Source organism: Poecilia reticulata, chromosome 10 (assembly GCF_904066995.2).
Source record: "Poecilia reticulata chromosome 10, P_reticulata-male-v2, whole genome shotgun sequence".
In the NCBI taxonomy this organism is placed as follows: domain Eukaryota; kingdom Metazoa; phylum Chordata; class Actinopteri; order Cyprinodontiformes; family Poeciliidae; genus Poecilia; species Poecilia reticulata.
In genome coordinates this window covers 17,936,431-18,058,326 of record NC_088839.1, presented here as the reverse complement: position 1 = coordinate 18,058,326, position 121,896 = coordinate 17,936,431, and the positions used below count along the sequence as shown (strand labels likewise).

Sequence of the window (121,896 nt, the reverse complement as noted above, 5' to 3'; positions counted from 1 at the left end):
AAACACCGAACAATTCTTTTTATGGCGTTGGCAGAACACTGAGAACGCTGACGCTATTGCGCCTTCTAGTGCGCATGCGGGACACTTTCAGGTCATTTGCCTGTTCACACTGCAGAACGCATACAGGTCACATTTCCTGGCAGTGTGAATGGACCCGGCAAAAAAATCGGAATTGGGTCACTTCAGGCTGCGTTCACATCGTTTACCCAAACCCAAAAAGGTTTGCTTTTGGGTTTGCTTTTTAGTTCAGCTAAAGGTTGCTGCCATTGCCACACAGATGCAGGGTGATACAATGCAAACAGAACCATTTGTTTGTTCCCGCTATTGTCACCATAATCAATAATTCAACCTGACAGGACGAAACAGAGACTGCAGTAGCTTATGTTTGTGTCCTGGTTTTGGTTATTTTATATTCGGTCAATTATATTTATACTTTGTATTTATTCTTTGCTGGCTGCAAAACAAATATGCAAATAGATAACTGAATATGACATGTCATATGATGACTTATGTTAGGGCACACAAAGTCATCACATTGTGTGTCCTAACATTGACCATGTGGGACTACATGTGTTTTTAGTATTTGGAGAGAAGAGCATTTGTAAAATGAAGGGGGTGGTGAAAAAAAAAAGAGCAGAAGGGTGGTAACTTCTCTCCACCCATGTAAACTGGAAGAGGGAGGAGATTAGAAGTCAAATAGGAGAACAGGGTGGTTTGAATGAAGCCAGAGAGAACAGAGAAATGTGTTTGAGAGAAACTTAATCCTCAACAAAGAAGAAACAAGAAAAAATACCAACTAACTCAAGAAAAAGTACAACTAACTCATGGCTTCAGGATCTTAACATTGTAACATAAGTAACTGTTGGAGTTGATAAGTTTTACCAGCTTGATACCCTGAATGAAACTTAAGACATCATCTGAAGACTCTGTTTCTCTCACAAAGAAAACACACAACTTAAGTAAGTAAATACTTGGTTTTTCCCTAAGATTCGTCATGTTTTTGTATGTTGTAGACGTGATACTGATGGTGATCATGTAGATGCAGACTGAGCCGTAGCTGAAAGGACCGGCTACAGACACGTGGCAATAAACTAAAGAGACGGACATAACTTTTTAACTTCGCTTTCATCAAGGCGCTTCTTCATAAACCCGCGAAAATTAGCAAAATGCGTAAAATACGCGGCGCAGACACACGAGGAAGTTAAGAAGTGAAAACTATATCTAATAACCGGGAATCCACAGATATGTCGGAAATGGTAGTAAAGTTCCTCCCATGCTTGAACGGCGTGTTCTTATTTCTTCCTTGTAGTAGTAAAGCATTGTTTCCATCGCATACCTGGGTGGAACTTCCTATGTGCGTAATCGCAACCTTACTATAGTGACGAAAAAGCACGAAATACAACTTCTTAGGTCTTACTTCGTCGCATTTTAAAGCCTATCATCATTTTAGCATTAGTTTAATTGTCTCATCAGGATAAAGATACACGTTGCCTTCACTGGCTCCCCCCAGAGTCAGAATTTACCAAAGTAGATCCGTGTTCACTTTAAATTGAGAAATTAAATATTTTACAAATGTACTGTTTTGGTAATATATGTATTAATTTTGTTCAACATGTTGGCATCTATTTGTGAAATACCAAAGAAAAAATATAAAAGGATGCTGTCATTGTGGTCAACTTTGTAGCCTTGTGATTGTGGTTCGTTTAGAACCCATATTAAGCCATATGCTGTGGGACGTTTCATACCGTTTAAATTATTTTTAAATGTAAGGGAATTTGGTTTTATGTGTTTTATCAATATTTACCAGTAGGTGGTGGATTAGACTTATTTTGGTTTGATTGGGGCTCACAGTTTATCACCTGGTCCATTTGAGAAATTGAACTTCAGCAAACAGAAATGGGATGTACCACAAGGTTTTCAGAGATCAAAATATAGTTATGTGTAATAATATGGGAGATTAGAGCATTTTTAATATCGTTTTTTATTATTTATCTTAAAAAAAAGATAAACTGGTTGTATAATGGTTTTAAGTATCCATGTGTACAAAATGGTTTGGTTCTAGGAACAAAAAAAACAGAAGAACTGTCCCCTTATCCAATCACCTGGGATTGTCAACAAAGACTGATCAATTATTTAGATTACTTTGAAATAACACCACCCCCAGCATTGGTCGTCAACATGTGACTGGGAAGGTGTGTAGACAAAAGTGAGCTTTTGTGTTTTTTATTTAGATAGAAATATATATTTTTTATATGTTTTTAACTTTTGTCCTTTTTTCCAATAAAGCTGTGAGATATTATCTTGACCACATCAAATGGTAATAGGATGTGAAAGCACGTTTTTTTTTTTTTTGTTTTTTTTTTATTAAAATACTTTAAAATTAAATTCTAAGTGAGACGTTTGCATGAAAAGGGGGGGGTGTTGAAGCCAGTTAAAACAGTTCCGGTAACATTTCTCTGACTTGCATCATTTTAAACAGTAAAACATTTACTGGAATGTGTTTTGGTTGTACAAAACTGTGTTTATGTGTTTATGTGTTTATTGCACATTAGTAGCTTTTATGCCTGTAGTGAAAGTTGTATTTGTAAATACTGACTATCATCACTGCAGCTGGTTTTAGTTCAAAATGATGAAAGCAGAAAACTAGAAACATTCTTGAAATTTTAAATATCAGTATTTAACTTAAAGATACAGCTTTTCTTGATCCAGTGTTGGTTAATGCTCTTATACAGGCGAGTCTTTCTTTGTGGGGGCGAGAGGGAGGGGAGCGGGGGTTGATTGCTTGTTTTAAACTCATAATTACTGTTTTACCGCTAAGTCAGTGAACGCAGCATTGTCGCTTCTGCACGGGCGGCCCCTCGCAGTCAGTAACCGGACCCAGGCTGAGGTCACACCCGCGGAGAAGCAGCTGCCCTCCCCTCCCGGCAGGGCAGCGTTAGAGGGTTGTCCCAGAACGTGTGGTTTATTTTCTTGGAAACGTATAAGAATAAAGAGTTTGTCCTGCGGTTCTTTATGTCCTGCGGAGAATGACAAACACGGCGGGTCGGGGACAGCAATATTCCCCAGCATGGAAAAAAGGGACAGTGCTCGATGTGAGCCGGGGAAGAAACACTTAAAAAGAAAATCTGGACACAAAATTTATTAAACAGACATGGCAAAATTAAATACGGTCATTTATTTATGCATGTAATCCAACTTCATAACCCAATACGTCTCTTTATTACAGCGCTGTATGACTTCAGCAGAAGCAAAATTGCATCATTGGCTGGAGCTCAGGTATTTCAGGAAACGTTTCCCTGATATGGGATTCCTTACTCTGGCTTCCTGCTCTCCATATAAACTCAGCCAGCACACTTTGCAGTGTTGTGTCAGGAGTCACGGCTGCCTACCAACACTAACGACACATTTATTTCTTGTTTTACGTGTTGGCAAGTATTTGTTGTGTTGACCACTCTACCTTATCACACAAAGGCTCTCATGTTCCCACAGCTGGTGTTCTTAAAATACAATGGAATGCAAAGGTATTAACAGCCTTTGAACTACAAACTTCAATATTTTTATCTTTTCTTTGTACAGCAAAGTTATTTCACATTCTTCTTTGTGAAATAACTCAATCTCAGTCAGATTGAATAAACAAAATCACATGAATGTTGCCTTTCAAATTGTGCCACAGTTCCTCAGTTGGATTGAGATCTGGACTTTGACTGGACCATTTTAACATGTGGTAATTCTTTGTTGTAAGCCATGCAGTTGTACTTCTGGCTGCATGTATATTATCCTGCGTTAAGACAAATCTCTCCCCCAGTCTCAAGTCTTTTGCAGCCTTTCAGGATTGCTCTATATCCTCCTGACTACCAGTAGTTCATTTTTGTCCTCTGTAGAGGACATTTCTAAACTTGAATATCTCCCACCCCCTGCATTCTACTGAATTAATACCTTTTGGTATCTGGAGGGAACATTTAGGGCTTTTCAATGCCACATGTGAAGGGGTGGGACTTTTGTACGTACCTTTTTCTAATTCATAAAAATGGCATTTATCAGGTTGTATAATGGTATACTTTGTCTCTTCACATTTTATGTGAAGAGACATAAAATGACACATAAAATGTGTCTCCACAGTTTATGTGAAGAGACAAAGTAAGTGCATAAAACCTTTTATTACCTTACAAAGACTGTAGGATTTTAAAAAAATGGCGATTGGACAATGTTTTTTTTCCTGGTAGTCAGGATGATATTTAGTGATGTTCTACTTTGTGTTGGTTTATTGCATGTTTTCAGACTGAACATGATATAATCTTAAAAGCCTCTAGGAGAGTGAAGACTTTTGAAAACCTCTGCAGCTGCAGTAGTATCAGAGAGCAACAAACAGGATGGAAACATTTCAGAAGAGCAGATTGTCTCGGCAAACGTCTTCCTTTAACCTGAGCTCAGATACTTGATACACACACACACACACACACACATGGTTATTCTGATACCTTAAAATCATGGCTGCTGGCTATTGCCTTCAGAGAGCTGGTTTCCAGTGTGTGTTGACGTGTAATGTTTACCTCGTGACCTTACAATCTCAAGACAACTACCATTGTCAACTAAGACAGAAACCTTTGGCTTCACTGACTCTTTCCTCAGTTCTACATACAGTTCCTCATATTGTACAAGAATATAAAATAAGATGTAAATCTTGTTTCAAGTAACAAAATTGAAAAAAAAAATGTGTGAGCTACACTATGATGGTTCTGAAGATATATAAAAAGCATAATTATTGTGTTTATTGTCACTGCCCCTTGTTCTGACTGCCATGTTTCTAGTTAAATTAGAAAACATGGAGCTCAGTTTGTGATTATGGAGGCTGCAGTTGAATTTGCTGCCACTTAAATACTGTCATTTCTTCTCTTACGATGGTCTAATTTCAGTTCAGGAACTTGTTTTGTTTTTTTTCCACCAGTGCTGGCCTGGCAGCTTGTCAAAGATTGAACGTTTTCACAAACGTCTTTGCTGCAGTTGTATGACGGCTGCTGTGCTGTTTACACATCACATGATGTTTTCAAGGACAATTTACCCTCTGATGTCACTAATAACATACGAGTAGGACCATCTTCACATCTGCAGTTGTTTTTTCCATCTTAGTTGTCATAAAGCAAATCACTGTTAAACATTTCAGGTCTGCCAGAGATCAATGTAGGACATTTATAATTATAGTATAATGGCGTAACTCAAACTAAACAAGTCAGCTGAAGCACTTCCTGGGAAAGCATGTCATTACTTTGCCATTTCATACTTTGGCAGTTTTGATCTCTTTGTAGCTCAGTTTGTTCAGGTAAAATAGAAGTGAAATAGATCAATATCTACCCATCTATATTACAGAAAGGTAGAAAATTAGGCATTTGATTCCAGCATCCTGTTGTGAATTTGACCAAGGTGCCTAGAGTTAGGATGCACATCTATTTAATGCTCTAAAAATTACAGATGCATCAATCAATTTGCCATTTTTTCCCTTCACCTGCTCTGATCTCTAATCACCAAGGCAACCACTGAAAATCATTTCTTCTCTTTTTAAATGCCTCAAAATGAACAAAACTAGATTCAAAACTCCGATCTCCTGTATCCAACAATCTGCAGCACATTTTTACTTTTTATGAGATAAAATCCTTTGAAGAAATGAGCCAAATTGGTCAAAATCAGAACTGGCTGCTCAGATCTGTTCCTATAGGAACAATGGAAACTGTGGCATAAACATGAACTCTTACCCAAAACTGATACAGACATAAACCTGAATAATGGAGCTGTAATGAAGACAAATGCTGGTTTGAACCTTCGATATGGCGAGCAGGGTTCACATCGAAGGTGATGATGCTTAGAAACAACTAAAAACTCATTTATTTCTATATAAAGGCATTTTAGGTCTTTGAGAAGAGAAATGCAAAAAGAGGAAAAGCTCCAAGTTCTTTAATATATTCATGACTTCATTCTGCATAAACCAGTTTAATTCAGCTGTAGCTTCATGCCCAGACCTTCACTTTCCACTCATTCAGTCTTACTTTCTGACTTCATTATCAGTCTCATTTATGGACTTACACGAGTGAGTGAATGAGAATGGTTTCACTCTGTCACCTCCGTGTTGGTGTTATGGGGAGTTGGGTGTGTGTGTGTGGGTGTGTGTGTGCGTGTGTGTGTGTGTGTGTGTGTGTGTGTGTGTGTGTGTGTGTGTGTGTGTGTGTGCGTGTGCGTGTGTGACTGACCACTGCAGAGATTTTCATCACGGGGTGTCAGTTACAAGGAAATCCTCCGTTTTAAATGCTCCTTTCAGCAGACTGGCCGCTCGCTGGGCTGTGAGTAATCGCATTACACACATGCCTCGCAGGCACACGCAGAAACAAATCTGTCCCTTTAGAGCGTCCCAGTTTGTCCAGTACGACACATGTAAGAAACGAACCCTCATTAAGAAGTGTTTCCTGTCAGAGGGCCTGACTGTCACTCTCCTCCCACCGCCCGCCTTCTTTCCCCCTTTTTGCAGCTTCACATAGTTGGTTATTTTTGGATCATTGTTTTTTTATTTAGGCATTTTCCAGATGAGTGCTGTCAGATTTCTTCTAGCTCCACTGTCAGGGGTCAAAGTGACCCTCAACCTGTCCAGAGGGTGTGTTCGTGTGTCTGTTCTTTAGAGGTGGTCACGACTGGCTTTTCTTTGTTTGGTTTGGCAGCACAGGCCCTTCTGTTCGAACACGGATCTGCAGTTACATAAAAGCCACCCATTTTGTGAACCAGTTTCATCCAAGAGAGATAAAACCAGGACTAAACTGTCCGTAAAAAAGGCCCATTCAGCTAAAACCTGAGGCTTTTAAGATGCGGCTCTGATTTGCACAATAAAAGTTTAGTGTTTGTTGCCTCTTGTCCATATGAATGAATGTAGTTGGTGTTTCACTGAGAGAATAATGAGGGGATTACTGTGTATAATGCATGGCAAAGTAAGGGTTTACAAAACAGTAACACAATTTGGGCTCAAGCAAAAGGCAAATTAATAGATAAAAAATGCAGAAACATAAAATTTCCCAGTCTTGAACAGGAAATCATATGAATGTGATTAATGTAGCCTTTCAGTGATCTCCCTGGTCAAATGATAGGACAACAAACAACTTGTTTTCTGTGTCAGATTTATGGAAACAAGAGCAACTGGTGGCAATTGTATTTGTTTTTGAGTTTAAAATAGTTTGACAGGTGATTGATTTCATCTTAGAGACTTATGCAGATCTCAAACCTGCAACACAGTTTGAAGAAAATCTGTAATGAATGAAGTTTGAAGTTACACATATTTCCTTTCTAAAGGCTTTGTTAAACATTTGATTAATTTTATTTACTGTTTGCTTTTTTCCCCCCACAATCTTCTCTCTTCTGGGTTTCAGGGCATCAGCCATGGCGCCCTCTCTCGTTCAGGCCTACAGGAGGCGCTGGTGGATGGCGGTGACGGCGGTGATCGAAAACCTTCTGTGTTCGGCCGTGTTGTTGGGATGGGGCTCTCTTCTCATCATGCTGAAGAAGGAGGGCTTCTACTCTCACCTGTGCTCAAGTAAGAAGAGAAAAGCATTTTGTAGCTAAAGAACCATTCAGTTCTCTCAAACGTTCTGTATCTCGCTGAAAGAATAAATACGTATTTTAGATGTTAGTGTGTGTGGAGGAGCACCAAGCCTTCTTTTGGTTTTTCATGGTTGTCTTGAACCCTTTGGTTATTTTCTGTTCAGAGATGTTGCTCTGTCGCAGCTCTCTGATCAGCCTTCTACACTTTATCCCTCAGAAAACAACTCCATGGTCGTGTCTTCTAAAAACACCACCGAAGGTGCACATGACTGGCTGTTCTGTGTGGAGCAGGAGGAGATGCTCAATCTTGGATTCACCATCGGCTCCTTCCTGCTCAGCGCCACGACTCTGCCGTTAGGCATCCTGATGGACAAGTTCGGCCCACGTCCAATTCGGCTGGTCGGCAGGTGGGGTCATAAAATGCACTGTGAACATCTGTCTGTGAAGCTGGAGTGAAAACACCACAACCAACCCAGCCCTGGTCCAGTAGCTTGTCAGAGAAGAGTCAAATTAGCTAAGAGCTGCTTCTGCCCAGTGAGCTGGGTCAGTTCTTTTACTGACACAAGCTGAGCACAGATTGTTGCAGTAATCACCGTCACTTTTTCTGACTCAAGACATTTAACAGGAATCAGCACTCGCCCTCATTTCCCAACATGCATACTTAGGATTCTTGAGAAGCAGCACGTTTCTTCTTTACCTCCATTATCCCTGTACTAATGCAGTGTGGAGGGACAGCATTCCTAAAGAGGGATGCGTTTCATTGTATTTGTGAAGTGAGACAAGGTGGAGCAGTTTTGTATTTGTTTGCATGCAAGGAGGAGAAATTGTGCAATAATCATTCATAACACTATAACCCCTGCATGATATTAACATTGAGTTTCTGCCTGAACCTCAGCAACGGTCTGGACATGAGCAAAGATCACTGGAGTCTGGCTCTCGGACATTTACGATGGACATTTTACTTCCTGTGGAGTTTTCTACTGAGTAGCTCTGAGTGAGGGTTAACCCTCCGCTGTCCCTTCATTTTGAGTGTCAAACACAAGAAAATGTAAATTCCCATTTTAACCAGAATGCCACCATACAACCATTATTTATATTTTTTATTTTATTTGAACTCCTTATCTAAAATGTAAATTCAAGTTTCTTTTTTTTAATCCCACACATGCAAATGGGATTATTTGCCAGTTATTAAGAGCAAAATTAAAGTTCATTTTTGTGAATAGCCTGAAATCAGCTGCAAGTAGATTTCTTTGCCTTTTGTATAAAAATTGGTAAATTTACACTACATAAAAAAAATCTCTTTACCTGGTAGAGAACGATATAAAATGAATAACGAAAGAATTTCAACACAAGGAAACAAATAAAAATGGAAATCAAAATTAAATTATTCAGAAAGAACATTAATGCAAGTCAGAGTGCCAAATTGTGTTTCATTAGCATCACATGTAAAAATGAAGTTTTTTAAAAAAAAAACCAGAGGCTGAAAGTGAGGCTGCTATGTCAGAAAGATCCAGTTGAAACTTGAACAGTTAATTAACCTATAAAAATATTTGGGTTTAGGATTTGTGAAAATGTCAGGACAGGTTAGTTGATGACCCAAATGACACCAGGAGAGAAGGAGAGGAGATTTAATGAAAAGCAGAGAAAACCTGGAGAGCAAGAGGAAACCACAAAATAACCACAGCAAGAGCAGCAGCGAAATCCAGGAGAGAAGCAAAAAAACTGAGACTCAACTGTGATCTCTGGTGAATACAGATGGATCCATTGGGCAGAATAAAGGCCAGCTGTGAGGGGATAATGCAGAGGTCACTGGGGTCAACATGAGGAAATACAAGAAAATGGCTGATGGAGACAGAGGCCCAATTTCTATGCATTGAATTTCAGAGTCAAACTTTTTTAAGTTTTGTTTGCTATACGCTGCATTTTTATATCAACTAAAGGCAGCATAGTCTCTTCATTGTGCTAAAAAATTGCCTTATGTGCCTGGAAAATACATAATACTGGCCCTTTAAAACTAAGAAATAAACTCAATAATGAAAGCAAAGTGTGACAAATACAAAATAAAGCAAAACACAAAACCTGTCCCAAAGATTATGAGTGTTTTTACTATGAAGACTGAAAAACTCTTCAACCACATGAACAGACTCCTCCTAGTTTTTTTAGTTTGTGAAGTTTTTATTTAGTGCATTTTTTCTTTTTTTAAGAATGAAGCTTCTTCAGACACGCCTTGCAGTCAAACTTGTGAGAAAATCCTTCCTCCTGCTTTCACCAGATGATCCTTCACACATAGTTATTTGTTGACTCTAGCAGTGACTCATCTTACGGCGTTTTCACAATGCTCTACTATGTGTTTGATTATTTTATTGTTTACACGCGCCCTTCGTGTTTCCTTGCAGTTCCTTATTTGCTCTGTCCTGCATCATCATGGCTGGTTCTGCTTACAACACTCACGGTGAGTACGAATAAGTTGGTCCTCCGCAGAACGTCACTCTGACCTCACAAGGATACATAAACCTGTAACATTCATTCAGTCATATCCAATAAAATATAATATACGTTCCCATGAGTCTCGGCTGTGGGATTAAAAGTACAATTTTTTAAAATCACGTCATATCAGCCCCTGGAAACTCTTGCATTTTATCTTCACATGCAGTTATTCCTGCACTTTTTTTGTAGTTTTATTTGGACAAAACCTAACAGTCAGATGTTTGTCACCTCTGCAGATCTGTCGGCGCTCATCTTCTTGGCTCTCTCACTGAACGGCTTCGGAGGAATCTGCTTGACCTTCACCTCCATCACGGTGAGAAACAACAACACAAATAAACAAGACAATAGAAGTAAAATGCAGATAACGAAGTAAACATTTTCAAGGTACAAACCACACACTGCTTTTTTGGTGATTCTTTACCAAATGCTGTATTTGAGGAAATTTAATTTTAGCCTTCCTGGAAGCACAGAGATGGGAATGTGATAATGTTACTCTGCAATATCAATAACAGACATTGCCATCAATGGTTTTATCAATATATCTTTCAAATTACAGTTTAATCAGGAAACTCCTAATATCTAGAACAAACGTAAGCCTCTTAAAGCTGGAAATAGAAATACCTGGCTTAGTAAATATTACATCTTGCCATGAAGTTGGTTTAAATTTCTCCAAAAGTAACACACGATTCAAATGTACAAAAAACATCTAAACAAAAACAAGACCATGTTTCTTATCCAGCTTGAATCGAATTGAGGACAGAGGAGCTTCTGGACTCTGATTGTAGATTTTTCCATTGTTAAATCTATAAAGTTCCTTTTTGATTTTGCATGGAACATTTCCTCTCTTATTAAGTCTAAAAGTAATGCATCGAGTACATTAGGTAGGTCTAGGTAGTGGTAGGTCTTTTAACAGTTTCACATTTATACAGCGTGTCCTTCATAAATAAATCTATTTCTGTTGACATTTGGTTAATTTTTAATTTCTTTTTAAGGATAAAAACATATAAGTAGGTTTCTGCTTTTGTCTTATGACTCCGAGTCGTACTTAATATCTAACGCAGGCTGATGTATGTACGTATGCATGACGTGTCAACTGCCACCAACATCATCAGGGCTGTTTTATCAGTGCAGCTGCCTCTTGTTTCCTGGCGTGTGTTTAGAGCCATGCTGTTTGAGGGTACATTGTGTTTACCCAAGGCAGCATCTGACCTCTCGCTGATGGAAACTCTGTCACGCCTGTTTGGACCAATGATGGCCCACGGCTGCCCACACACCCTCCTGCAAAGCTCTGCCCACTTACCTCTACCTAAAATACACAAGGACACATTTTGTCATGCGGGCTTTGGAAAGCGAAGGTTCAGGCTGATTAAGTAGGTGACATTATGCCACAGCCTCTATGAGGCATCTGTAACGTGGCGGTGTGAAAACAACACCTGCTTCAGTTAAATAAACTTTATTTATGCCTCCAAGGAAAACCGCTGGTGCTGCTCAAAAACCAGCTGACGTGACAGTTTGTAGTAGGAAACATTTAAAAGCAGTTTGTTTTGAGATGAGATTCAAAGCTTGCTTTAACTAACAATTTCAAATTTCTTTACTTTTCAGCCTTGGGTTATGATTGTACTGGTGTTAGGATTTTCAGCACAAACTCCTTTAGATGAAAAAAGATTCATGAGTTGCATTTTTTTTTTTTGGTGACTTGGTAAACAAGATATCTTTAACTGAGGCTCAGTTCACAGCAGTTGTATGAAATAACTTTAAGATTAGGAAAGATAAATGTCTATGTGACTTTTAGAAATCAATGGCAGCTTTATGGAAAAAGTTGTCATATTTTCCCCAGTGGTGTGTGCTACAATCGCTGTCAGATTTTATAAATAAATAGATAAATGAGTGTGAGCATATGTGTTGGATAGTTACTGCATCTGGCAACTGTCTTCCAGATGGCAACAAGTTACTTAACACCCAGCTGACGCAATAAGTAGCTTCTCATTTCTTAAGCAAACATGTGGAAATACACATACTGTGGTCATGGAAAGGATGTCAGTCTGTTTAAGGAGGGTCAAAGTATTGGCATCAAACAGAGAAAACGTCATAAGAGGTTGCAGAAACTACTAAAAATTGGGTTGAGGACTGTTCAATGCTTTATTAAAAACTGGAAGGAAAGTGAGGAAGAAATGTGATTGGAAAAAAATCTTGAATGACTGTGATTGGCTATGTCCAGGCTATGTGGGATTGGCAATAAATCAATTTGATCGATTCATTGAATCTGTTTAAAAAGATTTCATTTTTGGAAGGTTTTTTTTTTCCACAAATGCACTCTTTGGGTTTCTGTACAGCTCAGTGACCTAGCATTTAGTTTTACAAAAAAAAAATTCTGAGCTTGTATTTATTTGGAACTTAATTTGGGTCAACTCCCCAGAGGGATGATTTAAATAAAAACAAGTTGTTGGAAATACTTTCCCCGCTTTCAGAAACTCAGTGTAGCAGCACAGCGTCACATGAACAGCCCTGTCATTGTTTAACCTCTCACCTTCAATATACTGTATGTACTGTTCACTCTGTGCCATCGGTCACACACACACACTCAATTAATATTACACCTGCATTAATGTTAGAGTCGCCTCATGTCTGTCCTTGTCTGGCCTCTTGTCAACATTTCCCTGGATGTATTGCGGCTCACAGAAGCTCCAAGCTTAAGTTGTTTTGATGGAAGAACAGCAGCAGAAGGACAAAGACACACAAAGTCAGATATCATGAAAAACAGGAGACGTCTGAGAGCTTTGAGTCAAAACTGTCCCTGTTTCTGCTTGGATCTCCAATAGTCAATTACCTACATCATGATACAACTTATTAATAATAACCGTCAAGAATTACACATCAGTGTTATACCACTTAACAGAGCTGCAGGAATAAATGACCCACTTAAATTACTGATAGGATTGCAAATTATAAACAACATGTAGATGGAACATGTCAGATAATAAACTGAGACATTGTTAAGGTTTGCAAATGTTTTGGTATATTGAGGCTATTTGTTCTGGTGTGTCTATATTATACGTTTATTGAAGATGAATAAAAAAATGAATTACTTTCCAAGGTAAAGAAAATGCAGACAAAAATCAATTCTACTTTTAAGTAACAGTGATAGAAATTGTAAATAATATTTATTCTCTGCAAATGCAAAAATTTGACAACTGCATTTAAGATGAAATCTTTTGCAAAGTAGCACTTCAGGGTTCGTACACAGCTCCAAAAAGAAATAAAACGTATAGAATGCAAGTATTTTTTCTGTCTGGATAGTTAACATGGGAAAGAAAACCAGTTATAGTAAATACTGAATTTCAAAGAATAAAATAAAAAGAAAATGTCTTTATTACAACGATTACGATTACAAAGATTACAACGTAGCATAGCAGCTACGTTAAGCAAAACTTGACCTCAAATTTATTTTCTCTTGTTTTAAAAGTTATATTTAAAAAAGTTGAGAATAAAAACACAAAATCTGTTTCAATCTCCTCGAAACAGCAACAAAAAAAGACATTAAAACATTATTAAACCTAAATAAAATGTTGCAAATATTTGACTTTTTGGCGAGGTTTTGATTTTCTAATGAGTTTCGGTGAAGCTTCTGTTCTCATTCAGTAGCATAACCAGTAGCTGTAAAAATAGTTACTGGCTAAAATGTCTCCCTGTTTTCTGGGGTTTTCTTGTGAGTGATGCAGAGACAGCACAACAAAAGATGAACTGAAAACAGCATCTTACTTGATTCTCTTAGTTAAAACTCATGAAAAATAAAAATTAAATGAGAAGTAAAGCTCAAAAACCTGCCTTGCACCTTTTTCAGCGTTCCTTTGAAGGATGTGTCATGACTCTGTTTCAGCCTCTGGGTGACACACCTACCTGTGTTGGTTTCACAGGTTACAGGAACACACGGTTGAATAGCAGCAATTCTCTTCCTATCGCGTAACAAACGCATAAAAACAGTTCTGCTTGTTAGATTAGTTTTCCATTATCGATTGCCAGCTGTGAGCAAATCAGCGGCACCACATCAGCTCTCCAGGAAAAAAAAAAAACAGGATTTAGAGCAGAAGTTGCTGCCGGATCTCCTGCTGGTGATGAATATCTGCTCAGTTGTTCCTTCCCGGGGTTATTGAAGCTGTTTGTGAAATTTGTTCAACACTCGGGGTCAAACATAAAGAAACTTTAAAAAGCTTTGACCCAAATCTAAACATTTGGCCTTGCTCTGGTTTATGAAAGTCCAGTGCAGCTGGATGTGACAGTTCAGCCAATCTGTGAAAGGTTAGCGAGGACATAAAGCGAGGGGAAAGAAGCCACTCAGCTGTAGTTTAGTTTTTCCTGCTGAGGAGGTGCAGCTGTGGTTTAAAGAGAGATCAGTCCATCCTGAAGAAATGCTTCTCCCACTAACTTTTTTAAAATATAATTTCTGCTAACTTCTCCGCATGTAATCTACTGTTCTCTCACGTCATTGGAGCTGAAACACATCTCTGAACTCATTGATCTGTCATTTGGCACATTCTCGGTAATTAAAGTCCTAATTAAAGTCGGTGCCGGCTGGCAAGATCTTACAGAGTCCAGCTGAGTGGGCACAGCCGGAGCGGAGGCTGAAATGATCGGCGGCGACAAACGAGTGGCCTGAGCTCCTTTTCTCTGCGACTCTCTGACCCCTGGTTAACCACCCGCACGGCTCCGTTCAGTCACCTGCTAACATGCACGGCTTCGTCACGTCTGTTCTTACAGATGAAATGTGGCATTTTCCAAATTTTTGTCATGTCGTAACCTCAAAGCTATAGTGTATTTTACTGGGATCGCAGGTAGAGGCAAACCTCACAAGATTTGCTGCTGTAACTGCAGCAAAAGACGGTTCTACAAATACCGAAACAGGACGGCTGAATGCAAATTCATCCCAGACTTTTAGCATTTTACAACCCACAACTATGTGCTATTTTGTGTTGATCCAATTTCTTTAATTGGATCAACAAAGGAATCAACAATTCCTTTGTTTTTCAATGCATTTTGAAGGATATGCTAAATAGGAACGAGGCCTTGCATTTTGTTCTGCCTGCGTTTCAAAACTCTTCTCTGTGAACCACATTATCTCCTTGAACCTCTGTGGCCAGAAGAGTCCAGATCCACGGACCTAACGGCCATGAAGGTGTCAGGTTTTCCCCCCCGATTCTGAGAAATCGTAAATGAAGACGAGTGTTCTTCGAGATGTTTTTCCTCCTCTTCCTCAGACAGTTGGGCTCTCTCTACCGCGCTCTGAGGGAAACGTTTTTTCTCCTGTTTGCCTGCTAACCGCTTGCTGCGGGCTCTCGGAGTGACCTGATGCTTCCTGGTGCAGCACAGACACATTAGCATGCTGGCTGCAAACTGTCACCATATTGCGACCTCGATGCAGCTTTCTCACAGACGTCGAGAACAAAAATGTCAACATTCGCAGAAAAGCACACTTGACACCCACATACAGAATCTCTAGAGAAAGCTTTTCGACATGTGGTTCTGAAGTTCCTGGAAGTCTGTTCCTGGTGGGCACATCTTCCTGTCTGAAGTCTCTCTGTATACTTATATGGAGTTTCTGTTTCATAAAATGACCAGATGAACATTATTTTCTTGTTAGTCTTGGTAGAAACATAAAAATGCATCGAAATAACTGTTTAAATCCGCATATTGACAACACAACAAACCCTAACGACTGCAATAAGTAACACGGCTTCGTCCGACTTGTCATCAACTCTAACCAGCTTCCCCGTCTCTGCTAATGAAAACCAAACCCACAACATGATGCTGCCACCACCACGCTTCACTGTGAGAAGGCTGTGTTTAACGCTTTTCATATAATAATAAATCGCTCATGTTTGCTTTTTCCTCTACATGGCTTGAGGCAAACTGCAAGCAGGACTTCCTGTTGTATTATTTCCACAATAGCTTTCTTCAATGAAGGCCAGATTTGTGTAGTGCATGACCCACCTGAGTAGTGGAGCTCCCCCAGAGTGCCACAGGTCTCTTATCAGGTCTCTTAACCCAGCTTTGAACTTCTCCAGATTGTTATTTCAAGGTGATTTAGTTAGGGGTATCAAAATAAAAGGGGCTGAGCTACTTCAGACCCTTAAACAGATATAAATGCGTGTATAAACTGGAGGGTTTGGAAAGGCAAATCGGAACAATTTGCAATAACATGTTGCAATGGTGAAATCCTGCTCCCAGAAAAAAGGTCGTACAAAGTGCAAACAGTTTTTTACTCAAACGATCCTGTTTGTCGATAAATTAAAGGATGATGCAACATGGTGATATCTCACTTCCAACTTTTGAGAAACTAATCAAACAGGATATTTTCTGTGAAAATGTGACTAAAACAGACAGTGTTGGTTTTAAAGTATCAAGTCTGCGCAGTAATTATCTGATGTTTAATCTGACCAACTCTGGGTCTATGCGGCTGCTGAGCTTGGCAGAGTTGGCTTTTTTTTTTTAAGGTTCAGATATAATAAGGCAGGTTACAAATAGCTCTGCATGATCGGTTATTAGGAGCGATTAAACATGTGTTGCAGCTCAAGCTGCTTGGTTTATATTTACCGTGGATCACAGAGGATTACGGTTTCTAGCAGCAGAAAGTGCAACTCCCAACAAGCTTTGCTTCACGGCAGCTGGATGCGTATCAAAAGGCGAGTAGCCAGTGAATGAGCCATGCATATTAGCTAGGTAGCGTTTGGTTAATGCACTTGTCCATCTGGCCTCTTCTCTCCCAAATGAAAGTCAGACTCTGAGCTCTGAACCTATCGGTGTCTCATGGATGCGTTACAGTGAGATCGGTGTGCAGGGGGGGTGGGAAAGGGGTCACTGACACGGCTCGGTGAACCCTGACACAGCTGAGGGATTAGGTGACGCCGACAGCAGGTTAGGTAAAATAGTGGAGGACAACTACAATCCCTCACATGTGATTTTTATAATCACGATTGACCCATTTAAAACTGCAATCAAAGGGCATTTAGTGTGCTGCCATCACAATGGATTGTTGTTATACGTTATAATCTTCTTACTGCTGTGAATGGGCCAGCCTAATGTATGTGTTGGTACCTGCCACCATGTGGTTTGGTATGTTTCAGGCAGCCCTTCACAGTGGGTCAAACAGTATGTTGAAAGGTCAGGAGGACTTTAATCCCAAATCCTTTAAAACAGCAAAGCTTTGTTCGTCTGAAACTGTGAGGCTGTCATGAAATTAGAAAGTAATAAATTCCTCTGCAGGGGGAGAAAACTTTATGTGTAGAAAGCTTGGAGAGCACAGCTTTGGAGATTTTCCCCGGTAGTTCATAAAGCTGATTCATTCTGCCCCCTGGTGGTGAAAAAAGTAAACAGCTTTAACACATTTAATGTTAGTTTAATAAGTACTATAAACTGTGTGTGTGTGTGTGTTTTGTGCCTGCAGCTGCCCAACATGTTTGGTTCTCTGAGCTCCACCATCATGTCGCTGATGATCGGGTCCTACGCCTCCTCTGCTGTCACTTTCCCCGGCGTTAAGGTAAATTATACGATTTAACCCAGCTCTAGTTTTTCCCTGTGTCTCGCCTTCCTGCTGCGGGTTAAAGGTGACACAGTGTGGCTGTAAGTGTGTGCATGCATAAGACCTGAACAATACTTTTAGACATTGTTCCTATTGTCTAAAACTACTTTTTTGTCCAATTAAAAGTGGACAGAAAAGGTCTGGAAAAAGCTAATAAAATATTTTATTCAGATATATTTTGAGGCTTTATTCTGATCCCTTTTGTTTAAAAGTTGTTTTTTATTTTCTATATCTCCTTTTTCCTTTCTTTTCCTTTGTGTCCTACTTTCTCTTTCTTTTTCTACTGTTTTCCTTCCTTTTAGGAATGTGTTTTTCTTTCTTTTATGTTTCTATCCTCGTTTCTTCCTTCCGTGTTTTTTCCCTCCCTTCTTCATTTCTTTTCGGCTTTTTGTTACACACGCATTTAAAGCCCACTACAGAATGTGAATTTCAGTATTTTATATGCTGGGAAGCTTAGTCTGGATAACTTTGGATGTTTTATTTACAAAATTTGCAGGAACCTTGTTGAAACTTCAAGAGATTTCTTTGTAATTTGCTTTTAAGGATCCAGATGTTCTGTATTCGTCTACAGGAAAATTAAAAGCTATCCAGAGTTTCTGAAGATCTTGTTTATTGTTTGTTGTACAATATTGCTGAAAAGTATTAAAAAGGACGTCTGTCTGTCTCCGATAACTACAGTGACTTGAGAACTTTGCTGCATGCACTAAAAATCTTAATCAGCCACTCAAATTTTTTGCAACAATTATTTCTCGTCTTCATAGCTGATCTACGATGCAGGATTGAAATTCCATGTGATCATGTGGTCGTGGGCTTGTCTCGCCGGGCTCGTTTTTAATAACTGTTTCTGGAACTGGCCCTCAGAAGGCTTCCCAACTCCAGACGAGGTCGACTACAGGTCAGTGTGACGCCCGCCTGTCTGCTGCAAACGTTACCAGTGGTTTTAGTCCAGCAAGCGGGATCTGAAGCTGTTTTGTACTCAACAGTAAGATTCTCACGACGCAAGAGGTTCCTTCATCTGAGCAGAAGGCTGCAGGGGAGAGACTGAACCAGAAAAACGGAGATGTCCGACATTCCCAGGAGAAGCTCCCCAACGGACCCGACACTGCACCAAGTGAGTTAGCAAACCGCTCATGGTAGAGAAAAAAAAAAAGACAATTCTCAATTATGTTTATGTGCTGATCAAGTTGTTTATAAGACAATGTTGGGGTGATGGAGACGTAAAACCTCTCATGATGACCTCTAATCACTGACTCCCTGTATGACGAAAATATATTTACAAGATGAATCTAATCTAATGAAGTCTAACAAACGTAATAAGATAAATAAAATTGTTTTAAACTGTTGGAACATCATCTTAGAAAGTTGCCTTCAGAGTGTTTGAATTTGACAGTGTAGAAGGTAAAACCACCCAGAAGGCTTTATAACCAAAGTGTTTCATTACGCTTCGTTACATAGCACAGAGAGCAATATGGCTGAAGTTTTGGGCCAACGACAATATTTTTACTCATTTTTTACGACTCATTGATAATTCAGCTCCTAATAAACTTTTCCAGGCAATCAGTCTCCAGTCTTTCACTGTAAAATTAAAGCAAAAAGAATTAAAACGCTTTAATTTGTTAGGAAAAACTCTGATTTGTGAGGTTCACAGCTAATCGCTTTTCATACGTTTCAAATCTGTGCATCATGAAGCGCTACCCTTTTAATAAAGGACACATTTTTAATTTAAACCTAATTAAAGATTCTATAAATTTGGGTAGAGGTTGTCTAAATTATTGACTTTTTATCTTTACTGTAACCTCTTAAACTTCAGGTTCATTAACAGCGTTGAAAACTACCTCACCAAAGGTTTCTCCTCCTCCCTAAGACGCTGTTCCCCTCCGGCGGTCCGTTTTCTCCCCCATCTTCCTGTGGAGTTTGATCACGATGGGGATGACCCAGCTGAGGATCATCTTCTTCATGGGAGCAATGAATAAGATGCTGGAGTTCATGGTGACCCGGGGTGTAGAACACCGTGAGTGTCCAATGAGCTTCAACCTCTAGCATTTTGCTTTCTATTATTGTTTTATCATATATTGTAAATTTTGTTTTGTTTTTTTATGCTTTAGAACCCGATGACCTTGTGCGTGAGGCAGAAAACACAGGTGAGTTTTGTTAGATTATGGCATAAACCCTTTAAAAATGACCTTTTCCCCTCATTTTACTGTTTTCCTCTTGACCTTTCAGTGGGTTTCTACGCCTCCATCTTCGGGACGCTGCAGCTGCTGTGTCTGGCGACGTGTCCTCTGATTGGTTACATCATGGACTGGAAGATGAAGGAGTGTGAAGAGGAGAAGTGTGACTCTACAGGGATAGTGAAGAGGTACGTTCAGTGAAAAAATAACAACAGACGTGAGTTGTTTAGGATTTTATTTCTCAGCTTCAGGCTTCCTTGGTCCGCATGTAAGGACGCAAACAGGAAGTTCTTTTTGATGGAGGGTGGGTTTGACACCACAACTGTCATGCATGTTAAAAAAAAAAGTCCTTTCTCTCCTTCAGAGCCAAAAGAGACCGTAAGATCCAGAAAGTGACCAACGCTATGAGAGCCTTCGTCCTCACCAACATCCTTCTGATCATTTTTGGAATCTGTAACCTCGTGGATAATCTGCCTCTACAGGTAAACACACCGCATTACGCATTAACAATAAAATACCATCAGAATAAAACGCTTACAAGCTGCCTCTTTTCTGCTGTAGATTTTGACATTCATCCTCCACACTATGGTCCGAGGATTCATCCACTCCTGCTGCGGCGGCCTCTACGCTGCTGTGTGAGTCCTGCAGCCCCAGCAACACGACAGACACAGGATGCATTCGTTACCTTAGGCGAGGAAAGTTTGGCAAGATTCCTCTTTAAACCACGGAGCAAACAATATAGCGGTGCCGTGTTTGTTTCTATAAGGTAGAAAACCCTACAACAGTATTAAAGTCCGAGCAGATTGTTTTCCGGCTCGTTTAGAGTTGTCTCCTAACACCAAATAAACACCAGAATAAAACGCAGCTTTACAGCGTGATAAAAGCAACCAGATGTTTCAGCAAAACCAGAGCAGGTCAAATCCCCTGCAGCAAGATGACATGTGCCCACTGGAGGCGTGGAAACAAGCCATTTCTGGCAGCAATTAACACTTTTAATTTATATGTTGCGTCAGAAAGAAGTAGTTAACCTTAAACATAGTAGTTAGATAAGTTACTCTGCTTTGACGTTCATCCTGATGATCCTGGAGTTTATTTCAATGCCGTGCTAAACCACTTATTATTTTTCTTCAACAGCTACCCGTCCAACCACTTCGGTACACTGACAGGCCTCCAGTCCATGATCAGCGCAGTGGTCGCTCTGCTGCAGCAGCCGCTCTTCATCGTCATGGTGTCGCATCTAAAAGGGAACGGCTACTGGGTGAGGAAGTGCTACCTTACCCCAAGCATGCACACGTAGCTCCCAGGTCAACATATAAGCAAAGTAATGCCTTAATTAACAGCCTAAAAATGAGATCGAACAAATGTTCTTTTTGTGACGATGAATCAGTCGTACATGATTTATAGCAATAAATAAATAGGTAAATAAAGAGCCATCAGTACATAAAGTAGGACATTTGGCTCTGTTAGAATTTAATTTTGGACCACTAGCTTTTGATTTTTATTTTATCTTTAAAGAAAGACTAACTCAATGTGTAAAAACATAAAATAAAATATTGTATTTTTATAGCAGCTTTTGGGAAGCAGACATTTTTATGTTGTTTTTTTTTCAATCTGGAGAAAAATCAATGATGCATTAGTTGGGTGAATAATATTGCAAACCACTTTAAAGGATTAGAAGCCAAATAAATCAGATGGATAATTATAAGAATATTTTTGGCTAAAGTAGATCTGAAAGACGAAGACGTCTATATTGGGAATAATTCTATTTTTTCTGCATGTTTTGGGAATTAGACATATTGTGTCCTTAGCAACAAATCCATTAGGACAGGGGCGCCTGAGTCCAGTCCTAGAGAGCTACTATCCTACAACTTTCATAGATGTTTCCCCAGAATAAATTGCTAAATTTAGTCCTGCAGAGGCGTGGTATCGAGCTACTCATTTGTTTCCGGTGTGTTGGACATCTAAAAACTCCAGGACATCAACCTTGCTTCTCATCTGTCCCCCCCCTGCCTGTGTTTCAGATCAACCTGTGCCTTCTGATTGCCTCGTTCACTGGCTTCCTGCTGCCAGGCTACCTGTTTTACCACCGCAGAAACCTGCTGAGGGAACAGAAGGCCAGAGACAACCAGCTTGCCATTCAGGAGACGGAAGCTCTCAAGTCCACCGAAGCCAACGGCTTCAACAAGCCTCACAGCAACGGCAACGCTTTGACAGACGCTTAGACAGCAGCAGGGCTGAAAAATCATGGGTCATTTTAAACGTGTGGCTGCAGAATAAACACCGGATTTTTATTTTATTTTTTCTCATTGAGAAAAAAGTGTTTTACCGATATGCAGTTGAAACCAGAAGCTAACATACACTAAATAAAAAAAGACATACACACTTTTTCTCACTGCCTGAAGTTAAATGAGACAAAAATCCTTGTTTTCGGTCAGTTAGAATCACCTAAATGAAAGAGAAAAATATGTCAGATTCATTATGAATGTCTCCAAAATTAGGAGTATAAATATAGAATAATTGCTATGTTTTTAAACAATAATGAAAAGCCCAGGCTTGGGAAACATCTGATAGGTTGTGTGACATGTTTAAGTGGATGCACTTTAAAGCTTCACACTGCTTTTTTGTTGACATGATGAGAAAGTTAAAAAGAATATCTGATATATTATTTCTCTAATTATTGTGACATTTAGCATACAGATATAATGGTAATCAAGACTTACCTAAAACAAGAGACATCTGATCTGATTTAACTTTAAGCATTCTTTTATTCAGTGTGTATAAACTTCTGGTTTCAACAGTATTATTTTTCTTTTTTTAGTCATTGCTAGTGCTTGTTTTTCCTGCCGCAAACAGGAACAAACAAACAGGTTTGTTTGTTTGCTATGAGTCAGAATTTCTTGTTATTTGGAGAGACGTGTCATCAGCTTTTGTTGCTCTTTTATTTATTTGGATTTAGATCCAAGAGCCAAATCAGTTTTCATCTTAAGCCATAAACCTAAAGATCAAGCAGAGGCATGGACAAACTGTGGATATCACCGTACTTGAAGTAGTTTCCCCGACAATCAGTACTAACCTGCGAACACCAAAGAAACAACGAGGTTTTTCGGACAGTTGCATAATCTGATCAGTATTGTTTTTTGTATTATGCAGAATGTTATTTGTGCTTTTTCTACTGTATTCCCAAAGTAAGAAGAATCTAAGCAAATCAGGAAAGCCGTAGAGCACGCACCTGCCAAAGTTGAGAAGACTTATGAGACATATGGAGAGGTTTTTGAGAATTATGTCCGAGCCCTTCTGATAATTTGAACACAAAAATGGCTGGATGTTTAGATACCACATCTACCTCCTCCTGTTTTGTCCCATTGTCCACAGGACGCTGAACTCTTTCGATTATCTGATTTTTCTTCAGGTAAAGACTAAAAACATTTGTAAATTCCATTTTTACTTATGGTCATCCATTTGTTTCACTGATAATGCTACAACCCAAACATTTCTGTAATTTATATATACATATATATATCTATATATATATAGGAACAATTTTGTATAGGACAATGTGACTGACAGGGGTGATTCTGACACACAGTGTGTGTCTGAACAGTTTTAAGACACTTTGTATTGCTTAATGCACAGAAATGAACTAGTGTGTGTATAATGAGTATGCAAGTGTGTTTTTTATACTTTAGCTGCAGTAGCAATGAAAAGGGAAATTTATTTTGTAGAGGGCTTACACTAAAAGTAGCTCAGATGATTCTAGGTCTATACAGCTTTTATTTCTATGGTCTTGCATTGACTTAGAAAAAAATATATTTTTTGTAAATACAACTGTGGTGTGGCTTGTTACTTTTCTAACGTTTTCAGCTTGTTTTACTATAAATATTGGAGTGTATAGCATAGGAACATAAGGACAACCTGCTGTGGCTTTAGTCTGTTTGCTTGATGTGATTTCACATCTGATTTTAAAATAAAAACTGTTTGTAGAAGATAGTGTTCCCTTTGCGTCATCAGCAGCAGAAAAGTAATGATCCTAAATGTAAACAAAGTGTATATCTGTTTATATCACACAGACGTAAGTTTTTGCCACTTTTTCTTATTTCTAATGCATGGTTTGTTTTTTCTCTTTAGAAGAAAGTAGCTTTGCTTAATTATTTTTTTTTTCTTTTTGCCGTCACCTTGCCTTTCAGTAGAAGAAGTATTTCTAAGAACATTTCTGCCAAACAGCTTTCTCTGTAAACCAAAGCCATTTTCCATAAATTTACAGTTTGACCTCATAAAAACAGACTGAATTACTTTCATTATTCCAGCAGTAAGTATAAGTTACATGTGGTCTTTTCGGCTGTGAGCTACGAGCAAAAACATTTGCTTACACCATATTTAAAGACTTCACAGCGGTCCCTCTGTACCGTTAAAAGAGTTTTGTTTTACAGAATTCATTTAGGTTATCCAACATTATTTGGTAAATAAATGTACAAATAAAACATGTTGTAAATGTGTTATTTTCTGGTAAGGTGAATCAGATTAAGGAAAGACCCATAAAATTTATAATCAAAGTTTATTTGATTTTGGCGTTATGGTCAAAAGAAGAACAAAAAAATTAAAGAAATACACAGCGGCTGTTTAGTCCATCCACACAGTTTTCTTCTTTTTTTTTTTAGCTTAATCTGTAACATCTCTTCTCATTTTTATCCAGCATCTCTGCTTACTCAACACACACACACACATGCACACATTATTCAGCCATCTGTTTATCTCATTAAGCATACTTTTAATAATACAATAACCTGTAAAACACACACTCTTACAAAACGGCACACATTCGAACAGGCAGACACACACAGTGGGCTTCTGTCTATCTGAGGCTGTTGCTGCTGGGCTGCGATCCAGCGAGGCCGGGGTGGTCTGGGCTGTGGCGGTTCTGGATCAGGGCAGAGACAAACACCGGTTTCATTTATACAGTTCCGACATTGTTCACACACAGATATAAGTGTCAAACTGACTTAACTATTCTAATGCAAATTAAGAAATAACCACAACATTAAAATTTCAAAAACCTTTTGGATTTGTTGTCTTAATGCACAGTTAATCTCTAAGAAAGTCCAAAAATGCCTATATTCTATAAAATAATTTATAAAATAATTTCTTATAAACAAGTCCTAATTAAAATGGCAAACGCTCAAGTGCTTTATTAAATATCTTGATTTCTTCTTTTTTTTTTTTTTACTACAAAAAAGCATGAGCAATTATTTCAGTATTTATTAGTTTCATGGTCATGGAAACAATTATCTCACTTTAAAGAAAAAACATGTTTATTATGCTAATTTTACTGTGCCAAATAACTTAGTCATAAACAAAAAATAATTATTTGTTACATTAAATAAATAATGTACATTTTGCTCTCCATACATCTTATATGCACATGGCTTCAATATCAAAAAATGAACAACTAAAGAAAATTGTAGTAATCAGAAGACATTAAATGCCAAGCCAGCGTTGCACAGCAACAGACAGGATGTTGACCAAATATGGTGATATAATTGTACTTTGTCACACTAACAAAAAAGGAGCTAGAAGCAAATCAAGAGCTGGAAAATTGACAGCAACCTTTAAAGTTACCAATGATAAAAAGTAACACCTGATGCCCACAATGTAGTTATAAATCCATTTTCTTCTCCAATTTGATTATTTTTTAATAACTTAACAGCTTACATGAGCCTACACTAAAATCTATTTTAAAACTTACTTAAATAATGTATTTATTAGAGGTGTGCCGATCGATCGGCCACCGATCATAATCGGCCGATTTCCGTGAAAAAGTGTATGATCGGTGATTGCCGATCACGGTCTCTTGTTGCTGATCACACAAACCGATCACCTGCATCTCATTTCGCAGCCTGCATGTGCAGCTGGTCACCTCTTTCCTTCACACTGCGCAAACGCGCAGCAACAAATCCTAAGCGATGTGGAACTATAACGCACTGAGTGAATGGGGAAGTTTGATTGTTGCGGCGGAAAATTGAAGCACGCCAAAATACATCAACATGACGAATCTAATAAGACATAAAAACAATGCCATACTTGACGGAGTTTGGCTACATCGAGGCTCACTGCAGTAAAAATGACATATGGAGGATCAGATAGCAGGTAAAGCAGCGCACAGCTACAAACACTCACCCGGATTAGCATGACGGTCAGAAAGCTAAACAAATAACCCGCAAAATTATTTAAGTCTTCGAGCTGCGATGTAAGACGCTGGTTCTGCTCTCGCTGTTGAACCACTGCTACGCGCTACAGGTAGTAATATTTCACAGACGGAGCGCCGCTTCTGCTCCACCTGGTAGTGACTCTCACACCGAACCTCTGCTTAAAACTGCAGCGTATAACTTAAAAAAATACATTTTACACACGTATTAAAACTTTCGCTGTCCTAACATGAGACAGATAATCTTTAAAAAAAAAAAAATCGATCTCCTCCCTGCTCTGCATAATTACTCCGCTCAGTCAAAAACAGCCACTCAGAATTACCAGTAATCAGCTAGCCGCCCTGCTATCAGGAAGTTTTCATTCAGTAACTCTGGATTGTTTATTGTAATGGATCCTGTATTTGCCTTTGAATGTTAAGTTTTATACTTGAATTTTTTTGGCAATGTTGAGAGGTTTTATTTTGACTCTTTGCATTATTTAGCCTCTTCAGAGCCTTCATATGTTATCAGTCTGTTAAAGATAGTATTACCGATAGCAGTACAATTTGCACAATGCCTGTTTTGTTTAGTTTTCTTCTTGGAAAAAGTTATTAAAAACAAGTTTTTGTCTAAATTAAGGTGAATTCATGGTTCCTTTTTGCACATAATGTAACCGGTAGTGTTTATGATAAAAAAATAATAATTATGTGATCGGAATCGGAAGGAAAAAACCTGATTGGCACATCTCTAGTATTTATATTTATCAGATTCATTACAGAGATGTTTGATTTCTTTCTGTGGATAGTGTCTGGAAAAAACATTGTCCTCTTGTCTTACAACATTAGACAAGACAATCACATCCAACTCAAAATGTAATCATTTTTGATCCGAGTTATACAGAAAATAAATGATTACTTTGGCGTTAAACAATTATTCTCACCTTCTTCTTTTTCTTGTCTTTCTTCTTTTTCTTTCGATCTGGGTCATCGTCCCTCTTCTTCTTCTTTTTCTTAGGATCAGAGTCTGAGGGAGTTTCTGAAACATTAAAGAAGGGGGTAAGTAAGTGGCTTGCAGACATGCTGGACTCATTTCATTTGCATTTAGAGGTAATAATTTGTCTTACCTTGTGGTAATGGGTCCTGTGGTCGATGGTGCTTGTGTTTATGCTTGCTCTTCTTCTTTGGAGGCTGTATGTGCATCAATCTGTACTGTTCTGGGAGCTGGAAATATGTGCATGCATTAGAATTTAAATCCTAATCATGATGTGCTTAAGGCGTTAGCAGCAGACCAGAAAATAAAGTACCGGTCCTGTGTGTAGTCTGAATCCTGTCAGCGAAGCACCAGTCAGCGGGCTGAAGGAGTTCCCACACACTGGAGGCTTATCGATCAGAGAGCGTAACGAGCTGCCGTCCTGAGTGCCCGGACAGTCGATCATACCTGCCACACAGGAAATGGAGAGAAAAATGAAAAGAAAGTAAACTTACAAATATGTGCAAGGGACATAAATGACATATGAGTATTTCGATAAGACCTTACAGCATCAGATTCCCACACCTGAATTAGGTAATCCTGGCTGAAATGCTAAAGATCATTGAAAGTAATGGGAACACTGGTGGCAGAATTGAAATTAAGTAGTAGGGGGAATGTGCCTTTTTTTGCGACCGTTACCCTTATTGTAATCTTAGACCTTTTGCCCGTGACGCATGACGCAGTTGCCTCTCGCGCAGTGAGATGAGGCGGTTAACTGCAGAGCTCAACGTTGCGAACGTTCCAGATTACAGAACAGTGTTTGGTGAATAAAGTGGAGTAGACTTGATACTTGTCAGATGACGGAAAACGTTGAAGTATCGTTTCTGCTTCATCACGGAGTCGCAGGGAGGTAATGAAATACAACAGACACTGACAGGCCTCTGTGTCTGCCTTTCTCTGAAGAACTACTGAGCGGGAGGAGACAGCCAGGTGAGGAAAAACTGTTCTTATCTATCGATTCAGTATTTTTATCATACAGACATTAGGCTGTTGTTGTTGTGCTATTAGCTAGCTGCTAGCTAACGACTTTGCTAGCAAAGCAAGATAACTAAAAAGCTTCTTCCCTGTATCTTTAATGATATCAGTCATTCTTTAGTATCGCTTATGCAATAGGGGCACATCGCCCGTCCAAAACCGATCATCTCCATAATGGATATATGTCTAATTTCCTTTGCTGCATAATGTACATTTTATTTATTCTAGCGTTAGGTAAATCTATCTTGAAGGAGAATAACACTTAAATAAAAGTCCAACAAGGATATTCATTTAGAATTAAAAATATCTCACCCTGAATTACCATGATAGATATAATGAATGTAATAAAAGTGACATTAATGAAGGGGAAAAAACTCAATCCAGACTTTAAGTTTAGGGTCTGGTTCGCAGAGTATGAAGTTAAATTTGTTTCCCAATTATTCAATAAAAAAAAAAAACCTAACCTTTGTTAAGTAAAATAAAATTGTAATCAAAACCTTTGGAATTGTAATGATTCCTTTTTAAAAAACAAAACAAAAAACGTTTTGTTTAAAAATTTTTTTTAATTAAATAACTAATTTTTACCAAACATAAACATTTATTTGCACACATCAGAAATATTTTGTTGTGATTTTAGTCCCTGCCCACAACTCATGTGAGAATCACAAGCAAAACTTTGAGTCAAACAAAAACTTAGAATAGCAAGAAAAGATTTCTGACAAGCGCAAATAAGTTTGTTTTGCAAAAAAATAAATTAACTTCATGAGTCAAAAATGGGTGATTTAAATTTTTTTAAAGTTTTTTTTTAAGCAAAACTCAGTAGGCCTTTCTCATGGTGGCATGCATTAACAATTAAATATTTGCTTTTGTCTTTTTTCTGCAGTTCCACGTTAAAAGTTTGATGCAGCTCTGCTTTTCTGAATGGACCATCTTCATCTCCACTGCAAGTGTAGCAAACAGGCAGCTCTTTTTTAAAGATTACAGTACACTAAAAGGTTGCATTGTGCCCTTGTTTATATTTTTAATTGTGTAATTCTGTAAAGACAAAATATGTCTGATGGTATAGCTCTGATTTACATATCTTGCTATATTGCTGGTTTGAATATTGCAATACTTTACTATAACAAAGTAGACCTGCAGAAAGAAATTACTAATAAAATATATTACATATGCATAGTGTTATGCTCTATATAGAGATGTTCTTTAGCTATGATTGTATATCTTACAATTTTGTAATTTATCATTGTTTATTAAACTCTTAAAGCTGTGTGGCTTTGTTAATGTTCTGTCCTAGAATGCGGTTAGATGTGCCCTTTTTTTTTTTTTGAGCACCTGCCCCTTTAGTAGTCTCTGCTCGGCCCTGTCTGATACTGTTGCATACTTGTACTTTTTGAGGTAAAAAGATAACTATGTACATTTAAATGATCAAACAAAAGCCCAAGAGTTAAATTTAAAAGATTCCTAGCATCTATAGAAGAGACTGCAATTAAGTCTTCCTGATTTGAAAACAAGATAATTTCCCATGATAAGGACAGTACATAGGAAATGACAGACGAAAGCTTTTATTTTTCATAAATTAGCAGACTGCTTACCTGGTAACTCTGGCAGAAAGTTGCTCAGCTTCTCCTTCACCTTCTTCCCACAGAACTTGTTGTAGGCATGTTCCAGGTTGTAGTGTGTGATAAGGTTGGTGTTGCCCGTCAATTCGTTTCCAACTAAAAACACAAAATTATATTGAAAAAGTTTTGCTAACAATAGAACAAAATTTATAATAAAGTTGTAATAAACATCCAGTAACGTTTAGGTGAACGGTGACTGTTGATGCTACAACACGGATGCTCCCTCTGGTTATATAACATTTGGTTTTAAAATGAAATATAGACGAATATACGGCCTTTAAGAACAAAAGTAAACAAACGTAAGCTTATGGTATGTTTGTCGAGATGTAAGGAATACAACTATTCTGATTAAAAAAACAGAGAGGCTAATAACGACATTAGCTTTCACTTGTGCCGTTAGCAACTGTTAGCAACACTGTTTAGGAACTGCTTGTCAGTGTGTAATATGTCAAACAAAGCCGTCGAAAATACAAATATCACACATTGTATCCAGCAGGCGTAATAATGCGAACGTACCAGGAAGCTCTCGCAGTAAATAGAAAGGTTCGTTCATGGCTCCGGACTTTCGGAGGGCAGGCCCTTCATCCACGAGCTGTGGTGGCATCTGCGCCGCCAAGGAGACTTGGTTCTGCGGGATGGGTGGCGGCGGTTTCCCTGGTCCAAAACCTAAAGACGAAGACCCGGGAGGTCCCTGAGCTTCATTTTGCCCGAACAGAGTGGAAAACATTTCCGTCATATTTATCAAGATTAATACATTTAAAGTGTTTTTTGGGGGAAAAGCCGGTCTTTTCTAGCTTAAAGCTTGTCCATGTAGCGTTGGATCAACGAGTATCCATGCGAGCGTCAACTGCTTTGCTTCTCTTCTTTGTGGCTTTATTTTCACGTCCCAATTTACCGTAATACTGGAAACAAACACGCACAATACCGTAGTACCACCATTTATAAATGAATGTCAAGAACAAACAAAAAACACACAAATACTGACTTATATAATTTCATTTATTTTCAAACTGGTTGGTAGAGTAAATAACATATGTGCATTTAAATAGTTCACCATGTTAAAAAAAATAACAATAGTCATTCATCAAATACATGAGAAGGGCAAAGGGATGAAGCCAATCTTTCAAATTCACTCACTGTGGCCTGCAAATGACAAAGATAAAGAAAAAATTAACAATTATGGTTTAACTTGCAACAGAAAAGAAATAAACTAAAACTTTAATCTAAAGAAACTGTGATATACAACTTTAATGAATTCCGAAAGATAAAAAGTTATATAAAAATAAATAAATAAATAAATAAATAAATAAATAAATAAATAAATAAATAAATAAATAAATAAATAAATAAATAAATAAATAAATAAATAAATAAAAATAAATAAATAAATAAACTAAACAACTGTGGTTAGACCCTCATGGACAGAAAACTTAAAATAACAATGAACTCTAATCTCTATATCCTGTTAATATTTGAGGTCTCCTGCAGATTGCCTCTTATTTCTTACCTTCCACTCATCTACACCTGTAGAAATCCGATGCTCGGTTTGAACAATGCCTTCTCTCCCCGCCTGAACCCTCTCTGCCAGCGCAGCGTTCTCTGCTTTAATCCGTTTCAGCTCCAGCTTCATGTAGGCCTCTTGCTTCTGATAGTATGGCATCAAAAAGCTGCAGATGTCCTGCTCAGGATCTCCACTGGGCCGCCTTAGAGGAGTTGAAATAAATAGAGACCAAAAAGCTTCAACTTTATATACTAATAAATATACATGCACATTTTTTTTTTGTCTGAGTTTGTCGTATTATAACAAAGCTAACAATAACCCTGAGTTAAAACAAATAGGTTTAGGAAAAGGGACTGGGTTCTCCGGCTTTCTCCCACAGTCCAAAAACATGACTGTCAGGTTGACTGGTCTCTAAATTCTCTGTAGGTGTTTGTGCATGGTTGTTTGTTTGTCTGCCTGTCTGTCTTTGTGCTGCCCGGACTGGTGGCCTGTCCATTGTGTACTCCGCCCCTCGCCTGTTGACTCCTGGAGATGTGCTCTCCTCACGACCCCACTGGGGATAATGGATGGGTTTAAGAAATAAATTACCTGTATTTTTAAAGGGTTTTTTTGCTACTTTTTGAAGGGGTAAAATGAAAACCCAATTGTAAAATGAACAGAAAAGAACAGAAAAATCTTATAATTTAATGTTGAAGTTGGATTTAATTTAATTCTAAACATTAGCAACCTTACAAATGTGTTTTTTATTAGTGTATTTTTCTGTACTTCTACAATTTATTTGGATTGATGCACTTTTAGTCCTTCTTTTACTAGTTTATGGTATTTATTTTTTAAAGCTTTTAAAGTATTTTAGTATTTCTTTAAATGTAGTTATTTAGTCATTTTGAAGTTGGTTGTATGTATACAATATAAATAAAACAATTATTATTCATAATAATAATGTGCCCACAAAGAAAGTTCAGAAAGAAGAAATGTGTCCCGTTTGATGCGCAGTGTGTGTTCAGGAAAAAAAAATGCTCAAGGTCTTTATTTTACCTCAAAGCATTTTACTTTACTTGATATTTAAAATTAATTGAGTTTATTAACATTTTTAAATTCTCTTTCTGTGTTTTTTTTTTATTTCCTATTTGACTTCTATGCATTAATTTACTTATACACATGTATATATTCTTGTCAATGTGCACTTTTCATATACTATTCATTTGGTTTTCAGAGGAAAATAAATAGTTGTCGGATACAGGTATTAGTTTACTAAGTTGTTTGTGAAGCAAACATTCTGCAAACTCACTTTTTACTCTTTGTTTGATAAGTTATGATAACTAAGCATAACATTTCAGGTAATGAGGTTGTAGTGAGTATCTCAGCATGTTTAGATGGATACATGACTATCTCTTGTAACTTCCACACAACTGTAATAAAAATAATGTATTGGAAAGTTAATATTATTTATTAATGTGTACTCACCATGCTGGGTCTGGATTGTCCTTGGCTTTGTTTTCCAGCTTGTCCAGTTCATTAAATTTGGACTCAAACTTGCCTTCCTCCATTAGTTTCATGATGTCCTCCTTAAATTGAAGAGAGACATAACAAATACAATCAAGCAGCTAATCACATAAAAGACCTTAAATATATTTATACATTTAACTTCTTTTTCTGTAATTTTTCAGAAGCAAGTGCAGATGAAAGATAAAATATATAACACATAATAAATCCAAGAGGTACCAGTGTACTGTCAATAATGCAATATATTTCACACTGTATTCTTTCAGTCCTGAATCAAAGCCACTAAAATTCAACTTGAGAATTACTACATTATTAGTAGTTGAATAATTCTGTTTCAAATTAAAAATACTGAAACTTGAAAACTCTAAAAACGTGCAACTGAACAATGTCACATGTTGCGTGTATGAAATAATCAAAACGGTGCTTTGTCACCTGTATGGATTTCTGCAGCATTTCTGTAAAATGCTTATGAATTTCCTCCATCCTCTTAACGTTCTTCTTGTACAGTGGGCGAAAAGTGCTGGCAAAAACCTTAAAACTGAAAAAGAGACATGTCCGACTCTTTATGTTGTTTTGTTTACATCTGATTTGTAAATTTTTTTCAGCTGTATCTACGAGTATTATGTAAAAAGACATGCTTGAATAGATCACTTTGGACTAAAAATGACCACAACAAAATAGTATGACGGAAGAAGAAAACAGGGGATGACGAAAGGAAGGAAAGAACATAAGGAGAAAGGACACGAGACAAAGTTTTCCAAGAAGAGAAGGATGGGAAGAACAGGGCAAAGCACAGTGGAAAAAATGAATAACACATAAGGAGGACAACAGGGTAGTGAATGAGGATGTACTAATTTTTCTAACTACAATCAAAAGCTTGAAAACACTCAAGCTAAATTTTATATTCGTTTTACTCTTTTCAAGACTGCATTTATCACAATTTAGGAAACATTCAGCTTCAAGTAAAATGAAAATAAACATGTTTTTGTAACATGACAAAATGTAAACAAGTTCAGAAAACTTTCTAAAGCCTAGAGTAGTTGGGTGAAAGCACGGTCGTACAACTCGGCTGTTGTTTTCTTCGATATGTTTACCGACGTGTTACCTGGCATGCTCTATGAACTTGTTCAGGCTCTTCTGAATCACTTTATCGAACAGCTTCAGCCGGTTGTACCGAGCAGCTGTCTCCTCCGCCGCTTTACTGCCAGGCTCGTCTTCTGTGGCCGCCGCGTCAGTCTGCTTTTCGGTGGAGTCGCTTTCTTTTTGCTTTTCATCTTCATTTTGTCCAGAACCGCCCTGGTCCTCCATATTCAACCGGCTTTGTTTACGTTTTTGGAAGTACCCGCCAATTCTACGGCAAGCCGCTGTGCCCACAAAGAAAGTTCAGAAAGAAGAAATGTGTCCCGTTTGACGCGCAGGCGCAGTGTGTAGCCCAGACCGTTCAGCTGTCGTCTCATTTCACCCCTGCGGTCTGTCCTGGTGGGCTCTCTTTTGACATTATGGGGTTAATCACAGGAGTGCTTGCCTTCTTGTATCATCTACCGCAGATCTACAAATGGCTGCTGAAACCTTACTACATCGTGTCGTTCCTTTTGACCGTCGCCTTCTTGGTGGTCAGGAAGGCTCCAGGACTGTGTGAACACCTGGCGACCGACCGAGAGGACGGCAACTCCTGCGACTTCGACTGGGTGAGCATGCTGGGAGAGGGGGTTGGTGCTGCTGTTAAATATCGCGGAGATAACCTAGCAGGTATCGGACAATAGAAGAAAACAGTCAATAAGATTGTTTGTCATTGATTTTTAATCATTTTACCAGAGGGAAGTGGAGATACTCATGTTTCTGAGTGCCATTGTGATGATGAAGAATAGAAGAGCCAGTAAGTACAAATCTTTTACCCCCCCCCCCCCACCTCCTCCTAAATGTTATGTATTTATGTCATTTTAATGCTATTGTAACATAAATTGATTTATGCTGAGTGGCTCTTTGGGAATCTCTGACCCGAGACCAGACCACATACAGGAAGTAATTCCCTGAATCCTGCCTTTATTGTGTAAACATGACAGGTGCATAGTAGTCCCACCCTCATATGACCTTGCTCAGGAGTCCGAAGGCTTTTCCTGCATGCTTTAGTCAATGATTCTTCTCTTTTGCAGTAACACTGGAGCAGCACATAGGCAACTTGTTCATGTTCAGCAAAGTGGCCAATGTGATCCTCTTCTTCAGGCTGGACGTTCGGCTTGGCATTCTCTACCTCGCACTGTGTGTAGGTCAGTCACGTTTTAGACTTAAGTAATTTATCACCTTCTCTCCTAAGAGATCTGCATCATAATTAATAATAATGGAAAATGATGTTCCTTTATAGAACCTGTATTACTCATTCAGCAGATTTGTCAAAGCACGTTTCTTCTGTATCAAAATATGCAAATTCCAATGCATCATCCCCCCCAAACATGGTGAACGCATTTAAAGCAGCATACAAATATGCCACTGTGTGTGTTAAAGCGTTTCACGACCACTTCTGAGTGCAGTAGAGGATCTATGATACCATATTTCAGGACTTTTTACACGTTTAACGAGGGTGGCACTAATTGTATTAATATATTTAATTTTACCAATCTGCTTTTAAACATATATAATTTAAATATGACCAATTTCAGTCTTCTGGCATTTGTCTTCCCCAACAACCAATCCCAAAATGTCCTGTCCTTCCAGTTCTGTCACTTTAATTATTTCACCTGAGTTTTATTAAAAACATTTGATTTACTCAGACTGCCCTTTCAAACACTTCCCTTTATTTGGCAAAATAAAGCTGAAACACACACATGTAGTGTGTAACTTCCACATGTAGTGGAAGTTACATGTTAACTAAGTTACTTTACTTTTGAATTAATTATTACTTATTGAGTATAAATGTTCACATAAAAATGTTTTCATGTTTCATTCTCCGTCTCCAGCATTTGTCATGACGTGCAAGCCTCCTCTCTACATGGGCCCAGAGTACATAAAGTACTTCAGTGACAAAACCATAGATGTGAGTTTTAGCATTTTTTTAAATCTAATAAGTCTTATTTAATGTTCGCTTGCACCTTCTTGCTGTTATAATTAAAATTAAAAACTTAAACGATGAAAAATATCAAGTTCTCCAATTTCACGCCCATTTTCATGAGGCAATAAAGTAGTTATATGCAATGTAGTAAGAACACAACATTGTTAAACTATGTAGAACTCCATAATAGTAATATTTAACTACGGATAAATACTGTAGTTGCTTGGTGGTTTGTTTGTTTAACATATTTTTGTGTCGGCAGGAGGAGCTGCAGAAGGACGGTCGCGTCACCTGGATTGTTGAGTTTTACGCCAACTGGTCGTCTGACTGCCAGTCCTTCGCTCCCATCTTTGCCAACCTTTCTCTTAAGTGAGGATTTAATTTTCTCTCCCTAGGAGTTTGTAACCTGAGCTGTAACTTTACAATGGAGGCATTTTCACTCACATAAAATGCTTTATTTTATGTAAACCAAAAGACCTGGGTACTTAAAACTCTTATATTTCTACTATATTAACTGCTTTCATAGAAAATTAGCATTTTGTCCTTTAATTTTTTTTTTTGCTAACTTTTACAGCCTGTTTGTTCGCTTTCCAGATAATTGAAAATCACCTTATCTGTAAAATAACTCCTGTTTATGTAGGCATGCACAAGCATTTTTCATCCCTAGCATGTGTTGATCATTTTTTAACATATAAATGATCGAATGTCATGCTTTAGTCTCATTTTCATTCTTTTTGTTTGTTTTTGTACAGATATAACTGCGCTGGACTCAGGTTTGGAAAGGTGGACATTGGTCGCTATGGAGAGGTTTCAAAAAGGTGATCTTTAGACTTTTATCTTTTAATTGGCACCTTGATGCTACAATATTTCTTCAGATATTTGTTCCTCTTTATTCTTTTTAAAAATAGGTACAAGGTGAGCACATCTCCTCTGGCTAAGCAGCTGCCATCACTGCTGCTTTTTCAAGGAGGACGGGAAGTTATGAGACGTCCAATGGTGGACAACAAAGGGAGAGCTGTGTCTTGGACCTTTAATGAGGTTTGTCCGTTTTTTTTTTTGTGGTTTTTTTTAAAGACAGTAAATGCACACTACCTTTCCCTGACTGGCTAATAAAAAACAAAGTTAACGAGAATACCTCTTTTCTTTCTTTCACCAGGAGAATATTATTCGAGAGTTCAACCTGAATGAGCTTTTCCAAAAGTCCAAGAAGCTGAACAAGAAGCAGAACGGTTTTCGGACAGAAGATGGCAGCGAAGAGCTTCAGCAGGAAACCAGCGAAGTGGAGCAGTCAACAGAGAGCAAGAAAGACCGATGAAGAAATCCAGCATGCAACAGGATCAGTTCAGTTGTTTCTCTGGTGTTGCATTTTGGTTAAACTTTTTTTTTTTTTTAATTGAATGCGGTACTGAAAGCTGCTTCATCCATCAGACTCAAACTCCGGGGAGAATCAAAGCCCAAAAAAACTGAAACATGAACAAAGTCTTACTGCTACATGTTTGTTATACTGAACCAAAACCAAGCATTAGTTTAAGTTATTTAAGTTGACAGTTTTAGGAATTTTTTTCTTAATTTTTAAATGACTCAGTTTAACTTCACAGCTGCATGTGAATGTCTGCTGCCTGTATTTGTTAATCTGTCCGTTTACTTTCGCGTTATATTACGAAACCAAAGTAAAAACATGTTCCAAAAAACAAGACTCGTCACATTTTTTTATTTAAACAGTTTGACCTTTTATTCTGAGAAGACATCTTCTTAAAAATTCTTTATAAGGCCATTTTGGAAATGTATCTCATATACTCACTACAGATATTTGTGAAACTCATTCCATCCGTCACAACCCACAATATCAATATTTAATCTCACGTAGAAGTATACTTGCTACTCGCGCATATTGTCCAGATTGTGAACCTTGGCCGATGCGGTGAGAAGTAACGCAGGTTTGTGCCATTAACGATGTTGGTTTCTGTCACCCGCATGTGAGCATGGTGGGAATTGACAATCACACAAGAATGCACGCAAGTGAAGCAGTCAGCATGGCCAAGAACAGAAGAAAAAAATTTTTTTTAAATCACATGCACACTAAAGATGTAGCCTGGTTGGGTTGGAAACTCACAACACAGTTGTTTGGGTCAGTTCATACTCATGTGCTTAAAGCGTTCATTTCCCTCCTAAAGATGTGCCACGTTCACGCCGCTTCGACATTCTACTCTAAACACTGCTATGGGCCTGGAACAGAAAACAATTTAATAAATTAAAAACTCTGTGATGCCCAAACCAGAACGACAAACACATCTCCCTTCATCTAATCATATTTTTTTTAAGAGTAAAAATAAATGAGCCAATCAATGAGATCAAAGTCACTTTTCAAGCTGGAGTCACCATTAGGCATGGGCTGGTCGACTTTATGAAGGTAAACCAATGTTTTAAACAGCAACCTCCTTAAAACTGGTAAAATTCTTTCCCATTTATCTAGTCAACCATCTGTTGCTGTGCATTAGATGGATGGTCAGCTGGCTGAAAGATGGCTATACAATATTTTCCAACTTCTAGGAAAAATGCACGTCGCTGTTTGGAGACATTTACATTCTTAAACATGAAGTGTTGCGTGCTTTTAAGGAAACCAAAAACTACAGAGCTCAGAGCAGAACGTCTTTAAAGCAGCAGGCTAGCTACCTGAGCAGACAGCCTGAATAATTTATATTAAGCTTGTTAAGACTGAGTGTTACTCTCTGAAGGGAAGAAAGGTTGAAAACTTATTATATTCTGCACAAAATGCTCATTTACTAGAGAACAAATACTTTATTGAGAGGGAGTTTTATCAAACCCTTAAACCTTAAAATGTATTAATTTTTAGCAGCATGTTTCTTTTGAATGTAAATAATATTTTTGGGGGGAAAATTCCAACCTCAATGACTTGGGCACATTACTGAAGATCAATCACCAAAATACTACTAAAAACATACAAAAAGCTGAATAAAAATTGTATGGTTTAAGAAATACTTTTGTAATTTTTGACATTTTTAAGATGTGAATAAACACTGCTAATTTTCCATTACTTTTTTATTTTATGAAATTAGCCTGTCTCATTTCATACCAGAAACAAATGTCTCAAGTCAAATAAAAATAATTTTCACTTTAAATCTGCCAGGGGTATGAATAATTTGCAGGTTAAGTGTGTATTAAAATCAAAGCAACTAAAATAATTGTTTTTCAGTTTAAAATAAAGCAAATAATATCAAATTGTATACATCTGTTTGAAGTAGTAATACTGTGACACCTGTAGCTTATGTTATAACGTTAGAACCTCATACCAGCCCATGCCTAATCACTACGAATGGTCAATCAAAGTAACAACAAAAAAAAGCAAGTCAGTCTCTCTTTGCTCCATTTAGTGGCACCTTGCATAAACATTTCAATATAAAGATGTTCAGACTATTCTGCTGAAACTGACTAAATTAGTGCAGATTATTCTGTCTGGTGAAATAAATAAGCCCTTCCCTTTCTGCCCACTATTTGGCTAAACATCCGTTAAAAAGTATATGGTCGCTAGCATTCAAAACTAATTGACAGTCTACAGAAAAGGGAAAATGAAATAAAACAAAAAACACTAAAAAGACATATGACGATCTTAAAGCTACAGACAGAGTTTGCATAATGCTTCTAGCATAAACATTACAAGCGTACATTCCACAACGATGCTTGTGCTGCGACTGTGGGGATATTAGAATTTCTCTGTGGCTTTCTTAAAAAATTATTCTGATTATTTGCCACACCTGGTGTCCAGCAAGGATCATCTCCATCTTTGGATGTCAAAAAAAAAAAATAAAAAAATCCATCAAGAGTTTGCAGGTGGCTGATGCAGCCATCAAATATAAAGAAGTCACAAAAAAGAAAACAGGCAACTGATCTGAAATAGCTTTCATGATTAATTACATACAGTACATCTGCCACCATTATCTTCAATATCTGACATTTTCTCTCTATAATAATCTGTTTTTTTTTTTACATTTATATAAAATGATATTTAAAAAAAAAAATACAAAACTTAAATGATACTGTTTATAGCTTGGACTCATCCATCTATGTGTGGTCCGTTCAAGATGTTTCTTTTGGTCAATTCCTTTTAAAATTTAACATCAGCTTTCCTTAAAATGTGTTGGACACTTTTGTCAATACTTTGTCTTAACGTAGCAAAGCAACATAAACAGATCATGGAATAGGTATGCGTGTTTGATAGACATATCTGTACCCAGCCGTAATGATACAAGTCACATCAGTCTATGGCTCACAAAGTGGCAAAAATGGAGAGAGCTGATCCAGCGAGAGATGAATCAGCATCCCTGGTTTCTCTTTGTTCAAACCTGAAAGGCTGGCGGAGAAGATTGGCCCGTGCCATTACAAAGATAAAACAAGTACCAGACAAGCCATTTCCTGGAGTCCACAGCAGAAGAACCGTTCCTCAGAGGCGTTCAGTCATGAATAATATCCAGCTACGGTTAAGAGGCAAGTGCAAGATGTGACTTTTTTTTTTTTTTATCCCCCATCCTCGTCACAGATCACTCGGGACTGTCGTCACTCAAACCGATATCTCGTACGTGGTCCCTCCAACGCCGGTTACCTTCTTCACCCCACCCACCAGTTTGGATGTGGTGTGATTGGCCAAGGCTGGGCGAGAGGTGGATCTGATTGGACGTTCATTCAGAGGCGAAGGTTGAAAAGAGAAAAGAGAAAGAAAGAGGTGAGAAGCTTGGCTTATGAATTCACAAAACATTCAAACAGCAAATTATGTTGCTCCACCAAACCACTTATAATACACGTGATGATCAAAAATGCCTTGCAAAAGTATTTAAACCCCTTGAAAACCACAAACTTTAATGTATTTTAGTGAGATTTTAAGTAACAGACCAACATGTATTCATGTACTTTTAGTCTGTTTCCTGTAAATAAAAATGAAAAGGTCGAACCCTATAATCTAATTCGTAAATACAGTCCACCTGTGTGTAATTTAAACTAATAAAATTAGCTCTTCAGTTTGTTAGAGAACATTAAATAGCAAACAGCAATCAAGTCAGGGAGACGTTTAAAGTCAGGCTATGTTACTAAATGATATTCCTACTGGGGCTGGGAGAGACGACTTAAAAATAAAATCTGATTTGATAATCAGAGATGCAGCCAAGATGGCACACAGTAACTCTGGGACTCATGCAGCAGTAATGCTTTTCGCAGGCTTGGAGAGGGAAGATGATTAGAGGTGATGGGAAGTCTGATGGAGATAAAACTGTTGGAGAAAAATGACTTGAGACTTTCACTTTCCAGTAGGACAACCACCGTAAACATAGCCAGAGCTACAATGTTTGGATTAAAAGTATATTTGTGTGTTAGAATGGCCCAGTCATAACCCAAAAATAGAGTAAAATGATGATTTGTTGCAAGGCTTAAAAATGAATGCTCAGAGAAACTCAAATTTGAGATGTTTTTATCAGGTGGAAAGGACAGAAATAATCCAACGTATCTGCAGCGAAAGGCGGTTCTACAAAATATTGACTCAAAGGGGGTAAAAACAGATGCATGCCACACTTTTCAGATTTTTGTTTGTAAAAAAAAAAAAAAAAATGTTGAAAACCATGCGTCGATTTTCTAACACTTCACAGTTGTACACGGCTTTGTGATGGTCTAATCAGTTAGAATCCTGATAAAATACACTGAAGTTGTAACATGATCAAGTGTGAAAACATTCAAGGCGTGTGGCGTCTTTTGCAAGGCACGGCGTATTTTGTGAGTAAAGACAACAGAATGTCCCAATGGACCACAGGACAGGAAAGAAACCAGTAGAACAACACATGCTGTGAGATCAACAAAATATACTGGCATGCTGCAAATATCAAACTGCAGATTCCAACTACTGAAAGAAAATCACGTTTCCGAAAACACACCCAATCAGCTACAACAATTACACACTGAATGTAAACTATGTAGGAGGAGAAGGAAGACTCACACAGATCAGGAAGGAAGAGACAGGCTGACACAAACCGGGAAAGAAAAACAGTAGAGAAAGGAGAAGAGTGGCAGGCTGACGACTCTGGTGACGGATCACTACTCACTGTGGAGCCTGTTGCCCTCCTCCAACTCCTCCCCCCCCCAGCATAGCGCCCGCCCCCACAGGCCGGGACTTGTGCTGAGACCCCGTCTCCCCTATGTGAGCCGGGGACTTGGTGAGGGAGAGGCCGCGGGGCGGTGGGGACACAGGGGGGTCTAGTGAGCGAGCCCCGGGGGAAGAGGATGAGGAGGAAGGGTTGCGGGGGATTCGGGAAGTCAGGTCCTGGTTGTGATGTAGCAGGTGGCGGGCTTCAGGAGCCCCGGGGGAGGAGGACGGGGGTGAGCTGACAGCACGCAGGTAGGCCCTATGGGGGGAGGAGAAAGTGGTAGAGCCCTGGAGCAGCTGCCCCTCCCTCTGCTGAGCGATCTGAGCTGAGAGGAAGGGCGACGTGTAGCCCTGCAGCGGGCCGCCGGGCGGCGCCACCCCGGGCCGCCCGCCTCCCGCCGTCGACAGGAAGGGAACGTGAGGCTTCTGTGGCGACAGCTCATGGGCAGCGGACTCAAACTCCGGGCTCTCGGATGGCGTCAGGAGGCTGTCGTAGGACAGGCTGCCATTCCGAGGCGTCTGATTGGCTAGGCTTTTGTAGCTGGTGTCTGTGGTGCCCTCCGATTGGAGCGTGGCCAGCGGGTTATGAACAGTCTGAGCAGAGCGCAGGCTGGACGAGCGCGAGCCGCCCGTGGACAGAACCAGCGAAGATGGGTAGGAGGTGTAGGAGCGCCCAGCCAGGGAGTAACCTGACACGCCCCCTGACACCACACCAGCCATCCCTCCGGGGCCCCCAGGGCCCTCACCCCTGTCCCCTCCCCCTCTGCGCACCCCTACACCTCTTCCCACCACTGTGGCCCCGTCCAGGCTGCTGGGCTCCGAGCGGTAGCTAGGCTGGCGACTGGACTGAAGGATGGAGGGCGACGGGGAGTCAAGACTCTCCCCGCGGGTCATCTGAGGAGAGGAGAGAGAGGAGAGGAGGAGAAAAAGACCACAGGCAGAGAGGGAGAGAGGCGAGGAAGAGATGACAGGGGGCAGAATGATGAAAATTTCCATCTAAGCTCAGAAAGAATAAAGAAAGTACAGGTGCATCTCAATAAATTCAAAGATCAGGTAATTTCAGTAATTTGACCCAAACATGTATTCCTGGGTAATTATGTGCACCATTTCTGATCATTTTGATTTTGGCGGCTCACAGCTAGCCTGGTCATTGTCTTCCGACAAAATTCAAATCTCACTTCACTGCTCCGTCTGGATTTCTCCCATTCAAGGGGATTCCCTCCAGTAGAATTTTTGACCGGACCAATCAGTGAAGGAGATTTTGTGAATGATTTTATGCGCTGCTTTAAAACTAAAGTTTATCTGTAGTTTTAGCGACGGCAGCGGAGGAAGTGAAAGACGTCGTTCCGTCCATGTTGGCCATGCTTCCAAATATTGAATTAACATCGACAGTCGCCTGGTTTGGATCAGCACTTCTCTCTCCGCAGTGGAGGATGGTTACTTACAGTGCAGGCAATTTCTGCAAGTATCAAACTGCAACATTAAATACGTCTTGGACAAACGCTAGTCATTGGATGAGCAGATCCCGCCTCCAGGAAGCAATCGTTTCTCTATAGAAATGTTAGATTATGGTTCATACAGTCATAGGGAAGACTGGTGACTTGACAGCTGTCCAACAGACTCTGCACAATAGAGATAAACCACAAAACAGTGTGGCTGAAAAAATTGCTATATCCAAGACATTGATGGAAAGTTGAGTGGAAGAACCAAGTGTAGTTTAAAAATTGTGATAACAGCAGCCTGGGGAAGATTATAAATCAAAGGAAAGTAAAGATTTAGGGTTTAAACGGTAACTGGAGTCACTTCTTAAGAAGCCACAACCACAGCCGCTGTTTTCAGGGATTGAACTACAACTGTTGCAATTCCTAGACTAAGACATGTGTAGGCGTGTCGCACAACAACAAATTTTGCTGGGTTATAAATCGTCCCAGAAATTATTGTAATAAAATCGTGTTGAGACCATTTTCAAGTAAGGGTAATTTGTTCAAAATGAGCTCTGACAAAGCGTAATTACATATGATAAACTGAACTTTAAGGAGTTAATTAGCTGAAAGCCATAATCATCAAAATGAACAAAAATTATCACTGTGTATAACAAAAACAAGAGCGATACTTTAAAAAAAAAATTATTACAATAGGAGTTAAACTTTTAATAATGTAATTTATTGAGATGTACCTGTAAAGAGGCTTTGCACAGATTGTAAAAAGACAAGAGTGGTGGGGAGCATTGGATGCTTAACTGGTGCTCTACTCCATCATCACACTACTGAAGTAGAAACATTGACTGGTTTGAGACTCCGTGTGCAAACACATAAATGGAAATGCAAATACATATGAAAGACGAACTGCACATTCCAGTCAATGCAGTCTGAAGGGAGAGGGTAGATCCAGTCAAACACACACAGACAGCCAGGGGGATATACACACACACACGCACACACACCGAGACTTACTGCTCAACCGATGGCCACTGATCAATTTCAAGTAAAAACAAAAAGAAGGGCATTTATTTTACAAATGAAAGCAGAAGGCGGACACAACTGCCTCCACACCACTTGACACTTAAACAGGACAGCGCATTTTCTGCTCTACTGGTTTCCTTCTCATGCAACCAGCTGAAAACTGGAAAATTAGCTTTCTGTCAAATTTGAACACGTTTGTTTCTATTTAAAAGACCGTATCAAGAACTTCCCCCCCTTAGTTTCCTTCCCAGCATATAGTTGCAGTACTTACATGGCATGCTGTGAATAACCTACGTCACGGCTTTGAGTTTTTAAATGTACCTTGTTTGGATGTGTGACACCAGTGTGATTCTTCCCTGGGCTGCTGTAGGCTGGTCGGTACTTGTACATCGACGGCGTACGTGGAGCCTCTGACAACAAGCTGCTCGCTGCAACACAAAGAAGCAAAAGTCACACTTAAAGGCGCTGCAGGAAAGATCTGAAAACACACATTTATCCTAAAGAATCTTTGTTAACTCTTCCTTTTACACACATCAGGTGATTTATATCTCTGTACTTATTCTCTCTTATGCACTTTCAGGGCCAGAGTCATGGCAAACAATTTCAGTGCACTGAACATTACCTGTGCAGGTGAGGTTTCAGGTGGTATTACCCTACATTCCTCCATGCTAAGCAGGGGAAAAAAAAGAAAAGAAATTCCCCCAAATGTCTGAAGGGAATTTGCCTCCAACCTTCTGTGTCGGCACGGGGAAGACCAGGGTAACGAAAATCTGGCTTCGGAGGAGGTGGAGGCTCTATGTCAGCTGACTGGCTCTCCATCTGATCCAGACTGCTCTTAGACTGGAGGAAACACAGTTAGTTGTTAGAGGCACATAAACTTATAGAGAAGTGAATAAAAAACACAGTGATGAGGCTTCTGAAAGTATAAACTCCTGGTCTAGTATCTAGTACAAGATTTATCTTTAAAATGTCTAAAATGTCTGTCAAGTCAGGTCTGACTGATAATATTTGCTTTCACTAAAATGGGAAGGAAAAAAACCCATAAAGTGTTTTTCAAACACAAAATGTAAGAGCAGCAGGCATGCCTGCTTACAGAGTGTTTTCTGTCTCATAAAAACGCATCTTAATAAATATTAGCTGTGCGTTTAGGAAAGCCAACGCGTGCATGACTCACCCTGCTGCTGTGTCGGTCATTCTGGATCCCGTTGTCCAGAACCTTAGCTTCTAGCTGAGCCTCAGTAAGAGACGGTCTAAGAAACGGTGGTTGTACTTCCATTGTCTGACGGTTCCACCACCGGCCCATGTACCTATAACACACACAAACAGATATTTAAGCATCATTTATTAGAAACTATGCTGCAAGAAGTGTTCACAGGCAATTCCCACACTCATATTCCAGAAACTAAACACAGTTGAAAACAAAAAGAAAAGGATTGAAAATGGATGCAGAAAATGGAAGAGCAAATACGAGGAAGAGTGCTGACCTTGGCGCCAGCGGGCTGCAGAGAACATGTGAAATATTCCTCCAGCAACCCTTGGTGAAAGGGTTAACACCTCCTCTGAACTTCCCCGTCACCTGCAGCAGGAGAGAAACACATGTGCCTGCTCAAATGGGTTTCAAATGTTTGAAGGAAAAAAGTAGGCAGGGAGAGGAAAAGATGACCACTAAGCACTTTCTTGTACCTGTTCATTAGTGGTCCTACCACGGGCCACCAACACTATGTGGAACCCAGTCAGGCCAGCAACTGGGACAAAAAACAGACCAGCAACACACATCACAGCCATACTGGTAAAAAGGGTTAAGGAGATTTTTAGAAATGCAGAGAAATGAACCAAAAAGAAGAAGAAAGTAAATGAAAAGCAATTAAAGTAGTCTCATTCTGCACTTTTATGGCTTCAAAATAACCACTTAAAGGATACGTAACAGCAGCGTGCGGCGTGTCGAGCTGCTGGCGGTGATGCAGGACGTACACCAAGCCGAAGCCAAACACGTCCATTATGTGAGTGGTTAAAGACAGTAAAAACAAGAAGAAATAGCGATAATTCCTTCGGCCAATACAGTTGTTCACCCAGGGACAATGGTGGTCAAAATCCTGGGAGGGAAAAAAAAAAAGATACCATTCAAAGTAAATATACAGCTTAGAAGGAAGGAGGATACAAAACAAGGGGAGTTATGAAATTATAGACACACTCAGCCTCCACTTCTCACATCGACTATCAAGAACATGACAGATATCTGGAGTTTATAAAAACCAGCTATGAAATGGGGATTCAATATCAAAATTAATGAATTAATGCACAAATTACTTTAAAGGACATGCATGCAACGCCTTGAGAAAGTACCTCCATCCTTTTATGTTTTGTGTTTAGTTGGGAGTAGTGTGTGAATGGTTGTTTTAACTGTGTCTTTGTCTGCTGGTGACCTGTCCAGGGTGAACCAACCTCACCTTTCACCCAATGACTGCTGGAGACAGGCAGCACTTCCACCATGACCAGACAGCAATAAGTAGTGGTAGACAATGGATGAATTTTCTTGGGATTTTATGGTTGTTTTTTTTTTACAATCACAAAAATTTTAAAAAAGTGTGGCATATTTTATATTAGGTTTCTCTGATTCTGATACACCTAAATAAAACCCACTTGCCTTCAAATGTAACCTAACACAAAATGCAGACAGGGGTGATCAGCTTTGATCACAACAAATATCTGCAAAGCATTCACTCAAAGGGACTGAATGTTTACACAGGCCCAAATTGTTGGCCGTTTTTTTCTTCTTCCACAATAATGCAAAACTTTGCATTCTGTACTTCTTTAAGGAACTAGTGTGTGAGGCAGCTTGACTAAAGAGAAAGAGATAAACAACAAATGCCAAATTAATTTAAAAGTGAAACCAAAAGTGCAATCTTATTTAAAGAGCCGAAATATTTCAAAAAGTTGGGTGAATGTCTTTATGTGAACTTGCACGTGTTGGTGTGCGTACCTCCACACAGTTGTCACAGACAGAGCAGTGTGAGCAGCGGGGCGGGCGGTAGAAGCGGCAGGTCGAGCACCACTTCATTCGCACCTGGATGCTTCGGATCTCAACCGTCTTATAGAGAGGAGCACGGAAATCGTCCTCTTTGTCCTCGTCTTCCTCGGCTGCAAACGCGAAACATGCAAAACAAACTGTAAGCACAACATTTGTTTAAATGAAGGCGTGCTGCTCAGCAGGACAACGTCTGAAAGGACAGAGGCCGCTGAAGACCAGAACTCCGGCTCCACATCATGCTGCTCCAGTGAGTCACAGCAACATTTGCAATGACTTATGTTGTGCATCATGCTCTGAAAGCATTGCAGCATTTGCATGTGTGCACACACTGGCTGCCACATCCTTACCTCTGGGGAAGACTCCAGGATCCATGAATGTAGCCATGCAAAAGTTGGCAAGTGTGAAAAGGAAGATAACAGCGATGTAGATGGGAATTACACCGGAGATGTACTCCGATAACCATGGGGACCTGGAGAAGACATTCAGGGGGGGGGAGAGAAAGGAACATTGCTGAAATATATTCAGGTTTCTAGATCATCATAAAGACAAAGAAAATGCTCTTTTCACACCCCATCAGCATCTGATGAGGAGTCTTTGAGAAAGGCAATTTAACTCCCAAACACCTCCGCTGAGACTGCAGAGGGACTAAATTTATACCGCATGCAGAGCTCAGAGGTGTGACAGTGTGAAACCGTGGGAGTGTCGCTGAACAGATGGCTATAGTGGTCTGTCAATTCTCTCTCTGAATAAATGAAAGTTACAACCCACAAAAATAGCAACTTTTAATTCTACATGATGTGTTTCAGATACAGGGGCATCTTAACGAAGAAGTATCTTTGGCTTACACAGTCATGGGGAAGACTTGACTAAACAGATGTTCTGCCACATAAAGTCATTGCTACAGAAGGCCAATAGCATAGAGCAGTAACTAATCATATAAAGGGAAAGTTGAGTGATGCGGTTGGGAAAACAGCAGGAATAAATAGAGTATTGCAAGGACTGTGAAGTAAGGCAGACTCAAGAGTTCAAGGGAGATTAAAAAGGTGTGGATTGTGGCTGCAGCAAGTGATTCAAGAGCCAAAACACAAATAAATGCAGGACACAGCGTACAACTACTCACTTCTTCTGTTTGAAACTCCTAAATGAGAAAAACTGCCAGAAGAGTGGTATGTTGGTTAAAGAAAAAAAAAAGCCTCAACTGCTATTCAGTGGTCCAAACTCCTCTTTACAGATCAAAATAAATTTTGCCTTTCAACATCCCAGAGTTTGGAGGAAAAGTTGAGAGGCATGAATCCACAATGTTTGAGGTTCAGTGGGAAGTTTCCACAGTCAGAGATAATTTGTGGAGTAACACAATGTGCTGGTGTCGGTCCACCGTATTTTATTAAGTCAAAAACCAGATCATCATCTCACTGGATGTGTCAGAGCACTTTATGCTTCCCTCAGCTGCAAAGCTTTATGAAGGACTTAACAATTATCAACACCACTAATACTTGGTTTCATGACGGAGCAGCTATCAAAGCTGAGAAGGTATCGTCAAGAGGAAAACGACAGACGTTAAACTCAACATGGCAAATGAGCTGAAAGTCGTCTTTAAATCAACACTTCAGCAGAGGAACCGGTTCATCCAAAAGGAAGCCTGACCAAGAATGGAGTGCAAATACCAACACATATTGGTTTCCATGAACTTTTAGCCATATTCTTAGAAATCGAAAGAAATAAAAGCTTGAAAAATATCATCCTATGATGTAACTAATCTGTACAGCAGGAGTATTACTTTGTGATTTGAATTACTAAATAAATTCACTTCAAAATAATCAATAAATCAATTAATCACATGATAAATTAAAACAAACTCCATTCCCATTGGCATAATTTATCGTTTCTCTTTTATTTCTCCTTCTACCAAAAACTGGATGATAAAAGTCTTCAGTTTGGTGCTTTGGGCTCAACTAGACCTTTTCTTGAAGGACAATTTACAAAGACTTCAAAATTAATTTTATTTTTTGTTTTGTTAATTTATTTTGGATAATTAAAACGTCTTCCAGTTCCAGTGTTAAATGTTCATTAGAATTTAAAGTTTACCGCTTTTTTTAGAATGTGCTCCTTACATTATTATTTTTGCCATTACCATTATATAACTTAAAAATGGTCTCAAAACAACAATATTGTTTAGCGCAATAACTTCTGGAACAATTTATTGTCCAGCAAAATGTGTTATTGTGACAGGCTTAATTAACATAAACCTGTAAAAAGATTAATCTTTTTTAAAATCACAACAGCTTTTATATGTAAAAAAAAAAAAAAAAAAAAGAATAAATACTCACGTGAAGCAAAAGAAGAGGGTCGTGGACCCAACCAGGAAAGTTATGGCTGCAGACACGGGCACATATCGGCTGGGGCGAAACGGACGGGGAGGAGCAGAAGCTGGGCCCCCTACCCCTCCCCCAACCACCCCACCACTGAAACTGGGCATCAGTGACGGAGAGAGGGGAGGAAGAAGAGAGGGAGGTAGATATTGACTGTCTACCTACTCTAAAGGGGAGGTTACAGGTCAAAATGATGATGTAGGTATTTAAGAGGCGGGGCCATGGCTACAACTCTATGCAAAGCAGAAATTGAGTGGAGACATGAGGGATTCTCCGTGTGCACACTTCCAATGTCTCCTGGCTGAGATATAAAACAGTTTTCAAAACAGCAACACACACGACTTGGATGTGCACAGCTTCTTTTAGATAATTAATTTGAATGCATACATTTAATTTCTATACAAGAGCAAAATAATACAAAAATATATGTATGCAATTCATAAATATTACCGAGTATGGCTTTAATGTATCTGTATTTGGTGCAATAATGCAACAATATAAACACTGCTGTGCATATATGAAAATAGGGCAAAAACTCAAGCACAAAACCAAAACAGGTGCAGTGTTTTGTTAAATGTCGCTGTGCTTGAGTTTTGATTATCAGAGGATAACAGTATAAAAAGAAAACAAAATGAAAAGAGGTAGTCCATCAGACAGAGAGCAGAAGCACGTGGAGGAGAACAAGTAGAGAGGATTGAGCACAGCAGCTGCTGATGACTTCTTCCCAAGAGAGCTTATTTAGGCACTGGGTGGGTGGAAGAAACTGAGGATGGCAGCAGGAGGGACACTTCTGACATTTCCAACTCAGTCAGAAGGAAGAACCAGCTGAAACAAATCCACTTGTAAGCCAGGTGTGGGAAGCTTCAAAACAAAAGTCCAGGTGTTTTTCTGTTTTTTTTTTAAGTTGTCAAAAAAAAGTGTTAACCAGTTAATGTCCTTGTGTTTAAAGGCTTTTAAAAAGGTAAAAAATAATAATAATAAATCATCCAAAAAGAGCCTGTTTCAGTTTTCACTTGGTCTGCTGATACAATGGCAGAATCAACTCATTCCATAAAGAAGCCCAATGGAGCTCAGCAAGGTGCCACTGTGCTTGCTTTGGGATGGGTGTAGCAGGGACCTTTCCCACCTCCAGCTTCTCTGCAGAACGCTCTCCTCTCTCATTCTGCATCCCTTAAGGAAAGTCACACACAGCGTCACGTAGATGGACACATGCCAGCCCTCTTCTTTTTATTGGTTCCAGCTCCTTCTTCATGCCCTGGCGCTGTGGATTAACTGCTGGAGGTACCTGAAGCAACATGAATGCAAAACATTAGAAAACTATCAACATGTAAGTGCAAAAAGCAAAACACAAATTATCCATATAATTACAGCTCTGACAAATAGTAAATTAGCTGATGCTGTTTGCTGGCAGGATTGCACAAAAACTGCTTGACTTGCATTCCTGAATTTATGTTTTGGAGTCGCTTTCCAGTTTTCAGACTTTCCCCAATCTTACTACATATTAAAAATGGAAATAAGAGATTATTCCCAGAATGTTTGAAAAACAGTAGAAATATTTTTTCTTTACCTTGTTTCATCACTGAGGACCTGTACTATTAACTATTAGAGAGACCACTGAAACTATCCAATATGAGTATAAAATACAAATAACTGATGCATTAAACTCTATAGCATGCTAGGAATGGACAGTGGTTCACAAAGTATTCAGATCCCTCAAACTTGTCCACTTTTTGTCACATTACAGCCACAAACGTTCATGAGTTCATGTGACAGAAAAACCCAAAGTAGTGCATATTTGAGTTGTGTAAACTGGATACATAGTTCCAATACTTTTACTCATAAAAATATGAAAAGGGTTTCGTGAATTCTTATTCATCCCCATTTACTCCTTATCCCTAATTAAAACACAACCAAATACATTTAAAAGTTATCTTGTCAGAACAGCCAAGTCCACTTATGAGTTATTTATTTAAAATCAGTAAAAATTGAGCTATTCTGTGAAGGGCCACAGCGAGAAGAGAATCTTTAACAACAACGTTTAGTTGTCTCCACACAAAGTTGGCCTTTATGGACGAGTGACGAGATGAAAACACTTGCTGGGAAAAAAAAATCCACACGATGTTTAGGAAACTCATCTCTGGTCAGGTGAGATCACAACTACAACTTTCTGGGGCAGGGATACGACACAGTGCATGGAAAAGAAAAATAATAACAGTTTCTTTCCAATTCATATTAATGCAACTTTGTTTTGGTCCAGTCACAAAAAATGTCCCTCAAAATAATAATAATAATAATAATAATAATAATAATAAAAAACATTATGTGGAAACAAATGTGCTTAAGTTCAAGAGGTGTTAGCACTTTTACACAGAGCCGTGCAATCTAGCAAAGTTTATTTAGTTGTAGGGAAAGATTGGTTTCACTCTGATTTCACAATAGTCTGACTGACACAAATTACTACTCCAGTACTTTTCACCATTCCTCAGAAAGTTGTTAAACTGCCGGCTGTCGGCCAGCTGTTAACGTCAATGCCCTCAGGCGGCAAAAGGAAAACACCTCCCGATACTGGAAATGCAAAACACCCCTATGACACACACACATATATCATGCTCATTTATTTCATATCCAGAAGAAAAACTTGTCCGTGATGTATGAGCCAACCGCAAACAGATCCGCTGCTAACGGTGTAATCTGATAGTCTGATGGACACACCCCTCTGTCCAACAATCATCTGTACTTGGTGGAAATAAGGAGCTGGAGCCCAGATACCGTCTCTTGTTGTTAATCATCTCATCTGACCCACAACAAATCCCCCCCCACCCAGACTATAATGGATGTTAATCCTAAAATCTCCGTGTCGAGCTTCGTCGGTCATGTCACTACTACCGCCTGCTCCATTAAGTGGCCGATTGAGTCCAGTCACCCCCCCAAACCGAAATCAGTTTCTGGTGTTTTGTTTGAAACTGCACAGAAGATGTTTAAAACGTATGAAACAATGAGGCAGAACAAAACGTGAAAAGGAGGAAGGCCAGGCGAGCAGGATTCAGTGAAGTCAACTAACGTTACCCATAGTCTGCTCTCAGCGCAGATTCTCGTAAAAAATAAAAAATAACACAAATACTACTCCTTTGAACAATCACTGTTTCGGGTTTCATTTCAAGTGAGTAATAACAACAGTAATAGAAACATCGCAATTACTCACAGGCTCTTTTTACCCAACCTCGAAAGTTTTTTTGCGACACTGCTCAGTCTTTTACCACAGCTACTGAAGTGAGCTAGCGTCAGTTCTCTGACTAGCTTCACGGCGAGAAGCTTTCATTGAAGATTCGAGGGGCAAATATAGAGACTTTTACCCGAACAGTGGCTAAAGACAACAGCTAAACACGTACCCTAATGTCGACGTGTAGAGTTGTCTTCTCTGTGGTGCGTGTGGGTCGTTTTAGTCCTCTTTGAGTTAGCCACAAGCAAACTACTTAGCCGCTTTCTAGGCCGACATCGGAATCCAGGAACTGGCCTGTCGTTTCCCAGGTTGGACGAACAGCCAATCAGAAGCAGAGGGGGCGTGGCCTCCGGGAAAAACGACAGCATACGTTTTTAATAGTAAAGGAATAACTACAGTGTGAAACTTTTTAATCAAGGACAATGTTAAGCACTGGAGGTAAAATTAAAATATGGGGACAATATTTAACATCCTGGACAACTTTAAACATTGGAGATAACACATTGGGGATCACATTGTCCCTGATGTTTCATATTGCCTCTTTTTCTGTCATCTCAAAGGAATCTTCATGTCAAATCTCCACATTCAAGAACAAACTCCAAGGATTTTCTGGATTTCTTCATTTTTTATTTTAACAGATTGCGAGATCAATCCTGTAAAGAAATCAAAATGGTCATGTAATAACTTCTGGGACAATTTATTGTCCAGCAAAATTTATGTTGACTGTCACAATAAGTTTTGCTGGATGATAAATTGTCTGAGAAGTTATGGCCATAAACTGTAAAACGGTAATGAGACAGTATCAACTAATACAATGGCTATAACATAGTGATGTAAGGACACATTCTCAAAGATCAAACTTTAAAAACCCAACTGAGAAGAAAGAAGCTGAGTGGAGGACCAAAGGGAAGAAGCCCTCTTTGTTCTCAAACTTTAAATTCAAGTGAACATTTAACGTTGGAACTGGAAGAAATTTAAAATATCCTAAATAAATAAACAAACAGAAACTACAAAACAAAAGGGATTATGAAGTCTCTGGTTTCAACTCAACCTTTTATTTTTAAAGAACAATTTTGGTTACAAAGCACCAGACTAAAGACTTTATTTATGCAGTTTTTTGGTAGAAACAGAGTAACAAATACAAATGAAAATTGAGGATAGTAAGGCGACAACAGGACAGGTGCAGGTTCCTTAGAAACTAAACTTTTTGTTTTCTCAGTTATTTTTCTCTCTACTGAAGCTACACCGGATCTGATGTTCTGATTAGCTGTGGTTGCTTCCTGGAAAAGGGCATTGGCTGACATGACGCTGCCATCACCTAACCAATCTCCCTCTCCTTTTCGTTTCCATGAACATGGAAAGTTCTCCTGATCAGTTGACCTGTTGTCGTCTCTGCTCCGTCTTCTCTCACCTCCAGTCGGTCATGGCAGATGGCTGCTGGTGCTGAGCCCGGTTCTGGTACCGCGTCGTGGGAGATCAGAAAATATCATTTTTAATCCAGGTCTCAAAGTTCATGAGTATCAGACCGAGAGTTTCGTGTCTCCGTGCAGCCAGGTGATAGCCGCATCTTTTTAAAACGCTCACGCAGAAGTTGTGTCATGTTTATATATGACGGAGCTTATATATAACAAAAATGGTGCCATTCACCAGATTTGACATTTTCCAGTCCAAACACAGGGTAAACCTGTAAAACCTGCCCAACTTCAAAGAAACAGTATGAATCTAAACAAACTCATGTTAATAGCACTATATGTTTTATTCATAATCTATTTCTAATATATTTTTAGAATAATTTAGAAAAACAGCAAAATTTTATATTCATTTTTTATAATGTAGGACTGAAGATTTTTTTTTTTAAGTTTTCAAAATTTACATTTTTCTAAGAAAAAACTAACAGTTTTAGAACAATTTAGAGAAACAGTAAAAATGCCTGAGTTGGTACATGTTTACACACCAAATATGAAATGCGCTCTTTTATATCATGCTCCAAAACATTTACCGCCATACTGGTAGTGTTGCTACTGGTAAGAACCAAACAGGTTGGTGTCCTTTGCAGCACTAAAGACATACATGTCTGGATGAGGAAAACACAAAATGCTGGCCATTCCTCCCATTTCATACACAAACTTAACAGGTACAAAAAATAATCTACATGACTTCACTTAAATGTGATATAATCTAATAATTTTCAGGATTTAGTAAATTAGCAATCAATTAGGATACACTACATGATGAGCTTATGGAATTGGAGGCATAGAAGCAAGCTGCTTCATTTTTAAATAAAAGTATAATTAACACACAGGGTTTCTCAAAGTTAAAATGTATTTGTACAAGAGAGAAGAAAAGACATTCTATGAAACGGATTATCAAGAAAAATATTCCAGCACCTATAAATGGCAACAAGAAAAATTTGCACAGTGCAAACAATAAAAGGAAGGTATAATTTAACTAATTTTAATTCCATCTTGTTCTCTTTAAAGTTCTTGCAAAGCACCTAGAAAGAAAAAAAGTGCTCACAAATACGATCATCACTTCATCCCACGTCCTCTTCTCCAACATGTGGCTTCATTTCATGTCCATAAAGCGGATGTCCATGATGAGCAGCGTGTGTCTGGGCAGTGGTCTGGGTGCAGGTGACAGCACTTTCATCACCTGCGCCTGAGTGTCAACGTTTGTGACCACAATGAATCCGCAGACGGGGCTCTCCACGATGCTCTTCCTGGCGTCTTCGTCTCCGTCGTCGACGCTGCTCACACTCAGCACGTGATACGTCAGGTCCCTCCCTGGAGTCACCGGCACCAGTTTCAGCTGCGTGTCGTCCTGAGACATTCCCAGTGGCAGGCAGGAGTCCGGGATGGACGGCGCCCCGATCTTGTAGATGCGAACATCCGAGAATCGCACTTCAAAAGAGAAAGGGAAGAAGGACAGCGCGCGGAAGCCGTAGAAGTACTCGCGGATCTTTTCATCCCGAGTCTCCCGCCGGCACTCCTTGGAGCGCTCCACCACTCCTCCGGACTTTGGCAGCAGCACAACGCGCACAAAGTGCGGCAGGTCCCGTTTGAGTTCATTGTATAGCCTCTCATGGTCCAGCACAAGCACCACGTCCACCTGGAAGGTGGAGGCACAGTGGACCAGCGCCTGGTACCCAGAACCCTTCACCCAGCCACAGGTGTTGATGATGCAGCCGCCAACGCTGGCCTTCCTGTTTACCTCACAGCGTTGAGAGAACACTTCGGCCAGGCACGATGTCAGCTATGAGATTAGATAAGAAAGTCAGACAAATACAAAACAAAACAACTTTACATCAGAAAAATGCAGAATCTTCCTTCATACCTTGTTGTAAAGTTTGATGTTGGTTCCAGGAGTCGTAGAGCCAAAGTGATAAACTAAAGGAGCCTGGACAGAGAAGCCCTCCTCCACGTCTGCAGGACGCTCAATGCACAGAGCTGATACTGTCCCTGGAACAGAAACCTGAGACAACACAATACGGTACACAGCTTAGTCCTCAGAACACCATAGGATGAGTCTTGCCATAGTCTTAAAATCACTGGAAATAAGGGAGAGTAACATAAGTCACATCAATTTATGGCTCCTGGGATTAACACACATTCACCTGGATACACATCAACAATAGCTGCACAGTAACAGGACTCATGCAACAGTGACATTAGTGTTACAGACTGCGAATGCAATACATCTAATCTTTCTTATTAGCCATTACAATGGATTCACCTCTCCCTGCAACCTTTAGCACCTTACAAGTTCAAGACTCATACAATAAAGCTGGTGTTATTTTTATTTCTTTATTATTTTCCAAGCGCCAAGCAATAATGGTGTGCCCAACAATATTGCATTTAGTTGTTTAGGAGGATTTTATTTGCCCTTTAAGCCCAGACTTCATATATATTTTGTTGGATAAGAAGCTAAACTTCATGGAGAGTTTTGGGCTCAACATGATTGAAAAGAGGGGAAGAAAAGGCTGATGAATATGTGGATTTACAACAATACAACAATACTTCAATAGCATTTCATTTCCACGCTTCCTAATATCAGCACCAGTAAAAAAATTCCTTAAAAGAAGTAGGTATTTCAAACATCCATATCACACTACATGTTATTTGTGTATTTCATCATTATTCATTTCACCGGAAACTGAGTAATAAAAAGTAAAGTTGTTGTCCTCTTACAGATCAACAACCATATAAGGTCATATAGACATTATAAAATGAAAAATGAAAAGGCTTGTACCCCACTCTGTCCAACATCCAGTTCCACCAGCGTAGGTCTCCTTCCAACTCTCACAGCATAGCTGAGAAGCAGCCGGCACACTGTGGACTTCCCCACGTCTGTAGGTCCCACTACCATCACCTGGAGAACAAGTATTTACTAGTCTTGTTGTCATTTTGTTCTGAAGCCTTTATGGAGAGATTCTTATTAAAACTTACCCTGGGCCCCCTCTCATTTTCCCGCTCAGCTTGTTTTCTCATCTGTTCCAGGGCAGCATGGGTGTTCAGGTAGAGCAGCATAGGAGTATCCTTGGACACATAGGCCACCTGCAGTGATAACATTTTTATAATCACACTAATTTAATTTATTAAGAAAACGTTGAGAAAAAACCTCAAGCAATTTCCAAGTAAGAGCGCAAATTTTAACCCAACTTCATAAATTGTTTCCGGATTCGCAACTACTGCACGACCCAAGTTTTATTCTTTAAAAAAAATAACATCGGTATTATTGTTTTATTGCAAATAAGAATACAAAATGAAAACTTTCAAACATCTACACAAGGCCCTTACCTCTGGCTTTCCATACAGATTCACACTGCAGCCCTGCCAAGTGAAAACAGCGATCTTGGAGCCTGGTCCGAAGGTGTACTTCTTGTTGCGGTTCAGCTCAGAGCCAAACACCTCTGCCATCCCCGTCAGGAGCTCCATCTCCACCTGATCCGCGGCCTCTCCGGCCTCCACCTCGAAGCGAAGCTCGGTCTCCTTCTCCAGGTCGAACCTGGTGCACACCTTCCCCGAAGACGATGCATCTTCACTGGTCTTTTCCACACCCTCTGCTGCCATCACTGTCTAGCAGAAATCACATTCCTTTCAGTAATTATCTTATATCGTTAGAAAACGCTTCATTCTGCATCAACAGAGAAAGGCTGTAATAGTTTTTGACAAGCTTTAGGAAAGGAATCACTTTGTGTTTTAGGTAAACGTGTCTTCCAAAGCAAAGTTACTTAAAATATGGAGCTATTAACTAACATACAAATATTTATCTATAGAAAGAGCGAGCAGATGCTGGAATACACGATACAACTTCGCATTGGGTTAAGATACAAAGAGAAAAACAGATGAAAGTAGAAAACAAACTAGCTCTCAGTTAGCATGCCGCTGCTAGTCTACAAAAAACAATCAAATAAAACCAGGAATGATAGCATACAAATGCTCCACATGACTCAAGTTTTCTCAATAGGGTGATTAATATGTTGCTTAATGTGCTGTGTAATACTCACACGTTAGATTTCAAACTTATTTTGGAGGACAGAAAAAAATAGTGCAGCTCTCATGAGGAACCACTGTCGCGTAATGATGATGTCACGCAAATAGTAGACATACATTTTTTAAATTACTGCCCCCCTGCGGACAGTATTACCTCTGCATTGTCCCATTTCTAAATAATTTTATTTAACTGCTTTATTGGACCATTTCATATAACCTGGGTTGTTCAAATAACCAAGAATTGTTCGCTTTACTGGAGCAGATGATCCAGAGGCTCCTTTTTTCCTCGAGTTAGTTACCTTTTTGAATTAAGTAATTTTTGGTGTTTACAAATGCTTGTTCCTACAAGAACAAACTGGAATACATTTTCTCCAGCTAGAAATACATACTTCCAATCATCTCTCTCATTTACAGTACACTAAGAAAACTAAAGAGCAAAATGCATTCAGGTTTTGGATCCCAGTGTGTAAGCTAGTAATGTTAGACATTTTCAACAATGACGGACAACACAAAATGCTATTTTGTGTTTTCCTATTTGGGTCTGTAGTTGTGCCAAATATGACCTGTTTTAGAACTGGTAATGAATAAGATGAAAGTCAATTTAGGGACAGCAACTCACATGTTTAGCCAGCTCTAACTAATTTTTAAAAATAAAATTACAGGACCAATGTTTTTCAAGTTATGGTTACTCTCCAAAAGAAAATTATCCAACCTTACTTTTTTGCAATGGCTTGGAAGAATTGTTAGGTTTGGCCTACCGCTCTTTGATTTATATTTTAGCATTGTCTCTCAAAATCATAATTAAGATGAAAACATATCAGAATATGAACGGTTTTACATGAAGCTGACTCCATCAATTCATCTATTAGTGGTGATTAAGTGATTGTTTCAAGACAGTTTCTAACATTAACTTAGTTATTTACTGAAAATGACTCACAAAAGTAAAACACATCAATTAAATGACTTTATTTAGGTATAAAACCAAACGTTTTCAGAACTGGGATGTAGAAAAACGTTGCAAAACATAATGTTGCATTTGCTCAGATGATCCACTAGGTGTCGCCGTTCGTCCAGGAGACTTCAGATGGAGCTGGGCTCATCAGAGGAGAGACTGAGAACATCTCATTGGTCACTCCTCATCATTCTGCTTCCACCAGTCACATCTTCTAGATGCTCAGCTGCACATAAAACAGATAAATATCTATTGAATTTCATTTAAGACACAGAAAATGTAGTACTAGATGTAAGAAAAGCTTGGTAAAATGATACAATGTAAATGCTTGGACTAATATCCGCCTAAATTAAAAATATGTCAGCTTTGACCAACCTTCACTTGCTGTTTATTCAGTCTTAAGAGCTTCGTGCAGAGCAGCAACAACGCTGTCTGGCTGAGGAAACTTCAGCTTACGAGGTGGGCCCTTCTTTATTCCCGTCCAAAGAGATGTTTCTTTAGGAGTGACACAAAAGAGACGTGTTATTCGAACCAGCAAGTCAAATCATTAGTATAAAGTCAATAACTGGAAACATCTAACAACAAACAACTGAAGTAGGTGGATAAAGCAAGAAATTTGGCAAATGAACACCAAAGTTCAAGGGATTATTTTTCTGAAATGCTTGGTTTGATCTCCCACTTTGGGAAATTTTTTACTTCAACTTTAAGAAAAAAATTTACAATCAGCTGAACGAGTCACGACGAGCAGGTTTCTGCCCTTGTTCCTGCCAAGGGCAAAAACTTGGCAGGAACAACGGCGTTCCCTTGGGGAGACCAAATGGCCCAGTTATTCTTGGCGCCTCCATCTCATCCCTCCTCACCTTTGCCTCCGTCCAGCAGAGTGATCTCGAAGCTGTTCCTGCGGGGCTTCTCGGGGTTGAGGACCACCGTCAGCCCGGGGCGGGCAGCCAGAAGGGCAGATTTCACCTCCTCGGCGTTACGCCCATACACTCGTCAGCTTTTGCTGCAGGACACAGAAGATCAAGAATGAGCAAAAGCCCCACATATGTACTTCCTGTGGTGGAAAAGAACGGTTTAGATCAATTATTTAACAAGAAAAACGGTTATGGAGACCATGTGGCTGAAGTAAACACACCTGGTTTACTGGATGTCAAGATATAAATGCTCTTTTTAAAGAAAAAAGTAATAATGTTCGGTAGTTTTCAAGAAACAGTGAATCTCAGGACATTAATTAATCAGCAGGAAGTTACATAGTTACACTATAAATTCTAATTGGCATAATACATTTATCACTCTGAAGGAAGGAAGTTCTTCCTTCATAAATTTATGAAGGAAGAACTTTAACCCAGCTCATTTACCCAGTGGCTGGAAAAGAATGGGCCATATTATATTTATTTGCAAATTGTCTTTCAGGGAACGTTTAATGCAATTTATGAGCAAACTTGGAAATATCCACTTGAGATGAGATCTCCAAGGATACAAGGATCATGTGATGCCTAAGAGTGAATATAAACAATCAGTGCAGTTTTTTTTACTTCAAAACCAGACCATTTTACAGAAATGTTGTCAATTAATATCATTGTCTGTGTGCAAAAAGTTCATATCAGATGTTAAGTGAAGTTACTTCAATTTGAGCCATCGTTTAAAGAGAGAGTTTGGAAAGTAATTTCCTTTTCCAGGAGTTTTAAATGACTGAATCACATCATGTTATCAGGTTCTGCTGGTGTCATTTGATTCAGCTGAGTTAGAGCAGGAAAACATCTAAAACATACAGGAGGACAGCTAGAGATTTTTATTTGCATATCCGTGGGTATTTTCCTAATTCAGTTGTTTTCTTTAAAAGTAATCAGTGACTGATTTTAATTGAAGGGCGTACAACACGGCTGCACAGTGTACTGTTGCCTAGCAGCGAAACGTATAAGTGACCTGGCTTACTGTAATTAAGTATGGCAAGCAAAAGTTGTTTTTTTTTTTATATATATTATAAATGTTGCTTGGTTGAACGTAGAAGTGTCGGTAAAAGACAGAAATCGAAACATTGAAGTTAATGAATTTCAGAGGTCTTCAAATCCACATAAAATAAATTTTGCCTCAAGCATTTCGCCTCTCATGTTTAATTTGAGGTTCAGTAATCTCTTTTATATTAGCATGAATTAATGTGCTCTTACACACAAAACAAATACATGTGTACAGTGGTGGAGAAAGTACTCAAAAAATGTACTTAAGTAAAAGTACAAATACACAGACAAAAATGTACTCAAGTAAAAGTCAAAGTACCACATTAACATTTTACTTAAGTAAAAGTAAAAAAGTACTGGTTTTTAAAAATACTTAAGTATTAAAAGTAAAAGTACTTGCTGAATGCATTGCCTAATCACTAATATCATTAAGTGTACTGATATGCCACAGATAAAGCATGTTTTTATTGCGTTTACTCTGTAACATAGTTTAGACTTAGATATATGATTCTATGCATCATAATTTCAGGGATGGAAACATCTCGTCTCCTGTCCTAACATAACATGAACTTCACTTTTTTTGCCACACATTTATTTTGAAAGAAATTCAACTGGCAGAGGAGGACATGGAACCAAGGAGCCTCGTAGCAGAGTTGTAGTCTGGACCACTGAACCCAAGACCAAATCAAAACCAGCACCCCGTGCTACATGACAATAAAATTTAGTGCACCTATCAAAATTGCTTCTCAAATTGATCTGAAAGATTCACTTTCCCACCTAGATATTAAATACTTAGAGCTGAAATAAATTTAACCAGTATCAATTCAAACTCTTCTTCATTCTGTTTTGCTTTCATCTCTGTGCCACAATACACAGATCTCCTGCCATCCCTAAAAAAATTACGCCCTGGGCGGTTGCCCATATTGCCAATGTCAGAAATAATAATTGTCTGCACCATTAAACATAGCAATTAACAACGCTCAACTATGAACACTGTCCAAGGCCCAATAAGCAACAAGTAACCAAGCAGGAGGAGCACCGTGACTGTTCTCATCCTCCCTCCTGCTGCAATGTCTTCCACCACGACAGGTGACGAAAACAAAGAGCAATGAGCATGCTCTGTGTTCCTACGTTCTTGTCTTATTTATTGACCAATTAAATATAAAGATATTTTAATGAAATAGCTACTGCAGTGTACGCAGAGCATTACAAGAACAAAGAACGGCTCTCAGTGAGGCTTCAGTACTATAGGACTTGGTCAAGATCCGTCTAGAAGAATCGGATCGTCCATGAATGTCATATTACAATATTGCACTTTGGTCACAGCGTTGTCCCATATCTGCGACATGTCAGTCATCGCAGATGCAACATGTGTCTCAGTCAATACAGCTAGCTTTGCTAGCATCACGTCCACGGAGCTTACCTTTCTTAAAGCTTTCCTTCCAAGTGACGTTAAAAATTGGACAAAGTCCCCACCGTCTGTGAAAGCGAAGCGCTGCTGATTTTACATGTCGCCATATCTTATGATTTATGCAGCGCTATTATATTACTGACGCTCAGAGGAAACCACTGCGCATGTCTTGGAGCTCCGCGTGCGAGTAAAGGTGGAGCCGATGGGTGACAACAGACACTAAGTCATGTTATTGCTTGGATTTTACGGCGCCACCTTAAGTCCCTGAACTTCACATTTTAAGGGAAAAAAACACAATGCTACTTGGATGTAACGAGTAACGCGACAGTTTTGTAGAAATGTAGTGAAGTAGAAAGTACAGATATTTACTGTAAAATGTAGTGGAGTAAAAGTAGAAAGTACCCATTATTAAATATACTTAAGTAAAGTACAGATGCACGAAAATTGTACTTAAGTACAGTAACGAAGTACTTGTACTTCGTTACTTGTACTTCGTTACTTGTAACGAAGTACAAGTAACGAAGTACTTGTACTTCGTTACTTCCCACCACTGTGTGCAACAAAGTTGCACACATGATGTGTGCAACTTTGTTTGTCCTGTGAAGAACTGGGGATTTGTCCTGTCCCGTCTCTCATTTAACGCCAACTGTTCATTTCTATTAATATTAATAATACTAAGCTGATTAAAGAGCTCACCAGTGTTCAATGACCACTTTCAAGCCATTTTGGCCGCTCTCCTCCTCTCCTTTCTCCTTCTTCTCCTCCGTAAATGTCTGCACTTCCTCCGCTTTGCGCTTCGTACCTCTGCGGCCTGAACACCACAAGATGTTACACGTTTGTTGCATAACAAAAACAGCCAAAGTTTATCTGTAAATGCTTCAAATACCCGTCTGGGTTAAACAAGGCGACGCTTGGTTATTATAATGCCATTTACATGTGTCCTAGAATGGTGTAAGAAAGCGAGTTCAGGGTACAAATGTGTTCAGGAACTTAATTTAGAAGCTTTGAAACAATGAGAGATACTATGAAGAGTGAAAACTAACGACAAAATGTCCAGACATCTCTTTAACAGGGAGATTAGCGGATATGTCACCTTCATAATTTAAACGAAATAACCAGCTTTTTCCCCCTGCGGTTTGTCACAACAAAACACACCCACCTGCTTTGGGCGCCATATTTGTTGGAGAGGCTTCGCGCTCAGACCGACTGAACCAAGAACAGGGGGAGTTTTCCTGGACTGAACCATTCACACGAGGGCGGGGGTTTCCACCCAGAATCCACCCAAAGAGCAGCACCCACCTGTCTGGACAAATCCTCATTAAAGCACGTTATGACGAAAAGGTATTAAAGTAGTCAAGTATTGCTCACACCCTATGGAGGATTTATACTAGGCCTGGATGGATTCTTTGGAAGGAAAGTTTGTATCCAGTATTACATGAGATTAAAACACATTGTTGTCACAAATCATTACATCTTCTTCAGTTTTACTGTCAGCCTCCATGGTCTTGTTTCATCAGTTTTGGGGAAACGTTTGGTTTTTGTCATATTTGCTGACACTGATGACCCGTGAGAGGTCAGGAAGATGCTGAAATCAAATCAAAATGAGTTCCAAAAAGTATTATTTTAAGGTTATTAAAATTATACAGTCAGGTTTTTGTTCCTTTTTTCCTTTTTCTCGTTCTTTATGAATGTGTCAAACATCCACATTTTCTTTTGGGATTATTTGAGCATGTGCTAAGTTTTTTTGGTTTGAAAATGACTTATCAAAGTCTCACAAATCAGAAATTTGAATCAGGATGTTTACACTTTTCAGAGCCTCTCCAAACTGTTGGGCTCCCATATTCTTTAATCATTTTCCTAATCCAAAAATCTAATCTTATTTGGAGAACTTACAAGACCGAATCCAAGACAGGCGACAGGAAAGAGGACTAAATCCTTTCAGAGCAGCAAACGGATGTGACTGAATGCTCCAAAGTCAGGAGCCAATACTGCATTCCCAGAATAGCAACCCTTGTCCGTCACAGTGGATATGACAGTGACTTTTTTTGGGTAGATAAAGTTGGTTCGTCCAAGGGACGTCACAAGTTGCGTCTGTGCCAGAAAAATACAACTCCCCAAAGCGAGGCGGAGTGACTCACAAAAGCGCATCTAATCACTCTCCTATTGTCCTTTGTTACCAACAACCTCATCGTTTCTTCTTCTCTTGTCTTTGGCTTACAATTATATCTCAGCCTTTCTGAATCATGTCATGCAAATAGATACATCAAATCTCTGTGGTTTCTGTGGGTCTTAGCCTGTCTTTGCGATCTGCTGCAGTGTATTTTTAGCTGCTTACAGAAGGATCGAGAGGAAGAGGCCAGACTGCAGAACAGATGTGCCCTTCCTTCACCTCGTCCCCCACTTTTACCCCAAAGTGACTCAAAACCGGACAGTGCTCTCATCACAAATGCTCATACCAGCAGCATGTTTACATTTCTATGCAAATACAAGCAGGTTCAGAGGAGTAGGAGAACAGCAGAAGGCGGATCATTCATGACTGTCAGTAGCTTTCAGCGACAGCATCATGTTTTTAAATGCAGCATTCAGCTGGTGGAGGCAACGTTTTACGTTTACTGAACTCAAGCATCTGTTTGGCAAACTTGGATTTCTGTTTTGATATGTTATAAAACTTAAAATGGCAGTAAAATCACCAAAAGCAACCTATGAAAGCGTGCTCAGACTAAATCAGCTACTCTTCTTGAATCCTCTGGAGTGCATATAAAACTTGGTCTCATTGTGAAAATAACAATCTAAATTTTGCAGTCAAACATGTATCTGTAATTAGTATGTAACTATTACGTTTTTAACAGAAATAAATAAGAAAGTTTAGCTCCTCTTTCTTTTTCTTGTTCATCTTTATGTAATTACATATGGGTGAATTTATGGACAGGGAAATAAAACTGTATAATAAAGTCTTGTTTATTTATTGTTATCTTTTTTTTAATTAAAAAGCAACAGGTTTTTTTTTGTGGATGTCCAGATCTTAGTCACATCCATCCATTTAGAATCTCCATGTGTATCACATTATACATATCTTACCTATATGCTTCAAATCGCTGCAAATCATTTATGTGTCAACATACAGCTATCAATAAGGGCTCTAATAATGAAAGGTACAACTCAGAGGAATCTTCTGCCATTCGCAAATTCACAGAAAATATGGCTGAAGTCCACTTATTGACATGACATAAGCACAACAAAATAGTAATAGCAGTTGATTCTTCTTTTCTGCTTGATTATTACAGCTCAGTAATTGAGATTGGACTGATTCAATGACATCTGTGTGGGAAAATGTGCCAAACTAAATTAGCACCTTTGCCAGAGGTGCTCTGCTGAAGTAAGGATGATTGAGTGGATCCTGTTTCTTTAAGAGTGGTGTCGTTGCAATTTAGAGGTTAAAGTTCTCGCTAAGCATCACATGATTATTGATGAATGTGTATTATTTAATAAATGATTTTATGAAACATCATTTCTTCAAAAAGAAAAGAGAATCTCCCAGTCTCCGTTCTGATTTTTTTTTTGTTTTTTTGCTTTTTTACTCATTTTCATTGAAGTACCAGAGCAGAAGTTTGCAACTTTGCATTCACTTTTGCATCCAAAGCTGAAATATTAAAATTCAAACTCAAAAATACGTTATTGATCCCAAAGGCAAATTAGTTCAAATTTTTCGTAGATTTATTGTAGACAGTGATGGCAGAAAAAAAATCGTGTAGCAACAGCTCATCAAATGTGAAAGCAGTGTTTTTTTTGTCATTTAAAGTTGTAAGTGAAATATTTTCCTTTCCATCAAAGACTGAACTTTTTTAGACGTTTTCTTTTCCAGCATGTCTTTTCCTGACTGCTCCTTTCTTGGACCTTCCTGGTGTTGCTCTGATATATCCGCTGCAAACAACACATGCGAAGGTGAACGTCAGCAAATACCCAAGATCTACGCACATGAACACGCCGACTGGAATAAACCCAGGCTAGAAAGGCACAGCCAGATGGGAAGAGTGTGAAAGGGATGTAGATGCGCTGGAGTGATGGAGCTTAAGATAAAAAAAAAAAATGAGATGAGTGAGTGACAGCCACATAAAGGCATGCAGACACACAAAAGAGACGCTGAGAAGCTGAGCATGGCTACACTGGTTGCCAGATGGGTGGAGAAAGAGTGGGCATGTATTGTCAGAGTGATTCTCACAGCTAATGACCTGGATTTACACCGGAAAAAACACAATGACAGTCCAAGGAACTCCCAGTAAGGGAATGGCTGCAAACGCCTACAGTTTTGTCACAACAGAGAAGCTCTGAAATATGGAAAGGAAAATCACAATGGAGACAGTGAACTTGCAGCTCTGCAGGTGGTCGTCTTTTAACGTTGAACAGTGAATGTCCTGTCACGTAAAAACATTAGGATTGTTTACTGAGAGATTGAAGATTATTAGATTTCTCACAGTCTTTGTGGAAATAACAGGACCAAGTCAACAGCTTTATAACAATTTTCAAGCAAATTTCAAGTACAGATTTAGGCCTAGACTTAGACTGATTTGATACAAACGGTTCCAGCGTTGCTCCGGCTGTAGTCCTGCTGGAAGGTGGTCCTCCTCCACCCCAATATCAAGTGTTTTGTAACTGCTAACAGGTTTTCTTCACACTGCTCTGTATTCAGCTCTGTTCATCCTCACATTAACTTTGATCAGAAAATTATTCCCAAAGCATGATTCTGCCTTCTCCGTGGTTCATGCTTTGATGATGGATGCTCACTTTGGTCATTCAGTTAGTTTAGGTGTCCATGTTTCTTGACAATTTTGCAGATGTGCCATAGTTTGTTCAGGTGATTGAACTCCATGAAATGTTCCCAGCTTGGGATATTATTTATTGACATAACTTCTTTAATTTTTTCCCCTGACCTGTCTGCTTTGTTTGTTGGTCTTCAATGTTGAAAACTTTCAAGGAGTATGAGCTCTTCAAGGCGCTCATGAATACTTACATGGACGGTTGTTCATCTCCTGTGTCTTTATGTCAGGCCCCTATACAAACACTGGAGCAAGTAAAGGTGAAAAGACAAAAGTTTTTAAGTGAAATCGGAGTAGGTGTGTGTGATGGCCAAATCCATGGCCACACTTTGAAGTCGGTAACTTTTATGCACAATTAGTTTTTTCATTCAAACACAACACTTTAGTTTCAGTAAAACATTTATTAGTTGATTTGGATACATTTGTTCTTTATGTTGGCACGCACATTTAGTTAGCATGTGTATTTATGTCAACTTAAGTTTAATTTGTTTGCTTGAGACTGACCTTTTGTTTGTGTTTTGCCGATACTTACCTGCCTTGGAGTGGCCAGGGCTCAGCAAGCTTAAATGCTGATTGGACTACACCACTAGTTCCTGCTGGCAGGGGAAACTTGTAGTTTCTTTGTTTAAGTAAATATTAGTATTGAAACTTTAATATTTTTGATTTTCATTTTGTGAGTCTTTAGTTTAGCCATACTTAGCTGTACTGTTATTTGTATTTGTGTTTGTAATTGTATTCTGTTTAGTTACTCCTATTGTGTCTTAATTGGTCTGATCAGCCAGTATATAAACCCTTGTGTGTCATTTCTTTGGGAGGTCAGTTATGTTTGTTTGTGCAGCCAGTTTGTTCAAATTTTTGCCTGAGTTCAGTTTTGTTTCTTTGACCTCTTTTATGAGCTCAGTTCATCTTTTTGTCATTTTATAATCTTTGGGTTAAAATAAAAAACCCTATTTTTCTAATTAATATCCTGTGACTCCTCTTGGTTTTAACTCGGTCCATCACAGTGTGAAAGAAAAAAAATTAAGTTAGCCAATGAAATGTGACATATGATCACATCAGGTTGCATTATTTGTAGAGCTCTCATTAACTGATTACACATGTTCCAGTTTTTCTGTACAAAAAACGGATGGACATACAATTAAAGATTTCTGTTTTGCTCAGTTCATTGGGTTTCAGACTGTTTCTTCTCCCTGAGCAGTTGCTAGGCAACCAGGAAGTGTCTTGCCAACAAAACAGTCAAGTAATCCTTTACTATTTTAATATTTCACATTTTCTGACAAGCTGCCAAATAATTAAAGCTCAATATTTGCTGCCTTTATTCAAGCTTTGATAACAGACCCCTGAGTACATTTCCGTATGATCATGAAGGCCATTTATTTAAATAAACAATTGAAAAAATGAATTTAATATGTAAGTTGATTACACACAGACTGATATATTTCAAGCCTTTTATGGCTTGCACTTAATAAAACCCCAAGATTAGACTCTCACAAAATTTTAACCTTAAGACTTACATTTATTTGTGTCAGAAGTAATATTTTATAAACAATGCCATCCTGGAGAAGAGTGCAAGGTAATTACAAAAGTAGCTGGCGTTCCACAGTGTGCTCTATACAAACATATTAATGGAATATTGAGCAGGATGAAAAAATGTGACAAGAAAGTGAATAGCAACACGAGAAACTGAAACTTTGTTGAAAAAGAATGCTGATTGAAAAGCCTGGTGGAGATTCACAAGGACTGTGACTGGAGTCAGTGCAGCATTTTGCTACTGCCTGAACAGATTTGTCTTTCATTTTCTGAAATAAAGAATATTTTTTGAAGTGGAGAAATACTAATCAATTTAAATGATTAAATTAGTAAACTATTCATCAGTAAGCTTTCCATTAACGTAGTAAAAGTGGAACATGAAAGTTCTCTTTTGAAATCTCCAGTTTGTGTTTCAGTGTGTGTGTGTGTGTGTGTGTGTGTGTGTGTGTGTGTGTGTGTGTGTGTGTGTGTGTGTTAGCGTCTTGGCACGGCACATGCATGGCTGCATGCATCATGGTGACCATGTTCATGTTGAGAGCGGACCTGTTGAGGGGGTGTGCTGATTTGTCACATTTCGGTCCCGGTGTGTGTTCCCCATCCTGCCTCTTTGCCTGATTCACATCTCAGCCCACCCACCAACCCCCAAACACATGCACGTTCAGACTCCCTCTGCAGGAGCCCGATATACTGACTGTAAACAACGAGGAAAGAGGCTGGGGTGTGAAGTGACCAGCGCTTAAACTGGTGACTTTCTTCACTCACACTCCCAGTCACACATGAACCGCTGACACCGCTACCACACACACACCATACATCCAGCACTTGTAGTTTTCTAAACAAGTTCAGCAAAGACAAAATACAGACTATGAAGTCTAAAGTACAAAGTATCCAGAATAAAAACTTGTTTATTTAACCTTCAGCTACTGGCATAATTTTGTAATAATATAAATAATTTAGGTTTGTCTTGTACTGAAGGGATATTGTTATTGATATTTGCCTGCTTGTTAGCTATTTTATACATGATAGTCCCAATATATATGTCCTGTTACATAAAAAAAGAGCTGAAAACGGTTTGTTTCTGTGATTATGGGAATGGAATAGAAAATGTGAGTGTTGTTGTTGTGGTGTGGATTTTGTAGACTTTGTTGCAAATTAATTTCCTTTTGAGGTCAATAAAGGGTATCAAATTTAATAATTGTACTCACTATATTTTTAATTACCTCCTTAGTTTAATTTGCACTTTTCTTTATAATTGTGTTTTTATTGAATCATGTTCAAACTTCCTTTGTGAATCACTGTGATTTTATCTAAATAATCTACATAAATAAGATGAAAACTTGCAAGAAAGAGCTAGATTGCATGTACCTAAAAATTATCATTCTTAGGTGGGAACCCTAAGTTGTTTTATTTGGTTAATTCATAGTATATTGATCAAATCAAACAATTCATTATTCCCAAATTGAATGCTAAGTAAGACATATTTCAGCAAATTCAGGCAAACAAATTAGTGACTTAATAAATATGAAAAATAATTATATATTGTGTTTGTAAATATGTGAATCTCTTTGACCTCATCTCATAAGGTTTATTTTAATTCCAGTGTCAGTTTCTTCTTATTTCTAATGTGGCAATGAAGGATACCGCTTTGACAAAAAATAAATAAATAAACTCGCTGAAACTTTATGAATTCAGTTGTTTTTTATTAAATAAAACACTTCAACAGCATCTTCCATTAAAAATACAAAATCCAGCAACATCACAGTATGATCAGTTTAGAAACGCACTGTCATCATTCAGATGAAACATGGAGGGTTGGTCACAAACACATTGCTTTCATTGACAACGCAGGATCAATCCACTGGAGTCACTTTTCTCCCACAGACACAGGAGACAGAAAGCTGCAACTCCATCATGGAATGAGCAGACACATCTGGTTGATTGTCATGATCTGTTTGACCATATTTTGCATATATGTTGGTGAAACCAGAGGAACCGGTGGACTGGTCAAATCCAAAGCAAATCGTGCATTTTCAAATTCTCCTTTTTGTGATAAACGTCCCGGTTAGAAACACAAAAACAAGTTTTAGAAACATAATCAAAACAGACTGAGAATTGCAGAAGTCCAGGAAACAACACGAAAGCAAAAAAGGCCAGAGTGACGGTTGGGTGAAACTGTACGAGCTAACATGTATTATTAGGCTTCCTTCCATTCAAAAATCAATGAACCTAATACAAACTGTTCTTACTAAAAGTACAAACTCTGTTAATCCTATGTACAATATGGAATAAGCTTATCTACAGTGATTCTGTGTTGTATTTACAGGTGCTTGTTTGCTGGTAAGCGTTTGAACCTTTTCATCACTTCCGTTACTTCTCAGGATCTGCATATTGTTCTAACATCTGGTGGAGCCAAACTGTCTGTGAATCCCCTGCTCTATGCAGCTACCATGACATAAACAGTGATTAGACAATCATTAGATCATGGAGCCTGCATTGTTTGGACTGGGATGTCACAAGTACCATCTGAAGACCCCACCAGATTACTTGCACTCACTTGTCGTTTTCTGCCTCAGCTAACCTGACCTCTGCTCTTCGCTGCGAAACAGCTCCCTGCTGCCTCGTCTATCTCCTGCATCACTGAATCATCCCCCACGAATGTGCAGGAGGAAACCGAAGGGAATCAAGATGCAATTTCTTCAGTGTGAACAAGAAAGAGCAGAAGGAAAACTTAGAGGAAAGAGAAGGTGTGAGAGGAGAAAACAGCTCAGCTTAACAGGAAACGGAGTAGGAATGTTACTATGAAGAAGGAGAGGAAGTGGAGATGGGATCGGGTGACGGTTGAAGAGGAGGATGAAGGGAAAGCTGCACTGTCGTAGCTGGGAGCACAGTCCAGCTCGATGCAGCGGATGGAGGAGTCTTCGTTTCCGTAGTTGGCCCAGTACTCTTCCTGATCCAGCTTGGGAAGAGCTGCCTCGTCTGCGGACAGTTCGTACTTGTAGGGTAAGATCTCAGTGGGCTTCTTGAGGGGATACTGAGGCTTTACGGGGGAGAAGGGTAAGGTCTTCACACCCTCTGAGCTCTTCTGGAACGAAACCTTTGATGAAGATGCAGGCTTGTGCTTGGAGAACCACCAGCGGGTCTTGGTGCTGAAGGAGGTGGTTGTGGTTCCGGCCATGGAGCCGGGGTCAGGCATGGGGCAGAGGGCGAAATCCATCTCACGCAGGAATCGGAGGTCCTGGCCACGACGCTGGGATGGGGAGGTGCACACGACTTCCGAGGAGGAGATGCGGGCTTTGCGGAACCACTCCCAGAGGGGACGGGACTCACAGCCGCAGGACCAGGGGTTGCTGTTGAGGCGCAGGAACTGGATGCCCTGGGTGTCCTTCATGGTCTGGCCTGGCAGCTCGGCCAGAGAGTTGTTGAAAAGGTAAAGGATCGTCAGGCGACCCAGATCGCGGAAAGCCCGACGGTTCACCTGCCGGATGCGGTTGTCATGGAGAAGGAGGCGGTCCAGGTTGACCAGGCCTCTGAACACATTCTCGGAGAGGGCACGGATTCGGTTCCCGTGCAGGAAAAGATGGGTCAGGTTGACCAGATCTGAGAAGAGGTCGTCCTGCAGAGAGTGGAGTTGATTTTCCTGCAGAAAAACCCAAATATGAGAGAATTTAGTGAAAAAGAGGAAACTGATGCTGTTTCAGTTTGCTTTAGTCATCAGCTGCAGTGTTTAAATGTGGGATGTGCTGCTGAATTTTCACTCATTTTATTGATGATTTGTTTGTTTTTTGTACCTAACATGCTCTTATATTTGTGTTTTTGTCCTCTGACCTTACTAAAACTAAATAGATTGTGTGATTAAATGAGGCTAGACCACTGGTGTACATGCGCTGCCTTTGGTTTTCTGAGTTTGTATTTGAATGTGTTGCTTAGACTAAATCTTCCACCAGTGTGGAACACGTCACTCTGTGTGTGTGAGGGGGTGTGTGCAGCTTGGACGCAGATTGTTGCGTCAGTAAACTAATTCTGCAACATGACTGTCTCCTGTTGGACGCATAATAAATCATGAACATCTCAAAAATGTTTTTACCTCTCTCTCTCTGTTTGTGTGTGTGTCCATGCTGCATTTACCTGCAGGTAGAGAAACTGGAGGCTGTACAGCTTGTGGAAGATATCATGGGGGAGAGTGGCCAGCTTGCAGCGATGCATGTGCAGGCTCTGCAACTTCTCCAGCCCCCTGAATGCTCCACCTTCCAGGTGCCGCAGCAAAGGGTTGTCGCCCAGGTCCAGCTCCTCCAGGATCCTGAGGTTGCTGAAAGCTCCGGCCTCAATCCATGTAATGTTGTTTCCGTACAGCCAAAGCACCTGCATGGGACATTTAATGGGAAATGTGTTAAAAAAGGAATTATTTAGTAACAGGAAGTATTTCACACAAGTGGGGAGCTCACCTGTGTCTCGAAGCCAAAGGAATCTGCGCGAAGCTCTGTGATGCGGTTGTTCTGCAGGAAGACTCGTTGGGAGTCGTAGGGTACTCCAGCTGGAACCATGGTAAGGTTCTGGGACTGGCAGCTGACCGTCATGGGCGTAGGGTAACACACGCACAGCCTGGGGCATGCGGAAACCCCGCCCGGCTTCACCACCACCAGCCACAGAATCAACCAAAGGGTCAGTCCACCTGAAGGTACAAGGGAGCAGAAAGTTTTTACTCTGCTGGAGAACATCATGATTTACAGGAAGAAGATTTTACAGAAACTAAGACTGAGGAAGGGATGCTGGTGTTGTTATGGTTTGGAAACCTGCGCATTGTCTGTTTATGAATGAGCTTTCTGTCTATCAAACCTGTTGTTGCGATTCCATGTGACAGCGCTGTTCCTTCACCCATGTCATTTTGATACTCCCCATATATAATTCAGACAAAAATCATTCACCTATTCATTTCCAGATGATCACTTTACACAGGTATCAGTGACTCGGTTGCATAACTCTGGCCTTACGCAAGTTTAATTGTCAAACTTGGCATCAATCTATAACCCAGACATTCTTAAATATTGGAACATGTTATTTGCAGCATTAAATTGACACAGATTTCTAGATCTCACGTCATTTTAATCAAATGGTTGTTTCCGCTGGGAGAGGTGCCAGGGGAGAGAGCACGTACAAGCTACAACCAGTACCCAGAGCGGGGTCAGTTTCAGTTTTAATTAATGATTCAGAAGCCATTTGGCAGCGCTCAGATGACACCCCACAGAAGAAGTAAATGCGGGAAAAGTACAGGCATTAAATACTAATAAGGTTCCATTCATCAGTTCTGCGCAAGATTTTCCACCATCTAACCTTCTGACCTTTTAACAAGTTTGGTTACGTGCAGAATCTGCAGATGACGTGGAGAAAAGTACAGCATCTTTTTTAAAGTTTGAAGGTACCACAAAGTTGTTTGCACAAATCATGGATACAGGAGCATCACTAAGTTTTAGGGGTAGCCTGATGGACCGAACTAAGATACAGAAGTAAATTTTAGTTGCTAAATTCACTAGTTTCATACTAAGACTCTCTGTATGCAAAAAAAGGCAAAATTTAAACTTTACAAAAGAACCAAACTCAGGTTTGCTCACTTAAAATTATTTTAACTATATTATTTTCCCCTGAACATACAAAAGTGGCAACCTTATTTGCTATCAGAACTTAAAAATGCAAATCGACACATTTATAAACTAAATAAGTTGTGTTAAGCTTTTATTTAGACTAATGATATTTCAAAAGTTTGAAAATAAACCAAAGTTTCTGTGCGTAAAAGCGCAAAACGTTCATTCGCCCACAAAAAAAGAGAGAAATATATATAAAGTGAGAAACATCTAAATATCTACTTTAAACCCATAAAACTTTCCAGCAAACACATAAGACAACTCAAATCACAAGAACAGATTACAAAGTTAACATCCTCCTCCTGCAGGATCGAGATGCTGCGCAACTTACTCTTGAAGTTGTGAGCGCTGGAGCTCCTCACGATCCTACGGGTCTCCATCTCGAACCAAAGCCGAAAGCGAGTTAGCCTGCGCGGCGTGGAAGTGCCTGCTTGCTGCTATCTCTGCTGCGGTTCAGCTCTGGTGACCGAGTCACTGCGGCTTCTGGCAGTGACGTTCTGGATTCCCGGGAAGCTTTTTATACCCGCGGCCGGCGCGTCGCCCACGGCCGTGGGCAGCCAAGGATCCTCTCTACGTCAGCCAGGAGGTAGGGTTAGGAGCCGCCGGAGGAAGCGCCTGGAAAGGCAGTGGAAAGCAAAGACTTGGCGCTATCCAATTATTGACAACCGTCTGCTAAAGGGGAGATTAATTCTTTATTACTTATACATATGGGGATGATTATAGGAAACAAAATTCCCTAACTTCCTAAATGCATACGTTTTATTAATTTCGAAAAAAATTTTATATTATATATATATATAGGCAAAAGATGCCGGCTTTGCTTGATACAGTCACATTTTTTTCCCTTTAAGACAAAGCACAGTGTGGGAGGATTGGTTGACTTCTGCTGGAAGCTGGAGGTGGGACGGAGGCAGTTTTGGCACAAAACAAGCTCTCTGCCTCCTGGAGGAAAGCCAAAGAATTTACTGTAAAACTACGACTAATTAAAAGTGCTGTGATTTCACCTGTGGCACATCATGCTCACCACAAAGGGTGGAAAAAGGGGAGGTTGGTCAACTCATTTGGCATTAAAACCAAAATCTTATTACTCTACTTCAGCGTAGGCTGGTTTGGAAAGAAGCCGAGAGCCGCCTACATCTCACAACAACAGATGAACATGAAAGGAAAACCCAGCGGTGGCGCAAAAATGACCAAACCCAACATATGGACGAGCTACATTATGTGTGTGGCTGAGGGGTGACATAATACTGACAAATCTTTGTGGTACAGTACATACTGCACATCAAGTTAATCATCAAAACAAAGTGTCCATTTTAACGGCCTATTTTTCAAAGTAGCACTTGGCAAGAAGTGGATCTATATGTTTTGCTTAATGTCAGGTTCCTTTTCATGACTGACAGGCTTAAATATGTACAAACATACCCGTGAATATTTGGATGAAGATTTGCCTCAAGAACACACTTTTTGAAGCAAACAAAAGGCATCAGCTATATTTGTGGGTGAATTTTAAAACATGGTCTAAACAGGATTGATTAATTAACTTAAACATGTTGATTGATTTATTATTTATTTTTCATGGATCAGAATTTTCACAATTGCCTATAAATTTCGGATGGAATTGACGTTTGGGCAGGTCATTCAGGAAGGTAATCATGAGCCTTTCAAAATTAGTTTTTATGTATTTTTTGGATACTTTTCCTATTGGAATACCCAAAACTGTCTAATTTACAACTATCTGCCTCCTCAAATGAAAGGAAACTTGTTATGATGCTATACAGCAACCCAAGAAAATCTGAATCTCAAGCCGATTCTGAGGTAAGAAATGCTGGAAAACCAGTTTAACTGTTGACAACAAAGCGTTTTGACGTGGACCAAGAACGGTCTGGCCAAAAATGAAGTCAGCAAAGTCAGAAAGTGATAGCTTCTTGTCTTCGTTTTGTATATTTTGTTCTACATTTTTAAATATTTTCCCCTCTGGCTAACTGTTGACTGAGAGAACCTTGCACAAGATTCCCAATGATGACTGTAGGTTTTATGAAAATAAAGAACTTTGAATCTTGAACTTTTAGCTTTTGAACTTGTTTCCACCTTAACTATATTCAAAACTTAAAATCAGGTTTGTACTTGGAAAGAAACCAGTTTAAATCAGATGTATTTTAACAAGGCCTATCACTATAACAAATTTTATTGGACAATAAATCGTCCCAAAAGTTATCTCAATAAACAATATTGTTGTTTTGAGACCATTTTCAAGTAATACAATAGCAATAATGTCATTCTCAAAGATCAATAAACTTTACATTTTAATGAAAAAAAAACAACATTAGGAGAACGCCAGGCTGACTCTCACCATCTCCAGCTGATTTGGCTGTTGTGTAACGAACTGGAGGCGAAGATGCGGCGCAGTCAGGCCGTGGGACGGAGGTATTGTGCATATGAAATAAAGTGTGCCAGGGCAAAGAGGGTGGGCTGGATTTCGCTCACGTGTGAGTCCTCGACCTGGCAGCCGATAGGACTGCCAGGACCTCCGTGATGCACATCATCTGCTCCCAACTCACCAGAGCCTGCTCCACGGAAGGTCATCTGCAACTCCAAGCTGGGCTCGCAGTGCAGGGAGTAATTAACTGCGCGCCTGGAATCGGACCGCTTGTTGGCTGCGGTGTTGTGAGAGGGGGAGGTGGACAGCTCACCAAGCAGCCGGCCTCCGCAGGGGGCTGTGGAGCTGAGAAGGTCGCCCGTGTGTGTGTGTGTCTGTGTCTGTGTGTATTTATGCACAAATAATTTATTCAGTGGCCCTGGAGTAACAAGGGTAGGCAACTGGCTCTCCATCTTCAAAAATGCGTGTGTGAATACACGAGGTTCTTGAAGCCCAAACTTGTTTATCAAGAATCCAGAAGGTGATTTTAAAAGCATTCCTCTGACTGGTCCTTCATTCTGGTGTGGTACCACCACACCTTGCATTGTCAGTGTGTGCAAAGAGAAGTGAATAAATATATGCATCGCCCTGCAGATCCCAGATCCTCTCCCATGCATCCTCTCACTTGCCTCCTGTGACAAAGTGAATCACAGGCACTCTGGCATTTGAACTGGTGTAAACACAGCATGCTCATGGACTCTGTCCCCTGATCCTAAATTAACATGTAGCTGACTGTCCACCGCCCATCAGCCCACAAACACACATGGACACACCCAAACACAGAAAAAAACACGTGTGTTTCGTGTGGACTGAACTTGCTTCTGCCCACTGGGTCCGAGGTCAAGCAGAAAGTTCAAGAAGTATGTAATCAAAGATTCGTCAGTGGGGAGTTTATATACAAACACACAGCAAAGATGCAATTTTCCAAATAATTCTCACAAATTGTAGCTTTTGTTGGCAGAGAGAAGCTGGTACAAATGTATGAATCATGAGGAATGTGGGTGCAGCACAGCAAAGGTCTGAGAAGACTTTGTTAATGAGACAATGAATCATTTGATATTTAGTGTCAGAGGAGAAGCCGATATGTGTAAAGTTCATATTTGCAACTGATTTAAATATACGCCCAATTTGATCCTTGATGGCCTCAGAACTAGATTTTGGTAACACAAAAGTGAAAAGTTATTCATCTGAACGTGTTGAATAGGTTAAGAAACCTTACCCTAAACGTGAAACACCCATCGATGCAGCGTGACAAATGAGATTATTGATTACTGAACGTGATCTGCAATAATATGTCGCAATAATAAGAAAGATTTGGTCTTCATCACGTTTTGATCTCAAAAGTGACATAATATCATCATTTATGCAACAAAATCAAAGTCAAAGGAAAAAGTTTGTGAATATACCTTCAAGCCCCTAAAAATAGTGAAATGTTATGATCTAAACTGGCTGTGCTTTCCATTTGCCATTACGTTCCATTTGTTACAAGCAGAATTGACAGTTTACATGTAGGGTTCCTTAAATTAGCCCAAATAGTTAAAATACATCAATAAAACTAGATACTAATCATGGGTCAAGCATGAATAATTAACAATGCAGCATTATAAAAGCATCCCATTGCAAGTTATTGCTATTAACTCAAACAGGAAAGAGGAAGTCTCAACACAGATGTTTTCTGTCTCTCACCTTTGCTACTTTGATTCAGTTTGTTGAGGTTTACAGACCTTTGTTTCTGCGCCGCCCTGCTTTGCTTTAGGATCAGGCCTTTGAAAAGTTTTAGCCTTTCTACGTCATTCTGCTTCATTTGCTGCTGCTGATGCTGCTAACCTCTGTCCAGGATCCCATTTCAGCCTAACTGCAGATCAGATGGTCTCATTTTTGACTGTAGACCTTGTGGATATAAAGATGAGTTTCTATAGTCAACTCAGTGACTGCAAGATTCCAACTTCCTGTGGCTCTGAAACAAACCCAGATCATCAACCTGCCACCACTGTACGTGACCATAGCTATGAGGTGTTTGTAAAATTTTCTATCAGGAAGGAATACGTCAATATTTCAAATAAACAAAGACGATCATAATTATCAAAGGTTATGTTTCTCTTTTCTGAAGAAAACACATCCAGTATTGACAGAAATGTTGCCTTTTTTCACTTCTACACAACTCTTTTGTACATTTTAAACATAAATCTTATTGCAACATATTTTCCTCTAATGTTTTATGTGCAGGTTCAGCTGTTTCAGCAGCTCAGAGTCACAGGCTACAGCTCCAGGCAGGTCATTTTATTTCTATTGTTTTCATAAAAATGCTTTCATTTTGCATATTTAAACATGATTTGGCAATGGCTTGTTGAATTTGAAGTATTTGGTTGCCATGATCTGCGAAAAAAGAAATGTAGTTGCTGTGGTCCATCAAATGTAGAGTTGATGTTATATCAGCTTTTATTCATTTCTCCTACTCTGTAACTCACTTCCCTCCACCTCCTCAGCCTCTTCCTGAGCCTCTCCATCGTTTTCTTACTAATTGTTCACCAGTTCAAACCAACAGGCTCTGCCAAGGATTTTTTTCAAATAAGTCACCCACTACTTCAGTATGTGTCACTGAAACGAACATGTGAATCTGATACGGATCCAGTCGAAAATTATAACAGAGCAGAAAAAAAGCAGCAGCTGTTTGAGCCATCTGATGATGGATGTCTGTCACCAGAACCTTCCTATCAGACTTGAGCAAGAGATTATTAATCAGGGCTTTATTCAGATTAAATTAAGTTCCACTTTTTTTTTTTCCTCAGAACATCTTTTATTTTAAAATGTCGATTGTGAAATAAGAAAGAAAGCTGTTGTCCAAACTCAGCGTTCGCTTTGGGGACTGTTTGGTTCAAATGATTCTTCCAACCCAAGCTTTGGGGAAATGTTGAGATATTTGTGATTTTTCGATCACGTTCCACTGCAGAGCTGTTTGTGTTCAGATATTTTTAAGCTTTTTTAAAAGATACACAGGAAAAAAATCATCCTAAGGACAGAAAGTGTGCATCCATCCAACCATTAATGCTTAAATCTGGTTCTTTAATCTGGTTAATATCTCCAGCAGACGTTAGGATTCATCCTGCACTGGCCGCCTTATCCAAACATTCATGTTTGCAAACTTTAAGATCTGGCAATAATTTATCATGGGTAATAATCTTAAAATGCATTTTCTTTGGATGTTTGGATAGAGCTGGATTAACCCTCCCCCCCCCAAAAAAACACATTTATATTGGGAGAGCATGCAAACACCACACAGAAAAGCCTCATGCCCTGCAGGGCTTTGAACCCACAACCTTCTTGGAATGCTTCATCTGCATGGATTAATTATCAGGAGAAGATAAACAGATTAAAAGAGGTTGGCCATGTCATGGTTAGTGGTTCAGTGAAAGAAAAACGAGCAAACATGAAGACATGAGCAGAGTAAAAAGAAACTGGTGATGTTACAAAGATTGTAAATAAGAGGAAACAGAGGAGAAATAAAGGAGGATTTACTGCCATCTGAAGTGGAGCGTTTAGCAGCTTTCAGATTGATTACTGAGTGAAAAACATGTTAGCGCTTTGAGATTTGTTGATATAAATGCCGGTGCGTTTTTATATTTACCTTAGATGTTACAGTTCAGAGGTGAGGATCATTATGTTCTCTGGTTCTGCTGCTGCTAGTCAGACATTTACTCAATTTCACACATGATTTATCTTCCTATTAGCCGCCAGGCGCAGATGGAAACAAACGCATGAATGATGACAATACGAAGCTGTAACATTTGTGACTTTTTGCCTGCTGCACCGATTAAAGGGAACAGACAGTCTGAGTGAGTCTTTAAAATCTGCCATGAAGATGCGGCGCAGCAACAAGTCACCTCATTAACAGATTGGGCCATTTTTAACCTTCCTCTCCTGCTGCCTTCATTCTCGACTTGGACGTGCTTTTATGCAAGTATTTATTTTTAAATGAGCGAGAGAGTCTGAAGCTGAAATCACCGATGACGCAAAAGAAACATGCGTGTGTGCGCGCGCACATGCAAGTACGCGGAGACAAACTGTAGATGTGGAAGAGTTTGTTTGAATGCATCAAGTCTTTTTTGGGGGGGTTGTGTTGGTGCACAGCAGGTGTTGTGGGGGAGTTTCCTTTCTATTTAAAAAAAAAATGCTACAGATTTTTTTCTCGACCGTCCTGCCCAGTGACAAACCTCCCAACAACTTCCCCCCCAAAAAAAATCTGTTTTATTTTGATCACAGACGTCAAGCGGGTCTCATTCATGAAATTTCTTCAATGGATGATTCACTTCACAATTTAAAATGTGTTTTCTATTTCTAGGTGTGTTTTTTTTGTGCTAGTAAATAGCTATTTTATGCAATTGTTTTCTACTGAAATGTAACTTAGAGCAGATTTTGTTAGTAAAGAAATGTGAAGCTGTATGGAACATAACTGACAGTTTACCGGCTTATTTTCTCAAACAGGAGCATCTCATGAGACCCTTTATCAGTTTTAGCACAGCTCTCTCTGGAGACACAAAAGTTTTTGTGCATCAAGTTGAAGGATTTCCCCGAAGACAGCAATGAAATGAGGTTTTCAGTCAAATATTTTGTCTATTTGCTGGACTAATATCACAAAGAGCTCCGATTATTAAAACAAATCTTTGTTTTCTGCAATTATTTTAATTGTTTCAAACTGAAGATTTAAACCACGTCTTTCACAGTTGGATTTCAGATTTTGTGTAGCTTTTCATGTTCTTTGGCAGAGTAACAACATGTAAAAAAAAAAGAGAGGAGAGATTAAAGATTGGATAAAAATATTATGATGGCGGCTCAGGATTTTTGTGTTGGTATGCCACTTTAAGAGAGTTTTCCATCTTCAGACAGCAATAATAAGATGCAGAGAAAAGGTTGTGACTAAAAGAAGGAGAAACAACTTGTTTTGTTTTTGTTTTATTCCAGGCCACTTCTACGAGTATTTCAGAATATTGTACAAGGTTCTTACTGTAAATGTTGCACCCATCATCAATTTGTCTGTTTATTTACTTTTATCTCATCTTAGTTTTTCGACAAATGCCTCACTCGGTGCAATATCAACATAAAATATGCATTAATATATGAGATGTATGCTATTTGTTTGTGTTCTTTATTGGGTCTGAAATATTATTATTTCATACTAAACAACATTAATTATTGTTAGATTTGATCATATCCAGAAAAAACAGATTAATTGAGGCTCTGATAAATGCAACAGGAAATTAAATTAAGGAGTATGCACAGCTTGGTGATCGACAGGCCTTTTCCAGCAAGATACAGGTTGCTTTTTTCATCTGGGTCCGCTGTCTGCGGGGCAGAAAGTTTGGAACAATGCGATTCTGAGACTGGGAGTCAAGCCATGCCTCGTTATCTTGAGCATTACCAACTGCAGCCTGACTAAACTCCACACTGAAGTTGATGTTGGTTGGTATTTGCTCAAGCAGGACACATTCTGGACACCACCAGAGGTTGTTTTTTTTTTATTTATTTCCCCACTGGGCAGAGAAACTACAGGGCAAACACAGAACATAAAAGTTCAACCTTCCTGACCGAGAACAATTACTTGTTTAATTTTTTTAAATCGTAGTTGAACCTGTAAACGGGCCTGTTCTGATGTGAGACAGTTCTAGCAACTTTAACACCTCTGCAGAATTAAGATTTATGCTCATGTGATCTTTGGGTTTGACAGGAGAAACAAGCTGTGTGTGTTGCTGAGCTACAGACTCCCTTTCATCAACAGGGTGGCTAAACTGTGAAGTTTAAGGCAAACCACTATGGTTGTTATGAAATTATCTGGTAAATAAGCTTCATCTGGTCTGTAGCATTTTAAGGGTAACCCTTAATATCTGTTTCACAATTAGTGTTAATTTCTTACTTGAGAGAAATGCGGTATATAAAATCTGCTAAATTAGCAGTTAGGTTAACATTTAATTAAAGCTTATGCTCATAGTTTATTTTCAAACCCAGCATTAGTGAATCTGTTTGTCACAACTGCTACAATGGCACAGTCATGACTGCTGTCCCATCAGTCAGTGGGATTCAGGACGAGAAATCTGTGTTTTTCCTCTTGTCTCTCAGAGAGGCAAGTTTTCGACAGTGGAGGTAAACAGAGAGGGGATGTATGAAGGCCAGCAAGCTGAGCAGCGTCAGGCTGAGGTTCACCTGCACACACGTAAGACATGAGAAAGGAAATCATTAGAGCACATGTGTCAAACTCACGGCCCGCGGGCCATATGTGACCCGCCATGTCATTTTATGTGCCTCCCCCCCAGCGTTTTATAGGCCCATCATTGACTTAAAATAGGTTTTGAGCGTGAATTGACTACCAACTACATCTCCCATAATGCATTCCGATTGTTACCAGCCAACATTATGGCTTCTCGCCACTAGAGAGCAGCAGAGTCACCTCAAGCTGCTTATTGATTTTCCCAGCGAATAAAACTGAGACATCGACAAGCTAACATCAAAATGTCCAAGAGAAGAAACATCGATTTACAAGTAAGACTGTGAATGAAGATGTGTGTGTGTTGGTGTCAGGGCGGCAGGTCGCGCTAGGCTTTTTTTGTTATCCGTTATCTGGACCGACAACATAAAAAAACGTTCATGTACTATTTTTATCCGTGAAATTACAATCATATTAACATCGGCTATTTAGCCGCATTTTATGCGGTTTAGTTAATATTGACCGTGAATCCAGATCCCATCGCAAATTAAGCAGATAAATGCATCTACATTTTTCTCCGTAGTGACAAAAACCACTGACTTGTGACCTCAATAACTTATAATAAATTAAATTAAGCTACTTCACTTAAATTAGCATAACTTCACCCGCTGGGGTCTGAACGCACTTCCTCCTGGTTCCCATCTGCAGAAAAAAATCTGCGCTAATTCATCAGTCAATTGGATCTGTCTGATCCAAACAGATCAATTGAACTCTGTGAGTGTTTTACCCTGCGCGGTCGGGGTGTGCGCTTTTTCCAGAATTGTTTTTTAATTTATTTTATTTTTTTTTGCGTGGCTTCGCTTCTCCGAAACGGACAGATGTTCAGATGTTACGTCTGCAGCTCCCCCAGAAAGCCGCTCTCCTGGGTAACGTGCACCAAGAAGGCTCCATTGAAGAAGGCTCATCCGCTGGATGAGTTACTGCCAGCGGCTTTTAATTCTTCGCAGCGGCGTAACGGCGTCCGCAGTGGTTGAGCAGCGGACTGCGCATGTTACAGTCTAACTAACTTCTGCGTCGTCATTTATTTCCTCAAGATAAACTCCCGGCTCCTCAAATGGATTAACAACGTTGCATTCTCTTTAGTTTTATCTAGTCTGTAATGGAGACTTGAATTTAACGCGCCATTTCTACCAAAAGGTTTGAATGCGCTTCCTAACCAGACGCTCCAAAGCGTTATTTAACAATATGAGGTGTTTAATTTATTTTTAACATTATGTTTTCCTACATTAATGCTAGGGCTGCCCAAGTCTAGTTTTCCAGAGCTACCATCTGCAACTTTAGACGTGTTCCTTCTCTAACACACCTGGATCATTGACTCATTATAAGCCTCTACAGAACTGAGTTGCTGCTGATGAGGGAAGTCAACCTTTTGTCTGGGGTTTGTTTTAGCAGGGATGCATCTAAAAGTTGCAGTCTGGAGGACTGAACCTGGGAACTCCTGATTTGTACAGTCAGTGTGACCCGTAGAGGGTGGCCAATATGCTGAAGTGGCCCTCGGTGAAATTGAGTTTGACACCCGTGCTTTAGAGGGAGGGTTCACCGCTAAGTTAGTTGAGAGATAGGTCAGGACTCACGTATAAAGGATCTCCACCCAGAGCGCCGTTCACCAGGGCGAAGCAGGGATACTGCAGCAGACAAAACAACGCAGCCAGCGACATACCAAGACCGTACAGCTTCCCGAAGTGACACGACGGAAACCTCATCAACACATAAAGAAAAAAAAACTAAGGGTCAGACAACTTCAAATAAAAATGAACTCTTTAAAGGTTTGTGCCAAAATCAAATCCCTTTCAGAAAAATAACATTTATTCATTTTTACAGGTTTAATGTGCCTTTAACCACCTTCTACATAATTTTTTTTTTTTTAAACACAAACACGCTTCCTGCTTTTCAGATTTCACGTGGCCGAAGATGACACTCACGCCACGCTGATGAAGGCTGCGATGCCGCCGAAGAGGAAGGAGCGGTTCAGCACCTGCAGGATGAAGGTGAGGTACTGAAGCGGCAGGGAGGGGACGGAGGTGCACAGGGAGAACAAGACGCACTGCAGCGCCGTCAGGAATAAAGAAAGCACAGACGCCCGCAGGTCGGCCTCATGCTCCGTCTCCCCTACAAGCATAGAAATCACGTGTAAATATATCACAGCATTGCAACTTATCTTTCAGGCTTTAGGATTTCTGTAAATGTCCAGCAGGTCACCTGCAGCCCGAGGTTTTCCCCTGTGTCGGTCCATGATGAGGCCGTTCCAGGGAGCGCACAGCACAGCGCACAGCTGGGTGAAAGCAAAGGCGTTGGTGTACCGGCTCACTGCACAGATACATGCACATAAAAAGAATATGCTGAGCAAACAGTGTTTTGGTAGGAATCCCACAGGTGGAGAAAACTGCAAAGTCGCAGCAAAAACCTTCAAAAACACAACACATTGACTCAAATAATAATTTTTTTTCTGATAAGAGCGAGGAAGGCGTCACCCAGAGCGGAATCTCCTTCTGTCAGCCTGAGCAGTATGGGGTTCAGGGTGCCAATGAACAGGAAGTGCCGGAGCTGCATCACCGACAGCCAGAGGACGTGGCCCACAAAGAACCTGGACAGCAAACACTCTCGAAAAGTCTTCTCTGAGAGGGACAAACACTCAATTAACCCAGAGAAGACGGACCAGCAGCTAAAGCAGAGACAGACGTATTGCAAACCTTGTGTGAGAGGGACGTCCTTTGTAAACAGTGTGCCCTCTGCTCCTGTGTGTGCAGTGTCGTTTGCAGGCACCTCACTGTTCATAGCCTCTAATGCACCACAAGAGACCCTGCAAATAAATGAAAAACAAGTCAAACACGAAAGTCAATCATAATTTCAGTTTTATCTTCCTTAAAACATGTATTTTTGTGTTTACTAGCCTCAAGATGTTCAGAGACATTGACCCACAACCGCCACAATTTCTATTAGGCAAACATTTTATTTAGTCTGGTTATTTTTTGAATTTAGGAACCCAGAAAGCTGTAATTCATAACTGTATATTTTGCTAACTATTTGAAATATCTTTTAATCATTGGACTGGTTACGTATTTGAAAAGACTGACTGCTAATAGAGCTTGAGTCATGTGTGAAGAGTTAGGGAAAATAAATAGTTTATCATTGTTTGTCTAACAGTAGTTCTATACGGCAAAAACACAAACTCAAGTATTTTAGTCTGGTGTGTAAATATCTTAGTAGAGCACTTGAAATAAGGCAAACTAACTTAAAAGCTTGTTTTAAGTCAGTAATTCTTGGACATAGATTAAAAAAAGGAACTAGTTCCACTAACAATTTTTCTTTTAAAACTAAAAACAGAAAAAAGTAATGAGTTCTTTTTTTAATATTTAAAAAAAATATCACTCTAAATAACTTTGAAAAATGCACAGAAATACACGTTACACAACAGAAATCCATGAAAAGGTAAAGGCACTTTCATGTGTGTCAAACAAGTAATCTAAATAATGTTCACAAAAATATAGTCATTTTAATCAAAACAACGTAAAGATATTAAAATGAAGCTACAGAAAACGCATTTCGATCGCAGTTATAGATGCAGTCAAATTATACCAGTAGTAAAAAAGGACTTTTAAAGTAGCTCAACGTTGAAACACCCAGGCGGTTTGTTCGCACCCATATACGTAGCGATCAGGCAGTGGGTGAGGAATGACGGTTCTGGGCAGCAGGAAGAACGTCCTGAGGATGTGGACGACGCTGCAGGCCGACAGAAACAGGAAGGCAGCGCGGAGAGAGACGCCAGACTCATGCAACAGCTGCAGAGACAAGAAGACTTAGTGGCTCTTTACTCTTGTACAAAAACCTACTTTCTGAACGTTTGTCACCTTAATGACGAAGAAGAGTGCTGAGGAAGAATCAAAAGCTCCATTATAAAGATTGATTATGGTAGAGCGACGTGAGCCAAACAGGTTCCCAACCTTCAGGAGGCAAAAACAAATAAATATCATAGGAAAGCTTCTGTACACGATAAAACTTGAACCCCAAGGAAACTGAAACTGCATCTTGAAGAGTTGAACTTAGGGATTCGACACACAATGCCATCTTTCACTAAGCATCGATTCTTTCTGAGGCAACTGGTGGTCTGTCTACACAAGATCATAAGCCCGATTTCACAAAATCAGCCAGAAAAATGACCCAAAGACAAGCATTTCTTTGGAAAGTGGGTCATGGAGAAGTTAATAAGTGGTTTCTGGTCATGTGTCTTCTCTTTAGTCTCCTTTAAGGGATCATTTACTGACAATAATATTATTTTAGACATCCCAGAAAAGATGTTTAAAAAGATGAGTTAGAGGAAGGACTGTAAGTTGCACCTTTTCCTAAAATGAAAAGTAGATTATTTTACCTTTAGCCTTTATGGAGCTGCTATAGTAAATATGCACAACATTGCAAGACATTTTGAGTTAATGATGTCTTTTAAGCACTCTTCTAAGCCTGGAAAGTGTTTTTTAGTCTGTGCATTGTCCTGATTTGCACTCATCACCCCTGCAGCCAGAAAGTTGTTGGACTGCCAATGTCTGTTTTACCTGGAAATTAAGCTCTTCCACTAAAAACCTCTAAAAAAGTTACAGATCAAGTCCTCTCATCTGACTTTCTGCGAAAATTTTGGCAATAAGCATAGTGAATAAACATATGCTATCCTCAGGCAAACTGATGTGCCTAACATTTTCACCGAGTTAAGAGACGCCATTCAAGCAACAAAAGCTTCACTCACAGTCTGAACTGCTGCACTGCAGAGTCATTCCGGATCTTTCAAAAAAAAATAAAAAATTGTGCTGACAGACATGTGGAAAACACAACGTACCTGCATGTTTGTGATCAGAAATAAAATGCCTCCCACAGCCAAAAGGGGGAGAGCTGGGAAGAGCAGAAAAGGCAGAGCTGATGGGAAAGGAGAAGAAGTTAAGAAAGAGACGCGGCAGCCTTTTTTTTTTTAAGCTGGTAGAAATCATTATTGTTTCTCACCCGGTGAAGATAGCGCCACCATCAGGGAGCCAGTGGTGTAAAGAAATCTGTCGAGAGATGGGAATGTCTTAAGAATAAATGAAAAATAAATCTTTCAAGATCTATTATTGTTTCTCTTCCTTTTTCAAACGGATCACCGACATCGTCTCTTGTCCTTGTCGGAAAATTTTGGAGGGGAAAAGACACAACAGAAGAAAAGATCTGTGACGTTTTGATCCAGCTGCAAGCAACAGTCTGACCAGCTGAGTCTACCTTGAATTTGTTTTTGTCAACATATTTACCAGAAGCAAAGAAGAATATTAAACCTAAATGGATTTGAGTTTGGCGTAAAGTTGAAGATTGTCCTTCAACAGATTGAATCTGCTCCAGAGTGAAGAGAACAAACTGATCGCTGTCATGTCAACAAAACCCTAGTCTTCTGCAGTTGTTTTTCCTAGAATTACCCTGAATTTAGCTCCACATATTTTCATTGCAACTTTGTGACATCTTGTTTCACCGTGATGTTTTCAGACTGATGTGCACAAACCAGAACATCTGTATTTAAACTGAGACGTTTTTGATAAAATCCCAGTTGACTAGAGGTAGGCACTGTACTTTTCTACCTGAGTGAAAGTTTTAAAGGGGCATGCAGCAAATAAATGCATATAAGTGTGGCTCATGAACACAATTTTACTCACGTTGCCAAGAGTCGAGCCACTGTGGTACCAAAGTGATCAAAAAGGAAGCCACTGGGCAGCATGAGGAAGTTGTTCATAAAAGAGGTGATGGTGAAAATAAGTGAAAACTGCTCATCTTGTGCACTGCAGTCTGTTGGTAATGCAGAGAAAGACACAAACGAGACAGCAGTGTATTTAGATGCATAATTGACAAACAGGCTATGTAATAACCTGTTAACCTGTTATTACATAACCTGTATGTATGTAATAAGTGCAACTGTAAATGTTGCAGTTAAATTATGTTTAACTGCTGCAACATTTACAGTTGAAGCTTAAAATTGAGTAAATTGTGACGAATAAACCAGCAACAGCGGAAACATCAAGCTGACCTAATGTCTGAGTGCCATTGACTCCTGTTGTGTTAAAGCACAGAGAGCTGAAGTAGCCGTCCTCCCTGAGGACAAAGGCAAGAGAAGCCCATCCGAACACGGCGCCGGCGAAGCACAGACACTCCACCAGGCCCGTAACGAAGGTGAGGCAGCGTCGCACCGACAACTTGTTCTCCATCACCTGCATGCTCTCTCAGATACAACTATCAGCAGCAACAACAACAAAACAAACTCATTCACACAAAGCAGTTTTAGTTTTTGCACCTGCCTCCTAGCAACCAAGACAAGAGAAAAATGTTTGTACTTTTCTGGTTTACTTAAAGAGAATAAAGGTTTAAACAAGTTTATGACACAGATGATGAAGGAGCACAGCAGATGAAACGTTTTAAAGCAATATTATGAGAGAACAGAAAATATCTGCTGCGAGCCTGCAGGGAATGCTGCAGAAACACACATTTCAGCAACAAAACCTAACAAAGTCACAGATATATGCAGAAGTAACCATTTTGCATTGCAAACGCATGAAAACCTGCAAAAACAAACCAACCTTCGTCAAGTTGCAGTTTTCTGAGAGTGTTGCCGCAGCTCAAGATTGCCTCCCTACATACTTTCAGGAAGAACAGATTCTTTCTCGGGTCACGCTCTCCTCCTTTAGGAGCTCTTCCCTCCTCTTCCTCAAAGTTTCCTCCCTCTTCTTCTTCTCCCTCTGAAAAAGCCTCATCCTCGGGGTGTTAGTCACTGTGTAGAATAATCTTTCCTGTTTAAAGCCACACAGCCAAACCAAAGAAGCCATAAGACATGGGCGATTGATGCGGATGCTGCAAGGTCTGGATGGGCAGCATCTGTCACAGCATCATGTGATGGAGACACTATGGATGTACAGGCAGATGGAAACGCTGATAGGTCTTATCAGTATTTAAAATGTGACCGTGAAACTTTGACTGTGTTAACAAGAATTTGATCCATTTGAATTTGAGTGAAGAAGAAGAGCAGCTTTGGTATGTCAAATGAAGGTTTGAAGCCAAGCATGCGAAACGACGGAATGGTTAGGAGACACAAACATTAACCTGTATTGGGAAACACCACAAGATGGAACGTGACTGAAATGATAATGAGCCTAAACGTCAGTGGGTTTATTGATTAACATCTTCTCAAACCAAGTTAATATGTTTATGTCTGAATGGCCGCTTTAACCCCCGAAGGCGTAGATTGAGCAGGCCTGAGAGCAGAACAGAAAGAATGCAAAGAAATTAAAACATATGTTTGAGTTATATAGGTTATAAGTCATGGTTGCAAGCGACGGTGCAGAAAACTGACTTATGTTTAAATCAGACTGTGAACCACCAAGTGGAGATCATCTTGGGCAATACAGAATATTAGATTAGTGATTTATGATTGCAGATAAGTTATCAAAAATAATACAAGGCTGATCAAAAATCAAGAAGTCTGATGCTGTTTGTCTTGCCACTGTGCCTTTAATTAAATCATTAATCAAAAATCTGCTTTATAAAATGCTTCATGAGAGTCACTGTAAATGTATCTAATGTACCTGTTATAACTTCCTCTTTCTTCTGAAGTGGCTGCAAATCTCACATTTTTGCAGTTTATAATATCTCTGCATTTGAGATTTATCACTTTAAAGTGTAAAACTGCCAGAAAATGTAAAAAAAAAAAATTCTGAACGATTCATCAGCTCTTGTCCAGCTCCCTCTGGAGCCAGAAACCTGCCTGTGCAACTTTCCTTCATGATGTGTTTGAATCAATAGCATTTTCCCTTTCCCTCTGTTACTTGTTTTTCTTCTGCATTGACACACTTCACTTATTAGACCACAAATTCTTCCCATTCTTCATCTTTGTTTCTGGTTTAATTTTGGTCAATTTATTCCAGACGTGAAAACTCAGATTTCATCTTCCTTTATCTCCATTTTTCAGCAGAAACATACTGTATACTTCTGTTTTTTTTATATACAGTTAAAAACTAGTCAGTGTATTTGATTGATGTATTGATATCACACCTAACTTTCTAGTGTTTCAGTTGCGAGTTGGAAACCCAGTAGCATTAGTTGTGCTCAGTGACCAGCTAACAGCTCTGTTCATTATACAAACCATTATTTGTCAAGTATTTGCTTGTATTTTATGCTTTCAATGACTATCAGAACTTAAAGTGTCATTGCAGGTAAATAATCCAAGCAAAGGAAAACAGTCTAGTGTGCAAATATGCTGTATAAAGATGACAATATTAGACTTTGAGTTCTGACTTTGTGAGGAACCTCTGAATGTTGAAGTCTGACAGGGCACTCAGTTTCAAAGAAGCCATTTTTCTAAAAACATCACACAACCAGAGCTATTGCTGTGGTCTGATAAAACTAAAATTTTGGCATTTGACCAAACAGAGCATCTTTTCAAACAGAAAGAAAATGGGGCAGCTTGCAAACCTGAGAACATCATTTAACTGAGAAGTACAGGGACGACAGTAACAAGTTAAATGATGGTTTTCACCAGGAGGGACCAATACTCTTCACAAAATAGATGGCATCCATTAAAAAAGTAACGGTGAAATTGTGAAGCAAGCAATTCAAAATATGCAACAAAAGACAAAATTCCTGAGGCTGCAGCAACATTAATCAACAAAGTGGCCTAAGAAGATTAATGTCAGTCAATATTGGAGTTTCAATACTTTACAATTCCTTCATCTGAAATGAAAGAATAATCCAGTTGCACATTTATCAAAGTTAAATTCATTTTTGGAAAACTCTCAGATGAACTCAGCAAAACAAACAAACCGAGAACTGAAATGTATCAGGTTTTTATTTTTTGTACGTAAAACGTGTCCATCAGTCACATTACATGAAAACAATGGTACAATTGCACTTTATTTCACAACCTGTAGGTGGCAGTTGACCTCAGTTTAACAAAAGCAGCAGAAGGTGAACATGAATTCCCTATATCACACATTTAATCAAAAGCTACATTTTGTTCAGCAATGTTATATCCATATCAATATTTATCAATATCTCATCAAAAAAATACTGATCAGCTTTAGTTTGGCACTTTCCCTCAGAATACAAAATGTCCCTTTTTGATCCTTTACATGTTTTAACAGTATGTCCATATGCCTCTATGTTTAATATAAAACAATGAAATAATGACACTCCAAAAAATGGACAAAAACGCGACTTCAACGTAGAAACTTCTTTTCTGATCAGAAGGAAATAAATCTGCTGTGCAGCCAGCAGAGGGCAGAGATGTTTCCTCTCTGATGAAGCTGTTCAAATCTCTGCTGAGTAACTTTTATACTGAACACTTTGTTATTACGGTCACTGTAATGGTCCTTAGTCTGTTTCATAGTAAAAAAAGGCTCTGTGCCGTTTCCCTTTCAGCAATAAATGTCACATATTAGGGATCAAACAACAAACATAGAACAAATTTGTTTAAGTAAAACACATGACTGACCTACGCAGAATAACAATGACTGACCTACGCAGAAAAACAATGACTGACCTATACAAAATAACAATGAATGACCTACGCAGAATATCTGTGCAAAAAAGGAAAATAGTTACTTCAGATGACCGAGTAAACACATAAAACGGTTGTTAGAATGAAGCGAAACTTGCAAAAGGTAAAGAAGGGAAACAAATGTTAACTTTTTTAGTAAGTCTTCCTTTTCCCTCTTAATTTAAAATCCTCTACTTGTATACATGCATATTTGCATGTATATTAATGTGTTTGAAATGCAAAAACCTGCGACAGACTGGCGACCTGTCCAGGGTGACCCCGCCTCTCGCCCGGAACGTTAGCTGGAGATGGGCACCAGCAATCCTCCCGACCCCACTAAGGGACAAGGGTGTAAAGAAATGGATGGATGGATGGATGGATGGATGGATGGATGGATGGATGGAAATGCAAAAACAAGATGCTATCAGCAGGATTGTCATTCCACATTATTCCTGATTTATGCAGGTTGACATTGAATTTGTGACAAAAAACCTGCTGCACCAAAACTCTTCGTTTTTCTTAGTTGTATTTATTTATTTACCATTTTAATGGGCATCTGATATTCTGACCGCATGGGAATGATTTTCAATCTCCTTATCCTAGAGTATAGAGGAACATAACACTACCAGATGGTGAGGCTGCATTCATGGACGGCAGGTTTTAATTCAAATGGCATCTGTGAAAAGGTTGTTTTCATCCTAGAAGAGGACAGCAAGTTATTTATCTACATGCAAGCCTTTAATTATTTTAGATCTAAATGCTGCTGGACCAAGTAGTAAAAAATGATCATATTTATGTAAAGGCTCTAACAGGTTAAGTGTGTGGATAAAAAACAAGCCCTGTATTATACACAGATCTTTTAGATGAGACGGTAGACTTTGGTCTGGAATTAGCTGGTTGCTCCTGAGATTTCAGATCGGCACAACTCATTTATGTGACTGTGAGGATTTGTAATTTTATGCCCTCGAAGGTCCTCTGTGGGACACTTAGGACTATGTATAAAAAGAACTCTAGCTTAAGGTGAAACTGTAAAATCATCACAAAATTTACTGAAAATAAAGTTCTTTTAGTTTCTAGTCAGGAAATGGTGTTCAACCACCAAGGTGGAAAGCTTTATACACAAATCACCATCCTCGTTTTGCGCTCTTTAGGACGAGGCTGTGCTCTTCACTCTCTCAGAGGCGAGATTTCGACAGTGCATGTAGACGAAGGCAGGATGTATGAAGGCTAGCACGCTGAGCAGCGTCAGGCCGACGTTCACCTGCACACACGTGAAGAGGGGAGGGCATGAGAGGAGGGTTCACGGCTGAATTAACATACAGCTGATACAGATGAAAACTGTGCTCACGTATAAAGGATCTCCACCCAGAGGTCCTTTCACCAGAGCAAAGCAGGGATACTGCAGCAGAGAAAACACTGCAGACAGAGCCATGACCAGACCGTACAGCTTCCCGAAGTGGCAAGATGGAAACCTACAAAGATGCAACAAATTAGCCATAAACATGCACGATCAGTTAAACTCAACAAAGCCAGCACCAAATATAGATCCTTTCAGGAGGAACCTAACAGAGCTCTGAGACCAAAAGCTTTATCAGCAGGAGGGATTCCTGTAAACTAACGCCTTAATGCAATCAGCTGGACTTTCTTAGATAAACTTTAAACAATCTGGATTGCATCATCAGCTGACTACAATTGTATCTCAGATTGAACTGTGCTGTTTATTTAATCTAAACATGACGACGTGTTTAGGACAGAATCGGTTTCTATATAACCAGGATGGAAACTGTCTTTTTATAAAATGGTTTGAGATTACATTTGTTTTGAATTTTTGCCGTTTAAATAAACTGAACAAAAATTGGATTTGGATACCGATAAACGAGTCGGCTGTCAGAATAAAAATAACATTTAAACTTTAAGGTATTGAACATATTTTTCATTAAATCCTCATTTCTGTAGTAAAAAATGCTTTTATAGGTTTGATGTAATGTTTCAATTATAAGTGGAAAATCATCATTTTTGCCAGAATAAAAGCTTGAAAACATGAGCCTGTGAGTAATTAGCCCATTTAAAGAGTTTCACTTATGAGCAACTGAAATAAATAAACTTTAAATTCTAATTCATTGAGCATGAATGTAGAGGTACGCTAAATACACACATTTTACATAGTGTATCATTCTTTTGGTATTAAAAACAGGAATAAACAAACACAGAACATTTCAGTTTCTTAGTGTCACCAAATACAAAAAGACAATCACAAACTACGAAATGTTTGTGCTTTCAGTGTCAAATTATACAAAAGGATTTTAAATTAAGTCCTAGCACCCTGGCAATTTCTGCCAATGCATCCATACTCACGCCACGCTGATGAAGGCTGCGTTTCCGCCGTAGAGGAAGGAGCGGTTCAGCACCTGCAGGATGAAGGTGAGGTACTGAAGCGGGAGGTAAAGGGTGGAGGCGCACAGGGAGAACAAGACACACTGCAGCGCCGTCAGGAATAAAGAAAGCACAGACGCCCGCAGGTCGGCTTCCTGCTCCGTCTCCCCTGTAAACAGACAAATATAGATCCTCCTGTGAAGTTTAGTGACTCCATGTTGTCATTTCTGGCCTCCTGCTGTTCAGACAGTGCAGTGAAGAGAGAAGTTTAAATACAATATTAAGAATCTCTTAGATTATATGAATAAACAGCATTTTTTTCCTCCAATAACTAAGAGGCAAGCAGAAATTTTATGACCAAAATAATTACAAGACTTTATTTTTAAACCACAAACAAGTAACTCATGTTTTCATTTGTCTGCATGCATTTTGTTTAAGTTATTTCTCTTGTCACGTGCGATCCTAAAATTTGTGTAAATTAAATAGTTTTAAAATCAACTTCATGCATCATGAATAAACACCTGTGTAATTTTAGAAATTATTCAGAAAACCTCAACTTGTTGATTTGACAAGTAAATAATCCCCTTTACTTTTTGGAAAATGTTGCTGCTGACATTTTTCATTTTAATCAGATAAATTTTTTTAAAAGTGCGTCTCACCTGCAGCTCGCGGTTTGCCTTTATGCCGGTCCATGATGAGGCCGTTCCAGGGAGCGCAGAGCACTCCACAGAGCTGGGTGATGGCAAAGGCGTTGGTGTACTGGCTCACTGCACAGATGCACGAGCAGAAATAACATGGTTACATGTACATGTTTAACACACCAGACGTCTGACGTAACAAATACCCAGAATGCATTGGAAAAAGTGGCATCAATTTTGGCAGTGCTGTAAATGTTGGGACTTTGACTTTTCTTCTTCTCTTTCAATGTTATTAGCTCTCAGTATTTTTATTGTGGCTTGGTTTTCTGTGATGCTGGAAATACACAGATCCAAGTTTTGCATTCTTATATCGAGAACTATTGACCTATTGTGGAGTGAAAAATCCTTAAAAGACGATTTTTCAAAATAAGGCTGCTGAGAATCAAAAGTTTCAAGAAACAAATGCGTTTAATAACATCTGTTTAATAACATCTTTACAATGTCAGAGTGGGCTCTGACAAGAGTACGAAGATATCCTGTTTTTATACAATTTCTCCACGTCACTCAAATCCGAAGAACATCTGACAAACAAGTTCTTTCAGAAACACATTGAAAATAAAAAGGAAGTATAATACGCAAAACAAAAATGTCAAAAACATTCCAAAACGCTGAAGGTGCGACTCGCTCGAGTCAGAAATGTACCTTTAAGTTGTCTGTTTATTCTGTGTAGGCCGGTGTTAAATATCCTTCTACGATCAGCAGATGGTTTTCAACTGACGTCTTATGTGTTAAAAAACTGACCTTTAATTCATGTCTAAACATCTTGCAAACTGAGGCCAGGCGCTGAGACGAGGTGACTGGGCCTCTTCCTGTCACACCTCTTAACAGACACTATCCGTTCTTTGCACGGATAGTGTCAAGAACTATCCGTGCAAAGATACTATCCGTATCTTTGCACTATCCGTGCAAAGAACGGATAGTGCACTATCCATTGTTGAACAACACTTGTTGTTCAACACTTCTTGAACAACAAGTGTTGTTCAACAACACTTGTTGTTGAACAACAAGTGTATTAGACTTTAAATAAAGGTATTTAAACCTTGATTTTGTTTGTTTCTTCAATATGATGCTAAAAGTAATTCTATTTGGATACAAGTATAGAATATATGAGCTTCATTTAAGCTTAAGAAACTATATGGTAAGCTTACTATAATTTTATGCAAAAGTTAATCTTGTTTCTTTAGGAATCTCAAGGTAGCTTCCTATGATAAAATTAAGTAAAAAATTAACATGCAAGAGAAAAATATTCACACCCTCATAAACGTTTTGGTACCCTGGTTAAGTTTGTTGTTTCTAAGGCCAGAAACATCAGAGAGAAAATGGTCAGACCTGATTTTAATTTGACACTATCTAAGACTTTTCCACACTTATCTTATTCTGTAATTTATTCTCCAGGAGATAATCCTGGTATTCGGTAGAGACTCTTTGGCATCCTAAAGTATTTCTGATCACATTTATCTTGATAACAGCATATCTGTTCACTGAGGTTTTCTCAAATATCAGCACATACTTTTATGCACTGTTTAGATGAGTAAAACTCAGATTACAGTTATTTTTCATAATTTTGTACGTCCATCAGTTTCTGTTGGATTCAAATCCATTATCTCCTTCAAGGAACCTGCTGCACAGTTTTTCAATTTTATGCGTTAAAGTCCAGAAAATGTATGTTGTCCGCAGAAATGCATCTTTAAAATAGATGATTGATGAACAGTTTTCTTAGGAAGACCCATTATAAGAAAAAGAAGACAATATAAATCTATATTTGGATCTGAAAATGCATTGACAGACCTAAGCGCAATAATACAGAGTTAACTTGAAAAACATAACTTCTGTATGTATCACAGTCCAAACGTTTGGATCTGACACTGAGACAGCGACGCGTTTACCCAGTATGGCGTCTCCTCCGGTCAGCCTCTGCAGCATGGGGTTGAGCGTGCCGATGAACAGGTAGTGCCTGAGCTGCATCACCGACAGCCAGAGCAGGTGCCACATAAAGAACCAGGACAGCAAACACTCTCGGAAAGTCTTCTCTGAGGGGGCAAAAAGAGGCACAAAGTTATTAAATGCAGTAAAACAACGGATAAATCTGCACCTGATAAAAGAGAAGTGTAAATAATAGTCTTCATTTTTTTTTTTTTTTTGTTAAATGCTGGACCTTGTTTGACAGGAGCGTCCTTTGAGAGAGGAGTTTCTTCAGTTGCTGGAAGCACCTCACCATTTGCTGCCACCTCTGCGCTCACAGTCACCGATTTACCGCAAGAGACCCTGCGGAGGGTGTGGGTGTGATTAGAGAAAAAGACTCGAGTTTTCATGAATTCTTTGAAATAGCTGATTCAGAGAAACAAATATTTTCTGACATTACATGATCAACATTCTTTCTCAAACATATTTTTTCTTGTTCTAAAAAAACAAGAAAATATGTTTTTTCTTGTTTACCCTCTACATGTGCATTAATAACAGAAACCTGCAACAAAAGACTTCAATCGCTCGACCACAAACAACCTCAAGGTGGATGAATAAGTGAGACAAAACCTGATAAAGTTCAAGGGGTATAAAAATATTTACAAAGTACTATATTTGCACGTTGCTGACTCCCATTTTCATGTTTCTTTCATAGTAGTTTTAAAGACGATTACAGTGTCTATGCAGCCTATTCATACCCGTAAGTGTAGCGATCCGGCAGCGGGTAAGGAATAAGGTTTCTGGGGAGCAGGAAGAACGTCCTGAGGACGTGGACGACGCTGCAGGCCGACAGAAAGAGGAAGGCAGCACGGAGAGAGACGCCAGACTCATGCAACAGCTGCAGAGAAAAAGAGATGTGACAGATTATTAGTGGCACATACATTTATATGTGTAAATACAAAAAAATTATTTTTTAAATCTAATAAATCTCACCTTGATGATGAGGAAGAGCGCTGAGGAAGAATCAAACGCCCCGTTGTAGAGGGTGATGATGGTGGAACGACGGGAGCCAAACAGGTTTCCGACCTTCAAGAATCATAAAGCAGATTATTGTTGCGTTACAGAGCGGACCTCTGTGTAGCAAGCAGAATTTCACCAGGTTTTTCTGTCCTAAGGAGATTTGTGCTCCTGCTGCACAACATCATGAATTGGATGAAAGATGTGAAGCAGCCTGAAAAAACAGGAACTTCCTTTTTTTTTCTACTACGGAAGCGGTGGTGTGCAGGCATTAACAATCTTTGTCACATAAAGTCTTTTGCAACAGTGTTTCCTCACAAAGTGAGTCATAGATTAATTAAAAAGCAGTTCCTGACTAATGCCACTGTTTTTGTCCAGAAGTCTACAACCTGAAGCCATAATCAGCTCTTCAGTCCCTTTAACAACAAAAAACACCTAACGATGTTTAGGTCCTAATTTCAATCACAAGTGCAAGTATTATCCTGCTGTTTTAATTGATGCAATATTAGCAAAGTGTTGCATGACGCATCGAGACTAATTTTACATAGAAAGTAGCAGGATGAGCTAAATGTGGGCGTAAATAACTCTTTATGTTCTGAAATGCAGATTTCCTCCTCAAAGTCCATCAGAAATAAATCATTTTAGATAAAGATCTGCAGATCAGGGTTTGGATCCAGAAAGGAATCACATGATTTAATTAGTTTCTAACGTCTATGTTATTTATATTAGCCTTATCTCCCTAAAGATGAACAATAGTTTTATGTCCAAACCCTATGACAACAACACAAGCTTAGTACTTTTACAGAGCAGCAAATCAACACGACCAAATCGGCCGCTCCTAGTTTGTCATGAATATTACCTGCATATTTGTCATGAGAAACAGGATTCCCCCAACAGCCAGAAAAGAAAGAGCCGGTAAGAGCATGTAGGCCAGAGCTGACGGAGGATAAATAAACCGATATCACAAACTTTTCTAATTTTCAGGTGTTAATTTGATAGAAGCTGTTAACTCTTTTTTTTTACCTGATGAGGAGAAACCCACCATCAAGGTGCCCATGGTGTAGAGGAATCTGAAAGTGAGACAGAAAAATGTTGTTTTTGGATTCCAAGACGCAGCTCACGCCATGATGAGAAACAACTTGGATTAAAAAAAATTGCATTTTAAGCTTGGAAAACAGGAACGCTGTGGAATTCAAAGCAAAACAATGCAGATTAATTTGCTTCCAGCAGACTTTAATTTCCTACTCTTGGATTGCACTAAGCACACTTCATCCTCATCACCATTTGACGCTTTGATATTTACATTCCTTTGGTCTTTATTTTTTCTCCTCCCTCTTTCATTGGAAACATGTGTTGACTTAGTATCAGGCCACACCAATGGATGTGGACATAATAAATCAGCAGCTTCCTGCTGATTTATTAGAGATGATAAATTAGAGGCTTACGAAAGGTATGCTGAAAATATAAAACTTAAAATCATTACACCATCTTGACTTTCTCCCAACCCAAACAGAGCAGGAATTCTAGCTAAAATATATATTTGTTTAGATTTCCTTTGTCCAGGGTTTCTCTTTCCACAATCTGGACTCTTTTGGTTGAAGTTTGGTAAGCAGAAATTGTATTTATTATATTTATGATGAGTTTATTTGAACAAGTCAGTAATGATGTAGAGTGAAACCTGAATCCTGACACCTGTCAATGAAATGAGGTGAGCTGCAGGTGGAACTTTGTTACAGTAATCACACTAACATTTGTTGAGTTTCTTTACTGATCAATGTTTGCCACCTCATTGCACTGAACCACATCAACAATAGGTTAAAGTTAGTTAGTTTTGCACTCAGAGGTCAACGTATTGCAGACACAAGTTAAAAGAGTGTGGGAGCACATGAAGCACATGAAAACACTGCTGCGTCTCCACAGTGCTTTAAACACAAAGAAAAAAAAAAAGAGTCAAACGCTATAATACATTTATAACTTCTTGTTCTCCACTATATTTAATGTTCAATGTTGGCCAATTTGTGGCACTTTTAGACATGTATACCCTTTGATTTTTTTTTTTAGGAAATCAAAGGGTATATATTCTTTGGCATTGTTTACACCCACTGATGACTTGGTCACAAATCTACACAAAATGATTTAATTACTTTGTGAGTTAAGAGTTTTTGCGTGTTCAAAATCAACAGATTCTCTGTAATTTACCGTCTAAAACCGAGTTTTAAAGCGCTGTTCATCTTTGGCTCCTTAATATTTAATACTTTTACTCACATTCCATAGAGTCGAGCCACTGTGGTACCAAATCGATCAAACAGAAAACCATTGGGCAGTGTCAGAAAGTTGTTCATAAAAGAGGCGATGGTGAAAATGAGCGAGAACTGTTCATCCTGTGCGCTGCAGTCTGCAGCCAAAACAAAGAAAGATTTATATCAACAATTGGTGTTCAAAATCAAACTTTCAATCCAGAGCAGATAAAACTCACCCAGAGTTTGCGTGCCGTTGAGTCCTGTGGTGTTGACACACAGAGAGCTGAAGTAACGTTCCTCTTTGAGGACGAAAACAAGGGAAGCCCATCCAAACACGGCTCCGGCGAAGCACAGACATTCCACCAGGCCTGTGGCAAAGGTGAGCCAGCGTCGCACCGACAACTTGTTCTGCGGCTCCGGCATGGTCACTCACATAAAAACACTCGGCAGCAGAAAAACTCACACGGACATGTTCACTGGCTTTTGTGTCAACATGCACTTCCTCCCACAAGGTTTCAGCCACAGCACTCTGAACCTACCAAAAGAAAATGACAAGAGAAGGCAATGTCTTCAACCAGTTAGTTTCCTCAGAGAGAATAAAGGTTACACATCACTTCCCGTTTTGTCAGAAGCAAAAACTATTCTGTGCTGATGTTTGAATGGAAGATTATGATTATCATCACAGCTGGAAAAGAAAATATTTGTTAAAAATATTTTTAACAGGCAACCTCCAATCATTTTCTTGTGCTAAAGTGGACGTCAGGGAAAATGAAAAAAAAAAACTAACAGAAGCAATCATTTAAAATAAGCACAAAGAAGTAATGAAATACACACCTTTTTTTCCTCAAAGTAAAGCAATATCTTTAAAAAAAAAAAAAAGCCACACCTTTCTCTGTTGTTTGAAGCAACTGAAATCAGTCTCCCTGAAGGATCTCGACTGCCACAACTCCGGCTACTACCGCTGCCTTTATGCAGGTCAGTTCCTCTTTTTACCCTGTAAGTACCTCCCAAATGTTTTTTTTTTTCCCTTTTCCAACGGCTCACAGCTCTGCAGCAGAGAAAGTCCTCCTCATCCTCAGGCTGCTAACTACTGTGAAAATACACTCCTGTGTTCCTGGCTGGCCACACCGCATAGCCACAGAAGCTACGAGAGAGGCTGTAGACGGGGATGCTGCCATGGAAACTGGTTGTGCACAGTTAGCCAAGAGGCTATGTCACTCACTTCACTTCTGGAAAATAATGGCTGCTGGAGACTGACCCAAAGTTAACATTAATGTGTGAATACCAATGCTTTTCTTTTACTCTCCTACGAAATACGCTGTAGCTTTACACACAGGTGTTCATTATCAGGTGAGAACATGTGCGCCGGAGTTGCTTCGAGTATTTAAATTTCTATTTGCATTTGCAAATACTAACTCTAAGCCCAAACTATGACCAGTGTGTCAGAGTAATGTCCCAGCTTTCAAGAGCAGGAAAGAATTAAATCATGCAAGTACTTGACGTGAAATTTGAGAAGTTTGATCGTCTGAAAAAGGAGAAGCCAACGCTAAATAAAACTATCACAAAAACCGGCTGTGAGTACAGACCAGGCCACAATGATGAATAATGCAAGGAAATGTTCTCAAAGGTACAAGTCTGTCTCAACAACGTCTGGTTCAAGAGATGAAACCTCTGCAAGGTGGAGACATTTGGTTATCAGCAATGAGAAGGTTTTAATCTGCAATCAACAAATAAAACAAGACAGGGAATGGAGAAAAGTTTAAAAAAAGAAGAAAAAATTTGAGACAATGCGACTTCCAGAATATTGTCCATTCTGATCATTTTGCTCAGAAATAAATGAATCAATTCAGAAGTGCAATAAAAGGAAATTAAAATTACTGACACTACAATACTTCACAGCATACATTAAAATTGATCCAACATATATTAGACAAAGCAAGAGGGAAAGACAGAGGCGTAGTTCACCTTCCAACATGAAAACAACCTGAAGCAGCCAGAGACACAACGGAAACTAAGATCAAACAATATTCATGTTTTCGAAAAGATCCAGTCAAAACTTGACTTGAATTTTGATTTTCACACTCACTCTACATTCAATCTGACCAAATGGGAGTTATAGCGCCTTAAAAGTATTTACCACATTGGGTGTTTTTCATTTTTATTTGTTTTTACAAATCAATCACGAGAACGAAATTTGTTTTTTTTTTTGGTTTCCATTCCACTCATTGTGAGACTACCGGCTCCAGTTGGCTGGACCTAGGTCAGTCACTTTAAAGGGGCTGAATATTTATGCAATCACTTATTTATTTTGCAAAAACAATACAAATGATAAAACATCCAAGGCCGTGAGAAGTTTTGACGGGCGCTATATTTTGCAAAGATGTTGTCTGCTCGATGCAAAAACTGGTAGGACTAAGAAGGGGTGCATGCTTTTCACATTTTTATTTACAAGAAGAATTTAAAAACTATAAAATTTACACATGCACCACTTAGTGTTAGTCTGTACTATAATTATTTCAGTTGTATTTTGAAAAATATGTGTAAAAGCTTAATAGGTACGAATACTTTAAAATATCTTTTGCGTGATCATAAATGTCCAGACGCAAATTTGATGTTTCCCTTCACTAGAAGTCAGAAAACGAATAAATCTGCTGTCTATTCAGCAGAAACACGAGGATCTTTCTGGGTATTGTGAAAGTCTCCCAAAAGCAGAAGAAACTAGATCATACCAGGGCTTCCAGCATGTGATACAATATTACAAAACTTTCACTCTGGGGCATAACTGATAAAAATATAAACATTTTAAATGTTGCACATGAAACCTTGGAGGGATATATGTATAAAAAAAAAGCATTTTCTCACCAGTTTGAAAATTTGAAGGTGGACTCATTAGAAAGTCATTAGACAAAAGCGAGGACGTAATCAGAGAAATGCAAGTTTGTGAAACCTGTGTCACAGAAACCCATTCATGAACAGGGAGAACATGAAAGCTCCATGCAGGCTGGGACTCAAACACAGGACTGCAAAGCCAAAGTTAAATCTGAACTGCTTCAGCAAGCAAAACATGATTTATATTGTAATCCAGGTTTCAATAATTTGCTGTTGTGTTTGTGGATCAACAGGATTTTGGAGGATGAAGACCATTTAGAAGTTAATCGTGATTGTAAATCATACTATCATACCATAATGTTTGCATAAGTGACCGCAATGATCCCCTTGTCACAAGCTTCTGGCACGCAAACCACTTCCTAAACCATGTGAATGTCAATAACGTAAGAAGACATGGCCATCGTAAGTCATAAAACCCATGACAGTACTCTGAATGACAGTTCAGTCACTATAGTTCAAACAAAGATACTACTATTGGTTTTTATTATAAATAAACAAACCCTCAATCTTTCTAACTGCAACCCCTAAAGACTTATCGGTTTCACTAAGGAAAAAAAGGTTGTGTTCAAGTAATATAAATACAACCTAAAACAAAATTAAAGTTTAAAACGTTTTGTACAATCCTTTAATAATAATAATTTTGTAAATCTCAACATTATTCCCCCTTTATGATAGCTAAAATTACATGTGAGATGCGCATGAAGCTCCTCTTTGTTCCTCAATAGATTGAAGCAGGTTCGTCAGGTTTAAATTTAAGACTTTTAGTTTGGTGTGTTGCTGACTGCTGAAGTGAGCGTGAACATCAGGTTAATATGTGAAGAGCTAACTTAGCACTTCAGAAAACAGTAGCAGCTGTCGGGTTTGGTAAGTGAGTCAGAAAGGTCTCAAAATAGATAAAAATCAGCAAATCCACAGCTTGAAAAACTGTGTGCAAATGGAGGAGGTTCGAAACAACAGGCAATGTGCTCTTAGGCATGTCCGTCTGAGCAATCTGATCCTGAAAGCAGACAACAAGATGCCACAAGAAGTTTCCAAAATCCCTAAAACATTAGGCTTCTACTCGCTGCACAAAATTAGCTTCCATCTATACTACAAGGGATAAACATTTACTCTCTAAGAACGATGTTCGCCAGAAAGTGCAAAGACAAAGACCAGGACTTCAGGCATAATGTTCTTTGTACTGAATCATTTGGACTCCAGAAGAGAAAAACTGTTTGACATAAAGCAAATGCAGCGTTCCAGGAGAAGAACGTCATACTAACAGTAAACCAAGAATGGACTACAGGATCAGTAATGTTAGCAGAAAATAGAAATGAGCCTTCAGATGCTTCTTCAGCTACTGAACTTAGAAACATTTATTTACATTAAACCACTGTCTGCTTTTCTGATGAACAAACTAAGAAAATTCCCAAAGTGCAAACAGGATTTTAAAAAAGAAACGCACAGTGGTAAACATTGGAAAAAAATCTTGTTTATCAAGAAAACTTTGCGAGCTGATCACATACAGTATATTTAAGTTTTTCTGACTTCTTTGTGCATTTCGTCCAAGTCCAGGAGAAAACAAGCTGAAATTGGATCTGGTGATGGCAACATGATAGATCTGAAAGGTCAGCTAAAGCCAACAGAGGCAACAGAGATAATAGTGACCGTAAATTTAACACTCGGTGCATACTGTGTTGTTTAATATTAGTTTGATTTAAAGGAAAGTGTGAAAGCATGCCGAATATTTTCTTAGATCCTCCGGTGATCACGTTTAATATCTTTTTATTGTAATCTACAAAGACAGACAAGTTACACAGATTCCAGTTTTTAAGTACATTTAAAAAAAGTAACTATGTCCATTCTCACTTCAAATAAAAATAAAACAGGTCTTCTTGGCGTTCTGATAAATAAGAATAATGCCACTTGGCAGTAAATGTTATACTCCTGACACATCTGATTGTTTCCCATTAAATTATCTCACATTTATAATGGAAATGCATTTGTGGATTGAGCAGCAGAATTGAGTATATGTGTGGTGTCCATTAAAAATTACCCAAGTTCTCTCTGCAATGCCAAACACTTAATTTGCTACTGGTTCTGGCTTGGTGTCACCTCAATCATTTCATTTAATAATTGAGGCTGTGTACGCCAACTGGACCTCTGCTTTTGGTTCTAAAACTTCACTTTTAGCTTTGATAAGTCAAAACAAGCATTGTTAAATGGCGAGGATTTCTTTCTTTTTAATGTTAATTCACAGCAAAAGGACACAGTTCCACTAAATTCAAAACAATCTCATGTTCTGAGAAGTCATGGAAAACATGTGCTCTGTTTGCATAACTAGCAAAGCCCCCACCCCCTCCTATTGTGTCATCAGGAAAAATGCAACCATCAGCAACTTGCACTCCTTCAAAACATCTAGATATTTTTATACATTTGCTTCATCAGAAAGAAAAGCCAAAATAGAATAATACCATGGGACTGTCACTCTCCATCATACCCTCTACTTCCGTTTTTTTTTTTTCCTATAACGTTCATGTGAAAGTGACATATTACAATAATGTGCTGTGTATCACAAATTTTTTTTTAAATATAGAAATGAAGCTGTTTTAAAGCACTTTTGAAAGTTTTATTTAAAGCTTCCCGTTTTCAGTCTGCGTGAAACTAAGTTCTGTTTGTATTAGAGACCAAACTGAAGTGAGCTGAGCTTAGCTGATTGATTTTGTGAGAAATCATTAACCTGACATCATACAGGGTTAGACACGAGCCTGTGTGTAAACTTACGCAGTTACACCACCCGGAACACAACGTTTGTTTCTTTAGGAGGGCCATGGAAGCTAGTCAGGCTTACAGGATGGAGTTAAACACCGGTTAGAAGAAAGTTTGTCTCTGCAAATGACCTGAGACTGTGGCAGATGTTCATCTTCCAGGAGGAGAACAACTCTAGACCTACAGCCAGAGCTGCAATGGTTTAGCTATATCAAAGCATATGGTATGGTTTCGAGAGCCCACATTTTCAGTCTGAAAACAGAATTTCATGTCAACCTCTACTCTTTCAAATATTCACTGTGCTTTTCTCAAACCTGTCTCCACGCGCTCAAAACGTGTCTCTCGCTTGGATCAAATCTCCACTTCCAAACCTCGCTGCTCGCTTGTGAATTATTTTGTGCTAGCCTTGGAACAAAAACGTTTCTTTAAAAAAAAAAAAAAAAAAAAAAAAAAAAAAAAAAAAGTACCGTCGCCTGGCAACCTCTCAGCCAATAGAATGAAAGCGTTATGCTGGGTGCGTTTCGGGTGTGTCTGTGTAGCTACTATCGATTGTAGCAACCTAGCAACCTGCACCGCCCACTGGATGTAGGGAGAATCAACCATGGAAACAACGACCTCAGCTTTCTGCTTTGTGTTACGCTAAATATCCGCCAGCACTGCGCTGCTACTGATCACTAACAGCCAACTGATCTTAGGCAGGAGTTTATTCATCCAACCGAAGAAAATGGATTCACAGAACCAACCGTGCACAACAAGTATTAAACGTTTTCTGAACAAAAGACATGAAATCCTGCTTTCAGACAGAAAAATTTAAAGAGTGGCCAAGTCAAAATGCCGATCTAATTAGATTTCTTATCTTTATACCCCTCCATTGCAATGCAACTGAATTTAAGAGATTTTTTTCAATTGGAATGGGCACAATGTTCTGTTTTTGTGCGCAAAGGCAGCATACACGTCTCAAAAAAAATGGAAACGTGTTGTATAAAGTACTTTCCCAGATATTTTTCCCCCAAATAGATCAAAACCATTTGCTGTTTAATTACTTGTGCACCCGTTGGTTTTAAACTATCCCACAAGATCCCAATGAAATACTCTGAAGTTTGTGGTTGAGGGATGACAAAATATAGAAAATGTAAAGGGGTATCAATGCTTCAGCGACATACTGTTAGATTACCACACCATTGTTTCTGCGTCAAGATCTAGAGTGAAGCTCAAAGGTCAGAGCTCCTTTTCTTGCAAACTTGAAGAAACCTAATTGTTACAAATTGATCAGCTTCTTGCATGAGCAGATAAAACTGACATGTCTGCATGGAAATATTTTGACACTTTGTCCTACCTTAATCTTTAGCTCAATTCACCATCCAGCTCCTGTTTTCATCTCGTGGGAAAACGTGGTGCTAAGCAGCAGCAACAGTGAGAAAGTTTGGAGGTCATGCACCGCCTATTATCTTCAGATGAACTTTGAAATATTTTCACACAGACTGAAGGTTGCGGATTTTAACCCCCCATCACTGATAAACGATGCCTCAGGGCTCCACACCGTAAAAAAAAATAAAAAAATCGCAAATCAAGTGTTTTAAAATGACAGGACAGGGTTGAAAACATTTAGTTTTAAAATGAGTAGGGTTTGACGAAGGCAATTTTAATCAAATGTTTAGTACTTGCTGGCAGACAGCACTGTTCTGATGCTGATATCAGCAGGTGATGAGGTGCGATTGTGCATCAAGATCCCATAGCGTTGAATATTTTCATTCCTCCTTATGGAGTCATTGCACGGCAGAATCACTTACGTGACGTGTTGAGATCCCCTACAGCGACCTCATTGTCCATGACTGTTTTGTCGCTGGAACCAGACAGGAAAAACCCCTCGCATTAGGTGGGCGAGGCGCACAAGGGTTTCCAAGCATCTCCAGGGTCCAAAATACCCAGAGAGGAACCATGGGGCAAACCGGTCCCGGTTTTTTTTGTTTTTTTTTAATTCAGGTCTATCGAGAGCATAAATTATGTAGTCGCCAACCAGAAATAAAGGTTTTGTACGGAGCCCATAAAAGGACATGGTGCAGAAAGGGGGAAAAAAAAACCCTCTTCCGCCACCGTGTGACCGTTTAGGCATTGCATCATTTAATACAATCAGTACCCTGACCGGGCCATTACTAATATAATCGCCGTACAGTATGATAGCCCGAGTCATCCTTTGTCCATGTGTGGATTGAGTTATTTTGTCTCAGTCAGTTCCCCTCATTTTGGAAAACCCTTGCCAAAATTGCAGTTCAAGTGACCTTTATTAAATTGAATACACAAATTTTAGCCATCTCATACATTTTATTGCAATTTGATCTGTCAGACAACCTGTTAAAGAGAAAAAAAAGGTGATTAGACAACATTATGATAGTTTTTCCCACAGCAAATCTTTATACACACCATCAAGTACGTATCAAGTACTGGTAGTTCCCAAGCTCAGCTTTATTCACAACATTAGAAGTTTCTTCAGACTGAAGGGTTGGTACAGAGGGTGCTGGGAAGGAGTGGTGGCCCAACAATGCTCAAGCCTGTTTGTGTGTATCATAATTACCATCTAATATGCAAAGTCTATAACGCAACATATATATTTTAATACAAAAGAGATGAAATTTGCAAACCTGAACAATCGCAAATAATATTCACAATATTCAATTGTAGGAACTGTGACATTTAACATTGCATAAAAGTGCATAAAATTGGAAATTAGCTAAACGTATCTGATATAACTAATGAGCAAAATAAGTAAGTGGTCCCAGAAAGAGACACGTTTGGTTGTTTTGATTTAAGAGGTTTTTATTGCTCTGCTTTTTAATGTAAAACAAAATAATAATAAAAAAAAGAACTGACTACATTGTGCTGTTAACTATCAAACACTTAATTAAACAAATTTAGATTTGTACTGAGACCACCAGGCCAACAGAAAATTAAATCTACTCCATTTGATGGTCACCAGAGTTTAGTCTCAACAAGACCATACAGTTTAGATATGGGCTGATAGCTGTTTAGATCTTCAGCCAACAAAAATGGACTGAGAAAATGTGTACAAAATCTTTAAATGTACTGATCAAGCTTCATGACTAAAGCATTGGTAGCTCTTTTCCCTGTCTGAAAATCAATTGGGCTCCCTGGTTGAACCATTTCAACCATTACATTTCAGTTCCAAAAAGGAACTGAAATGTAAATACTTTTACTATCCAAATTTCCCTCTAGCATCATTGCCCCAACTACTGAACTGAAGTGTAGACAGGAGATTTGCTGTGTTTTGGTCCCCATTGTTGAGAGTCAGTCATCATCAGCTGTGTGTTGTTAGGCTTTGATTGGCCCCTGGCAATATTTATAAACCATTACCTTCGTCTTTGGCATCACAGCAGTTGTTCAACATGGTGACTGCACAGGTCTTTCTGAGGTAGGTTGAAAGCCCATCTCCTTGCTAGCACAAAAATAGTAAGGGTTGTGGTATGTCTTACTGGTTAAAAGTAAAGTCTTCTAAATATTTAATATGTTTCAGGGTGTCTCTCTTTGCCTTGCTGCTTGTGGCTGTTCATGGCTCTCCAGTAAAAGGTGAGGTTATTAAACCATGGAGAGGGGGGACACATGTAATTGAACTTGTTTCTGAATCTTGTTCTTCACACAGGTTCAAAATCCCAAAGCCAGGGTAGACCCAGTGACTCAAGTGCTGATAATGTTGGCTCTCACCAGGGATCTGCCACTGGCTACTCTGCACCTGTATTTTACAGCACATATGGAGGTGTTTCTAAGCCAGTGGGTCAATATCTAGGTTCACCCCAGTATGTTCATGCAGGATATACCACTGGTTTTGGCTTTGTGCCTGTTCAAGCAAGATCTGTTGCGGGATACGTCACTGGTGCTTCTGCATCTCTTCCTGTTGGCTCTGTTGTGCCTGGTCAAGCAAGATCTGTTGCAGGATATGTCACTGGTGCTTCTGTGCCTCTTCCTGTTGGTTCCTTTGTGCCTCTTCAAGCAGGATATGCTGCCATTCCTCCACAGGCTGGAACTTGGGCTAACTTGCCTGGTAAGTTCCTGAAACGTGTAACCAAACTTCTTCTGGGCTTGCAACAGATGTTGAACACCAACCTGAAACCTTGCCATCTCTCCAGAGATGGAGTGGGTTGTTGCACCTCAAGCCTTTGAGGAAACCACAACAAACACCCAGGCTTGAGCATTGTTGGATCACCACTCCCTCCAGCACCCTCTACACCGACCCTTCAGTCTGGAGAAACGTCTAATGTTAAGGAGGCTGAGCTTGGGAACTACCAGCAGCAAACTGAGGCGTTTGGTTACCCATCTGACCGTGCGGGGCCTGGTCTTCCACCTGTTACTCTGCCAGCTTCTGGTGTGGGTGGCTTGTTGGGCTTCCCTTTTCCTTACCCCTTTCCCTACCCTTACCCTGGTTTTGACTACAGGCTCCTGTATGGACTGTACCCTCCTGGCATCTGCAAAAACTATGAGAAGGGCAAAGACTACCAGACCACCCACTATCTGAAAGAACATGGCTCTGATGTTCCACAGAACCCTGGCTCTCAGCAGCAGCAGAGGCTCCAAGATGCCCCTTTAAGGTCTTGGTAATAAATATGACAAAGGTGGGTTGACAGTTGTAACATACTAATGTATCTTGCCATTGGCTTAACTGGATTTTCTCTTGTAGATGGCGTCTTAAGGATGTACTACATCTTTTAATAAACTTTTCCTCCAATATCTTGTCAGAGTATTGCACAAAATTAAGTGTCTATTTAAAACATGAGAGGCAAACTACAAAGTGTGAAGTTGACAGCCCATGGTACTGTCTGCTACTGTGGGACTTGAGTGGGTGAGATGCTTGTTGGAACAAAGTTCTCTAAGAACTGTAGCAGCTCCTGCAAACGTCTCCCAATCTTGTCTGAAAGGTTTGTCGTGGGTTTGCTGCTGGAATGTTTAAGTAGAGTGCTGCACACATAACTGGAGCAAAATCTACTTGCTAAATTACGGCTATAGCTTGGTTCTTTAGAGGGTCCAGCTTAAGCATATTGCAAGTGTTTTGCTGATGATGATTCCATCTAGGTTTTTCATTGTCACCATGATGTAATTAACTCAAAGTTAAGGTTAAACACTTTCATCACAGAACTGCTTATGCACAAATGAAACCTATCTAGAGAGAACTTGTACATTAAATGGGTTTGCTGCTTGTGGATCTGTGTACATTTGTGGTTTCCACAGCAGAGGCAGCTGTCAGGCCAGTAGGACTGGGCCTATGGCTCTATTTTAGGAACCCGTGTTCAAAAGGTCAGATAAAGAATAGGAATCCTCACAAAGCAGGGGGAGGGGGATATTGGCTAAAAGGGGGTGAAGGCATATAACCACAAACGCATCTCTGCTACAGAGCAGTGTTGCCTGAGAGGGTGAAGCAGAAACTGAGACGAATAAGTAACATGATCTAAACTTGTTAGATTTAGAGGAAAGTAAAGGGGAAACAAACTTGATAAAGTAGACAAACTGCTTTTATTTTGGTATCATGGATGAAGAACCACCAAACCAAGAGAAGGAAATGACCTGCCAGTCAGACACCACCAACAATAACCAGGTCAGTTTTGTGCTTTGCTTCACATGTTAGTGATTTGTATGAAAGATGACGGCGCAAATTTGGTGATTGGCATTTTAGAGTCCATACAGGGATCGTTCAACCGGCGCATTTGTGGCCACAGCAGGTGTCGTGAATCCGTGATTCTGGCTGCATATGTCGCATTGCACCTGTTCTAACTCTTTACTGAATGACTCATTTGTTATACAGGGTGATGCACACTGAGCGTACTCGCTCACTGGGGCTTCCTATTCCCGATGACTCTGTGCTGGGAAACCTGCCCCGATGTAAATGTTGTGGGAGGTCATTAAAAGACGGGGCAAAGATTCAGATCAGGCAACACTAAAAGTTCAAAAATTAGGATTTTATATTTACTCTTATTTAGAAGTTTCATATGTACATTGGTGGTGTACATTATGAGGTGGTTTAAAACTATTTTTGGTTAAGATTGACCAAAGTGCTACATAGACGATGAAAGTTATTAAACATTTAACAAAAAATGGATGTTTGAACCCAGTGAAAATAAAATATGCCGTCTGAATCTTGGATAACGCATCGAATGCCTTGTTTCGTCCCTTTATGTGCGCTCTGCAATAAACTGTTACATCTGAGTTTATCAAAACAATTTATATGGGATCCTTGAACTTTAACCTATTAAATGGAAAACTTTGTGTGAATTTATTTCACTGAATTCATGAAAAATATAATTTGACAGATGAAGTAGGAAAAGTACCACAGCTTCCATCCCAAAATGTTGCCTTCAGAGGAATAGAAAGTGGTTAGGATGTCTAACAACAACCAAGGAACTGACCGGAAAACGCAGGAACACCTTCGTCTTTGCGTAATTTGAAGATCACCATGGACTGAGAGCATAAAAGCTAAGAAAGAAGCAGTTTCTCCAAAATGAACACTGTTGAGATCAACTAAATTATGCAGCTGCCCACGTGGATAAGTCGGATCTTTACAGGAAATGTTTATGGTCAGAAGAGACAAAGACTGGGAAATGCAGCTACAGAAATCATGTTTGGGGGGTGGCTTTTACACCTAAATACTGGATCAGCTGTCATGTGTTATGACAAGGCTCTGCTCCAGTGCCAGTGGTACATTTCCATTGCACAAAGTAGAGTGCTATTCAGGAAGTACTACTCCTAAATTCCTTAAATTGATCTTACATATACAGCTACATGACTGAAACACAGGTGTTGTCGCAGTACAATGATCCTGCGTCAACACCTTGACGCAGGATCGAGGTGTATAATCAATCATTATACTAGATTAGTATAATGATCCTAATCAAAACTACTTTTGAATGTAAATTAGCTGACCAAAAACCACATTAAAAATGTTATGTTTCCTTAAAAACTGGGACAATGGCAGGCAGCCAATCCTGCCAGATGGTAGAATCCATCCAACAAGTTTCTACCAAGTAGAAACATGTTGGATGAATTGTGTACCAAGCTTCTTACACAATTCAGTCAGAATTGTGTAAGAAGCTTGTTGATAGAAAAATGGTGTGAATTCTCAGCAACAAAATGAGATTCATTTCTCCAAGTTTTTCAGGGTTGTATGTATAAAATAAAATCTATGTGGATAATTTTGGCCTCCTCTGGTTTCACCATAAATTTTAAGTTTTGTGTCCATTTCTTTTTTATTTATTAAAGTTGTTTGTTGCGTGACTTTGAAATATAGCTTAAATAAGGGAGGGCATAATTAATGACATTCACTTTGATACAGTGTTGTATTTCCTGTCTTGTTGTCCAGCTTGACAAGCCAGCGCTGGATGACGGGTGTAAAGACTCAGAGGACACCACAGAAGGTCAAAGGGTAACTGGTGTTGTAGAGAGCAAGGAGGCAGAAAAAGCACAAGATAAGGCTAATGCTGAAGATAACAACATGGAGGATGTCTCTCAGTGTGATGAAGAGGGAGGACAAGATAAAGAGAATAGGTCCACAGCTGATGAGGTGAAGGAAGCTGAATTAACAGAGAAACAAGATGGGAAAGAAGATGTGGAGAATAGTGACAAGAAAGAAGAGCAGGTGGATGAGATGCACAATCAAGAAGGTGGGAACATCACAGAGGAGATCAAGGACAAGGAGGGAGTAAAGGTAAAAAACCAAGGAGAAGATGTGAAAAACAACGAACCAAAAGAAAGTGAGCAGGACAAACATACAAAACAGGAAGAAAAAGTGGTGGCCGACAAAGGAAAGGCAAAGGAGACAGAAAAACAAGTGAAGCCTAAAAGAAAGGGGGCCTCTTCCTCCTCCATCTCTCGACCAAGAGCCTCTGCACGTTCCATTAGAGCGTCCAATAGAAATGACATTATTGCTAAGTTTCAACAAGGTGCTCCAGAGTGAGTAACAGCCGAAATATCTATAAACTTTTATGGTACATTAAAATGAGATTCCAAAAAGCTTGAGGAAATTGCATTTTCTTTCTCCTTTTTGTTTGTAGGACACCAATAGCTCGCAATTTCAAAATTCAGAAGTCTACTACAGCGATGGCAACTGGAGCTTCAATCAAACAGAAGATTCTTCAGTGGTGCCGCAACAAGACACGCAAATATGAGGCAAATTCAACATGTCGAACCCGTCAAAAACCCATCAGATTCAGGTCATGATGTCAGTGCCAAGAAGAAGATATTACCTATACTCTTCTTTGATCCCTGTAGGGTGTAAACATTGAAAACTTCTCCTCGTCCTGGAGTGATGGGCTGGCGTTCTGTGCTCTAATCCATCGCTTCTTCCCGGAAGCTTTCGACTACAGCTCACTGAAACCACAGGAGAGGGAGAAAAACTTCACTTTGGCCTTCCAAACAGCAGAGTAAAGACTTGTTTCATTTTAGACATATTAACAATTAAATACCACATTTAAAGACCTTTAAATTCAGGGTGGTTGAGATATATAATGGGACCAGATAGTTCCCATTAAAATCTGTAGAAACAAAGATGTTTCTCTGACCTTTGTGGCTCATCAGATTTCTCTCTCTGCTGCCTTCTCCCTCCAGGTCCCTGGCTGACTGCTGCCCTCTACTGGAAGTGGCTGACATGATCATGATGGGAAATCACCCAGACCCGATGTGTGTGTTCACATATGTGCAGTCCCTCTGCCACAGCCTCTCTAAAATAGAGAAAGAGAGGAAGGATAAGGAGGAAAAGGAGAAGGCTGGAACCGAAAAAGAGGAGAAAGAGGAAGATAGTGAAGCAGCAGGAGAGAAATTATGTGCTGACTGTGAGAAAATGGAGAACCAAGAGGAGAAACTGGAAGAGGACAAAGAAGCAGAAAAGGGAAATGAAGAGGAGGAAGATTGCCCAACGAGGCGTCAGGATGAAGATGCTGAGGGAGTTTTGGTTGAGGCACAGACTTAGAACAACACTGACAGAAAACAAAAGACTGAAAAGACCAAAGATTACTGTTGTTGTTGATGACTTAGTTCAGTGCTGCATATAACTGTCTCAACTCAGATGCTAGTTGTTTAATGTTCCAAATATATGGAAATTTTTTTTGTCTCTCGTGCTGTGTTTATCACTTTATTTTAATCACACTCCAAAAAAGATAAATTCTTCCCATAAATGTGTGTAAATAAAAAAAGTATAATGAAATGACTGATGGAAGTATCACATAGAAATCGTTGAATGAAAATTAAAGATGCATTGGTGGATTTGTTACTGAAAGAACAAACAAGCATAACAATAACCGTAACATTAATGTTTTTTAGTTTAGCTTATACAAACAAATACATGCTGTTAATGAAGCATGTTCAGTAATGGCTTTTAACAATATGATTTTCTGCTCAGAGCAGTTCAGTATAGGAGAGAGTGTAAGCATAAATTCCAGCATTTTGTAGGGGTCTGCTGCCCTATTGAGGAGTAAATGAAAGTTAAAATTGATTCAGTGATGAATTATGTATTTTCCTCCAGTTGTTGTCAATAGCAATGCCAACAATGGCAGCTAGATCTTTATACATTTCCTCCTCCTGAATGTCTTCTATGTACAACACTTTTCTACATATTGTTGATGGAGTGTTTTCACAATTTTCTGAGACTGCTCTACTGTACAAGTAAGTACCATTGCCTAAACGTCTATGCTAATTTGTTCAAACATTTTGTGCAGAATTGCATTACATTTTGACCTGCTGGAGGATTTTGAAGATTTTTCGTATTTTGATTAGTTGGTAGGCGGTGGGAGCTTACCCGAGGGGCACTCATGCAAATTTAGCCACCTACTATTACCATATTGGTATTGTGTTGGACTTTAAAGATTGCATTTAATCACATCTAGTATTAAATCGAAAATACAGTGGGTTGGTCAAACATTAACTGCATTAATCTACTTTTGTCAGTGGATCTTTAAATTATAGTTTGAAATGTGATATAAATTAGCTTTTTTTTTTCATTAGGATCCCCTTAATGTCAAACATGAACACAATTTATAGACTGACCATATCTGGACTGAATGTTTTACAGAACACTGAATACCTAAATATTAATAAATAAAAACGTATGAAGGCTGAAACCTTTCAGTAAAAAAAGAGGATATGTTTAACAGAAAACCTAAGGTCCGAGTGCATATCTGACAAAGTTTTCATAATTTCCACTAATCCAACAAAAACTTTTGAACCAACAATAAGGAGCTGCGTCTTCTATCTCAGCGTTACGGTAGTCGCCCTCTTTACTACCCGGAAGGAAGACTGTTGTGTAGTTCGTTTTCAGGGCTAACACACATAGACCGAGACCCTGCGGTGTTGTTTTCCAACATACTTCCCTGTAAAACATGTCCGCAGACATGCCAGCGGCGCTCGGCAGCCTCAACATGGAGTCGCAGCTTCTGTCCATCATGAACGTGTTGGTGAAAGCTGCCGTAGCGGAGATCGTACAGCTATTCTCGGAGAGCTCCGAGTCTATGCGGCTGCATCTCAGCCAGAGTCTGAGGGAGAACGAAAACCTGAGGACGAGGATGAAGGTGATGAGGAGTGAGCTGTTTTCCCTGAAGCTCCAAACCAGGACGAACCGACCGGCCAGCCGCTTCTCTGCCTTCAGGGGCAATGTAACCAAACCTCGGCCAAAACTGCAGGGTAACCACCTTCCTTTTTTTAAGCACTACTTTTACTCTAATAACAATAAAAAGACGCCCCACACGTGGAGAGCACTACGTTGTTACCAACAGGGCCGGTCCCACGATTGTTTTGGGGCTACAAGATTTCGGGGGCCCAATTTCATTTTTTAAATTTTTTTATTTGCAAGCCCTGTCCTTGGTTAGGCTTTTCGAAGTTAACATTTAATAATAATACAAATAAAATTACAGCAAAAGAAGACTTTAATACATTCAAAAGTTAACATGTGGAGCTATAATTACAAAGAAACATATTCAGATAAGATAAGTGAAGAAATAAACAAAGAAACTACAAAATAGCAATCCATAAGAGGTGCTACAACTTTAAATGTTCAGATATTTATCTTTGTTTGAGCCATTTTAACATGACATTTAAAAGCAGTTATCTTTTAGAGGAGATATATCACTAGCCTTGAGAGTCTGAATGCATGATACTTAGGTTATTAGCTATTATTTATTGAATATAATAATATCTGCTATTACAAAGAACAGTGACATTGCAATAAGAATATATGTTCAACATATGCTAAGAAAGACCTAAAATGCAATGTTGCCTATTTATATTATACATCAGATATTTTTTTTGTTCTGGACTTATAGTGATTGAAGAAAGAAAATATGTATTCTTTGTGTCAGTTTATTGTCGGAACCAGAAGGAGGATATCAACATAATTTCCCTTTTTTATTCACATCTTATTTTGTATCGGCCTCTAGTATTGCTTTAACCTGAACTGACCACCAGAGGTTGACTTTGTACCAGGGTCATTCTGCATTGGTGCTGTGCCTGTCACAACAAAGTACATTTGAAGAGCCTTCTTGAACGAAAGAAGACTTTGCCTCATTAATCTTTGTGGTGTTTTTCCTCACAGTTCTGAACACTAATGTTCATCTATACCAACTGCTGTTTTTGAGCATAAACTTTCTCCTTTCTCAGCAGGGTTTATGAAGCCAGCACAGGGTGATAAAACAGTTCTTGAAACTGCTTCCACCTCTGTCACCCAAACCAAGTCGTCTTCCTCCGCTGTCCAAGTGCAGGTGAATATAGTTTTATGTTGTTGTGAGTCTGTTTGACGTGTTGATTTGCTCAGGTTTCTGCCTGATTGTTTGCCAGTGTGCAGATGTGGACAGTCCAGAGGTCATTCTGATCAAAGATGAGGATGATGTTGTAGGATCTGCGCCTGACATTGGTGAGTCGGCTTCACCTGTTCTGTTTTGTTGGCAAGATAACGATAAATGTGTAATAAATAAACGTTGATGTTCCTTTTTATTTTTTTTTTTAGGTCAAAATAACTTTGGAGAGGATTGCATGCAGGGTGCAGGGAATCAGAGCTTAGACTCATCCGGCTCATCCTGCTTGATCAATAATAACAAGCAGCTGAGGATCATGAATGTTCACAGCGTGGGAGAGGCCCCTCTGCAGGAGGACGGCGACATCCTCTTCTCTGCCTCTGAACTTCAGGTTTTGAGCGTTCTGTCTGACCACAGCATCCCTCCGGAGACGATTCTTAATTTCACGAGTGGTGCGAATGGCCGTGCACCGGTAGGAGCGGTGCAGGAAAACCGTACTGAAGTGGTGAGAAACATTCAACACGAAAGGGATCCTCCCACTCGGAGAGCTTCAGCAGCAGGGAACCAAGCATTAAATTCCCCCGCGGTGGACGCAAATGGACAGCCCATCCACTTCTCTCAACAGCACAACGTCCTCCCCAACCCGATCAGCAAATCCCTGGACTGTGGCTTCTGCGGCGAGCGCTTCCACAGCCGCGAGGAACTTATCGTGCACCGCGCCGGCCACACCGGCGAGTCGCCCATACCTTGTTCCTTGTGCAGCAAGACTTTCGCGAACAAGACCACGCTGGCCATCCACATGCGGATTCACACGGGCGAGAAGCCGTACGCCTGCACGCAGTGCGGGAAGCGCTTCACGCAGAACGGCAGCCTCAAGATCCACCTGAGGACGCATTCTGGAGAGAAGCCGTTCTCGTGCAGCCAGTGCACCGCCAGCTTTAACAACCCGAGCAACCTGCGCAGACACATGATCACGCACAATTCCACTGTAGGGCTGTGATCTCAATTAAGTGGTCAGGATCCAGATTTTTTTATTTTCTTTTATGACTTCCTGGAATAACATTTTGTTTATCATAAGAAAGCAAACCGCAGCCGCACTGCAGTGTTTGTTGAGTCAGAGTTTAACATTTCCTGGCTTGCAGTGTGAGCAGTAGAAGAACTCCTGACTTGATCCCTGAAATGAAAACAAAACCAGAAATATGATCCAAGTATTCCAGAGCATTCCTTATAAGACATTTAACTTTACATTTTGTTCTTATGTTGCATATGCAAAGCTCTGGTGTTAAATGCCAAACTAACCATGCTGTTGGTTGAAGCTATGTAATTAATTGGAGAACCGTAAAAGCAGGATATTAATTTTAATGTTTCGACTTGATTCAGCCTAAGAAAAGCTGCTGTGAATGTCTTGGCAAGACGTTGCGTGAGCAATGATGTTTAAAATTCAATGATTCGGTTACTTTGCAGTCATGGGAAAAAGTTATGGTGTTGACACTAATTTAGAGATTAAATACAGTACAAATACAAAAGGGTATCTTGTATAGGTTGTAACGCATCACGTAAGACGTTAATAAAAAGTGGAACAAATACGGGGCCTGGTGCCTCAGCCTTCCGGTGTGTTGGTGGTTCTCTGTGCTCGGGTGAATCTCGGGTCTCGGTGTCCATGGCTGGATCTGCATCAGCGCAGCTGGGGGACCTTTGACTGTCGGTGGCTCTGATCTCCTCCATGTCTGCCTGGTGTCCTTGGGGACAGGTCTGTGGCTCCTCACACCGACGATTGTGAACATTCGGTAACACTTTAATTGAAGAGGTGTGCATAAGACTTGACTTTACATTGTCATGAACATGACAAAGCATCTGTCATGAACATGTAGGAGACTTCATGAATGTTTGACTGTTTTCATGAAGTGTTATTTGGTAAATAATTACACTTTCAGTGCAAAGTTGATTCTTTTAATTGACTTTTAATGTAACTTTGGATAAAAATGTAGTTATTTACCAAATAATTCTAAGTTATTGCAACTTTTAATCCATGTCTGCATTAAATGTGTCATTATTTACCGAAAGACGCTTCAACGTGTTACCCCACATTCTTACTGAGAAACCTTATACAGCCACACAAGTGCGTTAACACCCTCTCGCAAGTGTTTACTGATGCACTCTATATTGGGCCGCGGTTGCCACAAAATACATCGTGTTATAATTACTTTTACTGTACTTTTCAGTACAGTAATTGTACTGAACAGCATATTGTGCTTTTCAGTGACAATATGCAAATGTGGTTTGTCACTGTGGTTTCTCTCTTTCTGCGGGTGTTTTCCTGTGTTCCATTTATCATTCTTTCTTTCCTTTTCTTAAATCCATCTTCCTCTTTTAGGCCAGTGTCGAGCTAGCTCTGCGCTGTTGGTATTGCCATTGCGCATTCTTTCTGGCGCTTGCTCAACACTCCTGGACACCATAAAACCATTTTCTCTACAACAAAATCAATTGAAGACCCTTAAATGTTTATGTCCCCTGCAATATTGGTTGCAGATTTCCTTATGTATGAGCCCAGTATGTCACCAGTTGCTGCATGTTTTTTTCTTTCTTTTGGAGGGAACTACTGCTAACTCAAAATGACAAAGGCCTCCATCACATTTACCCCTTTTATAATGCAGTTAATTAACTAATTAGGTTGATACAATTATTTTATTTGTTCTCCTTTACGGTTTTATTCAAATTAACTGGTATTTTTAGCTATTGGGCAATGCAGTGATGTCATTTTGGCTATTTTTAAGCCAATAAAGTTCATTTAAATGAGAAAGTTTGATAACTAAATTGACCTTTTGCCGTAAAAACAGAAAGACCCATGTGTCACTGCCAAAACCTTTGATCATGACTGTATTCACATTAACAGTGTATTTACATGTGCTTTATTCCCAGCTATTTTAAAGTACTACTTAGTTATTGTGTTATGAATTTTGTTGATTGAAAACATTTTATTTTTAAATCTTGCATAAATCTTTTTCTAGTTTTTTTCTTTTGAATTTTTCTTCACGTCATTGTTTCAGTCATTTGAAGCATTTCTTGTTAATTGATTCTTGTTTGAATTTAGTTCAGAACATTGATGAAATTAATTGGTTTAAACTTTATAATTTTCAAGTATTTTAAAAACTGTTTTTTTTTTTTTTTTGTAGTTACCAAAAAACATATTTCAGGTCAGAACACAAAGCTTGTTCTAAATTATTGGAAACATTTTGCCTCGGCAAATTTTATTGTTGATATACTAAAAGAGCTACAATACCAGAAATATGTGTTACTTGCCTTTTTTAAGATTTGGGGAGCATTATTATGTTTAAGTTTTAGATTCCAAACAATCATTTAAATTAACACTGACCTTAGAATAGAT

At 39.3% G+C, this 121,896-nt stretch overlaps 13 protein-coding genes and 1 long non-coding RNA gene across 22 annotated transcripts in view; 6 read left to right on the top strand and 8 right to left on the bottom strand.

Moving 5' to 3' along the window:
- The first annotated feature begins 671 nt into the window (after positions 1 to 671).
- Positions 672 to 23,786, top strand: slc43a1a (solute carrier family 43 member 1a). Its single transcript, XM_008420316.3, has 15 exons — positions 672 to 959; positions 7,401 to 7,564; positions 7,790 to 7,979; positions 9,969 to 10,024; positions 10,296 to 10,372; positions 17,498 to 17,590; positions 18,394 to 18,527; positions 18,616 to 18,743; positions 19,497 to 19,643; positions 19,738 to 19,773; positions 19,856 to 19,991; positions 20,168 to 20,285; positions 20,365 to 20,438; positions 20,938 to 21,061; positions 21,825 to 23,786. Exons 2-15 carry the CDS (start codon positions 7,411 to 7,413, stop codon positions 22,023 to 22,025), a joined length of 1,668 nt encoding a protein of 555 aa, XP_008418538.2. The 5' UTR covers positions 672 to 959; positions 7,401 to 7,410; the 3' UTR covers positions 22,026 to 23,786.
- Positions 23,787 to 24,336: 550 nt separating this feature from the next.
- med19a (mediator complex subunit 19a) lies at positions 24,337 to 30,481 on the bottom strand. The gene is made up of 6 exons (XM_008420315.3): positions 30,122 to 30,481; positions 29,579 to 29,701; positions 27,286 to 27,419; positions 27,106 to 27,202; positions 26,923 to 27,017; positions 24,337 to 24,718 (listed from the first exon to the last, which is right to left on the bottom strand). The coding sequence occupies exons 1-6, from the start codon at positions 30,339 to 30,341 to the stop codon at positions 24,653 to 24,655; spliced, it is 735 nt and encodes a 244-aa protein (XP_008418537.2). The 5' UTR covers positions 30,342 to 30,481; the 3' UTR covers positions 24,337 to 24,652.
- Positions 30,482 to 30,586: 105 nt separating this feature from the next.
- pmf1 (polyamine modulated factor 1) lies at positions 30,587 to 34,030 on the bottom strand. The gene is made up of 5 exons (XM_008420311.3): positions 33,715 to 34,030; positions 33,042 to 33,147; positions 32,571 to 32,671; positions 31,113 to 31,308; positions 30,587 to 30,748 (listed from the first exon to the last, which is right to left on the bottom strand). Exons 1-5 carry the CDS (start codon positions 33,915 to 33,917, stop codon positions 30,683 to 30,685), a joined length of 672 nt encoding a protein of 223 aa, XP_008418533.2. The 5' UTR covers positions 33,918 to 34,030; the 3' UTR covers positions 30,587 to 30,682.
- tmx2a (thioredoxin-related transmembrane protein 2a) lies at positions 34,021 to 37,349 on the top strand. Its single transcript, XM_008420312.3, has 8 exons — positions 34,021 to 34,297; positions 34,425 to 34,485; positions 34,763 to 34,876; positions 35,564 to 35,640; positions 35,918 to 36,024; positions 36,408 to 36,473; positions 36,564 to 36,693; positions 36,812 to 37,349. Exons 1-8 carry the CDS (start codon positions 34,109 to 34,111, stop codon positions 36,968 to 36,970), a joined length of 903 nt encoding a protein of 300 aa, XP_008418534.1. The 5' UTR covers positions 34,021 to 34,108; the 3' UTR covers positions 36,971 to 37,349.
- Positions 37,350 to 37,360: 11 nt separating this feature from the next.
- Positions 37,361 to 53,185, bottom strand: zdhhc5b (zDHHC palmitoyltransferase 5b). Of its 3 annotated transcripts, none has more exons than XM_008420313.3 (12): positions 53,046 to 53,185; positions 49,615 to 50,941; positions 47,635 to 47,756; positions 47,240 to 47,397; positions 46,180 to 46,352; positions 45,943 to 46,045; positions 45,744 to 45,835; positions 45,434 to 45,566; positions 44,991 to 45,099; positions 44,581 to 44,687; positions 41,757 to 42,691; positions 37,361 to 40,337 (listed from the first exon to the last, which is right to left on the bottom strand). In XM_008420313.3, exons 2-12 carry the CDS (start codon positions 49,761 to 49,763, stop codon positions 40,232 to 40,234), a joined length of 2,187 nt encoding a protein of 728 aa, XP_008418535.1. In that variant the 5' UTR covers positions 49,764 to 50,941; positions 53,046 to 53,185; the 3' UTR covers positions 37,361 to 40,231. The 3 variants fall into 3 exon arrangements, 2 of the variants coding, with proteins under 2 accessions (XP_008418535.1, XP_081467648.1); XM_081611522.1 differs by lacking the exon at positions 53,046 to 53,185 and adding an exon at positions 52,859 to 52,986; XR_001776995.2 differs by having other exon boundaries at positions 40,134 to 40,337; positions 41,651 to 42,691.
- Positions 53,186 to 53,915: 730 nt separating this feature from the next.
- Positions 53,916 to 58,519, bottom strand: clp1 (cleavage factor polyribonucleotide kinase subunit 1). Of its 2 annotated transcripts, none has more exons than XM_008420309.3 (6): positions 58,383 to 58,519; positions 57,673 to 57,947; positions 57,322 to 57,429; positions 57,125 to 57,244; positions 56,210 to 56,347; positions 53,916 to 56,128 (listed from the first exon to the last, which is right to left on the bottom strand). In XM_008420309.3, the coding sequence occupies exons 2-6, from the start codon at positions 57,943 to 57,945 to the stop codon at positions 55,442 to 55,444; spliced, it is 1,326 nt and encodes a 441-aa protein (XP_008418531.1). In that variant the 5' UTR covers positions 57,946 to 57,947; positions 58,383 to 58,519; the 3' UTR covers positions 53,916 to 55,441. The 2 variants fall into 2 exon arrangements, with proteins under 2 accessions (XP_008418531.1, XP_008418532.1); XM_008420310.3 differs by having other exon boundaries at positions 57,673 to 57,951; positions 58,383 to 58,489.
- Positions 58,520 to 59,319: 800 nt separating this feature from the next.
- On the bottom strand, positions 59,320 to 63,972 carry selenoh (selenoprotein H). 2 transcript variants are annotated; one of them, XM_008420308.2, is made up of 5 exons: positions 63,849 to 63,972; positions 63,386 to 63,500; positions 60,181 to 60,323; positions 59,696 to 59,815; positions 59,320 to 59,546 (listed from the first exon to the last, which is right to left on the bottom strand). In XM_008420308.2, the coding sequence occupies exons 1-4, from the start codon at positions 63,862 to 63,864 to the stop codon at positions 59,709 to 59,711; spliced, it is 381 nt and encodes a 126-aa protein (XP_008418530.2). In that variant the 5' UTR covers positions 63,865 to 63,972; the 3' UTR covers positions 59,320 to 59,546; positions 59,696 to 59,708. The 2 variants fall into 2 exon arrangements, with proteins under 2 accessions (XP_008418530.2, XP_081467649.1); XM_081611523.1 differs by lacking the exon at positions 63,849 to 63,972 and having other exon boundaries at positions 63,386 to 63,549.
- Positions 63,973 to 70,712: 6,740 nt separating this feature from the next.
- rtn4rl2b (reticulon 4 receptor-like 2b) lies at positions 70,713 to 75,175 on the bottom strand. Its single transcript, XM_008420307.3, has 4 exons — positions 75,001 to 75,175; positions 73,476 to 73,702; positions 73,159 to 73,392; positions 70,713 to 72,670 (listed from the first exon to the last, which is right to left on the bottom strand). The coding sequence occupies exons 1-4, from the start codon at positions 75,047 to 75,049 to the stop codon at positions 71,798 to 71,800; spliced, it is 1,383 nt and encodes a 460-aa protein (XP_008418529.2). The 5' UTR covers positions 75,050 to 75,175; the 3' UTR covers positions 70,713 to 71,797.
- Positions 75,176 to 83,049: 7,874 nt separating this feature from the next.
- Positions 83,050 to 90,039, bottom strand: LOC103471358 (equilibrative nucleobase transporter 1-like). Of its 3 annotated transcripts, XM_008420304.3 has the most exons (13): positions 89,920 to 90,034; positions 89,373 to 89,575; positions 89,005 to 89,134; positions 88,328 to 88,374; positions 88,167 to 88,243; positions 87,190 to 87,282; positions 86,981 to 87,120; positions 86,032 to 86,141; positions 85,813 to 85,956; positions 85,541 to 85,648; positions 85,264 to 85,450; positions 84,916 to 85,039; positions 83,050 to 83,280 (listed from the first exon to the last, which is right to left on the bottom strand). In XM_008420304.3, exons 2-13 carry the CDS (start codon positions 89,557 to 89,559, stop codon positions 83,158 to 83,160), a joined length of 1,470 nt encoding a protein of 489 aa, XP_008418526.2. In that variant the 5' UTR covers positions 89,560 to 89,575; positions 89,920 to 90,034; the 3' UTR covers positions 83,050 to 83,157. The 3 variants fall into 3 exon arrangements, with proteins under 3 accessions (XP_008418526.2, XP_017162696.2, XP_017162695.2); XM_017307207.2 differs by having other exon boundaries at positions 85,813 to 86,141; positions 89,373 to 89,643; positions 89,920 to 90,039; XM_017307206.2 differs by having other exon boundaries at positions 85,813 to 86,141; positions 89,920 to 90,038.
- On the top strand, positions 83,289 to 85,884 carry LOC145553064 (uncharacterized). Of its 2 annotated transcripts, none has more exons than XR_014089249.1 (4): positions 83,289 to 83,616; positions 85,236 to 85,427; positions 85,536 to 85,699; positions 85,796 to 85,884. It is a non-coding gene; the product is annotated as an uncharacterized LOC145553064 (long non-coding RNA). The 2 variants fall into 2 exon arrangements; XR_014089248.1 differs by having other exon boundaries at positions 85,507 to 85,699.
- Positions 90,040 to 92,162: 2,123 nt separating the features above from the next.
- Positions 92,163 to 107,194, bottom strand: slc43a3b (solute carrier family 43 member 3b). Its single transcript, XM_081611517.1, has 13 exons — positions 107,052 to 107,194; positions 101,337 to 101,635; positions 101,126 to 101,255; positions 99,884 to 99,930; positions 99,720 to 99,796; positions 98,837 to 98,929; positions 98,602 to 98,741; positions 98,097 to 98,206; positions 97,828 to 97,971; positions 95,903 to 96,010; positions 95,226 to 95,412; positions 94,219 to 94,342; positions 92,163 to 94,131 (listed from the first exon to the last, which is right to left on the bottom strand). Exons 2-13 carry the CDS (start codon positions 101,521 to 101,523, stop codon positions 94,018 to 94,020), a joined length of 1,461 nt encoding a protein of 486 aa, XP_081467643.1. The 5' UTR covers positions 101,524 to 101,635; positions 107,052 to 107,194; the 3' UTR covers positions 92,163 to 94,017.
- A 2,876-nt stretch (positions 107,195 to 110,070) lies between these two features.
- On the top strand, positions 110,071 to 111,474 carry LOC145553063 (uncharacterized). Its single transcript, XM_081611521.1, has 5 exons — positions 110,071 to 110,164; positions 110,267 to 110,319; positions 110,393 to 110,791; positions 110,877 to 111,359; positions 111,425 to 111,474. The coding sequence occupies exons 1-4, from the start codon at positions 110,139 to 110,141 to the stop codon at positions 110,936 to 110,938; spliced, it is 540 nt and encodes a 179-aa protein (XP_081467647.1). The 5' UTR covers positions 110,071 to 110,138; the 3' UTR covers positions 110,939 to 111,359; positions 111,425 to 111,474.
- Positions 111,475 to 112,092: 618 nt separating this feature from the next.
- Positions 112,093 to 115,840, top strand: smtnl1 (smoothelin-like 1). The gene is made up of 5 exons (XM_008420302.3): positions 112,093 to 112,336; positions 114,095 to 114,684; positions 114,786 to 114,900; positions 115,003 to 115,154; positions 115,339 to 115,840. The coding sequence occupies exons 1-5, from the start codon at positions 112,268 to 112,270 to the stop codon at positions 115,697 to 115,699; spliced, it is 1,287 nt and encodes a 428-aa protein (XP_008418524.1). The 5' UTR covers positions 112,093 to 112,267; the 3' UTR covers positions 115,700 to 115,840.
- A 218-nt stretch (positions 115,841 to 116,058) lies between these two features.
- The window catches only part of LOC103471356 (uncharacterized), a 6,580-nt gene continuing 742 nt past the window's right edge, over positions 116,059 to 121,896 (top strand). The window contains exons 1-4 of one of the 2 annotated variants that reach the window (XM_008420301.3): positions 116,059 to 117,405; positions 118,381 to 118,478; positions 118,555 to 118,630; positions 118,724 to 121,896. The exon at positions 118,724 to 121,896 is cut by the window's right edge and continues 742 nt beyond it. In XM_008420301.3, coding sequence (XP_008418523.1) covers positions 117,105 to 117,405; positions 118,381 to 118,478; positions 118,555 to 118,630; positions 118,724 to 119,511 — 1,263 coding nt within the window. In that variant the 5' untranslated portion in view covers positions 116,059 to 117,104 and the 3' untranslated portion in view covers positions 119,512 to 121,896. Of the gene's footprint in view, positions 117,406 to 118,377; positions 118,479 to 118,554; positions 118,631 to 118,723 lie in introns of both variants that reach the window. The other variant, XM_008420300.3, reaches the window with a different exon arrangement.

Coding starts and splice junctions, on each gene's coding strand:
- slc43a1a (XM_008420316.3), top strand. CDS start 7,411: ATGGCGCCCTCTCTCGTTCAGGCCTACAGGAGGCGCTGGTGGATGGCG. Junction 18,744..19,496: donor CGGACCCGACACTGCACCAA/GTGAGTTAGCAA, acceptor CTCCTCCCTAAG/ACGCTGTTCCCCTCCGGCGG. Junction 19,644..19,737: donor GACCCGGGGTGTAGAACACC/GTGAGTGTCCAA, acceptor TTTATGCTTTAG/AACCCGATGACCTTGTGCGT.
- med19a (XM_008420315.3), bottom strand. CDS start 30,341: ATGACGGAAATGTTTTCCACTCTGTTCGGGCAAAATGAAGCTCAGGGA. Junction 29,702..30,121: donor TTTACTGCGAGAGCTTCCTG/GTACGTTCGCAT, acceptor TTGTGTTTTTAG/TTGGAAACGAATTGACGGGC. Junction 24,719..26,922: donor AAGACAAGAAAAAGAAGAAG/GTGAGAATAATT, acceptor GCCCTGATCCAG/AACCGCCACAGCCCAGACCA.
- pmf1 (XM_008420311.3), bottom strand. CDS start 33,917: ATGGAGGACCAGGGCGGTTCTGGACAAAATGAAGATGAAAAGCAAAAA. Junction 33,148..33,714: donor AAGTTCATAGAGCATGCCAG/GTAACACGTCGG, acceptor TCTCTTTTTCAG/TTTTAAGGTTTTTGCCAGCA. Junction 30,749..31,112: donor CAGGTGTAGATGAGTGGAAG/GTAAGAAATAAG, acceptor TGTCATTTGCAG/GCCACAGTGAGTGAATTTGA.
- tmx2a (XM_008420312.3), top strand. CDS start 34,109: ATGGGGTTAATCACAGGAGTGCTTGCCTTCTTGTATCATCTACCGCAG. Junction 36,025..36,407: donor TTTGCCAACCTTTCTCTTAA/GTGAGGATTTAA, acceptor GTTTTTGTACAG/ATATAACTGCGCTGGACTCA. Junction 36,694..36,811: donor TGTCTTGGACCTTTAATGAG/GTTTGTCCGTTT, acceptor TTCTTTCACCAG/GAGAATATTATTCGAGAGTT.
- zdhhc5b (XM_008420313.3), bottom strand. CDS start 49,763: ATGCCCAGTTTCAGTGGTGGGGTGGTTGGGGGAGGGGTAGGGGGCCCA. Junction 47,398..47,634: donor TCCTGGAGTCTTCCCCAGAG/GTAAGGATGTGG, acceptor TCGCGTTTGCAG/CCGAGGAAGACGAGGACAAA. Junction 44,688..44,990: donor TCCCCGTGCCGACACAGAAG/GTTGGAGGCAAA, acceptor TTTGTGTTGCAG/CGAGCAGCTTGTTGTCAGAG.
- clp1 (XM_008420309.3), bottom strand. CDS start 57,945: ATGGCAGCAGAGGGTGTGGAAAAGACCAGTGAAGATGCATCGTCTTCG. Junction 57,430..57,672: donor ATCTGTATGGAAAGCCAGAG/GTAAGGGCCTTG, acceptor TTATCACTGCAG/GTGGCCTATGTGTCCAAGGA. Junction 57,245..57,321: donor AAAATGAGAGGGGGCCCAGG/GTAAGTTTTAAT, acceptor CTTGTTCTCCAG/GTGATGGTAGTGGGACCTAC.
- rtn4rl2b (XM_008420307.3), bottom strand. CDS start 75,049: ATGGAGACCCGTAGGATCGTGAGGAGCTCCAGCGCTCACAACTTCAAG. Junction 73,703..75,000: donor CAGCGCTCACAACTTCAAGA/GTAAGTTGCGCA, acceptor TTGTACCTTCAG/GTGGACTGACCCTTTGGTTG. Junction 72,671..73,158: donor TCCAGTTTCTCTACCTGCAG/GTAAATGCAGCA, acceptor GTTTTTCTGCAG/GAAAATCAACTCCACTCTCT.
- LOC103471358 (XM_017307207.2), bottom strand. CDS start 89,559: ATGCAGGTGATGGAGAACAAGTTGTCGGTGCGACGCTGCCTCACCTTC. Junction 88,375..89,004: donor GTGGCTCGACTCTTGGCAAC/GTGAGTAAAATT, acceptor ATCTCTCGACAG/ATTTCTTTACACCACTGGCT. Junction 85,040..85,263: donor GCAGCCTTCATCAGCGTGGC/GTGAGTGTCATC, acceptor TGTGTTGATGAG/GTTTCCGTCGTGTCACTTCG.
- slc43a3b (XM_081611517.1), bottom strand. CDS start 101,523: ATGCCGGAGCCGCAGAACAAGTTGTCGGTGCGACGCTGGCTCACCTTT. Junction 98,742..98,836: donor CGCTCTTCCTCATCATCAAG/GTGAGATTTATT, acceptor TTTTCTCTGCAG/CTGTTGCATGAGTCTGGCGT. Junction 97,972..98,096: donor GGACGCTCCTGTCAAACAAG/GTCCAGCATTTA, acceptor TTGCCCCCTCAG/AGAAGACTTTCCGAGAGTGT.
- LOC145553063 (XM_081611521.1), top strand. CDS start 110,139: ATGGTGACTGCACAGGTCTTTCTGAG. Junction 110,320..110,392: donor TCATGGCTCTCCAGTAAAAG/GTGAGGTTATTA, acceptor TTCTTCACACAG/GTTCAAAATCCCAAAGCCAG. Junction 110,792..110,876: donor AACTTGGGCTAACTTGCCTG/GTAAGTTCCTGA, acceptor CCATCTCTCCAG/AGATGGAGTGGGTTGTTGCA.
- smtnl1 (XM_008420302.3), top strand. CDS start 112,268: ATGGATGAAGAACCACCAAACCAAGAGAAGGAAATGACCTGCCAGTCA. Junction 114,685..114,785: donor TTTCAACAAGGTGCTCCAGA/GTGAGTAACAGC, acceptor TTTTGTTTGTAG/GACACCAATAGCTCGCAATT. Junction 114,901..115,002: donor ACAAGACACGCAAATATGAG/GCAAATTCAACA, acceptor TGATCCCTGTAG/GGTGTAAACATTGAAAACTT.